Raw genomic sequence first — 141374 nt, forward strand, 5'->3', positions numbered from 1 at the left:
TTTGATCCTATTGGCTAGAAGAGGCAGGGAGGGCTACCCACCATATTTAAAAGACACAAGTCGGGAGAGACTGGGGTATTGACCAGCTGCAATGTCATAGGAAGCCCATGGGAGGCCAGCATGGCTGGGAAAATTAGGCCCAGGATTCCCAGCTGCATAGAATGCTTGCCCAGCAAGGCCTGCGTCTCTCCTCGCGTGCCCCAGCTGGCTTTGAGGCAGTTGGTTCTGATTTACACCAGTGCCCGTAAGATCAGAATCAGGACCACAGTCTTTAAAGGGACAACAGAGCATCAATACTGCTGAGACTAGGGTGCCTTCCTTGTAGATGTATCGTGGGGGGGAGGGGTTAGTTATTGAGGGGTGTCTGTTCTATTTTGGGGGGGGTTCTATATAAAAAGAGATCTCATCTCCCTTTGGGGAGTGGGTTTCCCATTTCTCCCACTGAAACTATTGTTCTTCCCTGTGTCCCTGCTAAGCATCTGTCTGTCCAGCCTAGATAGTGGGAGCAGGCCCATCACTATTGTATTAGACCAAGGCCTGTATCGTTTGTCAGGCCAACAGAATATCATTGACTTGAGCTGATTCCTTAGGCATTTGTCTGTCTGAGATGCTTATACAGCCTTCATGCGCTGAGCCTCTCACATTTACCCTCACTACGCCCCTAGGAGGCAGGGCAGTGCTGTTATCCCCACTGTACAGATGGGGCAACTGAGGCACGGAGAAGGGAAGTGATTTGGCCAAGATCACACAGGACATGTGGGATAGCATAGGGACTTGAACCAGAGCCTTAACCACTGGGCCAGTCTTCCTCCACTCAACCTCTGCGTTGGGAGCCGGGGTCTGGGATGGCAAACAAGGGATGTATTTTGTACGCTAGCCCCCAGCCCTTGGCCGAGTGCTCTTGCATTTGCATTCCTCTCCCATGTTGAGCAGCCTCCTCCTACCCCGTTTCCCGCCCCCGCCCCACTGCAGCAAAGCAGTGGAACGCCGGTTACATTGGAAAGGGCACGTGCAGCTTCTCAGCTGGTATGGGACGGGGTGGGAGAGGAGCCGGAGTCCTTCTTAACAAGTTAAATGGGAAGCGATAAGCCACAGGGCTGCCTGGCTGGGCCCAATGGGCCCCCATCCCTCAGCCCCACAGATGGGCCAGGGGCCCCCAGCCGCCTTGGCCCCGCAGGCTGCAATGCCGAGACAAGCTTGGGGGCAGCACAGGCCCTTGCTGAGCCGCTCCCAGCTCCATGACGGTGCGCACCCCCACCCGTGTTCAGCGGGGCAGAGCTCTCCCACACTAGCTAAGGATGGGCTGGGTTTGGCGAGCACGCACGGGACAGTCCCCTTGGGGTCAGAGTGCCCGGCGAGCCGGCAGACCCCCCCACCCCGGCTCTGCTGGGGCCGCTGGCAGGGTGTGGGCCTGGAGCAATCACATGGGGGAACCACAAGGAACATAAATCCCTGGGTCCCAGGGCAAATATCCCGCCAGCTGCAGGGAACCACGGAAAGGACCAAGTCGTTTTAAGGGGTCGTCCGGGGCTTGGCTTGCAGATTTGCCCCCGTTCCGACAGCAGTGGTGCTGGAGGCGTGCAGCAAAGTGATCAGCTCACAGCTTGGGGCTTGCTGCTGGCCACAAACGAGCCCTCAGCCCTGCCAGGACCTAGGGACCACCACCCGGCCCAGCCCTGCCAGCCCACACGTACCCCGGGCCATGACCCAGCCACAACCCTGCCAGGACCAGCCCACACGTACCCCGGGCCATGACCCAGCCACAACCCTGCCAGGACCAGCCCACACGTACCCCGGGCCATGACCCAGCCACAACCCTGCCAGGACCAGCCCACACGTACCCCGAGCCGTGGCCCTCACCTCTCTCTCAAATTACGCATTCCTCCGCTTGCACCCCTCACACGTACCTACGCTGCAGTGTTGAGCCCCTTGGCCTCAGCCCCAAATCCCGTGCCCTGGCTGAGCCCAGCCTCTTCCATTTCACACCCTGCCCCGCCTGCAGGCCTGTCCCCACCCGCCTGCGCTCGGCGGGGTGAACGTGCCCCCAGCAGGGGCAGCGAGCCTGTGACGATGTGACTCAGCAGGGAGGGGGGAGTGTTGACCTGGGAATGTGCCCTGGGGATGGGAGACCTGAGAGCCTGTCACCTGAGCCAGGAGGGGGAGGGGGAGGTGACACCTCTGCCCAGGAATGTGGACGGAGGCTGCAGCAGGGAACCTGCTGGGTGAGTTTAGTTTCAGTTTGGGGCTGGGTGGAGGAACACAGGGAACCCCAGGGCTGGGGTCTAAGCTCCCTGCTCCCCCAGAAGGACGTGATTGAGGGGTCCTGGTTGTACCCACAAGCTCTGTTATTGGACTGTGTTCCTGTTGTCCAATAAACCTTCTGTTTTACTGGCTGGCTGAGAGTCTCAGTGGATCCCAGGAAGAGGGGTGCAGGGCCTGGACTCCCCCACACTCCGTGACAACTGGTGGCAGCGGTGGGATCTACTGCACCCCGTGAACGGCGCTTCCTGCAGTAAGTGACTGGGGAGCAGTAAAACGAAGGGGAATTGACGGGGACCAGGCGTGCTGAAGATTCAGAGAGAGACGGTTTCGGGGGGCGGTTAACCCCTGGGAAGGTGTGACCAGAGAGAAAGACTTTTGCAGTAACAGGGTCCCCCGGGGGATTGCAGCGAGCGGTCCCAGGGGCGGAGGAATCTGCAGCTCGACCCTGGCAAAGAGGTGGTGACCTCGAGAAGGACTGGCACACGAGGGGCTTTTCCTGGAAACCGTGGGAAGCTGCCCGGCCTGCGAGGGGCCAGCAGGGAGATGTACGCTAAACGCCTGAAGAGCGACCTGGTGGAGCTGTGCAGGCAGAGGGGGCTGCGCATCGGGAGGTCCACCAAGGAACAGCTGATTGCCCAGCTGGAGGAGAGGGATCGCTTGGATGACCCGATCCCTGTCCCTGAGGGAAGCCGCCCGGCAGACGCAGCGTGGGCCCTGGGGCCTGACCGGGCTGGGAGGGGTCAGACTGCTGCCGAGGACATCCCGAGACCCTTCCTACCTATGTCCGGGGGAGGGGTTGGGGGAAGCCCGGCGAATACCGAGGGCACCCTGACCCCGGCACCCAGCAGGGGATCCTCCCGGCGGAGCTCCCCATCCCTGGAGCGGAGGCGGCTGGAATGGGAGAGGGAGATGAAAATGAGGGAGCTGGAGGATCATGAAAAACAACGTCAACATGAGCAGGAGGAGAAGGAGAAACAACGTCAACATGAGCGTCAGGAGAAGGAGAAACAACGTCAACATGAGCAGGAGGAGAAGGAGAGGGAGCGTCAGGAGAAGGAGAGGGAGCGTCAGGAGAAGGAGAAACAAAGACAGCATGAACTGGAGCTGGCCAGGCTGAGGAGCAGTGGGGCCCCGGCTGCGGTGAGTGCGGGGGGACCCAAGACGGCAAGGAACTTTGATAAGTGCTTCCTGGCTCAGAGGAAGGAGGGGGAGGACATGGATAGCTTCCTGACGGCCTTTGAGAATGCCTGTGAGCTGCACAGGGTTGACCCTGCAGACAGGCTCCAGTTTCTCACCCCCTTACTGGACCCCAAAGCCGTGGAGGTGTACAGCCGAATGACAGGGGCGGAGGCAGGGGACTATGAACTGTTCAAGCAGGCCCTGCTCCGTGAGTTTGGGCTGACCCCCGAGATGTACCGGAGAAGGTTCCGGAGTCAGCGTAAAACGCCTGAGGTCACCTACCTACAACTGGCCAACCGGATGCAGGGGTATGCCCGCAAGTGGACAGCTGGGGCCCGAGCTAAAGAGGACCTGCTGGACCTAATCGTACTGGAGCAACTGTATGAACAGTGCCTGTCCGACCTGAGGCTGTGGCTGGTGGACAAAAAGCTCGAGAACCCCCAGCACGCAGGGCAGCTGGCCGACGAGTTTGTGAACAGTCGGTCAGGGGGTAGCCGGGAGGAGTCCCAAAAGAACAGGCCCCCCCCCGATGCAGAGAGAGAGTCACCAGGGGGCCTCCCAGCGGGGAAATAGGGAGAACCCCCTCCCAAGGGGAACGCCTGGCGTCGGGCCCCTCCGACCCGCTCGAGGGGACCAACGTGACCTGAGCTGCTATCACTGTGGCCAGAGAGGCCACGTACGGTCCCAGTGCCCCGGGCTCAGGGACAAACTGAGCAGACCCAACCTACCCAGGGTTAACTGGGTAGGGACCCAGCTGGACGAGGGGCAGACGACCCAGGAAAGGGGGCCTACCAGTTTACCACCTGCCCCGGAGGGAAGAGTACCCCAGGCCAGCTCCACCAGAGGGCTGGAGGCTCTGGACTCAGGGTGCTCAGTTTACAGGGTGGGCGCGGGGCTGTCCCTCCGGAGAGAGTGCCTTGTTCCCCTGGAGGTGGATGGGAGGAAGGTCAATGGATACTGGGATACGGGCGCGGAGGTGACGCTGGCCCGGCCCGAGGTGGTGGCCCCAGATCGGGTGGTGCCCAACACCTATCTGACCCTGACAGGGGTGGGCGGGACCCCATTTAAGGTGCCCGTGGCAAGGGTACACCTGAAATGGGGGGCCAAGGAGGGCCCCAAGGATGTGGGGGTACACCACCATTTGCCCACTGAAGTTTTGATGGGGGGAGACCTAGAGGACTGGCCAAGCAAGCCCCAGGCCGCCCTGGTTGTGACCTGTAGCCAGAGCCGGCAAGGGGCACTGCGCCCTGACCTCAGGGAGGGTACCACACCGGAGGCGCAGGACCCTTCCCTGGTGGGGAGGGAGCGCCGAGGGGCACGGCTCAGAGAGGCGGAGGCCTCGGACCTGGCCAGCGAGAGGGAACCGGGCCCCATCCCTTCCCCAGCCGCTGAGTTCCAGGCCGAGTTGAGGAAAGATCCCTCCTTGCGCAAGCTCAGGGACCTGGCCGACCTCGGTGTGGGACGGACCATGAGGAGAGGCTGCCAGGAGAGGTTCCTGTGGGAGAAGGGGTTCCTGTACCGAGAATGGGCTCCCACAAGGGAAGTAGAGTCCTGTGGGATCAGGAGGCAGCTGGTGGTCCCCCAGAAGTATCGCCGCAGGCTCCTGTACCTGGCCCATGACATCCCCCTCGCAGGGCACCAGGGAATCCGGCGCACCCGGCAGAGGTTGCTACAGAACTTTTACTGGCCCGGGGTCTTTACCACGGTCCGGCAGTATTGCCGATCCTGTGACCCTTGTCAGAGGGTGGGGAAGGCCCGGGACAAGGGGAAAGCGGCTTTGAGACCTTTGCCCATCATAGAGGAGCCTTTCCAGAAGGTGGCCATGGACATCGTGGGGCCTCTCAGCAAGACGACCCGGTTGGGGAAGAAATACATTCTGGTGGTGGTAGATTTTGCCACCCGCTACCCCGAGGCAGTGCCCTTAGCTTCCATTGAAGCAGACACCGTGGCCGATGCGCTCCTGACCATTTTCAGCCGAGTGGGGTTCCCCAAGGAAGTCTTGACAGGCCAAGGGTCCAACTTCATGTCGGCCCTGCTCCGGCGCTTGTGGGAGAAATGTGGGGTCCGGCACGACTGGGCCACAGCTTATCACCCCCAGTCCAATGGGCTGGTGGAGAGGTTTAACGGGACGCTAAAGATGATGCTGAAAACCTTTATGAACCAGCACCCACAGGATTGGGACAAATACTTACCTCACCTGCTGTTCGCATACAGGGAGGTGCCCCAGGAGTCTACCGGATTTTCGCCTTTCGAACTGTTATATGGCAGGAGGGTGAGGGGCCCCCTGGACCTGATGAGAGACGAGTGGGAGGGGAAGGCCACTCCTGATGGAGAGACAGTGGTGGAGTATGTCCTGATCTTCCGAGAGAGACTGGCTGAACTCATGGGCCTGGCCAGGGAGAATCTGGCCAGAGCCCAGAGGAAGCAGAAGGTCTGGTATGACCGCACGGCACGGGCCCATGCCTACGCCACCGGGGATCAGGTGATGGTTCTCATCCCCGTGAGAAAGAACAAACTACAGGCCGCCTGGGAGGGCCCTTTCAAGGTCGTCAAGCAGCTCAATGAGGTAAACTATGTGGTGGAGCTGTCAAACCGGGCGCACCACCGCCGGGTGTACCATGTGAATATGATGAAGCCATATTATGCCAGGGGGAATGTGGTGTTGGCCGTGTGTGGACAGTGGGAAGAGCAGGGAGATGACCCTTTAGTAGATCTATTCCCTGGGACCAGAGCTGGTTTCCCCCTGGAAACAATTCCCCTCTCGGATCAGCTAACCCCTGCCCAGCAAGCTGAGGTCAGGGAGGTGCTGCATCCGTACCGACAGCTGTTTTCCAACCAGCCTGGACGCACTAATCTGACTGTCCACCGGGTGCAGACAGGGTCGCACCCGCCGATAAGATGCTCCCCCTTCCGGGTCACAGGGAAAACTGCTCAGGACCTGGAAAGAGAGGTCCGGGACATGCTGGCTTTGGGGGTGATCCAGCCATCTGCCAGCCCTTGGGCCTCGCCGGTGGTGCTGGTCCCCAAAAAGGACGGGTCGGTCCGGTTCTGTGTGGACTATCGGAAGCTCAATGCCATCACTGTATCTGATGCCTACCCCATGCCCAGGCCGGACGAGCTCCTAGACAAGCTGGGAGGAGCTCGGTACCTTACCACCATGGACCTTACAAAGGGCTACTGGCAAGTGCTGCTGGATGCAGATGCCCGACTGAAATCGGCCTTTATCACCCCTCTGGGGCTCTATGAGTTCCTGACCCTGCCTTTCGGCCTCAAGGGAGCACCGGCCACCTTCCAGCGCCTGGTGGACCAGCTCCTGAGGGGGATGGAGAGTTTTGCCGTGGCGTATATTGATGACATCTGTGTCTTTAGCCAGACCTGGGAGGACCACGTGTCCCAGGTTAGACAAGTGCTGGACCGACTTCAGGGGGCTGGGCTGACTGTAAAAGCGGAGAAGTGCAAGGTGGGGATGGCGGAAGTATCTTACCTGGGCCATCGGGTGGGGAGTGGCCGCCTAAAGCCGGAACCAGCCAAGGTGGAGGTGATCAGAGACTGGCCCACTCCCCACACCAAAAAGCAGGTCCAAGCCTTTATTGGGATGGCAGGATACTACCGAAGATTTGTGCCCCACTTTAGCGCCATCACCACCCCCATCACGGAGCTATGCAAGAAGGGGAAGCCAGACAAGGTGGTCTGGACCGAGCAGTGCCAGGTGGCTTTCCGGGCGCTGAAGAAGGCTCTGGTCAGTGGCCCAGTTCTGGCAAACCCAGACTTTGACAAGCCCTTTGTGGTGTTCACCGACGCCTCAGACACGGGACTGGGGGCTGTGTTAATGCAGGAGGATGAAAAGGGGGAGAGACACCCCATCGTGTACCTGAGCAAGAAGTTGCTACCCCGGGAGCAACACTACGCGGCCATCGAGAAGGAGTGCCTGGCCATGGTGTGGGCCCTCAAGAAACTAGAACCCTATCTCTTCGGGCGGCACTTCACCGTCTACACCGACCACTCTCCCCTGACCTGGCTGCACCAGATGAAAGGAGCCAACGCCAAACTCCTGAGATGGAGCCTGCTCCTGCAGGATTACGACATGGACGTGGTCCACGTGAAGGGAAGTGCCAACCTGATAGCGGATGCGCTGTCCCGGAGAGGGGGCCCCGAACTTCCCCAGGTCACTGGTCAGCGTGACCCCGCTCAGTTCAGTCTCAAAGGGGGGAGAGATGTGACGATGTGACTCAGCAGGGAGGGGGGAGTGTTGACCTGGGAATGTGCCCTGGGGATGGGAGACCTGAGAGCCTGTAACCTGAGCCAGGAGGGGAAGGGAGGTAACACCTCTGCCCAGGAATGTGGACAGAGGCTGCAGAAGGGAACCTGCTGGTGGGGTTTAGTTTTCAGTTGCGGGCTGGGTGGAGGAACGCAGGGAACCCCAGGGCTGGGGTCTAAGCTCCCTGCTCCCCCAGAAGGACGTGATTGAGGGGTCCTGGTTGTACCCACAAGCTCTGTTATTGGACTGTGTTCCTGTTGTCCAATAAACCTTCTGTTTTACTGGCTGGCTGAGAGTCTCAGTGGATCCCAGGAAGAGGGGTGCAGGGCCTGGACTCCCCCACCCTCCGTGACAGAGCCGCACGGCCCTGGGGACAGAGGGCTCACCCTGTGCTGGGACGGTGGCTTGAGGCAAGCAAATGAATTGGACGCAGCCGCAGCCTCCAGCCACGTTCCTCCGCCCGGTAACTGCAGAGGTCTTGCGGCAGAGCTGGGGCCCGGCGAGAAAAGCAACAGCAGGGTTCCAGGGTAGCTGCTCACTTTCTACCTGCTCTGCCCCTGCTGAGCAAGCACTTTCCTGGGCCTCCAGCCACCGAACAAAATGCAAACTGTCCTGGAGACTCCCAGCTGTGGGGAGGAATCAAAAACAAAGGGTCCAGCCAGTCCCGCTGCAAAGGAGCCAGGCAATTCTGTGGGCATGAAATTGCCAGAGGTAGCAGAGTGGGGCTCAGCGAGGCACGTGTGTGTGTCACTGTGAAGCAGGTTGCATCCCCCTGCCGTGGACGGGCGCTGGGCTCCTTGCGCAGGAACCCACGCACCAGCTGCAGGGAGCAGGAACCCCGTTCAGCTTGTCAGGAGGTTGGCCACGTGGTTAAGGCACAGGTCAGGGCGCAGTGCCCCGCTAGGCCACTGACTCCATGTGACCCCAGGCCAGTCACTGCTCGCTGCCTCAGTTTCCCCACCTATAAAACGGCAGCCTGGCTTCCTGCATGACCATGAGGGCTCGCCAAGGCTTTGAAGCTGAAATACGCTAGTGAGGTGCTCCAGCTTGATTCCCCAGCTCCCAGGAGCAGGGAGGATCTGCAGCCCTAGATCTAGGGCAGACCATGGGTCCCTGCTTTCAGCCACCGTATGATGGGAATGCACAGGGGCACTTCACAGCAGGAGAGAGAGAAACAGGCTGCTCAGTGGGGTTTTAGGAACAGTTTTTTGGCTGCCCAGGGGCCTGTGCTGAATCCTGCCTTCCCCAGCCCCATGTATGCCATTGGCACCGGCTTCAGCTCCCTCTACCAGCAGCCCCGCCCACTCCAGCTGCTGCGCCCTGCCTGGAAACCAGCAAAGGGGCGTATGGATGGTGCATAGCCTCCGGGTACCAGAGGGATGGAAGGAGCGGGACAGGGAAGGTGCAGCCCCCGATCCCGTCCCCGCACAGCACCAGCCCTGCAGGACGATGGCGATGCTCCTCGCATGATAATCCCAACACGTCAGCCCACCAGCCTTTGAGCATCTTCTCTGGGCTGCACCCCCGTGCAGGCCCAGTGAGAGCCGGCGGCGGGAGTGAGCAGATGAGGGGAGCATTCACCCCACAACATGCATGTCTGTACTGTGGGGAGAGCAGGTGGTGAGGACATGGGACTAGGTACCTTTGCCTGGGTTTGAACCCAAGGGCTCGGTGCTGCAGGGAGCAGGGCGGGGCTCAGTGCAGGGGGCTCTTCCCCCACACGGTCAGGACTGACCCCAATTCCCCAGTGCAGTGCTGGGGGGGGAGGGGGGGCTCAGTGGGGGCAGGGCTGACCCGTCAGTCCATGCTGACCCCAATTCCCCAGTGCAGTGCTGGGGGGGGGGCTCAGTGGGGGCGGGGCTGTCCCGTCAGTCCATGCTGACCCCAATTCCCCAGTGCAGTGCTGGCTGGCACTGTGGCGATGGCGTGACTGATGATACAGCAGGGGGCGCCCTCCCCCAAGTCAGTACCAGACCCACTGCCCCAGCATGGCACCGGACATGCCACCCTGCCGGAAGAGCCGCCTGTCCCGGGAGGCCCTGCCCACTCATGGCTATCCTAGGGGCATGGGACATTTCTCCAAAGGAAGCAAAGCGTCCACGGGGCGTGTTGGTGAAATGCTTGGCAGCTCACCAGTGGTGCAATGGGCATCCCCACGATCGGGCTCGGGGGGGGGGCACTATCAGGGTGGCAGCACCACAAGGCGGGGGCCGATGACAGCATCTCTCTGACCCCCCGCACCCTGTGTCTCCGCTGCAACCTCCCACCCATCACAGCTCCGTGCCCCAAGAAGCTGGGGGTTCCCTCGCTCTCCCCTTGGGCAAGATGCCCTTTGGCTCTGCAGGCAGGCGGGGTGTGTCCAGCACGAGCCCTGCGCCCACCCTCTCCAGCCAGGGGTGGAGCTGGATGCGCCTGAGCCTGTCTGCTCCTGGGCAGCCTGGAATTGGCCCCAGGAGAGGCAGCTGGAAATGGGCAATGGCTGCAAGGGGACACGTAGCAGGAGCTGTTTCCTGCCAGGCTAGGGCTGTAGAAAGCAGCCCCGTCCTCTCACGCGAGCACCAGGAGGCGTCTCCTCTTCCCACCCCAGCCTTGTGCCTTTACAAGGGGAGAGCCGCAGGGGGGGGTGCAAAGCAGCCCGAGGAAGTAAAGGACGCAGATGGCAGGGGCAGCAGCAGGGCACGTGCCCCATGAAGCGCCCGCAGCTGGAGTGCAGGCCGGGAGCACATGCAGGTCACCCTCCTCCACCCATGCAGCGGGAGCCGGCTGGCAGGGGCTCCCTAAGCAGGCAACCAGGGCTCTGCTTCCCCCGCATCCCTGCCTGGCACTGCATGAGGCTGGCGTGTTGCAGGAGGGAAACCAGCCCCGCCAGCAGCACCCGCTCCACCCCGGCACAGTGCCCAAGGCAGCCGTGGCTGGCGCCTGCCCCCTGCCCACCCCAGCGCAGCACACGACGCCCCACACCACGCAAAGGAGGCCAGCGCCCCCGGCCGCAGAGATCCACAGAGAGTGAACTTTTATTTTCAACAAAGACAGCGCCTGCCCCATGAGATAGAAATGGGGGGGGTGCGGGGAGGGGCCCCTCCCAAGGTGGACTCTGGGGTCTAGGGGATGGAGAGAGCCCCCTCCCGCCTGGGCAGAGCAGGCAGAGCGGAGGTGTGAAGAGGAAGAACAATGGCGGGCGCAGCGAGCGGCAGGGCGGGCGCCCCCCGCGGCGGGCAGGGGGGTGGGGCTGCTTCCATGGGGCGTCGGTCCCAGGTGCACACGGTGCACTGTGTGAAGAGATGCCCAGGTACAAAAGAGTTCGGAGCCGGCTCCCCCGCCAGGACGCGCCGCACAGAAGTCGGGTCCTGCCAGCGCCCGCAGAGAGCGGGGCTGGTGGCACTGGCGAGGCAGCAGCGGGCGGGAGGCCGGTTGGCGTGTGCGTGTCCGGGGGTGCGTGGCCCTGTGTGCGTGACCCTACAGCCGTGGGCGTGTGTCTCCAGGGGTGCGCGCGTCCCGTCGGTGACGACGTCAGAAGGGAAGAGAAGAGAAGAAAGCCCACAACAAAAGGCGAGAGGAGGATGGTGTGCCGGGGGGAGGGAGGGAGCACGGCCCCCCCCAGGCGGGGGGGAGCAGAGTCCAATGGCCGAACGAGGAAAACAAAACCCCCCACAAAAGGGAAACAAAATCCTATTGTCCTTTTGTTTGCTTCTCCCTTCTGCAGCGCAGCGTGGGGCTCCCCCCGGCTCACACCTCCGTCTGGAAATCCCCTTCTGACACGTCCAGGTTCATGCACGGGGGCTCCCAGCTGGCGCATTGCAGCTCCAGCTTCTCTCGCTGCTTGGGGGGCAGGGAGCTGAGCGTCATGGCCTTGAAGGTGCTCCAGCTCGTCTGCTGCTCCTCTGGGCTGGTCACTTCCTGCGCAGGGCGGAGGAAAGAGACGCATCGGGGATGTAACGGAGCAACAGCACCGGTCCCGCTGGGGCTCAGCTCCCCCTCTGGGCCTGGGCAGAAAGAGAGCTCCGTTCTCCCACCCTTGGCCTGCTCTCCACAGGCTGTGATCGCTGAGGCTGTCTGTCTCCCTGGGGCTGGGCAGCTGGGTCCCTGGGACTCGCTGTGATACGGTCATTATTAGGAACAGTTTGGCTACTCAGCCTGGCAGCACCTGCAGTGGAGAACTGGGGGGCAGGCCCCCTATGCCAGCATGGCAGGGAAAAGGGGCCTTAGACCGGGCAGGAACCCAGAAAGCCACTCGGGGGAGGCCCCGGCTGGCGTAAGGGCTCTGCAGTGGCCCAGGCCCCCGTGCAGGGTTGCCGTGAGAGTGCACCGCACCACGGCCAGAGGGGGCCCCGAGCAGCAGCACGGCCCTGGGCAGAGAGGGAGCAAAACGCAGCCAGCAGGATGTTTTGCACCCATTTTGCGCAGTTTCGAGGGGACACCTGAGGGGCAGGGCAGTGGGGACCCAGGGCCGGGCAAGGGGAGGATGGAAAGTCCCCCACTCCCCTCTGTGTTCCTATTCCCTTCGCAGGGACCAACTAGCAGGCAAAGGGCCAGAGAGCAGATGATTTGGAAGCCACCTGGAGAGAAGGACAGGCCGGGGTGCGCGGCCAGAGGACAGGTGGGTGGAAGGCCTGGGCGTAGCCAGAGGGCAGGAGGGCAGGAAGCCGGGACACACAGAACAGCCAGAGACTGGGCAGGATGGATGGGGCGCGTGCCCGAGGGCGGGCGGGCAGGACAGGGTGCACCAGGGTGTGCGGATGGGCAGAATGGATGGGGCGGGTGCCCGAGGGTGGGTGGCCAGCATGGGAACGAAGCCTGGAACAACATGCATCTGAGCCCCAGGTGCCTTTGCCTGAGATGAAGATGGAGCCTGGGGAGGGGCCCCTGGACCGAGACAGCATGGGGACAGCATGGGGACAGCATGCCGAGGGGGAGAGACATATGACACAAGGGGGTGGAGATGGGGTGGGAGGGCGAGGAGGATGGACAGACAAGCTGGGAGGCTTTGTATGAACTACAGGGTCACGCTGGGCAGCACCGCGGGAGGCCTTCATCCTGCAAGGGACAGAGCGAGGATGAGGATGGGGTGAAGACGCTGACGTGCCAGGATCCCTGTGAGCAGATGTGACGAGGACTCAACGGGGGGGGATCTGCGGGGGCACAGGGCTCCCGAGGGGCAGCAGCTCTGCCCTAGGCTCCCGCCCAGGGATCCCCCCTCCCCAGGGGCTGGTGCTGCCGAACCCGCGGCTGGGGGTGTCCAGGCTCTTACGCTGGATGTGCTCTTCTCCGCCCCGGCCGAAGAGACGCTCCACCGCTTCTCTCTCTGGGGGGAAGCACAGGAAAGGCAGCTGGCGTCAGACACTAAGGCACAGGCCCCCCCTCCCCGCGGCTGAGTCCTATGGCACCAGCTACTGGACGTCACCCACCTCAGGTGCCTTATGGGTGGTGTGAGCCCCCAGGCAGCCCCCCGGCTTGGGGGGAGGGGTGGGCTGTGACGCGCAACGATATTGACTTCTCGATTCGACCATCGGCCTAAGCAGGTGCCCAGGGGTCCCTCCCAGCAGGGGGAGATGAAGGGAACGGGGTGAGGCCCCCCAGCCTCCGCGGTCCCAGCCTTCCCAGAAGGGAACAGCCTGGCAGCGCTGGCTGCGGCGAAGCGACTCAGGCCAGCAGGAGGCGCTGTGCAGCACAGCTAACCGTGCGCGAGCGAGGTACGGATGGTCACGGTGCCGTCCGTGCGAGACAGCCGACACCGGCCGGGGAGCGACAGTGAAGGGCTTCCGCAAAGGCCAGCGACCGGCAGCTGCCTAGGTCAGTAACGCAGCCCTGCGCGGGGATGTAGGAACAGACCAGCCCTGCCCCACGCCGACAGCCTTACCTTGGCAGCATTGGTAGCAGGTGCCCGGTACCGATCCATCGTGTGGAATTTCTGGTTCAGCTCGCGGTAGAGTTCGGAGTGGCGCTTCCTCGTGTGCATGACTTTCTGCAAAGGGATTGGGGGACGGGGAACGTACGTACGTCGAGTCAGTGCCGTTTCCACGGATACACAGCATCATCCCCCTCACCCCCCACCCCTGCTCCTGGCCTATGGGAATAATGGTTGTTCCTTTACTCGTTACAGCAGGGGAGCTCACACACTGGATTTCTGTAGGACCCACGAGAAACAGTCGCTATCATTGGTTTGTGTCTGACGTTTCTTGGCAACAGAGTGGCAGGAGGGACTCCAGCCCCCTTTCAGGACTCCCCCCCGTCACCCGCCCCAGCAGACTGAAACAGTCACACACGTGCAGCAGGTCAAAATTTAGGTGCTTAAATTCCTCGGCGGTTCCCCCTTCCCACCAGCTGAAATGACCCTGCCTGATTGGGAGCATCAGCTCCCTCCATGAACCTGGCGAAAATATGCCCAGCACCCCTCCGGCGTTTTCATCAACTGTGAGCGCTCTTTATTGCCTGGTATAAAACTCCCCGGAGCGCAGCTCCTATTTCACCGGATTCTGCTTCAATTGGGCCAGGGATGCGGTTGCAGGAGGGAAATAAATAAAGGAGATTTTATTTCCCAAACCCAGCCGAGCTCCTTGCAGGGCTCCTCCCCAGCCCCCACCTCTCCGCAGAGACCAAGCACCAACCACCCTCGATCCCTCTCGGCTTCGGGCAGGACGGCGCTCACCGTGCCACGGGTCCCCCGAAGCCCAGAAGGGAGCTCCGTCACCGTGTCGGTGCCAAGGCACCAGGGATCGCCGCATGAGCAGCAGAAGTGGGGCGGGTCTCAGCGGCGCTTACCTCGAAATCCAGATCTGAGTATCGTAACCGCTTCCTCTGGGGGTGAAATATACGCGCCAGCCAAACCAAACCGAAAAGGGGGAGGGGGGAAAAAAGAAAGATCTTTATTGGTCTAGCCGGCAAAGGGGGGAAGAACATGCGCTGGGGCGAGGGGCTGGGAGAAGGATGCCCATTTACACCTGACTGAAGTGACTGCTATTCTCACTGACGTCAGCAGGAGACACCCCAGTCTGCAAAAACTCGGTCCCAGGACCGGAGGGCACCAAAGCTCCCCCTTTTGGCTGGATTTCTCATCGCGGCTCCCTCTGCTAGGATGGGACCTCCCCTGCCCTCATCTGCATATGTTAATTAGCCACAGACCCCTGATAGGCTAGCAGCTGATACCTGGGCTGCCCAAAGTGTTAGAGGGGTGGGTACCACCGCTATGGCAACCGTTACTATAGCGTCTGTCCATCTTTTAATGCAGTTAGCCTCCCAGCCCCGCTCTGATGTGGAATGTGGGTAACAGCTACGACCTCATTTTAGAGCTGGGGACTGAGTGACTCGCCCCACGTCACACACCCGGTCTGCGGCAGAGCGAGGAATTAAACCCAGGTCTCCCACGACCCAGCCTGGTGCTCAAAGCACTGGGCCATAGCAGCAGACGCTTGCCCCGTGCTGGGGTGAGGATCACTCCAGCCCTGGGGGCTTTGTGATTCCTTGTTACTACCTGGGAGGGACGCTAGGTACCTGGGCAGGCCCCAAATCAGACCTGCTTTAAAAGAGCACCCAGCAGGGAAATGTCCTCTAGCCATGCGGCTTCTGTCTCTCTTTGGCAGCAGTCACTCTGTCACCAAGAAGTTGAAAGCGATACGAACCCGTTACTCACACAGTGCGGGCGCCGTTCATCGGAGGAGGTGAAAGCACCAGCCAGGTATTAATTTAACCTCCCCGGCCAGGCCAGTAGCATTATCCCCACTTGGCAGTTGGGTAAACAGTGCGGTGAAGTGGCTCGCACAGGAAAATTAGTGGCAGAGCCAGGACGAGAAGCCAGGAGCCCTGACTCCCGCAGACCCCACTTCCAGCCGCAGACAATAGCCACCATTTTGACGTGTCACACAGAAAAGGGATGTACAAGCGCCCCCTGGTGCTTTGCAGCCAGTGGTTAATTAACACACACTATTCCCAGAGCGGGCCTTTGTTCGAGGGGGGACACCGGCCATGGGGTTGGGGCTCAGCCAGGCGAACGCACCGGCTCCTTCTCCTGTTCAGATGGACGTTGGGGAACAGCAGTGAGCTAAAGGGAAGGTAAATGCAACAAGAGACAAATGCTGCCTCCGGGCTCCTCCCAAGGGATGAGACACACCCCAGAGCTGGCAAGGAACTGCTCAAAGCCGGGTCACCGCACGGATGTGCACTGGGTGGGAAAGTCCTGGGTACAAACGAATCCCAGCAAGAGCAGGAACAAGAGCCCCCTGTGCGTCACAGCACGATCAGTCCCCGAGACGCAGCTTCGCACACCCTGCTGTGCACACGCTCGCTCTCGCACACACCTTTGCACGTGGCCTTGCACACGCTCGTGCATGCGGTCGGTCACGCATGCTCAATAACGTTCACTGTCTCTCTCATATACTTGTTGCTGTTTGGCACATGCAGTTACCACTTGTGCACTCTCACACACCCACACCTGTGCATTCTCTTGCACAAACACACGTATTCACACACACACACTTTCTCAAACACACACACTTGTGCAGCCCCTTGCATGCACACACCTCACTACAGATGTGCACACTTTCGCCTGGTCCCGGGCCCACCCGCTCCCCCTCAGCCACCCAGGGCAGCGGGCTCTGGGCCCGGGAGCGGGTGAGCTCACCTCGAGTGACCCCACTTTCATGGCGGAGCCCGGCACCGTGCGCGGCATGGTGCGGCTGCGCTCCGTGAGCTCCGAGGCCAGGATCTGCCGGACCGTGGGGTGCTGCTTGAACTGAAGGCCATATGGGTGCTTCACCGTCCCGTAGGGCTGGTTCAAGTTCACATTGATGTGGTCCACCGAGACAAAGCCGGGGTAGACCTCCGACTCGGCCGCACGGTGCCCCTTGCCCACGTGTGGCACCTCATCCACCTTGATGTTGAGCTTGCCCTCCTCCCGGCTGAAGGGCTTGAGGCTCACAGTCCGGCGGGGCAGCACCATGTAGTCGCTCTCTAGTGCCGGGTCCGGCGCCCGCATCCAGCCGTAGTCGGCCTGCCGCAGGTTGCTGTCCGCGCACAGGTAGACGGGCCCCCGGCTGTCCAGGTTGACGTCCTTCTTGGCGGGCAGGTCGCTGAGTTCGTTCAGGCCCTTGTGCGTCAGCTTGGGCACCTGCACCAGGATGCCGGTGGGCGGGATGTTCCCCGGGAGGCTGGAGAAGCCCAGGCTTCCCTCGGAGCTGGGGTGGAGCTTGGGATCCTCATCGCCGTCCAGGGAGATGCGCGACAAGGTGCCCGTGATGGTGGAGGGGTTACACGCGTTTACCTCCTTGAAGAGGACTGGCCGGGGCAGGGAGAAGAGGAGACGTGGGTCAGACGTGGAAAGGCAACGTGAGGGTGTCTCCCAACCTCCAGGGACACTGGGATGGGGTCAGACTGGCCCTGACCTAAGTGGTGTTAATACCAGGCTGTTAGCCCCGTACGGGGGGGTACCCACCCCCATGGCGCCTGGCTGGCGCTGCTCCTCTTAGCTCTTCCTCCTTGATGCTAAGCCCCAAGGGATGGCATGGATCTGTGGCGATTCACGTCCCTGGCTTGGGGGTGGGGAGGGGACACAGCACTGCCCTCCCTCCCAAAACACCCCACAGGAGCAGGACCAGGCCTCACCTGTCTGACACGCCAGGTTAACGTCCTTTTCAAAGTCTGTCTATAAGAACAGAGAAAGAGGGGGAGAGAGACAGAGCGGGGAGAGAGAGGGAGACCCGGAGGGATGAATGCATCACAGGCAGCAAGCAGGGCCAAAGGAGCCTGGCAGCAGGGTCCCCGGGGGTCTGGCTACACTGCAGCCGGGAGGGGCGATGCCCAGTGTGGGCAGACAGACGCATGCGAGCTCAGTGCGAGTAGTGTGAATGTTACGGCCCTGGCTAGCCACTGAGTCCAAGCCCTCCCGACCCGCTGGGTACGAGCTGGGGTGGCTAGTCTGAGCTACCGCCAGGGCCACAGGGTCCATGCTGCTCGTGCATAGCCCAATCTGCACGGGCCCCGTGCTGCCCAGTCACCTCTGACCAGGGCCGCATGCCGTCTGCTCGCCCGGTCCTGCCCCAGCCCAGGCCCTGAGCTGTCTGCTTGTCCCCTTGCCGCCCCAGCCCGAGCCCCGGGCCGTCTGCTCCCCTGTGCCACCCAGCCCGTGCCCCGTGCCGTCTGCTTGTCCCCTTGCCGCCCCAGCCCATGCCCCGTGCCGTCTGCTTGTCCCCTTGCCGCCCCAGCCCGGGCCCCATGCCGTCTGCTTGTCCCCTTGCTGCCCCAGCCCGGGCCCCGTGCCGTCTGCTTGTCCCCTTGCTGCCCCAGCCTGGGCCCCGGGCCGTCTGCTCCCCTGTGCCACCCAGCCCGGGCCCCGTGCCGTCTGCTTGTCCCCTTGCTGCCCCAGCCCGGGCCCCGTGCCGTCTGCTTGTCCCCTTGCTGCCCCAGCCCGGGCCCCGTGCCGTCTGCTTGTCCCCTTGCTGCCCCAGCCTGGGCCCCGTGCCGTCTGGTCGCCTGGTGCCGCTCCAGTCCAGGCCCTGAGCGGCCTGCTTGCCCGGTGCTGCCTGGCTGATGCTCACTCACCATGATCTGCACCTGTCCGTTCTTACAGGAGTCGGGCGAGTTCTCGTTCTCGTCGCTCTTGCACACGCCGATCTGGCACTTCACTACGTCCTGCACCTGGGCGAAGCAGAGGCCGCGGTTACTGCCCTGGGGGTTGGCAGTGAAAGAGGACCCCTGCTGCCCTGCCCCACTCACAAATGATTACTAGGGTCTGTACGCCAACTGGCTCTACCCCAGCCAATCCTCACGCCCCGCCCAGATCTGCCCCTCTGATCCCCAGCCCCCCCGCACAGCATCCCTTAGCCTGCTGCTGGGCAGTAACCGGGGGCAAGGGGAGGTCAGTCTCCATATGCTCTTTGAGGCCTTGGACCCTGGGCTGGGGCTGACAGCTGGAGATCCAGGGGCATGGACACTTGCCCGCTTAGAGCTGGACTGAGCCCCAACCCCTGCAGAGGAGCCAGCGTGAGGGCAGGGCCCCCTTAGCCCCTCCATGCAGAGGGAATTTCACCACAGGTCACCGCGGTGCCCTCGCAGCCACCTCTCACTCTCCTGCATCTTGTGGGACCTCTGCCCCAGCATTGCCATGAGCATCTTTCCTACGCCCTCCTGGCACCTGGGCAGTGACAGCCACTGGGCCCCTGCCCTGATGGGAACCTTCCACCAGCAGCCGGCCACAATCTCTCCCTCCCTGAGCTCCATGCCCATCTGTAACGCTGACCAGCTCCTGCTGCCATTTGAGCTGTTACCTTGGAGATATTTACAGTCTCTCCAGAGCCTCCTCTTTACTAGACTCTATAAATCCTACGGCCCTTGGCTCGTCCTCCTGACCCTCCGCTCTGGCCGCCCTACTTGGCATTCCAAGGCGAGGCTGCTGTTGCTAACTTCCCCAGGTGGTTACAAGGACGGGGCCATTAGGCCATCCCCGGTTTGCGACAGGACAGGCCAGACGCACGTAACGATAGATCTTGCACGTGCACTCTCTCGCTGGCCGCATTTTGTATTTATAGAGCTGCCTTCACAGTGCATCATGCTAAGATAAATGGGCAACCCAAGGGAGCTCCGGAATGCAGAGGGACGGGCTCGGAAGGACGTGGTTCTCTCCAGGCGGATGATGGACAGAAATCCACCCCCTCCCACCCTCGGGAGCTGGGCGACTCCATTAAGATTTAGCGTTGCATTTGGAGCAGAAAGCCGTATTTTGGACTGGTCTGGGATAGCTGCCTCCAGCCAGGACCGTGGGCTTCGATTACGCTTTGCCTACTGTCTCCACAACAGCGCGTCGTGCTTACACGCAAAGGGCCCCCTTTCCACAGTGGGACCCCGCCCCGCCCCTGCATTCCCACCCGCTGTTTTGCACAGTCAGCGGGCGTGCAAACCCTCAATCGCTGGCAACGGGGTGTGCACAGAGCGCAGGGCTACTTGTTCCGCCAGGGGTGTGGGGGCAGACTCACTGAGACCCCTTTTTCTGCAGAAGGAGTGGAAACCATTGTGCAGCCGCTGGCGTGTGCAAGGCCAGGGGTTTGCATGTGCAAATCTGCGTGTGCAAATCCAGGGGCAGGCCGAGCCACAGACAGCTGGAGGAAGGGAAGGACAGATGGAACCTCAGCCCCCGGATCAGACCAGCAATGGAGTTAGAACGGCCCCTGCCAGGGCTGTGGGCGTGAGCGCTGATGGCGGGGCAGGGCAGGCAGTGCGGGGCCCCACCTCTCGGCGTAGGAAGCAGTGCACCGTGATGATGACGAAGCCCTGCACCGAGTTGAAGACGGCGAAGAGGACCTGGAAGAGGATGGAGCGCCGGTCAGTCATGGCGAGCACGGCCGACATCCAGGTGAGTGCCAGCAGGGGCAGGACCACGCAGGAGCTCCACAGCGACGCCCTGGGCGGGGAGAGGGAGGGACGAGGGTGAGACAGACGAGCCCCGGCGTCAGTCGGGGGGGAGGCTGCTGTTTAAGAGGAACGGCGGCCGTTCCCGAGGGAGCTGCGGGAGCCCAGTTGCCAGCGCTGTGGGGGGCTGAGCCAATGTCCCAAGGGCTAGGAAAACCAGTGAGTGCTTTCCGCCTGCCCTCACTGCAGTCTCGCTGGTGAGAGCTGAGAGATCCCGCCTGTCACCCAGGCTGCAGGTTACAGTGCGGGCACCGTCCAACAAATCTCCCGCTTGTAGCCCCCCTGGCACTGTCCCTCCAGGCACAGCCCAGCCGGTTCGTGGCCTCTCTGCCAAGTCTGCCAGACTGCGTGCCAGCTTCTCTGATGGGGGCATGGAAGAGAGACCCAGCAAACGCATTTCAGGTAGGCCAACACCATCGTTCTCAGATTGATCTGGATTTGACCCAGGCTCCTAATCCCATTCCCCTGAGCTGTTCAGCACTGCCTTCCCAAACTGCATAAAGGCCCAGAGTTTTAAAGGTATTTTAGGTCTAAATCCTATTGACCATCAAATGGATTCTGACTCCTAAGTGCCTAAATCCCTTCTGAAAAGGAGCCGGAGGCTCCTAAATCAATTAGGCGTTGCAATGCTGAGTGCAGCAATGCTTAAACACCTTTAAAAATCTGGGCCTAAGAGCCCCATCACCTCCTGGGGTGAGAAAGACCTGCATCTGCTGAGGAAGCTTGTAGCTTTGCCTGCAATGCCAGAGCCCATGCCCCAGCTTGTGTGGATGAAGCATGCAAACTCCTGCAGAGGTGAGCCAGGCTCTGCATGCAGAGGACAGAGTGGCAGGGGGAACGGCTCATGCACTCAGCTCGTTAGATTTAACTATCTTCTCATTTTAACCTCTCCTCTTGCTGCTCTGTTCAGCTGTTGAAAACTCATTAAGTGACAGGCAGAAGGCAAAGCCTCCCGGAGATTTAAGGGAGAGAAGTTGCAGAGTTGGGAACGGAGAGCCCGGCCTTCCTTGCCATGATACGGGTCTCAGCTAGCCCCGGCCCAAGGCACTCAGATCCTGGGCTTGGATTACAGCTAAAAGGTCCTTCCCCACCCAGCTTTAGGGGGAAGCTGAGATAGCAGGAGGCAGGGATTTCCCTACACCCCTGCATGGGGTGTTTACCCCCCCGAATTTCCCCAACCCCCACCCCCGAGTTTTGTGAACTAGTTACATGTTACATGCAGTGTTGCCAAATTAGTGATTGTTTGGAAATTTCATTTGAAACTAAAACATGTATACACACTTTAAAAGCATATACAGTGTATGATAAAATACATGTATCTGAAAAAGTAGAATAGATTTGAAAAGTATGAACATAGACTAGCTTCCTTGTACAGCTGTTTATGACAATGTCAGTGCATTCATTTCGGTGATGTTGGCCAACCTAATAATTTCAAATTATGATTTGTAAGCAAAGTCTAAATGAGCTCTCCCTGACAGCCAGTGATGAGCTGGGAGGGAAAGGCTTCAGGATTGGATTGTATTTACATTCACACCTAATCTACCTAGGTATCCAGCAAACAGAGCGGTGTTGCCCAAGTGATAGATTTTGGCTGGGGTTGGGTTACAAATCACTTGAATGCAGGGGGTAGGGGGGGAATGAAATGTTGTTATTCTTATTGTAGGAGTAAAGGGCAGTAGAACTGTCCTTAGCCTGTGCTGATTGAGGGCATCAAGAGAGAGGGTGGGGACAGCTGTTTTGCTTGATGGTCTGCCTGAGTCCCAAGTACTGTTTGACCTGCCTCTCTCCGCTGTTTAAAGACAGAGATGATTGGGCTCCACAGATAGTCTTTGTTTTGTTAAGTGACCACTACAGCTGAAATCACTGAGAATCAGGTCTAAGTGCTTAGGCCAGCTGTGGGACAGTGTTTCTGTGGCAGAGACGGCCTAGTCTGCACTCGCAGCGAGGTTCCCCCACTGAGAGCTCAGCTGAAATCACGGAGAGCTGGGTGGAACCTCAAGAGACCAACTCGCAGAGGTCACAGCGGCAGGTGGCAGCCGAAGGTGACGGCGCAGGGCCATTGGCAACAGAGCGATGGAGTGAACGGTGGCACAACGAACAACAGTGGCCAGAGCGAACAGTGAGCAGCTGGAGGAATGAGCGAGGTGCCTTCTTGCCCCCCACCTGGGAGGTGAACTCATGTGAAAGCACCTCTGAACGCTGAGTCTCCACTGACCAAGGACAACACCGGTGAGTGTTAATGAGGCTGTTAAGAATGCTGGAGACACAACACAGTTCATGCGAACAAACATGGCCGTGGCATCCTACTTTCTATTTAAGCAAGAGATACCACACACTGCAGACTGGAGGCCAATGTTAAGTGCATTGTCACGTGTTCATCCTGAAGTTGAACGCTGGTTCCGAACACAACCAGCAAATGCTCACTGTCTTTCTGCAAGAAACTCAACTGACTGGCTAGACATATGTGGTGCAATAGTGAAAGACTCAACAGTTGAAAAAGTGAAGACCTCTCTCACCACATTCAGAAAATTTGCATACATGGCTGACGAATGCACCAGTGCAAATGGTCATCAAGTATTAAGTCATTGTGTATGTTGATGTCAGGGGTAGGCCAGTAGATGCATTTCTAGATGTTCAAGTGATAGAAGAAAAATTGGCTGCATCTGTGACAATCCACATCTTAGAAGAGTTAAATGCTTGTCAATGGGATCCCAAACAGATGGCTGCTTGTGCATATGATGGAGCTGCAAACTTCTCTGGAAGACATGGTGGAGCACAAGCTTTGCTCAGAGAAAAGAGTAACCCTGGTCTCTCCTATACACACTGCAGAGGCCATCTACTCCAACCAGCGCTAGTACAAGCTGCAGACTCTTCAAAAGACATTAAAAAAGCTATAAATTTAATGTCTTCATTATATTCTTTTTTCAGCAAGAATCCAAAAAGACTGAATATCTTGGAAGATACAGAAGATACACTGGGACTGAAGTTCAAATTAGTCCAACCTAGGAAAACCCTCTGGCTTTCTCATGAGCGATCCTTGACTGTTGTCTCAAAATTACTCCAGCCATTATTACTGGCTTTGGAAAGTATCTACCAAGATGAATCTAAGTAGTGAGGCTGGTGGATTACTTTTGCTACTACCTTCAGAGAAGACTATTGCCATTCTCTCCCTTGTAAGTCTACTGTTGAAACCACTTGGGTCACTAAACAATGCCATCCAGGCATCTGCTACAACAGTAGTAGATCTTTGTCCAGCAATAGAAGCTACATTTGGATCAATCCGAGAGCTATCCACTGAAAAAGTACTGGAAGAAGCAAAGACTTCAGTCCAGAAGTTGACTAATGAAGGCATTTATATTGAATCCTTAAGTGAAAAGGCAAGAAGTGTTTGTTAAGACAACTGAAAAAGTACACAGACTTGATTCTTAAAAATCTACAACGACTTCTAGATTCTACTCAACCTCTACGTAGCTTTTACAGATCCCTGTCTTATAAAACACGACAGTTGAGTGGAGTGAGGCACTACCAGCAAATGGGCTGCCGTGTGCTCAGGACAGAACAGAGAATTTGAACACAGAGTGGAATATCATCCGACGAACGAATGAAGATTTGACTTCAACTTCTCTTTTATCATCACTAGTGGCTTGACCCGATCTTTACGCTCTGTTTCCTGGGCTGAAAGAAGTAGGAATGCATCTCTTGCTACTCCCAGTCACAACAGCTACAGCGGAGCGTTCGTTTTCATCATTGAACAGAATTTTGTGTTTTGAAAGAAGTCGCCTTCTGCTTGATCATGTGAATGAACTGATGAGCATATCAATGGAAGGAATGGAAGTACCGGACACATGAGAAGCCACCAAAGATGAACGCATTCAATTCAAGAAGTTCATTAACAGAGTTGTGCAAAATTATAACAAGAAACCAAGAAGGATGTAGATGGAGTGCTCCATAGAAGGCTTGAGTAGCTAACTTTAATTTGTGTGATGATTTTAAAATCTAATAAAATGGTCATGAAACATTTTTCAGTTTTTACTCTGGTGCCACACAGCCCTCCTTCACCCTCACGGTCTCACCCCTCATCGGCCCTGACCCCCACCCCCATTTCAATTCAATTCCTGGGGAAAACACTTCCGGGAGGAGAATGAAACCTGAGGGCCAGGTCTGATCTCGAATGCGCTGGGCTCCAGTTCCAAACTGCTCCACACCTTGGGCCAGAGGTGCAAGGAAGCGCTTGGTGCACTTCAGTGAGCTGAGTCATCATTTATACCAGTGCAAAATGGGCACAAAAAGGCCTTTTGGGCCGATGCAAAAACACGGACAAGGTGCAGAGCAGGGCTGGATGAGACCCACTGCATTTACACTGGTGTGGCTACTGGCTGGAGTCACTCCTGATTTGCACCAGCATGCGAGAGAATCGGGCCTGCTGGGGAAACCAGCAGGAGGGCCTCCCTCCTCATTTCTGGTGGCTATTGGCCTTTCTTCCACTGAGCCCTGTATTCCTGAGACAACATTCCAGGCGGAAAGCTGATGCCAGATGCCATTAGCAGTGATGCAAGATAAGCCAGGGGACGGCACAGAGTGTGCGCCCACGTGCCTCTCTCTCTCGCCATGAATAGCAGCAGAATAATGAGAAAGGATTCGGGGGAGGACGCGGGGGAACGAGATGATAGAGCACAGACAGATTAACCATGAGAGCAGCCTCTGACATGGAGATAGCCGGCTAGCAGCTCCCCTGCACCCCAGCCATGCACATGGACTGACGATGGCGGAGCACGCCCCCACGCGGGGAGTCTCCAGGGGTTCACTCCAGGCCTCTGGGGCTGGGCTGGGACCCCACAAGCATCGTGAGGATTTTGGATCAGGGGGTGCATAGCAGAGCCCAATGTGGGAGGGTGACGCATGGGTTAGAACAACGTGTGTGTGCGGGGAGCGAGATCTGGGGGAGTGTGTGGGGGCTGCGGGGTGCATGATGCATGCGGGAGTGCGGGGAGCTACGGGAGGTGTATGGGGGCACATGTGGGTGCAATGTAGGTTTGAGAGCCTGAACCTTCCCATTCCTGCATTCTCTGCCCAAGCACAAGGACTTCGATCTTTAAAAAAAGGATTTTTTACATTGTGCTTTTGGGGAATTTCCCCAACAACGTAAGGCCCGTTCAGCGTGGCCGTGTCGCTCCCCAGGGTCTCTGGCTGCTGTCAGCAACCCCACCACCAGCGTCCCAGTGTAAGGGGTTCTGGCACCGGCAGCCCTGCCCCGGGGCCTGGCTGGGAACATTCTCATCAGCTGCTGGGTTCGGCCTCCGGTCATGGGGAGCGAGGGTCCCCTCCTGCTGGGGTGGCCGGAACCAGCGCGCATCCCAGCACAGCCCAGACAGCGCTGGAGACTGGACTCAGCTTCCCTGGTTTCCACACATGCTGCCCTCCCTCAGAGGGCAGCCAGGCCCCCACGGGACATGTCCTCAGCCACCTCTCTGTTGTGATTGCCCTGGGGATTCTGGTGGCAGGAACCACTCGGCCTCTGGACTGTGACCCACCAACCGCCAGAAACGGACCGTCTTTTCATCACTGCTGCCATGGGCAGGATTCAAACCAGTGGTGGAGAGGGGAACGGCTCTGTAAGGCACTGCCAGTCCCCCTGAGCCATGGAAAAGGAACTTGACCTAGCCCCCCACTCCTGAGCCCCATGTTACACCACCACATGGGGTACAGGCTCCCTGCAGCAAGGACGGGGGACGTATCAATCCCCCGGAGCTTTTTAGCTCTTTGCTACCTTCCCACACTGGCTGCCCTCTTCCACTCACCCCCAGCTGGTCCCGACTCCCCTCCCCTGCTCATCTCCTCGTCCCCTCTTCCCCATCACTGATCCCCTTTCCCCCACAATCCGCGCCCTCCCCTGGGTCTGGGACCCCACCCCCTTAGAAGCCCTGCAAGGTCCCAACATACAGAACACAAAACAACCCAGCCTGGAGATCTGGCTGGTCATGGCTGCAAAGCCCCCGTTCCCCCATTCCCACCCCTGCCCAGGGAGGGAGGGGGGGCGAGCCCCGCCCCACGAAGGACCTGCATGCACACACCCACACAGCCCCAGGCCAGCCAACGCAGGCCCCGGGGCAGCCCCGAGCACACGGCATTCTCCAGCCCCGGGGCGGCAGTGAAACGGCTGAGCGCCCACCAGGCAACGCCCCCTCCCTGCCGTCCCCCCGCGCCCCGGCCAGCGGGAGAATGCTGCGCCCCCAGGTCACGGGCAGCGTGGCCACACACGCGGCAGCGCGAGCGAGCACAGAGAGGAGCCAGCGAGAGACTAACATGGCGCTGCTGGCGGTGGCGGAGGTCAGGGCGGTGCTGGACACCACGCCGCATTTGGTGCATTTCAGCAGCAGGCGGCCGCAGGCGGGCTGCTTCCAGCTGAGCGCCCCACCCCCCACGGGAGAGCCATGCGCCGGCCAGGGGGCAGGGAGGGGCGGGAAGCGAGGGCACGAGGCAGGCGGGAGGGGACGGACGGACACATACACCAAGCAAATGGGAAAAACAGAGAGAGAAAGAGAGAGAGAGAGAGAAATTGTTAGTTGCAGGCCGGCACGCTGGATGGTTAGCGACAAGCACAGGGCTGGCAGCGCTCGCTGGGGGGCTCTGCAGTAGGATCCCCTCTTTCCCTATACGACGGGCATGCCCCCGCCCAAGCGCTCCCCGCCCCTCCCCCGTGGGGGAGAGGTTCAGCAATCTGGCTACCCGCTGGTAACGGGTGCAGGGCCTGGGCAGGAGCCGTGGGCACGTCTGGGTAACAGACAACGGGGCAAACACTGTCCACTTGCTGCGGCAGTCAGCTCAGTGCCACCCCCCATTCTGTCTCCCCAGGCCTCCAGCTAAGCCTCCTGGGCGGGGCGGGGCTGGGGGAGAGGGTGCTGATGGGTGGCTTGCGTATCTCTCTTAGATCGGAGGAGGGCTCATCTGTAGGGTGGGGATGGCATGTCGCTGGAGCTGGGGGTGAAGGGCAGCTCCTGGAAATCCACACTCCACCCACCCACCCCGCTTAGCTATGTGAGCTGGGAGCCTGCTGAGGACTGGGCAGACTTCACTTCACTTGTGAATGGCTGGAGCCGAGCCCAGGTGCAACCAGGGGGCGCACTGACACAGCCAGGGTAAGGAGGGGGGGCTCTTAACACCCTGAGCCTCCAGCCTCCCAGAGCAAACGGGACATGGACTGTCTGCCACTGCCCCCGCTCCTCCTGACTGCACCTGGGCCTCCAAGGGGCAGAGGGTATTACCTGCCTGTGTGTGCCCTCCCGCTCGCCCGCCCCACCCGGGGGCAGCCCTGGAGGGCACTTACCCGGCCCGCTGCTTTTTGGACTTATCTGAAATGCCGTCCCGAGACATGAGCTTGTTGAAGACAATGATCCCAATGAGCATGTTCACCTGGATGCGGAGACAGAGACAGAGACAGAGCCCAGGTGAGGGGCAGGGTGGTGACCCCACACAGGGGACCCAGCACTGGGCAGCGCCCTCCCCTCCTGCTCTGCCCCCACCCCAGGGGAAGGGAGGGACTGGGCTTTGTGAGGATCATGGGAGAGTTCAGAGAGATTGTGGGGAGAGCTCAGCGGCAGGGTCTGGGCTGGGAACGGGCTGGGGTCAGGGGAGGAGAAACAGGGTCGTGGGGTGCGAAGGGGAGGGGCTCCCTGGGGCTGGGGAGCGCCAGGGCCCGAGGGGGAGACGGCAAGAGACAGGGGTTGGCTCTTTTCTTCAGCCAAAGACGTGCTCCCAAAGGGCAAACACCTACCAGCACGATGACAGCAGCGGGGCCGACGAAGGCATAGAGCAACCCGCCTTCCAGGGAGAGCCAGCAGCTACAGCGGGAACACAGCGCCATTAGGGGAGATGGAATCCCCTCCCTATGCCGCCCCGTCCACTCCCTGCCTCCCCACACTGACCATGGCCCATCTCCTACCAGGGAGCCTGGCTCCTCGCCCCGCCCCGCAGCCCCCAGCTCTTGCCAAGTCTGGTGTCCCTCGCAGCGCAGAGCCGGGGAGCCCCTGCGGCCCCAGCCCACTGTGCACCCCCAGCCGGGCTCATTCCAACACTCACTAGCTTGCTGTTCCGTAGCCTTTGGTCCGAGTGAAGCCGACAGAGACTGCAACCACCAGGGCTGGCAAACCTGGGGAGGGAGAGGAGACAATGGCCAAGATCTGCAGAGGGGCTCAGCACCCACCTGCCCCACTGACACCACTACCCTCCATTTCCTCCCCACTGACACCAGTGCAGCATCCCGCCCCCGTGGCGAACAACTGCCCTACTGCCCCCCTGAACAGTAAGAGCTGCTGGGAGCAGAGCCGGGGGAAGATCTGCCCCTGCCTGTGTCTATAGACCCAGGGCAGCAGCTGGAGAGCAGACAGAGCATGCAGTGACTGATGCACCAGCAGGGGACCCCAAGCCACCCAGCAGCGATGGGGGGCTGGGATGTTCAGCTCCAGCACATCTAGACGTGAAACAGCGCAGCGACCCACGGCGCCTCTGGGTTCAATCTGCCCTGATGAGAGCGGGGCTCGTCGCACGGCTCAGGGGCTGGGGTGAGGGTCAGAGCAGGGACTCCTGGCTTCTATTCCCAGCTCTGCCACTGGATTTGCTGCGTGACCTTGGGCAAGTCACTGCCCTGCTCCGTGCCTCAGTTTCCCCACCTGTGAAATGGGAGTGATCGTCCTTAGCTCACCCCAAGGCGGGGTCTGAGTGTGACCACCATTAACTCATGCATGCAAGTTCTGACCACTAGACCCCGCCCCTTCCCTAAGCAGGACCCGCTGCTCGCGGGGAAAGCGAGCGAGGCCCCTTACCCCATCCCAGGCATAGGAAGCGCTTCCTGACCAGGCGTGTACGGATCCTGCCGATCACAGCCAGGTAGGACTGCCAGGCCTCGGTCAGCACCCAGCAGAAGGACGAGAGGAAGAAGAAATGCAGAAATGCGGCTGTCATGGTGCAGACGCCCTGCAAGGAGAGAGAGATGGCAATCAACACAGGCACACCGCATGGAGGTGTGGGGTGCTTGGCGCCTCTCGGGATCTGGCCCGAGTAGAGCGCTCGGGCTCCCCACACTCCCTGGCATTGTTAATAATGGGCTGGATTCCCCCTGAATTAGATGGCGTAAATCAGGAACAACTCCACTGAACCCAATGAGTAGGAGCGGTGTAAGCCAGAGGGGAGCTCAGCCCAGTGCTCTCATGGCTTGGATGCATCGGGCACTCAAATCCCTGGTAACAGGTGTGACGCTGGCAGACCAGGTGCCAGCTCCTGGCAAGGTTCCCACGTCGAACACTGACAGCTCCAGAGCTGGACTCCGTCTGGCTCACCTGTGTGTTAGCACGGCTCCAACAGGTATGAGATTGGAAGAAAGCTTGTGAGTCGCTGCCTGAATTAACCCCACTTATAACATCCGTATCCCATACGGTACAGTAATATCTCAGTGGTTGTATTCTGAGACTCTGAGACTGTGTAAATCACCAGACAGGAGAGAGACATTAATTAGTGTGACATTAATTAGGCCAGTCTTCCCAAAAGGAAAGGTCCATGGATACCAGACGGACCACTGGGGGATGGTGCACCTGGAATTTCCCTGCCTACCCTCCACAAGAGAACAAACGAGATTTCAGAGTAGCAGCCGTGTTAGTCTGTATCCACAAAAAGAACAGGAGTACTCGTGGCACCTTAGAGACTAACAAATTTATTTGAGCATAAGCTTTCGTGAGTTACAGCTCACTTCATCGGATGCACAGAATGGAACATATAGTAAGATATATATAGATATACATACAGATAAGTTGGAGGTTACCATACAAACTGTGAGAGGCTAATTAGTTAAGATGAGCTATTATCAGCAGGAGGCAAAAAAAAACTTTTGTAGTGATAATCAAGACGGCCCAGTTAGACAGTTGACAAGAAGGTGTGAGGATACTTAGTTTAAAGAAATAGACTCAATACGTGAAATGACCCATTTCAGAGTAGCAGCCGTGTTAGTCTGTATCCGTAAAAAGAAAAGGAGGACTTGTGGCACCTTAGAGACTAACAAATTTGTTAGTCACCTTATAGACTAACAGACGCATTGGTGCACGAGCTTTCGTGGGTGAATCCCCACTTGAAGTGGGGATTCACCCACGAAAGCTCATGCTCCAGTACGTCTGTTAGTGTATAGGGTGCCACAGGTCTCTTTGCCGCTTTTACAGATCCAGACTAACACGGCGACCCCTCTGAAGCTTGAATAAATATGTGGACATATTGAATCTATTTCCTTAAGTAATGGCAGGTTTCAGAGGAGCAGCCGTGTTAGTCTGTATTCGCAAAAAGGAGGACTTGTGGCACCTTAGAGACGAAGTGAGCTGTAGCTCACGAAAGCTCATGCTCAAATAAATTGATTAGTCTCTAAGGTGCCACAAGGACTCCTGTTCTTATTTCCTTAAGCTAAGTATCCTCACACCTTCTTGTCAACTGTCTAACTGGGCCGTCTTGATTATCACTACAAAAGTTTTTTTTCCCTCCTGCTGATAATAGCTCATCTTAACTAATTAGCGTCTCACAGTTTGTATGGTAACTTCCAACTTATCTATATATCTATATATCTTATTATATGTTCCATTCTATGCATCCGATGAAGTGGGCTGTAGCTCACGAAAGTTTATGCTCTAATAAATTTGTTCGTCTCTAAGGTGCCACAAGTCCTCCTGTTCTTTTCGCAAAAGAGATTTGTTGCCCTGCTCTCCTTCTCCTCCCCAGGAAGATGAGCCATGTGATTCCTCCCATCGGCGGAGTTTGCAGCTCAGGGCACATGGCAGGAGGGGGATAAAAACCCCAAACAAAAGGAACTTGGTCTCTCTGTGCTGCTTGGAATCTGGGGGCCAAATGTTTCTAGGCACGCGCAAGAGATCCCCAGGGACTCAGCCTGGGTTAGCCCTAAGGGCCATGTAGAACATGCTCATGATAGAAGCTTTTATTGCCTTTTGAAACTTAAGATTGTAACTCATTTGTGTGTCTGTTTAACCTTGTCACTGCGTCTCTGGTTTCCTTTTCCTAGCTCATAAATCTTTAGCTAGTTTATTACAGGACTGGCTACAAGCGTCTCTTTGGTGTGAGATCTGGGGTGCAACAGGGGTCCTGCTGCAGCTAGATCCCAGTCCTGGATGGGCATTGTGTTTACGGGGGGAGTGGATGGTGCATTCCTAATCCCTGTGGGCCACCTCTTTGGTGATATACACTGTAAACACACACCCGAGCATTCGGCAATAAGGGAGCACTGTGCCCCATCACTGTGGCAGTCCACCCTTTGTGTAGAGACCAGGGGCTGCTCTCTGGTCCCCATCGCTGCAGTGTCTGAGACCCTCATGGATTTATCCTCACACCCCTTGTGCAGGGAAGGATTATCCCCGTTTGGGGAAACTGCAGCACAAAGAAGGGCAGAGATTCAGCCAAGATCCCACAGCAAACCAATGGCAGAACTGGGGACAAAAACCAGTTCCTCTGAGTCCCAAACCAGGGAATCATCCACAAGACCAGCAAATCCAACCCTCTCTGAGAGACAGCATAAGCTCAGCATTTGAGGGGTTAATCCCCTGGCACCTAGGCTGGGTTTGCCCAGTGTGAAATCCACTGGACATGACAAAGCCTCCATGAGATGTCAATCCCACACTGACTTAATCCAAATCCCATCTGCCTCTCCAGCCAGCGAGGGAATCCGGGGAGAGAACGCGCGGTCCTGGGGCCCAAGCCACGCCACAGAGATGGTATCTTGCTGTGACCATCAGCACACAAATGTTTCAGCACAGTCCTTCCTTACTGCAGGCAGGGCCAACACACAGTGCTGGGACACACACTAGGATGCAGGTGCATGCTGCAAAGCAATTCAGAACAGGGGACTGTTCAGCAGGATGCATCGATTTAAAGGCCACATCCTGCCATTCCAAGCTGCTCTGCCCGCAGCTCTCCGGCTGCAAGGCCCCAGGGAAACGTCCACCAGGTGCCTGTCTCTCTCCCACTCCCCTTGCCCTCTGCAAGGAACACGGCGTGCCCTCACCAGGTGCCCAGCCGGGCAATGCCCCTTGGCAGCTGTAATGGGGCAGAAGCCAAGGAAGCCCTAGGCCAGACTCTCACCTTACTGAGCATATGGGACTGGCCCACCAGGATCAGCACATTGGAAGCCAGGATGGAGACGCAGAAATTCAGCAGGATGATGGAGCGCTCCGATTTGATGAACCTGCAGGGAGGGCAGAGGGAGGCAGGTTGAAGGGGTCCTGGGGCTGGGCCCCTTGCAAACATTCTGGCCTGGTTTCTCTCTAGACCTAAGGTGGAGAATGCAGGAGATGCGCAATAGACTAATGGCCTAATCAGTCTGGTAGCCCGTCTCCAACAGCGGCCAATGGAGATACGTTAGAGGGCAGCACAGACCTTCACATAGTGCGTGGAGTGTGTTGGCAGGCAGGGGACTCCGTCCTGACCACCCCACCCCCACTGGGGATCAGTTTATGTCCTGAAGCATGAGGATGGAGAGTTTATTTTATCCTAGAGAGTGTGACTCCAGGGGCTACCCCATTCATTTAACAAATACCCAGGCTGGGATGAAACACCTGCACTTCCACGGCACCTCGGGAACACACCATGCTACACAAACGTGAACCAATTAGGCCTTCCCACATCCCTGCGAGGTATGTGAGGGTAGGTCTCTGCTGCAAAGCGAAGGTATGACTCCAGCCCAGGTAGGCATACCTGTGCCAGCTTTAATCTAGCTGGTACCTAGGGTCCCTGGCGGGCTTGTGCTCTAGTTGCCAGCCTGTGCCACAACATCTACCCTGCTACTCATATCCATGCTAGCTAGATTAAAGCAAACATGGGTATGCCTACCCTCGCTACCATCACAACTTCACTTTGCAGTGTAGACGTACCCTTAGGGACACAGGGACGGCTTCACCTCTGGTGGAACTACAGCCCCTTCTGAAGCGGAATGTGGCAGCCATGTGAGGGTGCCCACCAACACAGCTCAGAGGCGATTTAGGGAAGCAGCCGATAAAACTTCCCTGAACTGAGATGTAAAAACGTTAAATACTAATTTCAGCTCTTTGACTTAATAGCATCCAGCAGCAGAGAGTCCCACAGGTGAACGATCCATCACAAGGGGAAGAAACCAATTCCTCTTCCCCCCCCATTTCAGATGTGTCTGAGCCCTTTTACTTTCAATTCCAGGACAGAGCAGCGAGCCCCACAGCTCTTCTCTGTGGCAGGCGTCGTTTGTTGATAAACCTCCACCCTAACCGTCTCTTCCTCTCCTCCTTCGCAGACCGAGGTGCTCCTCCTGCAGACACTTCCGTGCATGCTTCCTTGTGCACCTAGGTGGCCCCATCGCATTCCCTAGCAGGGGTGTGTGTGTGTGGAAGGGACTGCAGGATTGGGAGCTAACCTGTCCTAGGTGGAGCTTGCAAAGCTGACAAAGGGATTTGGACTCCTGGTTCCCGTTGCAGTGAACAGCATCAGCACTGAAAGCCTCATGCCTGTACAGCTCCTAGCACAACGGGGCCCCGAACCCTGCCCGAGGTTGTTAGGTGCCACTGTACATTAACGGCCCTCTGACTCTCTCCTCGGGTGGACCCTCCCCCCGCATCTCCGATGGTACAGCCTGGGGATCTCAGACCTTTTCATGCCTCGGCAGCAAGGGAGGGCCTGATTCTGCTGTCCCTCTTGCTGGTGTAAATCGGGAGTGACTCCGCTGAGCGGCACTGATGCAAGTGAGGCAGGATCAGGCCTTGCAGAGCCCTCCTGTCTGTGCCTCGTGCTTGTGATAGAATAGCCGTTCTAGCAGGGCACTACCATGCCCACCATTGTCTTTCATGTGCTAAGAGCTTTGTTCTTTTCCTGGAACAATAGATTCAATCACGCAGTGGCTAAGCTAGTGCTCTTTCCCTCCCCACCCCCTACTCCCGATGTCTCTTCCTCCCTCTGCTCTCTCGGCACACGCTTCCCGGCTGCCCAACCCTCACCTCTTCCCCTCCCGTTGCATCCTTCCTGCCAACGTGGCCTCTCCCCCACGGCGCCCGCTGTGCAGGGCCCTGCTCGAGGAGCACTGCCTTGGTCCTTGCTGGCACCCATCTCTGGGCCTTGTTCTGTTTCTGCTCAGTCCCTTGGGAGCCAACGGGGCAAGGACGGGCCCCCCGTTCATAGGGCACCATGACGTTCTCTCTATTATTGCCCATCTCCTTTCCACTTGATCTGGCCCCTTGGCCGATTTGACCGTCTCCCCCAGGATGCCTGGGGCGATGCTCGGCTCGACGTCCCGGCAGGTTATAGCTGACTCGGCCACTGTAGAAAACCTTGACACAAACTCGGAGACTGACACTGCTTCAGTGCCCCCAGCCCAGCCGGCTTCCACCAAACAAAAATCTGTCAACCGTTCCCCCCAGCCACCCAGCGGCTGTCCCCTCCTGCTGGCAATGCCCCGGCCTCTGGGCTGGTGCGGAAGAACAGAGGGAGAAGGGTCCGGGGATGGGGCCGACCTACCTCCAGAAGGTGGCATAGATCACCAGCAGGGTCAGCAGGGCCATACAGGAGACAGCGCAGCCGATCATGAGCGGGACGGAGGGAGTGCCTGAGGGGTCCATGGCCTGCCCGGGAGGAGAGAGGGAGAGAGGTGCTGAAAACGGGGAGGGGGGAGGCGTCCCGCCGGAGCCAGGCTCAGAGGCTGGAAGGAGGGAGCGCCCCTGAGGAACAGGGGATGGAGCTGCTCAGCACGGGGGGGAAGGATGGGTTCGTTGCTGCCACAGGGTCCGCGCTGCCCCAGGGCTGTATCACTCGCGCACAGCCAGTGTCCCTGGGGTCCCGGAGGCTGCTCCCTCCCCACCCCAACCCCGGGAAAGCCCAATGTGCCCATCACACACCTGAAAAGCTCCTCCCGCAGTGAATGGGGCAGAGCCCAAGGCCTACGGCACCAGGCCTCTCTGCCCACCGCTCCCCAGCCCCAGGGGCCCACCGGCTTCCCGCACGCTGGGGCTTCGGGGAGGGGGGCTTCACCGCAGCCTCTGGGCTGCCCAGGCGCGTTCCTGGGGGCACCTCTCCATCGCCCTGCCAACCGGGCACGCTCCCAGAATACCAATGGCCCAGAGCGGCCGCAGGGAGCTGGGTGGCGCTCAGCTTCGGGGGGGGAGACCGCCCCGTCTGTGAGCGCTGGAGTGGGGAGCAGGCCTCCCAGACATGAGGCAAGATGGCTCAGTTCACATCCCCTCCCACCCACCGCTCCCCTCCTCACACGTTACCGCCTGGAAGACCTGCTAATGAGCCTTATAAATCCCACCAGGCAGCCTGCCTGTGACTGGTGCAGAGCTCTGATCTCACCACACGCTGCAGTGCGGGCTCCGAGGGGAGACCAGAGGAGTGGGGGGGGGGGAAGAGTGGGGCACTTCCCCACTCTCTGCACAGCTGCCCCTGTGCCAAGGGGATCTATTCATGGGGGGGTGGAGGGAGGCTGGGCTTTGCATGACGGGAAACCTCCACGCAGCTGGGCATGGGACCCCTTCAGCATAGCTGGCCCCCCTCTCGCTATGGCCCTCACCACCGCCGGCCTCTCCGCAGCGACAGGGCAATGCCCCTTGGTGTGAATTCCAGTGCCCCGGTGTCCTGTCCCGCCCCTGGGCTCGCACCTCTGTGCCAGGGCTCACGCTCAGCCGGCAAGGCAAAGGAGAGAGTCCAACGTTCGGGGCCTCAGACTGAGAGACAGCACCTGGCTCTAGGGCTAGCAAAGCCATCGGAGCAGAAGCACGGCCCAACAGTGGTGGGCTGATCCAGACCCACCACTGCCACAGGACCGGGACCCATAAAGTATCCCCCACCCTGTACCCATAGCCCCAGGGGAAGACAGGGACACAATGCCCTGTCTCCCCACCCTGTACCCATAACCCCAGAGGAGTTTGGGCCAAAATGCCCCCCACCTCCCGCATACCCATAATCCTGGGGGAGGACAGAGACACAATGCCCAGCCCCCACCCCCGTACCCATAACCCCGGGAGAACAGGGACACAATGCCCTGCCCTCTACCCTTTATCCACAACCCTAGGGGAGTTCAAGGCCAAAATGCCCTACTCTGCCCTCCTGCCCCCCGTACCCATAACCCCAGGAGACAACAGGGCCAAAATGCCCTGCCCCCACTACCATTTGCCCATTACCCTAGGAGAAGACAGGGCCAGAATGCACCCCTCTCCCAGCCCCTGCACCCACAACCCTGGGGGGAGGCTGAGCCGCAGCAGGTGCCCTTTGTTGGTGCCACCCCCACCTGCCCCCAGTGGGTTCCTGGGTGCCACCCAGCTTGGGCCCATTGCTCTCAGCACGGGATAAAGCGGCGCGGGCTGGGGACAGGCAGGGGCCTGCGAGGAGCACCGAGCCCAGGCCCAGATTCTCCACCAGCTCCTGGCGCAGGGAGAGAGCCAGAGCCGGGGAATGTGAGAACAGCAGCGGGAGAGAAGGGAACAGGAAAGGCTCAGCGGAGAAGAGGCAGCGGGATGGCACAGGGGGCATCCCGGGGGGCCCAGCACAAGCAGCAGCTGTCCCCTTCCCAAGCTCTTCCCTCACGCACGATTCCAGCCTGTCATGAGCAACGGGGGACCCCCATCTTATCCCATCTCCAGCCAGAGCATCAGCTCTCCCCAGAGCCTCCCGCAGGCCCTGGCAGACAGCACCGCCCCCTCCTCCCCACTCCAGCATCAAAAAGCCACCACCATCCTCCCACTGGGGTGGGGATGGCTGGTGGAGTTTGTGCACATCCCAGCCGCACTCTCCAAGCAGGGAGGAGTTATTGTTACAGAGCCCCAGAGATCCGCGCTGGGTCCCACCTCCCAGCATGGCACTGTCCCTGCGACGCTTCGGGACCACCCCCTACGATCAGACCCCCCTCCGCACACAACCCAGCTGGCGTTCCCGACCCTGCAATCCCACCCGGCTCTGGCTGCCGGTTCCCGTTCAGCCCAGGCCCCGCGCCAGCCAAAGACAAGAAGGGAAATTTGAGGGCGCTGGGCTGGCGTCACCTACCAGGTCCTTGGGCAGCTGGGCAAGCACGGCGTAGGTGGACAGGTGGCTACACAGGCATTTGGTGTGAGCCGGGAGGGTCTCCAGCGTTTGGCAGCTCTCAGTGTCCCAGTTTCCAGAGCCAGCATCCCTGATTAATGGAATGGGAGAGCAGGAGAGAGAGTGATTTAAAATGATCAAACACACAGAGCGCCCCCAGCCCCTCGGCTCCTGTGCCGACTTAACCCTTTGCTGGCGCTGCCCACCCGACGGCCGCATTGGGTCCTGCGGGGGGGTTTTGTCTGAGCGGCACCAGGGCACTGTCTGGGCGGCTGCTTTCGCTCGTGACCCAGATGCTGGGGCAAAACCCTGCCCTTCCCCCCTCCTTGCCCAGGGCTGCGCTGACGAAAGCCAGCTCAGCTCCATCCTCCTCCCGCTCTTCCCCACCCCCCAGATGATGATCCCTGGGGGAGCTGAACACTGCACACAGGTCTGATTTAATCTGAAGGCTCAGGTTGCTGGCTGGGGTCGGGGGTTAAACTCCAGCGAGGAAGGGAGGGGAGCCCTGTCCCAGGAAGGGTGGATGGAGGCCAGCCAGGGGTCAGAGCCAGCTCTTACCCCTGGGCTCTTCCATACCCCACCTGGCTTTGGGCTTTTTTTTGTTCAACCCACATGTATTGAAAGCTAACGAGAACAGAGGGGAATTAAATGAGCCAGGCCAGGATCCAGGCACCTGAGCCCTGAGTGACGCCGCCCAGGAGGGGGAGCACCCGTGCAACAAGGCATTACAGCCTGTGTGTGGGCAACTGCACACGGAAGAGCACACCTGCGAGGCTGCGCACGCGTGTGATACAGGGCACGATTCCCTGCATGCACGGGCTCACAGACACGTGGCTGGCTGCGTGCAAGGTCAGAGGTGTGCGCACAAAGGTATGCAAAGCTGCCACTCCCAGCCAGCTGGGGACACCCCTCCGCCCCCGATCAGCCTGGAGTTCACCCCTGGAAATCCCAACTGTGGCCTGAGCAACGCTCGCCCGTTCTGGTTACTTTAACCAACGGCAGAGCCGGCACTGTCCCCCCCGCGGGCTGGGGGCTCCCGGCATTAACTGAAGTGGGTGGGGCACCCTGTGCTGAGTCAGCCAGCCACCGATGCAGCCAGCTGGGAGATGCCTCTTCACCCCCACTTCGGCTCCCTCTCTCCCCCGCCCCCTGCACTTGCTCTGCTGTTTGGAAAGGAAATGGGAGGGAATGGAGCCAGCTGTACCAGGCCCTTTCCCCGCTGTCTGGGTCTAGGAGCCTGCCCGCCCTACCCACGTTCCTGCCCTGCGTGTGTTGCCGGTGCCAGTCACGGGCTCAGGAGCGCTGGTGCGATTGCCGGGAGGGGGGGCTGTTTCTGGCGGATTCATTTTGAACGTACCCACCTTCCTGCAAACCCTACTCTGCCGGGAGGGGCCATTCCACAGGGTCTCCTGCTGACCGGGACGTGCCCTGGTGCCCCGGCAGAAATGTGCGATAGCATCAACTTTGAAACACAGGACACCAAGGGCCCGCGGGCCCATGTGTCGGGCGGGTGTGCGAAGCCCTGCATCTGGGCGTGCGAAACCAGCAGTGAGGGGCACCGTGAGCCCAACGCCACCGGTGCCCAGGGCTGGAGCCCCCAGGCTCCCCCTGTCCCAATGGCTGCACCCCATTCCCTAACAGGGATGAGCATTTACAGCCCAGAACCCACGGCTGGCGTTTGCAGAGGTGCCAGGTGCCTGCAGTGCCCGTTCGCTTCTACTGGCATGCCGGGTGCCCAGCTCCTCTGGGGACCAGCCTCTGTGACAGCAGGCATCATGGACAGGCCCTGGGCCCCACTGCCCCTCGCAGAGTACACAGCACTGCCATGCGGTAACGGGGGGGGTTCAGGGCTGGGGGAGCTGAATTCAGAGCTACCCAGGGCTGCTGATTTAAGAGGCACCCGGGCGCCAAGCGCTACCATGGCTATGGCTGGGGAAGATTTTACCCTCCTCCAGGCAGGCATCCCGGCCTGGAAGCCTGCAGCAATGGGCCCCTCATTACTGCTATCGGAAGGGACTGCAGGCAGCCGGAGCTGTGGGATCTCCCTGCAGCTAGGGCAGGTTCTGGGCCTTGGTGCCCCTTCTGAGCTGGTGCCAAGGTTCCTGCCCCACTGACTGCCCAGCCCCCCGCCACATCAAGGGGTTGGCAACTACCCACTCCGGGCATTAGAGAGCCCTTCCTGGGTGTTCACTAGCGAAGGTGCCGGCCCATCACTTCAGAGATGCCAGCGATACCTGCTCCCTGCGATGGAGCGCGAGCCGTGGCTGCTGCGGCTTGCCAAGGCTGACAGCGTTGCAGCGAGGTTGCTCTGGCAACCCGAAGGGAGGCTGCAGGGCCGGGAGGCTGCGCTTGGCTAGATCCAGAGTTAGCGAGGGCCAGAAGGGACCCCCGGGATCATCCCGCCCGACCCCCTGCCACGCAGGCCACCGAACTCCCCTCAGGGACAGACAATAACGAGGTGCTAAGGCCAGGAGCAACTCCCCCCCCCTTGGTACGGCCCCACTGGCCCCCAGCTCAGGCAGCACTGCCATCAGAGTGCACGGCCAGGACCAATGGAGGCCGCTGGCTCCCCCTCCCCGTCTCCCCCATGCCACGGCAATCTGCCCCACTTTATCGCTCTCCCTCCTAGCGCCGCCCGGCCCTGGCTCTCTGCTCCAGCCCATTGCTAACAAACTGCGTCTGGCAAGCTGCAGGCACCAATCTCCGGCTGCAAGCGGGTGCTAATCAATACTGGTGTTAGCAAAATTAACCCATGGCCACAGGGGGCTTGGCCTTGTTCCAGTCTCCTCGCCCTTTAAATGCGGACGTGACTGCCCAGCCAGGACAGGGAGAGGAGCCCGTTTGATCTCGCCTTGCTGTATAATAACCCGGGCACCAAGGATAACAAGATGGGGAGCTTTGCTCAGGGCTCTGCCCGGGATAACAGGGGAAGTTTCAGCTCGGGGGAGCGGACAGCACCACACAGGGCCCCCCACATCTGGCTCACTGGCTCCCTCCAGCCAATGGCCAGTCCCCTCCTGTCATAAACCTACAGCTAAGGGTAGCATAAAATCCCTCCTTTACTTGTAAAGGGTGAAGAAGCTCAGATAACCTGGTTGGCACCTGACCAAAAGGACCAATAAGGGGAGAAGATACTTTCAAATTTGTGGGGGAAGGTTCTTCTTTGAGTTCTCTCCGGAGACAAAGAGAGAGACCAAGCAAGTAATCTAACTCCTACTGAATGATACATCTAAACTTACAGAAATAGTAAGTAATAGCAAGGAAATGCGTTAGAGTATCTTTTGTTTTAGCTTGTGAATTTTCCCTGTGCTAGAGGGAGGGTTATCACTGTTTTTTGTAACCTTAAAGTTTTGCCTAGAGGGGAATCCTCTGTGTTTTGAATCTGATTACCTTGTAAAGGTACCTTCCATCCTGATTTTGCAAAGGTGCTTCTTTTACTTTTTTTCTTTATAATAATGTTCTCTTTTTAAGAATCTGATTGGGGTTTTTAGTGTCCTAAAAACCCAAGGGTCTGGTCTGTGCTCACCTGGTTTACGTATTTGGTTGGTAGATTATTTTCAAGCCTCCCCAGGAAAGGGGGTGAAGGGGTTTGGGGGGATATTTTAGGGAAACAGGAATTCCAAGTGGTCCTTTTCCTGAATCTTTGTCTAACTTACTTGGTGGTGGTGGCAGTACCCATCCAAGGACAAGACAGGATTTGTGCCTTGGGGAAGTTTTTAACCTAAGCTGGTAGAAATAAGCTTAGAGGGTCTTTCATGTGGGTCCCCATATCTGTACCCCAGAGTTCAGAGTGGGGAGGGAACCCTGACATCCCCAAACGCCAATGAGGTTGCAGTGGGGAAGGCACCAGAGCAGCGGAGGTATTTACACCCCGTTAACCCTCCAAGCGTGGGGGTCCCCTTCTCATCCTCCTCTCCTCCTGCCAAGAAACCACAGGCTCGCCTGGCTCACCCACGACCCCCCTCACACAGTCCCTGGTCCTGTCCAGTCAACCTGCCTCTCTGTACGGGGCTCAGCAGCCAAGGTGGGTGGGCAGTGCCTGTGGGGCGCCTGGGGGCCCTGGCAGCGTGTGGCGTAGGGGGGTCGGGGAAGGTTTGCAGCAGCAGGGGAGCGGGGAGCCTGCCCTCTCCACGTCACCCGCCGTTTCCTGTCGATTGCGCGCGGCCCGGCTGACACTGCAGGGAGGGGAGGTGGCTGGCTCTCACCAACCCGGACGTGCGTCCATCTCCCGCGTTCTGCGGTGGGAGGACGGTGTGTAGTGAACGCCCTGCAGAGAGCCCGGCCTCCGGCACCGAGCCCTCAGCTACCCAGGAAAGGCAGGTGGGTACCAGCTCCTGACCCTGCAGGGGACCAGGCTCAGGTCCTGGTGCAAGGGCCTGCCAGGGGCTGGAGAGACCCTTCGAGACCCCGCCGCCATCCAGGGAGCCCCCCGAGAGACAGGCCAGGCCCAGAGCTGCACTCACGCTTTGGAGTAGTCCCAGGTGACGCACTGTGGGTGCGAGGTGCCCTGCAGACAGACAGAGCTGGGTTAGCAGAGACCCGGGGCTGGGACAGGGATGCCCCTTCTCTCCCCGCCCCCACTCTCACCTGCCCCTCTCTGGCTCCGGCCATGGCGGGCGGGAGGCGCTCTCCGATCTGAGCAGGGCCTGCTGCCCCCGCTAGCCTCATGACTACCTGCCCGCCACAGCACGGGCCCCTAGAGAGTGGCACAAGGGAGGGCACCAGCAGGGGCCGCGGCGTCTGGTGTCACAGCAGCATTGAAGCCAGGCAGACTGGTAACACGTGGCCATGGAGACTTCCTCCGCAGGCCCCAGCTAGGGCAAGCGGCAGCAGCTCCGGCCTGCGCCCCACTCGCCCAAGGTCAAGCCAGCCTCTGTGGGTGGGGACTGAGGGGCACTGAGGACCGGAATAGCCGGTGGTATGGGTCTGGATGGCAGAGCAGAGCCGGTGGTATGGGTCTTGCACGGCTGAGAGGAGGGGCGGGCACACAGGACTGGGACAGCGGGAAGGCTGTGGGTGGAGCGGGTGCCCTCAATAGCAGGGCATGCAGGGGTGGGCGACGGGCGAACATTTCTCTCCCGGCTGAGACCCCCCTCGGAATGCACAGCACTTACATTGAGCATGTGGGAAAGCTCCACTGAGATCAGGGGCTCCGTGGGCTTGGTCAGCGGGCGGACGGTCACGGTGAGCACTCGGGACGTGACGGCCAAGGGGCTCCTGTGGAGACAAGGGAACGGGCTGGAGCCAGGACACAGTGCAGGGCGGTACAGGTGTCAGGACAGGGCTCTCTGGGGGCTGGCACGTCCTGCTGTTGGTCACATGCGTGTGTGTGTGAGCGTGTGTGCACACAGCGTTACAGGACTGTCTTTGTCCAGACAACACCACGTTGTATGATCTGAGTGTGCATCTCATAGATATTTAGGTCAGGAGGGACCATTATGATCATCCAGTCTGACCTCCTGCACAACGCAGGCCACATAATTTCACCCACCCACTCCTACAAAAAAACCTCACACCGATATCTGTGCTATTGAAGTCGTCTCCTTACACACAGGATGTATAAATGGTAAGTAGTGAAGGGACCTGACCTCTGCCGTAACCCAGGCCATGGGACTACCCTGACTTTAATTCCTGTTTGATCTAGACCGTACGTTTTAGAAAAACTTCCCAGCTTGATTTAAAAATTGCCAAGGATGGAGAATACACCACCAGCCTGGGTAAGTCATTAATTACCCTCACTGCTTTCCAGCCGGAATTTGTCTCACTTCAGCTTCCAGCCATTGGACCTTGTTGGATCTTTGTCTGCTAGACTGAAGGGCCCATTATCAAATTTCGGCTCCCCGCGGAGGTACCTCCAGACTGCGACTGAGTCGCCCATTCCCATTCTCGGGGTTAGGCTAAACAGGTCAAGCTCCGGGACCCCAGCCCTCTAAAGCACGTTTCCCAATCCACTCACCATGCTGCTGCATATACACCACTGGGTTTGGTTTTCCTTGTAGCTGGGCATTGTGTATGAATGTACGACTCCTTGATTGTGCGTGTGTGTGTGTGGATACACACACCTCTTCTGTAGGTAGGGGTGGAGGGTGTGCACAGGTGCAGTTTTGTTTGTGCACGGGTGAAGTGCGTGTGTATATACACACACGCACGTGCCCATGAACGCATACAGCCCTCTCGGCTGCCCCACATTTCAGTCCTGAATTTTCCCCTTCCCACACAAACCTGCTGCTTCTCTCTCTTTCTCCTTCCTGTTTTCGGCGACTGACAGCAGAGGCAGGTTGAAGGAACCCTTGTTTGAGAGGCACTGGCTCCCCGCCTTGCATCTCTTGTACAGCAGCAGGCTAAGACATGGACTGCGGGAAGGCACTGCCTGGGGATGCTAAGTTACAGAAACCCAGACAGGTGCCTGCTCTCATCTGCTGCCCCCTCGCACCTCCAGCACCCACCTCCTCTAGGAACCAAAGCCTCTGCCCACATATGGCGCCATCTGTGCTGTCTTGTACCCTCCCCCAGCCGATTCCCCCAGCCCCAATAGGGTCCACCCTCTCCCTTACCCGCACTTGATCCTGAATCCAGGAACTAGATCTGCTCAGGGCTCGATTCTTCCCCCTAGCCCCTCTCCCCACACACTCTCAGGACATGCAGCAATAATTCCAGTGGGGTCACAGATCAGGGCCCACGGCTGTGGGTCGCCCCCCTGCAGGGCCCAGCCTTGTCTCACCCCCCATGGCTCCATTTCAAGGTAACGAGTGACTCGGGACCCCACCATCCCCTGCCCCATTTGGAAGCCCTGGTTACTGTCCCTACGCCCCAGCCACCCACCCACCTGGGAGGAGGTAAGATGAGCCCCAGAGTGCGGTACAGGATGGCCCCGATCACGAAGTACGATGACTCGTCCATTTCTGCAGAGAGACGGGAAGGGGACAGAACCATGGTGAACAGGGGTCAGCACCCGTCCCTGGGGTCCGGCTCCTCCCATGCCCCCAGCCTGGGGACAGGGACCCAGCTGGCCCTCCTGGAAAGGGCTGCAAGTCGTTACGTGCCCCCCTTTTCCAATGTGCACCCTTCCTCATGGCCTGGGAATGCAGACAGGCCCCTTCCCCTGCCCTCCGGCAGTTGGAGGTGGCTCCATCCAGAGGAAGAGGTTACAGTGGGGGAATGGAAGCCAGGACTCCTGGGTTCTACTCCCTCCCTGCTGTGACTTGCTAGGGTACGTTGCTGAACGGCTCCATGCCTCTCTTTCTCCACCTGTAAAAGGGGGTTAACGGTGCCGACCTGCAGCAGTGAAGTGCTGGTAAGGGGAAGGGCTTTTAGCAGCCGTCCCCAGCTCCCGCCCCAGCACACGCCAGTCCAGCCATGTCTGTGTCCCAGGGTGCACTTGGCTACCCAGCCTGCCTCTCTTCCAGGGCCCACACATGAACAAGGACACCTGCAACATGGGGCTGCAGACACACATACGCATTTGCAAACCTGCATGCAAACACAGACCTCACCCCTGTGCACACACAAACCTACACACTCGTAATCACATGGGAACAAACACACAGACACGCACAAATAGCAGCCCCTGCTGCTCTCCTCCCGGGGGCCCCGGCCCCGCCTTACCAGAGGAGGAGAGGCTCAGCACCGACTTGGGGATGAAGAGCTTGTCCTCCGAGTGGCGGGCCCAGTCCTTCATGCCCCGGCGCCCCTTCATGGGGAAGTTGATGTCACTGGAGACGGCCGAGACGGGCTCTCTCTGGATGCTGATCACTGCCAGGGCGGGGACAGGGAGAAAGGGTCACTTCCAGCTCCCGCCTGCCTGGGCACATTGGCCAAGCTCAGGATGCCCCGGTGCCCCTGCCCACGGGCCTCCTGACACCTCCATGCCCCCAGGCTCCCAGCCTCTCTGCTGCTGCACTGCCCAGTGCTGCACTGGCCTGGACCCCTCATGCCCCCCTCAGAATAAAGCAGCCCCAGGCCCCGCCCCAGCCTGGCCACTCACCCAGGTTGTCGGTAACCACGAGGGAGCTCTGGAAGGCCTTCAGCGCATCCCCCACCAGGTGGATGAAATCTTCCACCACCTTCATGAGGTGCACGGAGCCGGGGGACACCTGCGGGCACAGAGAGGGGGAGAGGCTACCGCAGGGGCCCAGGTATGGCGGGGAGGGAGGGTAGCTCCTTGCCACTTGCCCCCACTGACAGGGAATGGGACCTGGACGGTTCCAAAGGGTCCCCCCAAATCATCCCCCCCAAATCATCCAAAGGGTCCCCCCCATATCATGTGCAGGGACACCCCAACTTCCCAGAGCGTGGGGGAGGGAGGAGAACAGGAGCTAGCGCTGATCCAGGCCATGCTTAGCTTTAAGGGAAGGGGGGGTGCTGTGGGGAGGGGGTTCCCTGCCCAGGCAACAGCCCCAGCCCTTTCATCCAGAGCCGCCTCCCCCTCAGCCATGCCAGAAACTGCCCCCCACAGCTCCAGCGCGCCCCGGTCACTCCGACCGCCCAGGAGGCTCCAGCCACCCACAGGCAGGGAGCTGGGCTCCCCCAATTCCACGGGGCCACCAAGTTGATACTGGCAGAGCCAACCTACTCCTCCCCCCCCCCCGTATAGCTATTCAGAGACCCCGGCCCATGGGCTTCCCCTCCCCGCCAAAGCCTGGACCCCCTGCATAGATATGCCCACAGCTCCCCCTCAGCCTGCCCCACCTCCCCAGGGCACCTCAAGCCAGAGACCCCTCCCCGCAGGCAGCCGCCAGCCCAATACCTCCCACAGCCGTAGACGAGGCCCCAGAAAAGCTCCCAGACCAGGTGCCCTGTAGACGGGGCTGAAGCCATCTGCTGACGGGGGCTCCTCCTCGCCCCTCTAGCCTGGGCAGGGCACTGGAAGGGCAGCCCCACAAGCTAGGCTGGCAGCATTGGCACCATGCCGCCCCCCGCTCTGTTGAGAGCCTGTCACAGCCACAGTTGTGCTGCGCCAGCCAAGCGCCTGCCTCCCTGGCCGGCTGGCGCCCGTCCCTGAGCAGCCGGCTCACCTGCTGGGCGTCCTCCCACTTGTCTCTGTTCTCCGAGTCCACCATGTAGCTGACCACCTGGAAGAAACGCTGCAGGGAGCGAGGAGAGGAGAGGGGGCGTGAGGGGGTGGCTCTGCGACGCACGGGGGCATGGGACAGGGGGCTTCCCCTGGGCACGTCCGGGAGCCTCGAAATTCCACTGCCCTGAGAGTACCCGCACCTGCACGTCCAGGCAGCCCTGTCACCCACACCCCCAGACGGGACCCCCCAGCTCCAGCTGGGATTCTTCCTGGCCCTCCTTGGTTGCTCCCAGCCGAGGGTCACCAACTCCCCCCACCCTCCCGGTGGATGCCGAGCATCTACACCCCCCGCCAGCTCGGATCCAGGCCACCTTTGGCTGCTGCTTGTCAGCCAGGCAGCGCCAGCCTGGGAACGGGGCACCCCAATGCACAGAAACCACAGAGCCAGACACAAAAGGGGTCATGCCAAGACACTAGGGGTGAGCCCCCCACAACAATGCCAGACAGAGGGCAGGGAAAGGCAGCCAGCAAAGAGCCCACGTTGGCCTTTCCACGGTGGCCCGGCCTCCCGCGTGGGACCTGGGCCGGGCCCCCGGCTCTTCGCAGGGGCTGGCCGGGCGGTACCTGCACGTCGTCGGAGGAGGGGATGTAGGTGGCCCTCTTGAAGGTGTCGGTGACGTTGCGCAGGATCTCCACCGAGAAGAGCAGGTCCCCGCTGTAGTACGTCCTGCGGGCCATCAGCTCCAGCAGGCTGCGCACCACCTGCGACATGCCCTCGCCCGCCAGCATGCGCTGCCCCTTGGCCAGGTGCTCCCGCAGCTTTCCATGCAGAGGGACAGAGATGGGGGAGAGGGGAGATTACCCAGCAGCAGGGGGTTCCCCAGGTCCCTCTCCCAACCCACCCTGAGGCAGCAGCCGGACAGGATTTCTGTCTGGGAACAGCACAGACATCCACAGGAGCCATCAGGGTGGTTACCCATGCCCCACCCCCCCCACACATGGCCCGTCCCGGGGAAGTTCCCCGTGTCCCACCCTATCCCAGGAGCCACCATTGCAGGGCCCAGGGAAGGAAGGTGCCATACCCAAGCCAACCCCTCTCCAGGCCCCACACCGCAGCCCCTGAGCCCCTGTGGCCCCCCAAAGGTGGGCGTGGGGCCAGTGGATTAGAGTAGGGGCCAAGGAAATCAGGAACATTGGGTCCTAGTCCAGCTTCTCCATTGAGTCACTGTTCAGGGTGAGTCACACCCCTAACCTGTGCCTCAGTTTCCCCATATGTCAAATGGGGATAACGCTAATCAAGGCAGCTCCTTGATCTACCGCATCAGAGCGCTTGGCCTTGCCAGGGAACGGGACACACAGCGAGAATGGGGAAGATGGCAACACAGAGGGATAATTAGCATCAGCCCCCACCTCTAACCTGGGGTGGGTGGGGGAGGGAGCCAGGGGCAAGGACGTTAATTAGGTTCCATTGCAATGAAATATTCATGCAAAGCAGCAATTTGGCTGGCGGGAGTCAGGGGCTGCTTGGCTGCTCTGTACTGGGGGAGCTTTTGTCTGCCAATCCCGAGGGTCAGCCGGTTTCTGAGCGCACCCTCTCTGGGAAAGGGGAGGGGGAGGGATTGGACATGGGGGCAGGCTGGCTTTGCAGGGGCTCCCCTCTCTCCCTTTAACAAGGCATACAGTGAGGACGAAACGGGCATGGGCGGGTCCAATGTGCGTGGCAAAGCCACACAAGGCCAGGAGATCAGAGCCCATTGCGACAGGCATGCCTGCGAGGTCTGCCTGGCGAGCCCGGCATCCTGCCCAGCCAGCGGGATTGCGGCCAGACTGGAGTCGCGGGTCAGTCCCCATGGCCTTGAGCTGCAATGGCTCCTTGGGCAGCTTGTGGGACTGGGGAGGGAAGGGGGCAGACAGCAGCGATCCAGGGGCTGAAGGGACTGATGAGGAGGGTCGGGTCACAGGGGATGGAGACAGCTGGGGCGCAGGGCTCCCAAGGATGGAGTGGGGCTCAAGGGCTGGGAGAACTGGAAGCCAATGGAGGAAGGACAGATCCGACAGCGCATCAGCGGCCCCAGCCCAGGGACCTATTGGCCCAGCGGGAGCCCCGTGGCCAAGGACGCTGGCCCGGGGGGCTCGACCAAGGGGACGAGGCTGATCCCGGGGAGGAGGAATGAGGCACCTTCTCCTGCAGCAACGACTGCAGCAATCCCCACCTTTGGAGAACGCCAGATCAAAGCCGCCCCCCGACCAGCCACTTCAAACCACGGCCCAGGCACCCGAACCCACTGCAAGCCCTGGGAGCCCCCAACCGGCCAAGAAACAAGAGCTCCCTCAAGGAAATGGCCCCTGCAGTCAGGTGGCTGGCGGCACAGGGCACACGGGGGGCGCTCAGCAGAGCGGGCAGAGCGGGGGGGAGGGGGCTGGCTGGGCGGCTCGCTCTGTCCCTGTACAAGGGAGGCTCAAAGCAACGCGGCCAGCAGTGCCAAGGCCGTCCTGGCACGGCGCCGGTGAGAGAGGAGCGGGGAGAGAGTGCGTGGGCCCACCGGAGCGTGCACCTACTGAGAGATGTAGGTATCTGTACTCGTGGGAGATGCAGCGGGCAAAGCTGGGCACGCCCCAGTACGCCACCCCGTGGGCATTCAGCAGGCACCGGCGGCTGGCGGATCCTAGACAAGAGGGGAAAAGAAGCATGGAGCACCCAGCCTGTGCAGCCCGAGCGCCCCCAGCCCCTGCCCCCACGCCACCCCCCAGCCCCAGTGCCCAGCGCTCACAGCCCCCACGCCCAGCTCCAGCCCGCAGCCCCATTGCCCATAGCCCCTGCCCCCCAGCTCCAGAGCCCACAGCCCCAGGCTCAGCTCCAGCCCTCAGCCCCTGCCCCTCAACCCCAGTGCCCACAGCCTTCCAGGCCGAGCTCCAGCCCCAGCAACCACCTGCAGCCCCTGCCCCCCAGTGCCCACAGCTCCCCAGTGTGCCAGCAGCCCCTGCCTTCCAGCCTCAGTGTCCACAGCCCCCAGGCCCAGATCCAGCCCCAGTGCCCGCAGCCCCCCCCCCAGAGCCAACGCACACAGATTCCCCCAAGTCCCAGCCCTAGCAGCAGCCTGCAGCCACCCAAACCCCACCCAACAAGGTGCCATGGGGAAGCCAGGCCGGGGAATCAGCTCTTCTAGGAAGGCAGCAGAATTACTCAGGGGCCAGCAGCCTTAGCTCAGCTTGTTCTGGGGAGTGCAAGGGGGTCCCGGGGAGCAGGCAGGGTCATGAGAGAAAAGAGCCTGCCGGCAAGTGAATCCCATAGCCCACATGCCTGGCCCCCCTCCCCATTCGGCTCTCAGCCCAGGTGGGAGCTGGGGCAGAGATGGTGCCGCGGCCGCTCACCGGTGGCGTTGGGTGGGCATTTGTTGTAGATGATCTCGCCAGCGGCCGTCTTCTTCCAGGTCATCAGCATGACGTACTCGTCCTTGCACATTTCATGGTAGGCTGCCAAGGGAATGCGAGGGTGAGATGGGCCCCCGGACGGCTGCTCTGCATGGATGGGCCACTAGACTGGTGCGGGAGGAAGGGGGGTGCCTGCTGGGCAGGACTAGCAGGTATGTGGCCGGTCAGCTGGTGGGGTGGAGGGAGGACAGGCTTGAGAGAGGGAGCTGGACGGACAGCGGGCGGCTGGAAGGACGGATGCAGAGACGATGGGTGGGTGGAAGGACAGATGGACAGGTGGAGAGATAGCGGGTGGGTGGAAGGACGGACAGACGCATGGAGGGACAGCGTGCGGGTGGAAGGCCAGACAGACAGATGGAGGGACAGAGGGCGGGTGGAAGGATGGACAGAAGGTGGGTAGGTAGAAGGACAGATGGCTACAGGGAGCGCAGGCAGGTGGAAGGACAGACGGACGGGCTGGCTGGGTGTCAGGGCAGGACAGGAGGAGGAGGAGCTGGCTGGACGGAAGGCATCACACCAGCTGGTCAGAGAGAGGCAGAGTCCTTGGGTCCCGAGGCAGGGGGAGCCCGCGTGCTGGGCTGGAGGCTGAGCAGGGGTCGGCAGACTCTCCACCAAGTACCTGGGCACTTCTTCTCATTGCACGTCTTGACCTCCTCTCCAGAGCCCTCGCATGGGTAACCTTGCATGCCCGTGCCCTGGCACATCCGGAAACGTCTCTGCCAGCCCGTGTCGCACGTCTTGGAGCACAAGCTCCAGTGGTTCCATGGGCCCCACTTGCCGTCGGCTGCGAGGGGGAGCAAGAGATGCATGTTAGGGCCCTGATGCAGGCAGGGCAGGGACCAGACAGACAGACAAGCGAGAGGGACTGCCAGAGACTGGGACACGGCCGCGCCAGCCCATAATGACTTTAATCAAATATTCTACAGATTATTAAACCCATTAATCAATCATTTCAGCTTCATTTCAACCAAACGAGACAAATGTCCCCTTGTGTCCCAGGGTGTCTTCGGCTAATTAGCACCACCCCCGGCATTCCTGTCCTTTCAGTCCCAACACCCCTGCCCCCCAAGACCCACGCTCCCACCCTCTGCCTGCTGTGACGATGTGACGCAGCAGGGAGGGGGGAGTGTTGACCTGGGAATGTGCCCTGGGGATGGGAGACCTGAGAGCCTGTCACCTGAGCCAGGAGGGGAAGGGAGGTAACACCTCTGCCCAGGAATGTGGACGGAGGCTGCAGCAGGGAACCTGCTGGGTGGGTTTAGTTTCAGTTTGAGGCTGGGTGGAGGAACACAGGGAACCCCAGGGCTGGGGTCTAAGCTCCCTGCTCGCCCAGAAGGACTTGACTGAGGGGTCCTGGGTGTACCCACAAGCTCTGTTGTGGACTGTGTTCCTGTTGTCCAATAAACCTTCTGTTTTACTGGCTGGCTGAGAGTCTCAGTGAGTCCCAGGAAGAGGGGTGCAGGGCCTGGACTCCCCCACACTCCGTGACACCTGCCAATCCAGAGGAGCCCAGACAGAGCCCGCCTGCTCTCCCCAGGACCCCCTCTGCGGGCCCGGCTCCAGCCACCTATGCAGCTCCCCATCCCCCCTGCCTCTCCTCCTGATGCTCCCTGGTTCAGTCCATTGGTTGTACCCCTGCAGGGCTGGGGGGACCTCCACCCCCAAAGGGTCAGGGTCCGGTGCCACAGCAGAGTCCAAGGAGACGCCGCTGAGGTTCGAGGCATCGGCCAATGGTGGGTCAGTATCGCTGCCAGCCTTGCACAGATGGGGAAACCAAGGCGCGGAGCAGGGAAGCGACGCACCCTGGGACTCTCAGCGAGGGGGGTGGGTTTCGAAGCCAGGCTTCCCGCCTCCTAGCCCAGCGCCCCAGGCTTTGGGTCACGCCGCCCGGCCTCGCCACTGGCACGCAGATCCAGGGGGCGGAGCGTGCAGCCTTCGAGCGGCCCAGAGCGGCAGGTTTGCAGCGCTGCCCGCCGATCTCGGAGCCTTGTGGGGCTCAGCAGCTTGGCTCCGGTCTCCCTCCCCGGATTGTCTCTCCCCCCTCCGAGCAGCCTTGATGTGCCACGTGACCTGCCAGGAGCCGGCGCCCCCAACCTTTCCATGCAGCTCACGGCAGCCAAGTGACATTTAAAGGTCAGCAGGCACGTGACAGCAGCTGCCCTTGCTTTGCACTGGGCCGAACACCTGCCCTCCCTCCAGGGTTGGGTGCACAGGGCCTGTCTGGACCCACCCGAGGGACCGGGGCTGACTGGGAATAGGGGGAAGGATCAAGGCCAAGCCAAGAGCATCGTCAGGAGACCTGCCCGCCCCTGTCCCGGGGCCGACTCTCACAGACCGGCTCACCCCGCGCTGGCTGGCAGGTGCAGGCTGGCAGGAAAGGACCATCCTCTGCACCGAAGGGCCACCAAGGTCCGGGAAAGGTCCTTGGCTCCGCTCGGGATGCACGTGAGCCTATGAGACAGCTGCACCCTGCACTGGTGCCCGCTTGTGCACACTTGCCCAGGCTGCATTTGCACATACCGACTACACTGAAGCACACACAGGCAGACCACGAGTGTGAAAGCGGGAGAGAACCCTGGGTCTTTGGGGCCGCCTGCTGGACTGACAGCAAACCTCCCCCGGCTAGCGGCAGGGCTAAGGATTAAACCTCTCTGCGCGGGAGCCTGGAGGCTCACGCTGAGCCAGGCCAGCATCTCCTTGGATGTGTCCTTGGTCCTGGCAGCAACTGACCAGCCACGGGGCCCTTCGTCAGGGCATCTGCTGCTGCTGCACGCGCGCACGAGTGGTTCTGGGCGGTTGTGAAGGTTCACGCCTACATGTTCAGCTCCCCACGCTACCGGGCGTGCTCGTGCATGGGCGCATTCCCAGAGCTACATGCCGAGTCCGTGCACCTGGGCCAGCGGGCTCCTAGTGCCATCGCGAGCGCTCACACGGATGCTTGTGCCCCCCCCCGTGGGAGCCATGGACCCCTGGCAGGCCCACGATGCCGCCGTGCCATGGGGCTAGCGCTCGAGCCCAGCGGGGAGCCACAACTATCACCAAGCGAGCAGGAGCCCCCAGGAGATGGAGACGGGTGCTCCCCAGCTCTGGACGTACCCTGTCCCCCAGCTCCTCTGCTTTAGCTCTCATAAAAGCTGACCGATTAGCTCTGTGGCGGGGAGAGGCAGCCGGGGCCCATCTCTCACCGTCGCTTGCTGACGGGCAGCTCCATCCCCACTACTTGGGGATTAGCGATCCTATGGAGCGCAGCTGGTGCCGCAGACGGGTTCACGGGCCCTGTCTGTGGCTCAGTTTAAATGTGTTTACGCCGAGTCTGGGACCCAGCCCAGGGCCTGCCATGGAGCAGAGATGCCAGCTGCTGCGGTGGCCACAGGCTAAGAGGGACAGCCGGAGCTGCTGGATGCAGAGATCCCGAAAGAACAGCTGAGACCGGGATCAGAGACCCAGGACAGCAGCGGGCTCGGGGAGCAGGACAGAGCCCATTCTACAGCGAGCGCCGCACAAACCTGGATCCGGGAGACAGGGCACCCTGCACAGAGGGTCAGGCAGCTCCTCCCACTGCACATCAGCAGCGGGGCGGCTCAGTGTGAACAAACCCCCACTCACTAGGCAAACCATGCCAAGCGTGAGGACACATGGACCCCCCCCACCCCACCCCTGCACAGCACCACTGCTCACACACATTGCGACGCCCGGGGATCCTCCAACATGGCACCACGGGTCACACCCACAGTGACGCCTGGGGATCCCTGCACCCTGGCACGGCACCGCTGCTCACACTCACAGGGACACACGGGGATACCCCCACCCCAGCAATGCCGCTCACACTCACCGCAGTGCATGGGGATCTCCTGATGCAGCACCGCTGCTCACACCCACAGCGACACACGGGGATACCCCCACCCCAGCAACGCCGCTCACACCCACAGCGACACACAGGGATACCCCCACCCCAGCAACGCCGCTCACACTCACCGCAGTGCATGGGGATCTCCTGACGCAGCACCGCTGCTCACACTCACAGGGACACATGGAGATCTCCCCACCCCGGCACGGCACCGCTGCTCACACCCACAGGGACACACGGGGATACCCCCACCCCAGCACCGCTGCTCACACTCACCGCAGTGCATGGGGATCTCCTGACGCAGCACCGCTGCTCACACTCACAGGGACACATGGAGATCTCCCCACCCCGGCACGGCACCGCTGCTCACACCCACAGGGACACACGGGGATACCCCCACCCCAGCACCGCTGCTCACACTCACCGCAGTGCATGGGGATCTCCTGACGCAGCACCGCTGCTCACACTCACAGGGACACATGGAGATCTCCTCACCCCGGCACGGCACCGCTGCTCACACCCACAGCGACACACGGGGATACCCCCACCCCAGCACCGCTGCTCACACTCACAGCGACACTTGGGGACCCCCCAACACGGCACCGCCGCTCACACCCACAGTGACCCACAGGGACCCTACCCCCAATGTGTCACTGCCACTCACGCACCCCACGATGCACGGGAACCCCCCCCCCCCGACAGGGCACTGACACTCACACCCACCAGGATGCACGGGATCCCCCAACACAGCACCACCACTCACACCCAGGGCAATGCAGGCGCCCCCCCCCCCCGACACAGCACCACCACTCACACCCAGGGCAATGCAGGCGCCCCCCCACCCGACACAGCACCACCACTCACACCCAGGGCAATGCAGGCGCCCCCCCCCAACACAGCACCGCTGCTCACACCCAGCTACCGAAAGGGGGCATTTACCCACCCAGAGGCGCTCCTACTCTCCCGCCAGAGTCCCTGTGCAGGGGTTGGGCCCCAACATGCCAGCACCTGCCACGTGTGGACTAGTCTGCACCAAAGCAACGCCCAGCACGGTGTCCTCAGCTTCTCCGAGCTCTGACGCCCTCCCCGTGGCCTGTCCCAGCCACGCCGTGCCCTGCTGCGCCCAAGCCCCCTGCCCCCCCACAGCGTAAGGAGCGCGCGTGAGCCTTACTTGGGCAGTTGGGGTTGATGCACTCCCTGGCGTCGGCGTGGGCTCCTTTGCACTCCGCCCAGCCGTGGCCCGAGACGCTGCATTTGCGCGTGCGCTGCTGGGTCCCATTGGAACACGACACCGAGCACCGGCTCCACGAGCCCCACTCCAGCCACTGACCTTCCACTGCCGGGGAAAGCACAGGAGAGAAGGTGGTTAGTGCGAACAGGAGCTGGGGGGACGGGAGGCAGGGGCAATTCCTCTAGGCCCTGGTGTCCAGATCCAGGCACGAACCTCGTCCTCCCCTATCCGGTTATGAGCTTCGGCCACACATTGGCAAAGTGTGCATCACATCCCGCTCTAGTGGCTGGCCGGTTAGAGGGTAATGGCCTACTACTGCTGCCAGCTAACAGCTGCTCCTAGAGCTGAAACTCTAGCTGCCTGTGTTGTGGTGTTCGAGGTTCTGGGTTCACCTCCTGCCTCCCCGCGGTGGTTACGGTGCTGCCACCCAGGCAGGGGTCACCAGGACTCGGCCCGCTCTGGTGGTTCCTGTTCCCCTGCACGCCAACGGTGCTACAGTTCAGCAGAGCGCTGCCGGGTAACAGCCTGCTGCTCCCGCCGTGGGCTGCCGGTGCTTCCGGCGAGAGAGCCCCAGGCTCCAGCCATGGAGGGTGGGGGGCGCATTGCAGGGGGACTCTCTGCCTTAGCCCCAGGAGTGGTCCCGCTGCAGCGGCTCAGCGGACAGCAGGCCAAGACACACTTGGGCCTGCTCCCACCAGCCTCTTTACAGGAAACACTGGGGGGCGGGGGTCTGTGGGCATCCCCAGGGTGACCCCGGGCTGAGACGTGTGAGCAGCATCTCCGCTGCACGGCAGAGCCGAGATGCATCCGGAGAGCGGAAGGATCCTGCCCTGACTACGCCCCCCCACTTCCCCCACACCAGCAGAGCAGGATGAGCCATGAATCCTCCCGCTAGCCCTTAGCAGGGCCCTTACTGGGGTGCAGAGCAGACGCGACTCCTCCCCTCTGCAGCTCCCGGTGGCGCTCCCACCCGGCATGGATCTTTCCCCATGACTGGGGTGTCCTGCCAGGCCCAGGTGGGAGGGAGCGTTAACGAGCCGCCAGGCAGCCCAGAGCAGCAGGCTGGCTCTGCAGGAGCACCCGCAGGTCATCTAGGCCCCCGTCCGCCTCCTGAGCATCCAACTCCCAGCCCCTGGCCTGACCCGTGTCCTAAAACCACCACCATGGAAATGCAGCGGATCCGCTCACTGAAACCAGGAAGGAGAGAGAAACTAACCGACGTGGGGCTCGGGGATGGCCCCGCGCGCCAGGGGATGGATCTGGGAGACAGGCCCGGGTGGGGCAGGGTGGAGGCTCAGAAACAAGCGAATACGTTTCCTCCCCATCGCTCTCGATGCACTCCTGGCCCCAGGCCCCTGTTGGGATCACATAGCTATTCGCCCTCCCCACAGGCTGGTACCAGCCTGTCTGGCCCGTCAGCCGCCCAACAGGGCAGCGAAGAGTCAGCTGGCAATCTACTGCCACAAAATCAATAACTGGATGAGAGAGAGAGAGAGAGAAAGCGCTTCGGGCCAGATCCGCCACTGGTGTGGCCACCACCGCTCGACAGCAAGGGGACCCGGCCCACTCGCTCCAGTGGAGCAGGGCCCATCGACCCCAGCTGGGGCAGTTGTTCTTTGCCTCCCCTCACTCCCGTTTCCTCCTCCTGGCTCCTGGTGGGCACCGTGGGGCTCTGGGAGGGTTCCCACCCCAGCATGCCATGCCATCCCCCGCCCTGGGCCACTGCCCAGCTCTGCCCTGGAGGGAATTGCTCGTTAGCCCTGGACACAAAGCTGCTTACAAACGACCCGCCTGCAGCCTGCTGGGTGCTACTTGTCAGCTTCCCCCCCCACCGACAGAGATGAGCGACACCCGCCCACCATGCTGGGTCAAAGGCAGAGCCCGGAGTGACCCACTGCAGCCCAGGTACTGTGGGGCAGCAACCCTCCACCCCGGGCCTCTGAGCTAGGGAGACACCCTGGAGACATGAACAGCGTTCAGGGGGAAGAGCCCCCACATCCCCGATCTCTCGGGGAGTATCCCAAGGGGCCGTGTCAGGACTCAGCACGGAGGTGGGGGTTCCACAGAAAGGGGGAGCCCCTCGTCCTCTGCTCTCCCCCGGCCAGTGACGGGGCGGGCAGGAGTCACCGCTGACGGAGCTACACGCTGCCCCTCCTTTAAAGCAGCAGGCACAGATGGGGCGGCCACCCGCAGCCTCGCTGGCGATTTCACCTCGGCTACGTCCGCTGGCAGCCCCCGCCCGCTGGGGAGCTCTGGCTGCTGAAAGGGAACTGGCAGCAAAGTTCCCTGATGGGACAGGCCCAGAGCCCCCCTATGCCTGGCACTGCTCCCAGAGGGGTCTACTTACAATCTCAGCTGGCCCATTGTATGCTCCTGCCCCTATAGGGCCCCTTCTCCGAATCCCCACAGCTCCTCCCCCTTACTCTGCCCAATATGCCCCCTCACCCCATCCCACAACTCCATTCTTGCCCATAGAGCTCTGCGTACCCACATCTCATGCCTCACTACAGCCCCATCACATCACCCTCCTTTGCCCTCACACCTCCCTCCTCCAGCGCCCCAGGGAACAGCTGTGGCCTCCCGGCGCGCACAGGGCCTGTGAGCTAACAAGCCAGGCTGGGGCATAGCACGATATGCCACCCAGATGTCTCACAGTCCTGTCTCAGGAAGACTCTGCTCCCGTTCCTCCTCCCCAGCCCCCGGGGCTCTCCCCCTCCCCACAAGGGGCTGGAATCAAGGCGACCCTCTGGGGACGCTCAGTGTATTTCACGTGCATCCCGCACGCCCACAAAAATGTCACTTGCTGAGCCCGCCGGGGCCCCGGCCGAGCTGCCACACGTAGTGAGACGGCTGCGTTTGCTGCTAGCCCCCGGATCACAGGCACTGGCCCCATCGGGAGCTGGACGCAGGCCATTCAGCCCCAGAGCTGGGGAACCTGGGCTTTAATGTGGGGGGATGTCTGTCTAAGCTGGAGTCACGTATCCCCCTCCCAGTCACCCCAGCCGCCCTCTTCGCTCGCACTCACACCTCGCTCCCCTGGGTCACCCCCCGCCGGCCTCATTCCGACCAAACTCCCGTCCGAGTCCCCTTCCAACCCGCTGTCCTAGCTCAGGGAAAGGAACAAACGGGCATGCCTCGTCCGCTCCCCAAATCATCCCTCTCCAGCACGACATCTGCATCCCGTGCCACAGCCCTATCAGTCCCCCCGCCCGCCCCTCGTGATCCCCACACACACACACACGTTGCTCCCTGCACTCCGAGCCTGCGTGCCGGCTAGCGGATAGCTGAGGGGCAGCCGGGGGACGGAAGATGACCTCGGTACCAGTCTCTCTAGGCTGTTCCCAGGGCTCTCAGTCCCGGGGGGAACCTAACGCATAGGACCTCAAAAGGTCTTTGCCTTTGATTTCAGTCCAAGCTGGGAGCCTAAATACCTTTGAGGATCAGAGCCTAAGTGCCCTGAGGCCGCCCAGGGACGGGAGCTGCCTTTTCTGAGCGTGGCGTGGGGCTGTCTCCGGGGGCGAGGCCACCTGAGGGCTTCGAGGGATGGCCAGGGAAGGCAGGCAAGCGGGAAAGCCGAGCGGGAAAGCGCGGAGGAGAAGAGCCAAGGAGCAAGTTACTAACCAGGGCAGATTGCGATATTGCAGGGCTTAGTCTGCACCTCGGGGCCCTCGCAGGCCTTCCCGCCGTGCTGCGGAGCTACGCACTGCCGGGTTCTCGTCCTGGCCCCTCGCCCGCAGGTCACGGAGCACAGACTCCACGGGGACCACTCCTCCCACAGGCCGTGCACTGCAATACAGCACACAGCAATCACGCCTCCGGCCCAGCCCGCGCGCAGCAGACGGCATGGCGGGGGACAGGGATTGGGGGCGCTCCGTCCCAGGAGTGCAGGCCCGCACCCAAAGCAGCGCCCCCACGGCAGAGGGAAGGCCTGAGCTGCTGCACTGAAGACCTGGAAGCACTTGTGAAACGGGGCTCAAATCCCACCGTGGCCAGGGAGGCATCACAACCCTCGTTCTACGGGTGGGGAAGCTGAGGCACGGATCAGCGATGTGACTTCTCCAAGGCTACACAGTGAGTCAGTGGCAGTGCTGGGAACAGAACCCAGGAGTCCTGACTCCCACTCCCCTGCTCTGACCACTGGAGCTCTCCTCCCTCCCCGGGACTCAACGATCATAAGAAATGTTCAGAGGGCAAGGGGGCCACAGAGATAGCAGAGGAGCGAGGGTCTGTCTCCCACACAGCCAGGTCAGACTCTCCTCCAGTCCCTAGTCTCAGCCACACCCCCTAGTATAACCGCCTAGCTAGAGCACGTTAACCCAAGGCAGCCTTTTCCTTCAGGCTGGTTCCAAAGGCTGCGGTGGCAGTGAGGTGGGGCCAAGAGTGATTAAAAGATCCCAGTGAACGCTCGACATGGTGGGAGATCAGCAGACTCCAAGGCCCAGGGGATCTTTGGGTGATGGCCACCACACCAGGGGATGAACCGGGGACCTCCTGAGCTAACCGCATGAGCTGCCACAGCAGAAGTCAGGACTCCTGGGTTCTATTCCCAGAGCCGCCACTGACTCGCCATACGTCCTGGGAGGAGTCACTTCACCTCTCCGAGCCTGTTTCTCTCGCTGAGCCTCTAACAGACCCACATTCTCTGTGGGCATTGCACAGGGGTGGAGCTGTAAAACGCCCCCCACTGGGTTACAGCGGGCACCTAACGCCCTTCGGGCCTGTCTACGCAAGAAACGAGCACTTATCTAACCTCAGGTGTGAACTGAAACCGATTTAGTGCAAGCTCCTGTGCAGACACCCTTAGTCCAGTTTCGCTTAAGTCGATTAGGAACAGGTTTATTTACGCCAAAATAACCTGAAACCAGAACAGCCACATGTGGCTTTGCTCCAGTTTAACTAAAGTGGTTTCAAAGCCTATTTAGATTAATAAAGCCTAAGTCTACAGGGGACCTCTGTGATCCTCTGGTCGGCCCTCCTGTGTAGCACCAGCCAGAGAAGTTCCCTGAAATAAGTTGCGTTAGTGGCACCTTCCCCTGCAGACAAGGCCTTGAAAACCTGAATGTCCGGCTGCAATCTGATGCGTGTGGATGGATCCACGTGGGACCCCACTGGCGACCCCAGGACCCTGCCTAGCTGTGAGAATCCGGTCACAGACTCCGATGGCAGGACCACACACTAATCGGGTCACAGGGTCATGGCCCGCTTGGGACTTATAAAAAAAAATGGTTATTTTTCAAAATTCCAGTTTCTGATTTTTAAAAATAATTCAGGTTTGTTAAAAATAAAAGAGTCAACAAAGGAACTGAAGGACTTGTGGCACGTTAGAGATGAACTAATTTATTTGAGCATCAGCTTTCGTGAGCTACAGCTCACTTCACCGGACGCATTCAGTGGAAAATCAACATCCGATGAAGTGAGCTGTAGCTCAGGAAAGCTGATGCTCAAATAAATTGGTTCGTCTCTAAGGTGCCACAAGTCCTCCTGTTCTTTTTGCGAATACAGACTAACACGGCTGCTACTCTGAAATAAAGGAACTATTGCACGGGGGGCGAGAGGGGGGATGCTCCTGTTCCTCCGCTGATGTTTATAGGGGTCTTGCCAACCACAGTGAAACCGATGAACCAAGGAGGGGAAAGCAGTGAAACCGACTAGATGCAAAGGGCCAAGTTTCCACTGGTTCAGCACCGGCAGTCAGAGCCCTCGTGCTTTACATTTCCATGGCTCCGCCGGCAGTTTCAACACCTCGCCCATCTTCAAAGCCTTTGCATAGCATCTTTAGTCCTCAGGGAAGTGAAGTGAGCTGTAGCTCACGAAAGCTTATGCTCAAATAAATTGGTTAGTCTCTAAGGTGCCACAAGTACTCCTTTTCTTTTTGCAACTACAGACTAACACGGCTGTTACTCTGAAACCTGAGCTTTCTGAGAATCAAACAGCAGTTGGGAGGGATAACCTGAAAGCTCCGGGAAGAGGAGGAGAAGACCGAGCCATCACTGAGCTAAAAGCCTTCAGCCTGGAGAAAAATCTCCTCCTGGACTAGAGGAGGGGACACAGCCCGCGTCAGCCCGTGGCTGGGGAACGCAGAGGAGAGTTATGACATGACAAGCAGACTCTTTCTGCCCACGCTGTCATTTTATGACAGCCAGGAAGCCCCCAAAGGGGGCCAGATTAGACTGAGAGAGAGAATCCAGCTGCAGGGAAGCAAAGGCCCTGATCCTGTAATGACCGTGGCTCCTTGAGCCCACCCGCAGCTCATCCGAGGCCATGGCAATAGGAAGAGGTCAACTCTCAGAACAGCTCCTACCCCCGCCCCCACACAGCCCTCCTCTTGCTTGTGGGGATTGAGCCCATGACAAGTCTGTTGGGTTTTTTATTCCACTAGCACTTGCAATGAAATGAAGCCAGGCTTGGCAATCAGACTGGGAAGATCAGGAAGGGCCAGAAGGGTAGAAGATGGGGAGGCCCTGTCTGGACTAAGATTCAAGGCGTGGTCTTAGCACACACCTGCTAACACATATGGCAATCTAGGGTGGACAATAAAAATAACACCGAGCCCTTTTCGGCCCCAGCTCCCATCATTATCCCCACTGTGTCGAGGGGGAAATCGAGGCAGAGAACTGGGAAGTGACTTACCCAGGGTCACCCAGCAGCGGAGCTGGGAATAAAATGAAGGTCTCCTACATCTCAGCCCAGGGTTCTACCCACTAGGCCACACATGCCAGGCCGACTGTAAGTCAGCCAGTTTAGCACGTGTGAAAGGCTCTCGCTTGTAAGGTCACACCTCAGCCCCTGGCCTGGACAAGGCCCCTGGGCAGGTGGCTGAACGAGGGAAAACACCGATACCACTCACAGGTCTGCAGCAGAACCAGTGTGGTGCCTAGCGTCCTTCCCAGCCTTGGAGCCCCAGACCAGCCAAGGCCAGCGACATGCTGGGCCCAGTCCTCTCAGCTGACGTCTGTGGGAGCGGAAGATGCTCAGGACCTGGTCTGGCAATTCAAGGGGCTCCCCGCGCTGCTGGCCACTGAGCCTAGGGGGACCAGATGTCCCGATTTTACAGGGACAGTCCCGATTTTGGGGGCTTTTTCCTATATAGGCACCTATTACCCCCCACCCCCGTCCCGATTTTTTACACTTGCTATCTGAGCCTGAGCCGAGATGGATCACTGAGCTGGCTGGGTGTGTGTCAGGTAGGGAGACTTGCCCCCACTCGGGAGAAGCTGCCCACCTCTCTCTGAGCTCCCAAAGACAACGCCACCCCGGGGGGCGGCTAGGCTAGCCCAGTACGGAGCCAGGGGGTCGGGTGGGTCTGTAGTCGGATGGCCAGCCCGAGCCGCCACGGACACAGGGCTGTTTTTGGCACCTTTGCTCGAGCAGAGCATGCCTGGGCACATCTACCCGAGCAGGGAGTCACCCTCCCGGCTGCTGTGTAGACATGCCCTGAGTGTAACAGCACAAGGCACAGGACCAAGATGTCCCTGGCAGCCAGGGAACCTGCTCCCAACGGGCTGGCCATGCACAGCCAACACTCCAAGCGTCACGTGCCGGCTACCTGCGCTCTAACCCTGCAAGCCGGTGCCGGGGACACGGCAGCTACAGGCCCCGTCCTTCCATGCCATCGCATGCACCATCTCTATGGGATCCAGGCAGGCGCCGTCCTCCCCCGATTGAATCCCTCCTTCAACCCAGGCAAAGACTCGTTCCCTACCCTAAAATACCTTCCTCCCTGCTGGGGGCCTGTGTGGGGCATTTCCCGCAGCAGAGAGACACCACCTGGCAGGGGATTGCTGAGCGCTTTGGCCGGGTCGCCAGCCCTGGGAGTTTCAGTTCGTGCCCAGGTTCAGCAGGGGAGAATCAGGGCACGCCTGGTCCCTGCCTCACTCCCCACTTGGGGGCTCTGGTTCTGTCCTGTGGGTGAAGGGAGCTCAGCCCCATGGCACTGCTTGAGCCTGCAAGCAAGTGTCGCGATGGTTTTTGTGGGTGCCTGTCTCCACTCGGAGCTGGGCTGAGAACCCACCTAACTCACCGCACCAACGTCATCATCAGGATTATCTGCTTAGCATATCAAGATCCCGGCTGGTCAGCGTAACGTTAGAGATAAATACACCACGCTCACACATGTCAGCGCCTCGTGCGTGAAGCCAAGGTTCAGTCCTACAGAGGTGTCCCCTGGGGGACAGGATATGGGCTACACCCTGCGTCCTGCACGTCTCTCGCTCAGGCCAACGGATTAACTACACTGGTGTAAATGAGAAATCACTTCTCCTTACCACGACAGAGTCACTCGGGATTCACGGCAGCATGAGCCAGCTCAAAGCCCGGTTCCGCATCCCCTTTGAGAGCTGGATCGGGATCTAACCCCGCCCACGCTGCACTGCCCCAGGACAGAATCCCCGCCCCGCGCCAGCACCTTGTGAGGGGCGGGCCGGGGTCTGGTCTCACATGCCCCAGGTCAAGTGGCTGTCCTGGAGCCAGTGGCTTCACCCCTCCCCGACACAGCTGAGATCAGGATCCAGTGGGCGGATCCCAGAGCAGGAAACCAGGCGTAGAAAGGACAGGAGTTTCTCACTTGGCCCTTAGGATGTCCTGCTGCTGCTCCCCCAGGCAGGATGGGGATGGCTCACGGGGAGGCTGGGTCCCCCACGGGAGGATGGTGTGGGGGCTGGGAGAGAGACCATCACTCCAGCTCAGGAAGGGGGAAAGAGAAGCCTAGGGTCACCCCGTCCCTGCCATCCTGATCCCCACAGCTCACCTACCTGGCCAGCTGATGCTTACTGCAGCCTGGGACGGGCGGCTTTGCACATCCTAGCGATACAGCATCTCTGCACCCCCATGGGGCCAGTTTGTGCCCATGGCACAGCCGGTGGGTGAGAGGTGGGGGCAGGGGACCCTAGTTATGAAATGGAACCAAGTGCCACAACTCCCCCCTCCACGCTGCCAGCCCCCCCGTACCTGGGCAGGTGGCCGTGTTATTGCATATCCGCGTCTCCCGCAGCAGCCCGCTGCACAGCGTCCCGTAGGGAGATGAGACGCAGGAGCGTGTGCGCACCTGAGAGCCCTGCCCGCACGTCAGGGAGCAGACGCTCCACTGGGACCACTCCTCTGCGGCGGGGTCTCCTGTGGGGAGAGAGGGAGAGACACGCGTTGGCCAACCGGCCTCTTTCAAAACGCAGTGTGCCCCCCAGCCGGACACAGACACGCACACAATGCCCAATTGGCCTGCGGAACTCACTGCAACATGCTGTCATTGAGCTTAGCAGGGTTAAAAATAAAGGGACTGGACATTTATCTGGAGAGCGAGAGGAGCCAGGTTTACACTGGGGAGGCTTAATAAAACACAGGAGCTTTGGGAAGGAATCAAAGCCCTCCTGCCCCAGGGCTAACCTCTAATGGTTCTAACTAATAGGGGTCAGGAGCGAATTTCCCAGGGGGCAGGTTATCCCAGAGCTGCAGGGTTTATTGCACCTTCCTCTGAAGCAGCTGCTGTGGGCCAGTCGGAAGCAGGACACTGGGCCCTGATCGGATCCAGTCTGGCTCCGTTCCTAGGAAAGCTCCATGGCCAGTGGCGGTTGGGCTGGCAGGCCCAGCAGCTGTTTGGCTGTGTGGGCCCAGGGCTCCATCTCTCTTTCTCCGGTGAGCAGGTGTGATATTGACATTTACAACAATCCGACTCTTATTAAGCTTGATGATCCGTTTGAAGTTACTGGACAGGCCAGCAGTAGGGATATCCATTCAAATTAAGAGTGAACGTACGCAGGAGGCCTGGGAAGGGGATTATTATTTGCTGGAGACAGAGAGAGTGGAGATTAGCTGGAACGGGGCTCCCAGCAAGGTGCTCACACACTCAGTCAGAAATTAAAGGGTGGGATAGAATTTTGAGCTGTTATTACCCATTACAGGCTGGGTCCTGCTCTCAGCTCCGCCGGTGTAAATCAGAAGTAACATCACCGAAGCCAGTGGAGTCAGCTAGTGAAAATCAGCATAAATACTGACCTCAAAGGAGCTGCGCAGATTTATACCAAGTGACGATCTGGCCCGCTGACCTCAATGGAGCTAGGCCAACTTACTGGGGATCTGGCCCACTAGATGCAGGGTATCCGGCACACCACCTGATTCGTTCCATGGTACTTGAACGCCAGTGTGTTATCTGGCACGGTTTATTATCGTAGGGTTGCTGGTGAACAGTGGGGCTGTGCCCTTAATTTACTACAACTGTAACAATCCATGGCACCTTGGCAGCATTTTTAATCCATGTATCTCAGTGCCCATCGGCTTGATGATCAGTCGTTTGTTATTGTAGGGTTGCGCGTACGCACCACTTTGTAGGCAGGAGCGCTGGGGCCGGCCACACCACTGCAGGGCTGGACGCTGGTTTGTTATTGTCGGGTTGCCAGGGCCGCACACACTCCTGTAGTACTGTAGAGGTTCCCGTCCCAAACCGGGAGCTTTAACTCACCACAGTTCAGTGCGTGTTCGCGCAGCACCAGGTTCTGTTCAGGTCTCACAGCCAGCGAGACACCCAGACAGTAGGATAAGGACCCAATCCTGCTCCCAGGAAAGTCAGTAAGTTTGGCTGCTGACTTCCACAGAGACAGGACTGAAAGGGGCAGGGAGGTGTCCGCTATAGGACAGCAGGGCTCTTCTGTGGGCCCAGCGTGCTGGCAGGCATTGATCTCACTGGCAGGGTGGGGGGCTCGTTAATGCCAACCTGAGTACAAGGAGGACGAGCAGGAGCCAAGACAGAGGAAGTCCTGCGAGGGAAAGCTGCTCCTGCCCCTACCAAAGCCGGCTGCAAACCCCCCCTTGGATTTCAACAGGGACAGGATCAGGCCCCTACATGGGAGCGATCTCCAAGCCGTGGGCATGGCAGTATCTGAGATCCGCAAGCCAGACTCACTGCACCCTGATCACTCCTGCGATTCAGGCTCCATCCAACTTGCCAAGCACGGAGCAGCCCACAGCCTATAAATCCGGGAGTGGGCAACAAGAGGCGCTCAAATGACCCCGTTGAATTCGCTAAATAAATATGTTTGAACTAAACAATTAACAGATTTTTTTTTCACTCCTCTAAGGAAGGTGCAAAGAAAATACAGACATGGAGCAAATTAAGTGGGCGCACAGGCTGGGAACAAAGGAACTCGCTCCATCTCCAGAGATCGCGCAGGGCACATGTAAATGGAAGCCAGACAGTTGTTTTTAAACTGTCAGGGTTTTCTCCTTAATTAAAACGCACAGAACTATCATCATCCCCGGGCTGATTTATGGGACAGCCCGGTGGAGAACTGGCTTCCCGTCACACACAGCCTGCTGCAGAGTGCCACTGAGGCTGGTCAGTTTGGCCCCTGCTCCATCCCAGAGGTGGCTGCCTTACAACACTTAGCATTAATGTTCAAAGAGCTGTGCAGACATGAGCTAATTATACCTCACCACAGCCCTGGGAGGGAGGGAAACAGTATCGCCCCTGGGTATTTTTTTGGTTTTACACATGGGGAACTGAGGCAGAGGGGCAGCGGCCCAGATCTTCAAAGGTAATAAGGTGCCTAATTCCCAGAGTGATGTGACAAGGCCACACAGTAAGTCAGTGGCAGAACTGGGATTAGAACTCAGGGCCTCCTGCTTTTTTAGAACCACCAATGGGCCCCAATCAACAACAAGGCCCTATTGTGCTGTACATATTACTATTCATTGTGTTTATTATGGTACTGCCTTGGGACCGTCCAAACTCATTGCGCTAGGCGCTGTACATACGCACAGCGAGACAGTCCCTGCCTGAAAGAGCTTACAATTTAAACAGCCAAAAGGTGGGAGAAAGGGATAGAACATACAAGAAGCCAATGGGAAACCGAGTGCAGAGAGATGAGGTGACTTGGCCAGGTCACTCAGGAAGCCAGTGGCAGAAAAGGGAACTGAAGCCAGGCCTGCTAGAGCCCAGTCCAGTGCCCAGCACAATGGGGCCCTACTCTCTGCCTGGGACTCCTAGTAATACAAATAAATCATCATCACCATTAACCCCAAACCCCGCCTTGCTATCCTTCAGGGCAGGTTGGGTGGGGCCCTGGCCCTACCGTCTGGCTAGAGAAGTCCCACAGAGCTTGGCTCTGGGCCAAGCCTCGTCCAGGCCCAGCAAGCGCCACCGGCAGCTGCTGCATTTGCTTGGGGGCTGGCGGCACTTAGGGAAGGGCCGATGATGCTGGAACGTCTCCCCCAGCCTGCGGGTAGATTCGTTGCCTCCAGGGGAGGCTGCAAGTCTGTCCATTTCCCCCAGATTTCCTGCAGGAAGCACACACCTGTGTGTGTCCGGACAAGATGGCCCACAGGGACCGGCCAGCATTGTGCAGGGTGTGGTACTTCCCCAAGGAACTCGCGCCCTGGCTACCCGTCTCCCGGTATAAACGCACCGCCTCACCCACAGAACCTGCCCTCCCAGCACCGTTACCTGTCTGGGCCATATGAACCCCGGGTTCGTCCGCCGACCGCGGCCACTGTGTTTTCACCTTCTGATTCTCTTCCACGTCATCGCCTGAGAGGAGGAGAGGGAGACACTGGTGAGAGAATGTGGGGGGGCGGTGGTATCTGTGTCCTGGCCTACAGGAGTCTGGGGCTGCTACAGGGGTCTGTGCGGGCTGCTCACGGCAGACCTACACTGGGGGAATCCTCCCCACCCCAGTCACTTGTGGGACCTTTACGCCATGGGACTGGTGGCCAGAACCGTATTAGTATCCCCATTTTACAGACAGGGACACAGGAACAGAGAGATTTCCATGATTTGTCCGCGGTCATGCAGTGAACAGGGGGCAGTGCTGGGAAGAGAACCCAGGAGTCCTGACTGCCAGGCCTGTGCTCTCACCACTAGACCAAAGGCCTATGTGCTTCCCTTAATGGTTCCTGGATTCTCTCGCCCTCTTCCCCTGCCGCCAGCTCCTCCCTGCCCCAGCACACAGGCCTCGCTCTCTCAAACAACTCAGGGTGCAGGTGCTGGGCTGGGCAAGGGCAGACAGGCGGGGAGCAGGCAAAGCCACCTCCAGATCTCCGAGGAACCGTTCCTGTCCCCACCCACAGACCTCGCAGCTTTTGCCCTGGCCAAGGAATTGCAGTGACGTGTGAGCCTCTAATACACAGCAACACACTGCCCTCTGCCTCTGACCGCACTGCCTCACTGCCGGGCACTGCCCCCTGCTGCAGCATCACTGCGCCCGGCCTCGGACTCACTGCCGGGGACTGCCCCCTACTGCAGCGTCAATGCCCTCTGCCTCTGACCGCACTGCCGGGCACTGCCCCCTGCTGCAGCATAACTGCGCCCGGCCTCTGACCTCACTGCCGGGCACTGCCCCCTGCTGCAGCATCACTGCACCTGGCCTCTGACCTCACTGCCGGGCACTGCCCCCTGCTGCAGCATCACTGCGCTCGGCCTCGGACTCACTGCCGGGGACTGCCCCCTGCTGCAGCGTCAATGCCCTCTGCCTCTGACCGCACTGCCGGGCACTGCCCCCTGCTGCAGCATAACTGCGCTCGGCCTAGGACTCACTGCCGGGCACTGCCCCCTGCTGCAGCATCACTGCGCCCGGCCTCTGACCTCACTGCCGGGCACTGCCCCCTGCTGCAGCATAACTGCGCTCGGCCTCGGACTCACTGCCGGGCACTGCCCCCTGCTGCAGCATAACTGCGCTTGGCCTCGGACTCACTGCTGGGGACTGCCCCCTGCTGCAGCGTCAATGCCCTCTGCCTCTGACCGCACTGCCTCACTGCCGGGCACTGCCCCCTGCTGCAGCATAACTGCGCTCGGCCTCGGACTCACTGCCGGGCACTGCCCCCTGCTGCAGCATCACTGCCCTCCGCCTCTGACCGCACTGCCTCACTGCAAAGCACTGCCCCCTGCTGTAGCATCACTGCACTCTGCCTCTGGCCTCACTGCCGGGCACTGCCCCCTGCGGCATTGTCACTTTGCTCAGCCTCTGACTGCACTGCCCACTGCAGCGTGACTGCTTTCTGCCTCTGACTGCACTGCCAAACCCTGCCCCCTGCTACTGCATCACTGCGCTCTGCCTCTGACCGCCCCGCCCCACTGCAGGGTGCTGCTCCCACACTGCAGCATCACTGCATTCTACCTCCAACCACACTGTTTCACTGCAGGGCCCTGCCCCCACTACCCAAGGCATGCAGCCTGCATTGCAGTACGCCACCCACTGCCTCGTGTTGCCGTTGAGCAGCATTCACAGCATCCCAGTCCATCACCTCACTGCAGATTCTGCCTGGCACACTCTCGCTCCATCCAGCTCTGAGCTGGCACCAGGGCAGGCCCAAGCAGCGGGGGTTCCGGCCGGACTGGGCTGGGTTAGCAGGGTGCCATGGGTGGAGCCATGGAACAGCAGGGGGGGTGGGCACAGATGCAGCTGCAGAGCTAGAGGCGTGGGGGAGGACGAGGCCTGGAATAGCAGGGGGAGCTGCGGGGCCAGACTGCGATGCATTGGCAAGGTGGTGTTACAGGGTAGGGCAGGTCTGAGATGCACCCACCAAGCTTGACTCTGGGCAACAGAGTTAGTCCCCTGACACTTAGGAGAGCCCATGTTAAAATAAACCTTCCAAGAGAAGGCTGATCTTGCCCCTGCCGAGCGGGGCTCCCTTCCCCCTCGGGGTGATTCGACCCTTTGCACCATCTAGTTCTTCGCTAAATCCCTTTGCGGATCCCTGCGATTTCATCTGGTTTGCACGCTTCCCTCTGGAGGCCAGGCAGCCGGCAAGGCTCATTTCTGGAACGGGCAGCACCCCCGTGACCTAGAGCCACCGTGCAATGGATTTAAGGAGCTCCCATAAGCACATCCACTCTGGAAAGCAGGCACACCACTGCCCACTTGGCCGGCCTGCTGCATGCTCGTGGAGTACTTCACTGCGGTAGCACCGGGAGGCCCAACAGAGAACAGAACTCCTTTGTGCAAGGCGCGGTACACACACACCCAGCCAGAGATAGGTCCAGCCCTGAAGAGCTTAACAATACACAAAGGGTGGGAGGAGAAGGGGAACCATAGAGAGCAAGACTTGCCCAGGTCAGAGACAGGAAGAGAACCCAGGAGTCCTGAGGCCCAAGCCCTGCCCACTGGGCCATGCTGGGCACATGTGGCAGCCAGACCCTGGGCAGCATCGTCGCAGCCTTTGCAAGGGGCAGGACGAGGATGCCAGCAGCACACAGGGTCTAGTGACAAGAGCTATAGGTGTCGTTCCACACACCGGCGAGCTCACACAGCCCCTGCAATGGGGAGCTGAGCTGATCGCTGACTGGCTCACAGGATTTACTATGCACCAGGGCAAAGCAGATAGCAAATGCTACGGAGGCAGGATGCCCGGGTCCCCTGCTTGGATGCTGGGGGCCCGGGCAGGGCCAGGCAGAACCTGGCCCCAGCTCTGTGGTGTTCCTCCCCCAGCCCCTGTCGGCGAGTTTTGCAATACCAGGTGCGACGCGGCTAGAGGCAGGTGCACAGTCCAAGCACCTTCCTCCTGCCACGTCCTTGGGCGCACAGAGCACATGCCAGGAGAGCGCCCACCTGCTGGAGAGAGCCGAGCGCGCGGCGTTTCACAGCCTAGCTAGCACCCTCCTGCAGGACCCACGTCCAGCAGCCGGAGCACAAGAGAGACGGACGGGAGGCTGGGGGGGGATCCACGTGAAAAGCCAGCGAGAGGCACGGCTGATTCCGGCCTCGTGGTGGACAAGGCTGCAGTGGCTGAGGCCCTGGGAGTCTGCGTATCCCCCCCGCCAGCAGAACACAGTGCTCCCACCCCCCCGCCCCAACCACGCCCTCCAGAGCCGCGGCCAAGCCAGGAGCCTTCCACCACTTCCCTGAGAGAACCACGTCCTGTGGGCCCTGCATCTCCCCAGCAGCTAATGTCACCTGATGTTCAGCTAACATTTTCCTTTGCTCAATTTCACCCAGGCCCCCTGTTGCATTCCTCCCTCCTCCGCCCCCAGGGTGCGCACCCTTTCCCCGAACCCCCTAACAGCTGGGCCTCCCTCCTCTGATCTCAGATCACTGTGAGACTTTGGGCAGCTTCAGGCCTTTAGCTGCGACCAGCCGGGGAGGCTGCCCTCAGAGTGTCAGCTCGGGCAGTCTGGGGGAGCCAGGGGTTCCCCTCGCCCAGCAGGGCTGGAGGAAATGGGCCTACTCACGAGGGCTGTGCAGCGGATCCCTGCAGCCGAGCTCCCAGAGAGGCGCCTGTGACGTTACTGACTTGAACTGGGATCGTATAGAACAGTGTTGCAACCAAGATCCTGTAGTGGCGCCAAATCGTGTATAAAGGGGGTCAAACAAGGCGTCTAAGACGAGGTGATGGTTGGCTGGTTCGGATTATGCTGTCTGTTTGCGTGAATCATTTTTGTATTTAAAGATATAAGTATTGGCTCTCTACTGTCTGTATTCCAAACTAATGCTATGCTTCTGGGGGACACCCCAGACAAGTTGGTGTCAGCTCTGCCTAGCCTCCTGGATGGCCCATTAGGGACCATCAGCTACACAACTGACCCACTGAGAGAAGGCAGACTCGCCTGGGGACTCAGCCAGGTGTGCAGGGACCTGCCTATGGACAGAACTCTGAGGTGTTTCCAGGCCATGTGAGGGGCAGCTTGTCTTTGGGACAAAGAAAGAGACCACATGGCAAGAGACTATACAAAGCTGCGGCAGCTCCTCCGTCTTGTCTTCAGTCCTGCTTCTGACCTCTGGAGGGACTTTGCTACACTGAAGCTTTGAACCAAGGACAGAAAGACCCATCCCAGCTGTGGGTGTTCTCCAGAGACTGGATTTGAACCTGCCGTTTATTCCATCACTGCTACAAGCCTGAACCAAGAACTTTGCCATGACTGTATGTCATTGATCCCACTTAACCAATTCTAGCTCTCATCTGTATCTTTTCCCTTTTATGAATGAACCTTTAGATTTTAGATTCTAAAGGATTGGCAACCGCGTGATTTGTGGGTAAGATCTGATTTGTATATTGACCTGGGTCTGGGGCTTGGTCCTTTGGGATCGAGAGAACCCTTTTTCTTTTACTGGGGTACTGGTTTTCATAATCATCTGTCCCTATAACAAGGGACACTGGTGGAGATACTGGGAAACTGGAGTGCTTAAGGGAATTGCTTGTGTGACTTGTAGTTAGCCAGTGGGGTGAGACCAAAGTCTGCTCTGTCTGGCTGGTTTGGTTGCCTTGGAGGTGGAAAAACCCCAGCCTTGTGCTGTAACTGCCCTGCTTCAAGGAATTTGTCCTGAATTGGCACTCTCTGTTGGGTCCTGCCAGAACCAGCCTCGTTACAGCGTCGCAGCAGAATTCAGCTCAGACTGAGCAGAAGGGATGCGGGTTGGGCTGGGGTGAGCATCTAAAGGGCTCCCATGTTCATCCTCTGTAGATCCCGGACCCCCAAGCTCTTCCCCGCACCGGTCCCCTGCGAGCGAAGGTCAGCGGGCAAGGCGCCAAGCGCTGGGATCCCAGCCTCGCAAATGCCCACCTGCCCCCTCTGCGAGCCCAGCCCCTCACCACCCACCCCGTGTGCCCCGCTGACACGGTAGCCGAGAAGGGGGCCACGCCCGCCCCGGTTTGATTTGATGGCGGTGTTCTTCGCTCGCCACCTGACAGATTGCTGCAGCGAGGTGCCACAAATTGATGGCTTGGCTCACCAAAAATAACAAGAGATCCATCAAGGGTGCTTAGCGTGAAATTAACAGGCATGTGGATGTGCTCATCAAAGACGCATGCCAGCCACAGGAGCGGGGGCACCTTTGACTCCTAGGCCCCCCCCAGCTCTCCCACCCCCCCAACTCCTTATCCTTCCCTCACACCCTCCCTCCCCCACCCATAGGACGACAGCAGACATCTTGGGGAAAGAATCTCCTCTCTGTGCCACGGCTGGTGGATCCCTGCGTCAGCCTAGAGAGGGGGGAGCCCGCAGACAGGACCGCATTCCCAGTGCAGGGCTCCCTAGCACAACTGCTCCCTCGACTGCAGGCCTCAGTGCCGGGAGCTCTGCTGAGCAGACCCCCTGAGCTACACGTGCGACGCCACCAGCTGGCAGCAGTAGTAGGCTGTTATACTCCTTTGTGGAGCAGCCGACGAAGAGTGACGTGGCACTCAGCCAGCGTGCAGCATGGTTCTTTCCCAGCAGAGGCCTGCCTGTGTAGCTAATGCCAAGTGTATGGGGGCACACAGAGCCCCCCAGCTTCTCCCCCTGCTGTTCTCTGAGCAGGGTACTTCCCTCCGTGCAGCCGCAGGGGGCCGGGGGATACTAAAAAGGAGCCCCCCATGAACACACACGTACACAAAGCACACACGCAGATGCACAAACACACACGCCCCAGGACATGCACTGATGCATGCACGGACCCACACACACCAACACATACAAACACGCTCAGACACATGTGCAGGCCACCGTACTGGCTCTAACAACCTCCTCCCCTCCCACCCCGAATGGATGCTCTGGGAGGGTTTGCAAGGCCATTCACTGCACTGCCCAGCCAGCTAATAGGAACCAGGCAGCGCCTGGTGGTTTCACTCGGTGCAGAAAGCTTTGCTGAGCCCCGTCTGTCAAGGGGAGCGTGCAGGGGTGCTCCCCTCCTGTTATCCCATCTGGCCCAGTGCAGGGAGGTTGGGGGAGGCTCTCCGGCAGTGGCTATTGCTTTCTGCTGTGTGCATCTGCCCGTCTGCGGCGCTCCCAGAGCATGGCTCTGTCACTGGCCTGCAGATGCTTCACGCCACCGGAAACAAACAGCAGCGAGCTCCGGCGATGATATTGACCGGCATGAATATCACAGATAACGGTCCTGTGCAGAGACGATTGGAAAGAGGAGGAAAACCCCCCCCCCCAGAACTCCTGTTAGGCTCCCAGCCGCTGCCAGTGATGGCCCTAGGACCACCACCCTGGAGAAGCGGGCTTCCAGCAGCGAGACCTTCCCCACAGCACCGCCCTGGCAAGGCCGGCTGGGCGTGGAGTGGTGCCCACTTCCTAGCAGCAGTACCCCAGCAATGGCAGCTGAGATTAGTGGAACGTGAACTTCCTCCCAGCAGTGCCCTGTGAGAACAGGGCAGCAACAGAGGGCAGAATTGGGAGTGAATCCGTTCCAAAGCCCTCCTCCCCAACCCACACACCCCCACCAAAACTGGACTTGCCAGATGCCCATTGCGGTGCCTGTCCTATACCCACAGGAGAGGGACCCTTGGCCTCCCCCACCCTGCCTCCCCACGGGGCGGATGCTGCTGCTAGGTGGATTAGGCACCCGCCTTGTCAGTATCTCTGCTGTGCATGAAATACACTCAGGCCGCTGACTGTGCTGATACTTATTGGTGCCATAAAGGGACCCAAATTTACTGACTGTTGCTTCCGACTCAATCTACTCCGTGCCCCGGCGCGTCCCCTTTGGAAGGGCTCAGGACACACGAGCAGGGAGCGTCCGAAGATCTCCCCAGTTTTGGGGAGTTGGGAGCAGCAGACGGGGGGACTGGAAGGTAGATAAAGCCACCAGCTGAGGGAGAGTCCGACGGGGGGAGTGCCGCTATGCAGAGCCAGCCACCCGCTTCCCCACTGGAAATGATCAGGAGTTATGAACGGTGCAGCGAGTGCCCAGAACAAATAATAAATTCACAGGATATATGAGGGCACTTTCCCCACTTACGTTGAACAAAGAAACCAAATTCAATTTCCTTTGGAAAGTACTAAATCCCGGGCTGTCGCCTTGCAGAGTCTCCCGCGCCAGGGAACCAGCCCCACCTGTCCCCTCCTTCTCAGGTCCCTTCCCTGCCACATCCGACTCTCATTCCCCTTGCTTGGGCTTTTGCCAGCACAGCTCTGTACTTCGGGTCTCTGGCTAATGGTTCTCAGTGGAGCCACTTGTCTCCTCCGCTGTTCTGCCCTCAGAGCCACGGAGTTGGGTCCTGGGAGTGAGGGAGGGGGCTGTGCCAAGGACAGCATGGGCAAGAAAGGAAGAAAGAAAGAAAGAAAGAAAGAAAGAAAGAAAGAAAGAAAGAAAGAAAGAAAGAAAGAAAGAAAGAAAGATGAGGGAGGAAGACCAACCGAGAGGACCATTCCTCGAGTCATCTGCTGGGGCCCTAATTTCTCCACGGGGTGTGAGTAACAAGCAGAGACTCCCGTGCACACAGGAAGCTGGAAAGCTGGCCCAGAGGAGCTGGCAGGAGGCCCTGGTGCAGGAGCACATGGTGATCCCATGGCAGAGCCTTGCTCCGTGGGCAGCAAAAGGCGAGGAGCAGAAGGGACAAGGCCCCACGGGAGACGATTGGGTCCCAAGTTAGGAAACGGCAGCAGATCCTTCCCCAAATCATGAGCGAAATGACCCAGCTGCCTCTGGCAGGGCTGGCATCCCAGCCTGGGAGCAACAATGCAGGCACCTTGCATCGGGGCAGCCAGCACAGAACTGGTCGGCCACAGGCACCGCCATGCTCACGAGCCGGAGGAACGACCAGGGACACCACAGCAGTGAGTCTCTGTCATTTTGATCTAAATAGTTTAACATGCAGGGAAATCACATCCCCAGCTGTGGATCCCCATCCACATCTCGGCTAAGTTCATCCAGCCTCACAAATCTCTTAGGCAGATCCCAGTGGAAACTTGGACTCTTCACATCCTATCTAAAGCAATGGGACTGTTAAACAGCTACTGCGCTGCGCCCCAGAGGTGGCTGCATTTCAGTGGCAGGAGAAGGCACAAGATTTCTCTATAGATTAGAATGGATAGACAGAGGGGAGTTCGAGTCTGCTACCCTGAATTGATGGGGGAGGTGGCGTATTGCAGGGCGGAAGTCGGCCATCGCATATAAGGAGCTAGAAAACGCCAGGCAGAAGCAAAGGAAGGTAAAAGGGTGCAAAGGGGGAGCGATCCCCCGGGACTCTCCAGCTGCTTTGCCCCGATACACGGAGCAGAACAAACACAACGTGACCGTGATCGTCCACGTTTGCTTAACGGAAACCCCGGCTGGGCAAGGGCTGCAAATACCCTCACGCCACGAACAGCCAGGGCTGCGATTGGAACAGACACGACAATGCACCCGCAGAGGGCCTCCCCACTGACTTCCGTGCACCGCACAAGCCTCCCAAAAACTGTCCCCCCAGACTCCCCCAGACACAGGCCCCACAGCCCCCCCGATGAAGTCCCCCAATGCACCCCCATAGAGCTCTTCCCGACTCCAACCGCCCTGCACACTCACCCCCACATGCAGGACCCACATTGAGTGCCAAGCACCCTGCTCCAGCTTGGCTCGCTCTGCTCCCCGCAGGCAGGCCCAGTCCGACGGCTTTCACAACAGGTCCCTTCGTGAAGTGCTGGAGCCAAGAGGTCTCTGCCTGTCCCCCACATTTATCTCCATCTGCCCCCTCCTGGCTTGCTCTGCCTGGGGCTTTCTTTAGTCATCAGCTTCCAGGAAAATCCACTCTTTTCACCTCACAGGGGTGTGTGTGATCACTGGACAATCTGCTCCACCGTGCATTTAGCGGTGTGTTGGGAGTACCTCTCCCAGCCCTTCAGACCAGCTCTGTGCAGCTCAAAATCTGGGCTCTCCCACCAGCAGAAGTGGGTCCAATGAAAGATCTTACCTCCCCCACTCATCTCTGCTCAGAGGAAGGCAGAGAAGCACTTCATGCTGACACCAGAGTGATCCCCATAAGAGGGGAGAGGGCAAGTCAAACACACACCCTGGGCTCCCCTCACCCTCCCCACGGGCTTACGTTCCCCCAGGAAGGAGGGGGACTGAAGACAGAGAAGAGCTGGCAAGCTGCCCAGCTGCTAATGGCCTGTTCTCTTGGGCACCCGGAGATACTAAGACCCGGGGCCCCACCGCTCTGATCATCTAGCCTGGCTACCCAGGTGACACAGGCCAGAGCAATTCACCCGGCGACTCCTGCCGCCCCGGCAATGACCCTCCGCAGTGATGTACGTGATGGACAAAGCCGAGCGCGGCTGGCCAGCCTAGCGGGAGATCTGTCTGTTGCCTTATCCAGCCTGTCGTCGGGGTATCTGAGCCTCTCCTGCCCAGCACTGCAGGTATCCTCACATCCCCTCTGAGACAAGCCAGTATCATCACCTCCTCTTTTACTGATTGGGAAACTGAGGCAGGCATCGAGCCAGGAATTGAACCCAGTCACACGGGTCCCAGCCCACGGCCTTGCCCGCATGGCCATTCTTCCACCACCAGTACCGTGGCTTTGGCACCTTCCCGGGGATTGCACCAAGCCCACCCCATCAGGATACGTCTCCCTTTGGTCCGTTCCATCCGATCATCCACCCCCCAGGCCCGGCTGCCACCTGCCCAAATCTCACACGCTTCCCTTCTTGTTCATCGCCCTTCCGAAGCCAGTTCCTGGCAGCGTGGCGGTTGCCATGGCTACCCGACAGCTTTCAGCCACCTCTCGGCAGCGCTGCGGTCTCCCACGTGGGTGGTGGGACTCGGGGGGCGGGGCGGGAGGACAACTGCAACCAGCTTCTTCCAGCGGGCTCGGCGGGATAGCGCCCAGCAGGATTCGCACTCAGCGCTCTGCCCCCGACAGCATGCGGGCCCCGCAGGCGCAGGGGGAAGTTTGGTCTCCCCAACCGAGAGGAAGGGCTTCGCGTCCCAGGCTGCTAGGAGTGCATGGCCCACCTGTGAGCCTGGACCAACAGAGGAGGCGGCTGCAGGGGGGACCAGTCCGGCATCCTCTCCATCACACCTCGCCGCCTGCCCCTTCTACGCCTCCGGATTGGCGCCTCCCCATTTCAGCAGCAAGTGAACCTGAAAATTCAGAGCAAATCCGAAGCAGAATGCGCCGTGCTGGCTCCGAGACGGAGCCGCCAGAAACACACCGGTCCGTGTGGCTGGGTGGCTAAACTAGACACTGGCCCAGGCTCGCTCCAGGGAGCCCTGGCCCGGGAGCCCTCCAGGGTTAGCAAACCCAGCTCCGTTCTGCCTGGTTCAGCTTCCACCCAGGGCACTGCTGGGCTTCAGTTCCCATGGGGACTTTCCAGCGGCCCCAACCTCTGTGCAGATCTTTGCCAATCGGGGCTGCTGTACAGGGCAGGGCTGGGGTCCCTTGGCAGCCCCTTCCCCCCGCCCCCCCGCTGGTGATGCTTCTTTTGCAAGCACCAGTGTTTTCTCACCGTGGCACAGATCCTGACTGTGCTCTGGAGGGAGGCAGCCGTGAACAGCTCCAGGCGTGGTCACAGCTAAAATCCCCCTCCCTCCCCCACAATCTCACACTCACACTCGCCCACAGCCTCTGGGCTGGCACGGAATTTGCCAGGCTCCTAGGGATGATAAAGCTCCGTGCAAACGTGGGCAGCGCACGGATGCCGGAAGGAAGCGTGTGTATATGCATGTGCATTCACAGCAGAGTAAGCGAGCGGGGAGGTGGGGGTGCACGCCCACGTGCAGGGAAGGCTGGCAGAGTTCACATGCAAGCGTGTCTTTGTGCTTGCCCAGGAAATGAAGGCCTGCAGCAGATCCTCCACCGAGGGCCTTCTGCCCTGACACAACAGCCCAGACCCATCCGGGGACGGGGCATAACCAAGGAACGACTCCGCTCACCACCGAGCACTGCCCCAAAACTCTCTGAGCCAGTTTCAACCCTCTGCCCTGCACTGAGCTCCGGAGGAGCCAGGCCTGGTCCCATCGGGAGCAAGCAGGCCGGGGGGAATGTGTGGCTCTAACTCCCTGGGGGAGGCCTGATGAGATCACGGCTGGGCCTCTGCCAATGCTGAATAAAAGGCCCAGCATTCAGCCCCACAGCCCAGCCTGCCATGGAGAACCTGAAAGGCAAACAGGGGGCTATTCTTAGCAGTGTCTCCATGAAGCCAGGACTTGGGGGGATGCCAGGTGTGAGTCCCGGCTGGGGCAGGCTAGGGCCCCCCCCCCCGCAACCCACCACCTTCAGCGAAAGCCGTGCTCGGGAACATCAACAACTCTGTCCTCTCGTCTGCCGCGATGCTCGCTGCTTCTCCAGCCAGGAACAGGCAGGCTTCCCGCTGCAGGGCACTGGAGTGAGGCCGGCTTCTCTGTCGCCAGCTGTGGCCTCACACGCATGCACACAAACTCATCACAACCACACACACACACACACACCCTTTTCACATGCTTGCTGACACTCTAACAACAAGCTGGAGGTTTATCAGACCTAGCACATCAGTAGCTGTTCTCTCCACAGATTAACCCGCGTCTCTTGTCAGTTCCTGGATGCGCTGCCCCCTGCTCTCTGATTGTGCATAAAGAAGATCCTGTGCATTTGTGTTTGTGTCCAGGTGTGTGCCTAGTGCACAAAAACACACACAGCCGTGAGTGTCTGAGTGTGCATGAGACCGTGCATGAGCATATAGCCATGAAAGGAAAGTGCAGAAGGCAGAGGAGAATACGCACAAGCACATGGGAATACAAATACCTACAGCAGCAAGCCAAAGAACACCCGTGGGAAAGCTGGGATGTGAGCGACAACGCGCACAAGCATGCAGCTATGCAAGGTTGAAGAACGTGCACGAGAGTGAGGGAGCCACAGCATGCACAAGTGTGCAAATGTGAAAAACGATGCATTGCGTGCCAGTGCGCAAGAGTGAAGGATGTGTCTGGGTCAGCGTGCCATGCCACGCACAGGTGGGCTAATGTGAAAGACGGTGTGCAATTGTGTGAGAAAGAAGAGTGCGTGTGAGCGTGCAAGAATGTGAGGGCGAGATCAAGCACACACGCGTACACGAGTGTGCGGGAACGTGCGGCGCTCCTAGAAAGGTGGGAGCCCTGATCCATCCATAAGCTCTGTATGGCAGAGGGGCTGCTGAGCTGCGTGAGAAGGGAGGACAGGGTCACAAACCGGGGATTCAGGACAGGCGTGCGAGGGACGCAGTGGCACTAAATGCCAATGCCCAGCGATATGCCAGTCCGGTAGTGGCCCAAATCCGGCAGCCGATCCCGCGAGCAAAGCTGATGGGGCCGGGCGCCACATGCCGGCATCCCAGCCCGGCCCAGGCCGTTGTATGCTCTGTGGCGCGAGCCGTCGACGCGCTCCCAAGGCCCAGGCTGTCTCCAGCAAGCCCTGCCAACCCTGCCCATGATCATCCTGCCAATAAAATGAATCACCCCTGCGACTTCATCTCTACAGTAACATTTTACATCCAGGTGCCTTGTGGGTTTAATTGAATGTCAAACATAATTTGGCGAAGTTCAGGCAACTGCCCTTCCAGAACAATCACCGCTCGGGCACGCACAGAGACACAGGAGCCTGCTCAGAGCAGCAGCCTCGGAGATCCCCAGGGGACACGAGGGGGCCTGGCGCACGACACGGGCGATTGAGCCAGGCAGCTCTGCTGGGCACCCCTCCCCTCGAGGCCGCCCACTTGCAGCTGGCCCAGGACAGCGCTGGCTGCTGGGGAGCTGGCCTGCAGTGAGTTTGGAGGGGGTCTCTGCCCATATGGCCGTACCACGAAAGCCGTCACCCCGACAGGCCTGGGCTGGCAGCGAGAGACCAAGGACAGATTGCACCCTGGAGATGCCCACTGCACTCCAGCGTACCCTGGGATCCAGAGAGCTCCAGCCTGCTAAACATGGCCCATGCTGCACATTACCGCTTGTATTACAGCAGCAGCTACAGCCTCAGCACAGAGCAGGGCCCCACTGTGCCTGGCTCTGCACAAACACACAGCGAGAGACAGCCCCTGTCCCACTCCTGTGATCTACACAGACAAGACAAGCAAGGGATGGCAGAAAGGGCATAGCCTCCCTCCCCAGTTGCAGAAACTGAACCCCGAGAGATTCAGCAAACATTTCTATCCATACATATGTAAGAAACCCTGCTTACAAATAAACATGGATATTCTCCATCAAAATTATCAACACACGCAGGCAGAATGCTGCCCAAGCCAGCTACCCAATAGGCCGGTCGAGAGCACACTAGCCTCTTCCAGCAGGGAACCACAGGGCGCCTCTAAGCTGCAAAAAAGTCATAAACAAACACGGGGCAGCAAGTCTCAGAGCCTGGGGCAATTGACTCAGGCTTGTGCTACAGGGCCAAATCGAGTAGCGTAGACGTTCCTGCTTGGTCTGGAGCCTGGACACTGAGACACCCCACCTTGCCGGCTTTCGGAGCCCAGCAGGAACGTCTCCACCGAGGTTTAGCTCTGTAGCGCAAGCCCGAGTCAGGTGATCCAGGCTCGGAGACCCACAGGGGTTGTTTTTGGCTGGGTTTTTTTTTTTTTGTTTTTTGTTTTGCACTGTAGACGTGCCCCTAGACAACAGGGCATCAGCGCCCACTCTTGGAAACCCACACTGTCCCAGGGCTGCCCGAAGCCAACCGTGGCATTACTCCGCAGACAGCTTACGGCCCCCAGTACTCACACACAGAGGGCAAGGCAGCGTGCTCCCAGGACACACAGGGGGCGCCGGCTCTCCCAAGCCCTGCGGGGACCTGTCCCCATCCCGTGGGCTCTGCAGGGCTCCAAGCGCAAATCCCCCCAGGGAAAGCATCTGCGCCAGGCAGCAGGCTCCTAGCCTTCCATCTAAATCTGCATTTGAAAAAAGCACACCAAGATTTCCCGTGGAAGGAAGCGGTTTATAACCACGTGGCTGGAGGAGAGCAGGAATTATTCGGAGGGATTTGCCCAGGAAGACGTTTAGCTCCCAGTGGAAACACTGAAGCCCAGTAAAGAGTAGCCAGTAACGCTACAGGCCTGAGCCGATGAGGATAGCAGGAAGCAGCACCCCAGATAAGGATATGTCACTGCTAAACTGCTCCGACGCCCGTCCCGCCAGCCCTGGCACCTGGGGGAACATCTGGCTGGCTGCGATGGCCCACTGGGGGGCTACTCCTGGCCACAGCTCCCAATTCCAGTACCAAGGCAATTTGGATCTCGTACTGTTTGATTTACACAATGCTGCCGCTGCCCTCCAAACACACAGAGCCCTCAGCAGCCCGATGGTCCCCATATGGAGGAAGTGACCCAGAAATATGGACTAGCGCCTACCCCTTAAAGCAAGGGGCACGAGTAAGCTGAGTGCATAAGCCAGCAGGGATGCCTCTCTGGTTACTGGCCACTGGTCAGTGGGCTCCAGGGCCCAAAGGGCCGATCCACCAGCCAGCTGTCACTGAAGAGCCTGGCAGGGGAAACAAAGAGCCAAGAGTCTGAAGAGCACGGTCGCAAGGCAAACAAAACTCCGGCAGCATCTCAAACGGACATTTGTTCATGTCAAGAAACCACAGCATAGTTCGTCATTAATGTCAGTCAAGGGAGGACCAGGGCCAGAAGAGCAGGGGGCACTGTGGGTCTGGACTGAGATGCCCTGGCGGAGCTGCCCCAGACTGGCTCAAAGGGTGGGGGCCGTGGCAGATGCTGACTGGCCCTGGGAGAGGCGACCGTAAGCCCCCCCTCACACTTCTCTAGGAGTGGCTCAAAGCAGCAGCAGCCCACAGCACGGGCCACCCAGCCCCACTCTGCCGGGGCCGTGAGAACCAGCTCAGCCATCGGGCAGGGAGGCTCTGACGCTTTAATTTCACTTTAGGTTCATGAGATTCTACAACAAGCAAATGGCCTCATTCCTCCCGGTTAATAGCCCACAGAGCTCTGCCGTGCACCTGTCTATCCGGCCTGGAATAACAGGCACCTGGCCTGCTGCAGTCAGGCGTAATTGGTCACAGGAATGGGTCATTTTACCTGTCAATTGTTCGCTGCATCTCCGCCAGTGCGGGATGACAGGGTCTCCTGCCCCAGGCGCTCCAGTCATCGCGGCAGCCGCAGGAAGCTGGGGAGAAGCCCCCAGCCTCAGGAGGGAGCACAGGGGCTGCGCTAACTGGCTGGGGACGTGGGGCAGGACCAGCAGGGAAAGGCACCCCAAGTACCTACTTTCCCATTGCTGGGGGAAGAGGGGGAGGAGGAGAAATCGCCATGGCCTGAATTCACCCATCCCAGGGGTAAGTTGAGGTGGGGGGGGCAGAATCCTGGGGCCTGACCAAAGCCCTTGGATTCCCGTCTTTCCATCGACTCCAGTGAATGGTGCAACCACCGGCTGGGTTCAGGGCTGGATCCCCCCGCCCACTGCCCTCCAGTGCGCACCACCTCTTCACCCCCGCCCACCCCCACCCCAGTTGCTTTTCCATGCCTTCTCTCGGTGTGTCAGATGATGCCCCGGATCCACCCCCGTGAGGGGAGTGCAGGAGAGACAGGCAAAACTCCAGCCCTGTCTATGGGCGCAGCTGCCCCCTTGTGCCTTTCACTCTCTCCTCCTCGCAGCGCCAGCCTCAAGCCTCCCGCAAAGGCAGCTGGGAGGGACCGTTGTGATGGGGATGAGAGATCCAAGGCCTGGGATTTAGGAGAGGCTGCTGGGAGTCCCTTGGAGGCTGATGGGTCTGGGCTGGGCCCTGAAGTCCATTCTGTCCCCTGATGGACTTAGCACCCCACTGCACTTGGCCTTTCTCCTTCCACGGCGCCCTGGGGGAAGCGCACGGAGCCATCTGCACCCAAGAGAAACGCCTTGGAGCCGGGAAACTGCAGCAGGCCAAGAAAGCTGGCAAGACGCTGCAAGTTGACGTGCTCAATTCTTCCCAGCCATCAAACCTTTCCCCTTCGCCAGCCTGAAGCCAGGCAGCTCGGCACAGCCAGAGTGCACGGTTGTCGCCGGGGGCCCTCTGGGCAGGCTCACGATACCCCAATGTACCCCAAAGCTGCCAGGTCCCATCACGCGACAACCTCACAACCCAGCAGCGCATCGGGAAGCAACACATTGCGCCCGGCTTGCGCTGCAGCGGCTCCCTTGCACACACACCCTGCACACATCTGCTCCGGGAGCCGGGGGCGGAGACTGGAACCGGAGTCGAGCTGGATTCCTTCCAGGCCAACCGGCAACATGAACTCCCAGCAAACACAAGGGCAGGATGCTAACAGACCGAAGTCCATTGTGGGCATCGCTAGGACGGACTGGAGCTGAGCGCTCTGGTTATAAACCAACTCCACTAGCTCCTCGTCTCCGCTCAGCACAGACTGGAGCCAGACGGGTCGCTAGCCGGATGCACTAGCCCGCGGCTGTAATCACTAGAGATGACCTCTAACGTGCACGAGCGCCGCTGCCCTCTACTGGACGGCATTAGAACTGCCCACGCTGGGCAACCTGCCCCCTAGAGGGCTAACAGGGGAAGTAGATTGTCGGCGGCAGAAGGGGCCAAATTCCATCCCCCTCTCAGCACCCAACGATCAAATGGAGCCCGAGCCGGCTGTGGCTCCCTTCCTCTGAACCCCCCGCCCCCCCCCCAGGCCCCGGCGCCCCCTTACCGTATTTAATCTCCGGCGCGTATAAATCGTTCGCATTCCCAGAATGCAGCTCGGTCATGCAGCACTGGCTGCTGCTCGCGGCGGCCGGGGTGCCGGCTGGTGGCAGGGCATTGGACTGGGTCTCGTTTGGCCGGGGCGCCGGCAGAGCCTCGGCCTGGCAGCTGCAGCCCGCCTGGGTGAGGCCACAGCGCTGCCCCCCCTGCTCCCGCAGCCGCAAGCACTCCTCGAACCAGCGGCACAGCACCCCACAGGTGAACTGGCTGGAGTTGTTGTTGTTGATGAGCAGAACCTCCACGAAGCGGAACTGCAGGGCGTCGGGGGCCAGCAGCCGCGGCGCTGCCTCCGGCTCGGCAGCCAGGCACAGCTGCACGAAGTTCTTATCGAAGTGCAGGAAGGTGATGGGGCTGGCGCCCTGGCACAGCTCCAGCCGGGCCTCCCCTTCCTCCTCCCCGTCCTCTGGGCCCCGCAGGGGCAGCCCCGCGTCGCCCTGCGGGCCGCAGGTGTAGTTGGCGAGGTAATGGTCGAGTGGCAGCACCATGGGGGAGAAGTGGGCGCACACCTGCTCCTCCCGGTTGAACTTGAGGTACAGGGAGTACTTGGTGGGGTCAGGGTTCTCCAGGGTCCACGAGCAGCCGGTGGTGATGGTGGGGAAGAGGTCCTTGAGCGAGAACGAGCCGTAGAGAACCCCGGAGGCCAGAGCTGAGCAGGCGCTGGGAGCTGGGTCGAAGCCCCGCGTTAGCCACAAGAGAGACGATATCACAGACAGTAAGAGGGGACCAGCAGGGGTCATCCTATGTCATTTGCCCTGCAGGAGAGAGAGACAGACAGACAGACAGAGCCTTACTGAGCTGCAGCAGAGCGAGGGGCTGTTATTACAGCAGAGTGCCAGGGCTCCGGAGTTAGGACATTCTCTTCCAAGTGCCGTAAAATCCACATCCTTACCCGTATCGCCTTGAAACTTGGCATGCCTCATGGGCACATGCAGTAGGGCTAGTGATCTAAATTTGGGGTCATTTGAGCAAGGGATTTCTGAGATACCCACCCCCCCCCAAATATATACATTACGGTAGCCTGAGCCTACAGCTATGCTAGATGTTGTACAGGCCGGTAACAAAGGGGATTGGCCCTGCCCAGGGCACGGAGCATCTGCCCCGCTGGCGGGTAGAGCAGACAGACAGGCGGGGGGAGGACAAGGGAGAACAGGGCAGGGGAGCGGCAGAGCATCCATTCCTGACCAATGCCAGGCAGCAGCATCTTGCGGGTGTCGCTGCAACGGTGGGATTTAAGGAGTTTAAGGGGGCGGAGCTTTATGACTCTTGAGGGGGGTGATTCCCATCCAAGGCCCCCCAAGTCCCTCCATCCCAGTCTCCGTCTCCCACTCAAGTCACACACCCTGCCATCCCCCACCCATGAATCCTGCAGCTTACGCCGTAGCGGGGGGTGCGAGAGAGCTGGGGAACAAGGGGGTGCCCCACAGCTGACCCTTCGCCCACAGGCTGGCCAGGGAGCACGGAGCTAACGAGGGCACCTGGCACTGACAACAGGTGCGAACTGGGGGCTTCCTAGGGGCTGAGGATAATAAAGACTGCTCCAGGGACACAGGGTTCTAGCCATGACTCGGCAGGGAGCGGGCGGCGAGGTTAGAACAGGACACCTGGGATCCAGTTCCAGCTCCAGCCTGACTCACTGGGTGGACTCCGGAAGTCGGTTCCCGTCTTAGAGCCGGCCTCACCGTTTCCCCACCTGCAACGGGGCGAACGCCACAGGGCGCCTGGAAGGCTCCGCTCGTGTTCGCCAAGCCCCCGGTTCACCCTTCGCGGGAGGAGGGTGGAGAACAGCCGTGCTTTCCTCTGAGAGCGGGAGAGCGCCGGCCGTATTTCCTCAGCGCTAATCCCAAACCACAAACCAACCCCCCGTGGCTTGGCCAGGCGCCCGCTGCCGAAGGGCCGGCGTCTCCCTGCAGCTCCCAGCCAGGCACCACTGACACAGACCCCTTTCTTCAGCGGGCTTAGCCTCTGCTCACTTGGCCACCAGCCTCCACAGGTCCTGCTTTACCAGCTCACAGATCATCCCATCCGAGCCTCTGACAAGCACAGGCCAGAGACCCCCGGCCGCTTTCCACTCCTCGGTGCCGGCCCCAGCGGCTCTTTCGGCTCCTCCCGGGGCAGGGACACAGGGATAATTCGCAATTTATGCCCACCTGCTGGCATGGTTTGTAATGTGGTCGCGCCAGGCCCTCGGGCTGCAGGGGGGCTAGGAAGCAGAGATTCTCCATGCCGGGAGAGACTCTGAGACTGGGATGGAGGGACTTGGGGGGGCCTTGGATGGGAATCACCCCCCTCAAGAATCCCAACAGAAATCCCAGTGACGCTGCTTTCTGGAGATACGCCGCGGGCAGCGCCAGGGCCTCCTGGGGCCCTGTCCACCCACAGTACCCGCAGCTCGTGCTCTAGGCAGCCCGCAGCCAGCAGAACGAGGCGAGGGAGCTTCCTTCACACAGATTCACTCAGGGGTGTTCCGGCTTTCCCCGCTCTCCACACCAGCCTCCTGCAGCTGCCAGTGCCCTTCCGGGGCTGTGAGCACCACCCGCCGGCCCACAGGCCAAGAGGCAGCTAATGGGAGTGACCAGCACGTCAGGGGCTGGGGAAGGTCCCAGCTTGACAGCCCAGCAAACAAAGTGCTCCTGCCCAGAGTGGGTGCTGGTAGCTCAGGCTCCCGCTGGGTCCCCAAGGCCGTTGTGCCCTTGGCATGGAGGCAGGCAGTGCCAGATGCCCAGCGGGCTGCGTTACAGCGGCACTGGGCCCCGGCGCCTCGTCGCCCTCAGCTTCCCATCCATCTCCCATAGTGAGGGGACACACTCGTTACCATCTGTGCCCGGCAGGTCCTTGTGAGCTCAGCCAAGGAGATGGACCCAGCACTGGAGCCAGACTCAACCCTGTCCAGGGCTGCCTGTGTGAGCCCGGGGCCATTCCCCGAGGTTTAAGCTAGGCCCGAGAGCTGAGCCCAGGCACCGGAAGGCAACGCTGATCCCTTTGGAGCCAGGAGGGTTGGGGGAGGTGTGACAAAGCGGGACTTGTTCTTAATGTTTCCTCTGAATACTGTAGGAGTGCCTCAGTTTCCCCTAGGCATTTCTTAAGTCTCTAGGGGGTGGGATAAGGGGGTGTAATTGTTGCAGAGCAAAGGGCCAGTGTACATAAGTGGCCAACACTCTGTCCCCTGGCCACTGATGGCCTGGCCCTTCCCCCCTGCAAGGTGAGAGCTAAAGGGTTGGAGAACAAAGGAATCTGGTGACCTCCTGGAACGGGAAAGGGACAAAGCCCAGAGGAGGAGGGGCTGGAGGGTGAGTCAGTTTGGGGCTGGCTGGGGACGAGGAGTGAAGTGCAGACGTGGTTGTCTGGCTCACTGCCCCCACCCAAAAAATGGACCCAACTGAGGGGTCCTGTTCTCTGTACCTACAAGCTCTGTTTTAGACCGTGTTCCTGTCATCTAATAAACCCATTTTACTGGCTGGCTGAGAGTCACGTCTGACTGCGGAGTTGGGGGGCAGCACCCTCTGGCTTTCCCAGGACCCCGCCTGGGTGGACTCGCTGTGGGAAGCGCACGGAGGGGCACAGGATGCTGAATGCTGCCAGGTCAGACCCAGGAAGGTGGCAGCCATGTGAGCTGTTTCCCCTGCAGACAGGCTGCTCCCAGAGAGGAGGAGACCTCACCAGGCTGCCTGGCTTCGTAGGGAGCAGCTCCAGAGCATCGCCCGGGGACCCCGTGACAGGAAGGCAGGCCCCTGCTGGCAGGGAAGCCACAGCCCAGCTCAGGGTCACAGACAGGCCCATGAGTGACGGGGCGGGGGGAATCCAGGGGATGCGCCTGCAGAGCCAGTCCCCCCAGCAGAGTAGGGGCAGCTGGCATCAGCCCAGACACTGAGCCTTGCCAGAGACGTGCGCAGGCCGGGTGGGCAGGGAAAGCCCCTCGGCGCCCCCAGGCCTAGAAACAATGGCCAGGGGCTCCCCGAGGCTCGGAGCACAAGGCCGCAGGGCTCTCCTCCCGGGCCAGGGGAAATCTGCAATCACAGCCCAGCGGCCACTCCAGATAGGCTGTGGAGCGACAGGATCCCTGCAGCGGGGGTGCCGTGCGCCATGCTCTGCACATGGGCACCGCCAAGCAGGGGCGCTGCGTGAGGGGGCTGGGCAGGGACACAGGGCTGGTGCTTCGGCTGGCTCTCTGGAGGTGCAGGGATCGTCTGTCTAGGGGGGCGAACGGGGGGGGTGACGGTCGCCAGCTTGGCCAGCCCCGGGGATCAGCCTGGCCACCCAGCCCCAGTACCTATCACACACACGCGTGTTCCACCACTGCAAAGCCTCTTGCCCAGGCACAAGGACAGCATGTGGACGCGTGCGCACACCGAGAGGATCGAGGGCCCTGCCAGGCGTGTCAGCCCAGGTGAGCACTCACAGAGGCCCACGCGATCAGACAACGACGCGGTCACCTGCCACCTGGCCCTGGCTCCGTGCGGGGACTCGGGGAGCCCAGTGCAGATCCCCACCAAGCAGGGCGAGGCACGGGTAAGGATGGGCCTCCCCGGCTGAGAGACGAGGCGCCCCATAGGCTACCAGAGGCTGGAGAGAGGGGAGGGCAAGGAAAAGACTGAAAAGGACTAACGGACATGTATGCCCCACTGCCAGGCCTGCACCAGCCTCTCCCTCCCAGGGCCCCGCACACAGCCCCTCCCCCTCAGCACCCTTCTCCCCCAAGGGCCCGTCACTCGCTACAGCCCCACAACGGAACCAAGCACATCTGGCTCTTCATTCTGTTTGTCCCTCTTCCCATTGCTGTGAATTCCCATGCTGCCTGGGCCCCAGGCCACTGCTTACTTCCCCTCCCATGCAGATACCCCCCTGCCCCATGCCTGCCCCACTCGCCCCCTCGGCATCCGATCACAGCAAGCACACGCACAAGCATTCCACGTCTCCCAGCACAATCGTGACAGCTGCTTCCTTCCCCACGCCCTGGTGTTTCCGCCTGCTTCCTCCCCCCGACCCCGCCACCAGCCCAGGCAGGATCCGTCCCTGGTCCGGATGAGCAGCGCCATGGCTGGTGGGAAAGGAGGGGAGTCAGGCCAGCTGACTGAAACGGGAGGAAAACAAGCCTCTCGGAGCACCCAAAAGGTTTACCGAGCTGGCATCTCCAATCTGTCCTGCTGCCACTCCCACTGTGCCAAAGCAAGGCTCCTCTCGCCGTCACCCCACTGAGGAGATGGATGGCGTGCCCACCTCTAAACGGCGCACAGATACCGTGCGACGCTGCCCACGGCAACAGCCGGGCATAGCGCCAGGCCGCAGCAACGGAGCCTTCTTGTTATTTCTTCTTATTTGTTACAGGCTTTGAACGCAGCAGATGGCTCTCTCAGAGCTTTGCAAATGCATGTGAGCCAAGTGCCCACGGCCCTGCGTGAGAGGGGTCCTGAGCGTCCTTTCACAGGTGGAGAAACTGAGGCACAGAGCAGGGCGTGACTCGCCCAAAGTCGCACAGGGAATCAGCATAGATCTGGGAATAGAACGCAGGACTCCTGGCTCCCAGATCCCTGCTATAACCACTTAACCATACTAGCCACTAGACTGCGCTCTCTCGCCGAGCCAGGAAGAGAACCCAGGAGTCCTGCCTCCCTGCCCCCTGCTGGAGCAGAGCGCCTGCCGTGAAAAGCACATGTCTGCACTGCCTTGGGCCGCCCACCTCCCCTAGGGCCATGGATTTCCCTTCCTTAATGCGAGCACAGGAACCAGAACCTGAAACCAGCCCTGGTCGTTAGCAGCCCAATGTCATTACCATCTGGCATCTCCAGTGCCCTTCTGTCTGGGTCTTGGCGCTATTTGGAACATCATCGGAGGGCAGCTAGAGCTGGCCAGCCCCCCTGCTGGCAGCCAAAGCTCAAGCGGGTTGCAAAGAACTCCCCCAGGCACGGGGAAGGGATGAGTCACCGCCACAGCCCCCCGCTGTCTGCAGGAATTCACAGGGGCTCCGAGAATGACTGGAGCTTCCCCACTCATCTCCCAGAGGGGAAACTTACCCTGGGATCTCTGCTCTGCATCTCCTGGAGGGTCCCAAAAGAGGCTGGGACATTCACAGCCCTTCCCCCCAAACTCAGCTTCCCCAGCCCGGAGGCAGGACCGAATCAGAGGCTGCCCGATGCTTGCCTGACGCAGAACCACCCCAGCCCATGCCATGGCAGAGCCCGATGCTGTTTTCTCCTTTCCCGTGAATTGTTTAGATAATGGCATACAGAGAACACTTATTAAGTCTGCGGATGATATCAAGCTGGGAGGGGTTGCAAGTCCTTTGGAGGATAGGATTAAAATTCAAAATGGTGTGAAGTAAATAGGATGAAATTCAATAAGGACAAAGCAAAGTACTCCACTCAGGAAGGAACAATCCTTTGCACACAAACAAAATGGGAAATGATGGCCTAGGAAGGAGTCCTGCGGAAAGGGATCTGGGGGGCCATAGTGGACCACAAGCTAAATATGAATCAACAGTGTAATACTGTTGCAAAAAAAGCGAACATCATTCTGGGATGTATTAGCAGGAGTGTTGTAAGACATGAGAAGTAATTCTTTTGCTCTACTCCATGCTGATTAGCCCTCAGCTGGAGTATTGTGTCCAGTTCTGGGTGCCACATTTCAGGAAAGATGTGGACAAATGGGAGAAAGTCCAGAGAAGAGCAACACAAATGATTAAAGGTCTAGAAAACAGGACCTAGATTGAAGAAGATTGAAAAAACTGGGTTTGTTGAGTCTGGAGCAGAGAAGACCGAGGGGGGACATGAGAACAGTTTTCAAGTGCATAAAAGGTTGTTACAGGGAGGGAGGAGGGAGAAGAATTGTTCTCGTTAACCTCTGAGGATAGGACAAGAAGCAATGGGCTTAAATTGCAGCCAGGGTGGTTTAGGTTGGTCATTAGGAAAAACTTCCCAACTGTCAGGGTGGTTAAGCACTGGAATAAATTGCCCAGGGAGGTTGTGGAATTTCCATCATTGGAGATTTTCAAGAGCAGGTTAGACAAGCACCCGTCAGGGACGGTCTAGATAATTAGTCCTGCCACGAGTGCAGGGGACTGGACTAGAGACCTCTCGAGGTCCCCTCCAGTCCTATGATTCTATGATCCAAGGGCACCGTACAGGACCCAGGGATCGCAGGGATGGTATAAATGGCCACGGGGAGAGGATCCTGATTGGCTGATTTAAGATCTAGTATAAGAGGCAGTGCCCTGGAGAATCGGGCACATAGTGCCAGCTCCAGGCTATCCCACTGCCCACACAACAGGCCTCAACGCAGCGCTGGAGGGCCCAGCCGTCTCCTCTGCTGAGCTTGGTTAGCACCAGCCAGGCTGCTGGCATCTCTCACCAACCGGGGTCAGCTCTGAACTGGGAGGGTAACAGGCTTCATAGCCCCTAAACCACCCGGCATCTTCACCAGAGCCGCCTGGCACAGGCTGCAGCAGCACGGCCCTGGGGGAAGGGAGGGAGCGAGCCGGGCGAGCGCTGAGAATCAGAGACCAAAGGCATGTCCCCCTGCTAAATACGGAACACAGGGGCAGCGTCTGCTTGGCAAAGGAACAAGCCAGGACCCAGGATGCAGTCACGTGGCACCCCTCCCTCCCCCCGGACCCAACAGGTACTGGGTCAGCAAGACAGTTCTGGGTCAGAACGTCCTCAGTGTCTGGGGCCACGGCGACCCACCCGCTCCCGTGCACACATCTGCATTCACACACACAGCCACGGAAGGACAGCAGAAAGCCCCCTCCCCACAGCCCTGGCTTTGCTCCAAATTGCTGCACACGACATAATCGCCGCAGCCTTTTAAACGCTATAAGGATGGACGGCTTCAGCCAGGGTTTCGCTGGCTCCATCAGACGCTCCCCGGGAGAATGCTCAGGAATTAATGCAATCCGCTGGCTGCGTCTCTCCAGCCCCCCTCGATCCCTTCCCCTGCCCTTCTGCAAAGATCACAGGCAACAGGTAATTTGGGGCGAGAAGCAAGTGAGCGAGTGCCCCCACCCCGTTCAGCAATGTAACGAACCAGGGCAAGAGCCCTTTTAATTAACAGCTGACTCTGGCGCAGGGATCAGGGAGGCCGTGACGAGCTTGTTATCCTGAGCTGCGCTTCACGAGCCGCCACAGCCGTGCAGGAGGAAACGGATACACGCATCCCCCTCGCCATCCCAGCAACCTTGCTACTGCCAGGTCGTTGGTTCAAATCCGGCCCAGGGCAGCCGGGTTACTGGTGAGCGGCCCACGTGCAATGAATCTGCTAGGTCTCAGTCCCGTTCACACCTCGCCTTGATGACCAAGGACTGGGTGAGCTAGAGAGACCTGAACTCCCAGCAGCGAGGCACTCAGATACTGCAGTGACAGGCGCCCGGGGGAGTTGCAGGGAGCCAACAGGCTGTTCCCAGTGCCTGAGCCCCCTCCCCATGGGAGGGCAGGTAGGGGATTCCAACTCCTCTCGCTGGAGTGGAGGCGGGGGGGAAACGTAGCCAGTATCTCTACCGGTCTCGGGGAGATAGCTACACCGGGCTTTTGATAAGCTAGGGGGAGAACAGACCAAATGCTACCGACTCTCCTATTTCCCACATCCTATCCCAAGTGAGCACAGCAGGGACTGATGGATCGGTGGCTTAACGGAGGAAACCTCCTACCAAAGGCGCTGGGGCCAAGACAGCGTGGGGGGCTCTCCGGAGGCAGGAGGACACCTCATCAGAGCGGGAGTCTGCGAGTACACTGAGGCTCCTGCGGGCACCTGTTGTACATTAACGAGGAACCAACGGATCATTAAAAACATATTTCTTGGGAATGATCCTAGAGCTGCAGCTGCTTCGCCTCAAACGGGATTTTAATAACTCATTAATAAAATAACGGATGGCAGCTGCCTTATTAAATCAGGGCGGAAGCCTTGCTTTTAAGAGGGGCTTTGCATCTGCGACGTGAGCTGGGCCGACCTCGGAGCCGAAGGAGGCTGCAGCATTAGCCCATGTGTGACCTGAGACGCAGCCAAAGTAGTGGGGAGAACGCGAAAGGTGGGAGATTTGGGAGGGAGAGGATCTGTGTGGGGAGGTCGGGGCAAGGCTGGGTTGAAAGTCACACCGGTGCGAGGATGAAGGTTTGTTCTATTCATGCGAGCACAGCGCACCCAGAGCAGACAACAGGGACCTTTTCCAGGGTCCGATCTCACAAGAACCACCAGCGTGAGCCCGACGTTGCGAAAGATGCCAGCTCTCTGGCGGCACGACACACCTGCCGGTAACGTGCAGCTGGAGACACTCTGGCTGCTGCAAGGGGGTGAGGGCAGGAACAGGGAAGCTAGCGAGCTTGCTGCAGCATTGTGGTTGGCAGCGCCAAGGCCTCAAAGCTAGCCAGAGTCAAAGGAACTCTGGGGGGGCTGGAAACCGCTGCCAAGCCCGGGGCCTGGAGCAGAGGATGCTGGAGTCCCCAGCTCGCGGGTAGATGGGAAGGTGCTGGATCTGACTGGAGGTGGGAGGAATATGCCCCGGAAGGTTGACTGGTTTGGCGAAGCTTTGCAGAAGGATGCGAGGCTCGTGGCTTCACGGCAGAACTGGTGGGCAGGATGGGGAGCAAAAACAACACATGGTTTTGCAGAATCTGGGTAGCTGGGGACTCTTCCTGCAAGGTGCTGACCCCATCAGCGCCTGGTGATTTCAAAAGGAGAGGGGGCCACACAGCACCACACAGGATAGGGCTGGGGAGCTGCAAAAACACTAGCAGGGAAGTCCAGATCTGGGTCCCAAGAGATCCAAGCCCCCCTAGAAGAGAGGAAACAGACTTACTGGTTACATGACCCTAGGGAACGCATCTATCAAGGTCTCGCCAGCAGCAGCCGCATGAATCCCAGAAGAGTTCTGCTTTGGAGGCCCGGACTGCGCCTTTCCCCGCCCATCCTTTGAATTCAGGAAGCTCAGCAGCTCCCCCCAAGACAGGGTCCCTGCATGGGGAAAGAGGATCCTGGTCTCCATGGTACAATGCTTGGGGTCAGAGTGCTACCAAAGCTCTGGTAACTCACTCATGTCCGCAGACCTTCCTGCTGGGCAACAGCGTTACCACAGCTGGACACATGGGGAAACTGAGGCATGGACGGGCAACGTGACTCCCTCAAGGTCACAGACAAGCTCAGTAGCAAGAGAACTCAAGAACCCCTTTGATACATATGTCCATGCACCCATCCAAACTCAACCCCAGCCCCCACCGTTTGAGACCTAAGCCCCAGGCAGCGACTGGAGGCTCACAGGCCTAAGTGAAATGAGCTAACGAGTGCGTGGCACAGGAATACTATTATGAATTATTTGCACTGCCGGAGCACGTCGCGGCGCTAGTCCCTGGCCAGGAGCATGCAGTGCTAAGCTTTGTACAAACACAGCACACAGACGGTCCCTGCCTCAAAGAGAACAGACCCCCGGAGTCCTGACACACGGCACACAGCTCTAACGACCCCATAGTAACTTCTAGGGAGAGTCACAGAAACCATGGGTCCTGACCCGCAGCCCGAGATGCCAGCCACGAGATTGCACCGTCTTCCAGAGAGCAACAGAACCCAGCCGGCCTGACACCCAGCCTCCTACCCACACTCCTGCGGAGCCAGGGGTTCAGCCGGGCAAGACAGAGCCCCCATCCGCCCCGGCGCACACTCTCGTCAGCCTCCACGCAGCTCCGACTCCAACTTCGCTGCTGCGCTTTCCACAGGAACAAAACCCTTTTGTTCGCCAGCGTCATCCTTGCACCAGCCAGGAATGGGGTAGAAATCGGCGCCACCTCCAGGGACTAAATCAACTCTGTTCCCTCGCGTGCTCTCCGGAACCATTGCTGGGTGGGCAGATGCCAACCGGCCCTCGCCACCTCCTCCTCCCCACCCACCTGCCAGGCCTATTTCTTGGCCTCGCAGCCCGTTTGCCCAGGCCAGTCGTCTGCTAGCTCCTCCCTGCCAGCTGGACCCCGGGGGCAAAGCCCCTGGGGGGGCAGGGACACAGTTGCAGTCAGTACCCCTTGCCGGGCCATTGGGATGAGAAAGACACCTCCCGCAGGGAGGAAACACTGGAATAAAAGCTCCACGAGCCGCATTGTAAGGGTCGGTCGCTGGTGCCAGCCATCCCAACGGAGGAGCGAACCCGTCCCGGGCTCCCCACCCTCGCCCAAGGGACCCCACTGAAGTGACCTCTGGTTCAGCCAGTGACTGGACCCCTGCGGGACGGGGCTTGTTCCGCAGCAGCCTTGGCGCCGGGATTGTAGCCGATCAATGGTGGCTGCGGGTCCCAGCGAGCGCACGGCTGAAGCCAGGACGTTCCGTCGTGTCTTGGGGCGTGTGCTGCAGCGTGACGAGGGCCCCGTGACCCCTGCCTTGTAACAGGAGGACGCTGCATCACGCTACCCCTGCACTGCATCGTCCCCCCAGCTTCGCAAGGCCCTGCCGTGTAAGCGGCCGTGCCACGAGGCTGCTCCCCCACGCCGCGCTGCCAGAGGAGACTCACCATGGCGTGATGCTGGCGCCCCGGGAGAGCAGAAGGCCACGCCACACAATGCCACGCCCATCACAGATCATGCCTTTGCCCCACCAGGCAATGGCCGGGCAGGCCCCTGGTGGCTGGGGTTTTGGGCGAGAGCAACTCAGGGATAGACAGATCCCAGGCTGAACCTTGGAGCCTCCTGTCCCCGGTCGTGCCGTAGGCAGAGGGAACCTCAATGCGAGAGCTGACGAGGCAGTGATGTAGCCAGCTCCTCGTCCGACAGGCAGGCCGGTGCTCGGCCCCGTGAGCGTGGGGAAAAGTGCTCCCTCGGGAGCATGATTCTCCAGCTTCCCGGCTCTTCCTTTTCATTAGTTCCAGCAGAGCGAGCCCTGGACGTTTATTCTTCCTGACGGCTCCGTATTGGCACTGCCAGGGCCAATTCCCCAGGCCCCGCATGAGGCCCAGGACTGGGCAGGGTCCCGGTGCAGGAGGCAGTGGGCCCCGCCCCCATCACCATGGGGGAGGGTGGGCAGAAGGGGGAGCCAGCCACGCTAGAACCACTGGGAGGGCATTCACCAGGAGGGTCGCTTGAGAGCAGCAGCTGGAGATCTACCAAGCGCCCCTCCCCAGGGGACCATGTGCACAAGTCCTGGCACTGTGCACACGCAGCTGCCTGGAGTGGGCAGGGAGGTCAGCAGGGGGCGCTCTCCTCTTCAAGTTAGTGCTGATCCAATACTCCAGAAGAGCAGTAGGGGGCGCTGTGCAGATGGAGGCATCATCCATCCAGGAAACACGCCGAAGCTCTGGGCTCTGGTGTGGATGTTTGAGGCCCTGTGGCTCCTCACGGAGCAGCACAAATGACTGCCCCCAGGCTGCATGCAAGATGGGGGGCTGCATGCAGAACCCACAGGAAGGGAGACAGGCCGGGAGGACACACAGAAGGAGGCAGGAGCAGATATTAACTGAGCCACTAACCCAAACCTGGCCCATGCCTGACCTCTGCAAGGAGAAGACTGCAGCCTGGCTCCTCCTCGATGCCGCGTGGCCTGGCGTACCCTGGCCAAGGGCATGGCACAGAACAAACCAGCCAGGAACAAATTCCTCTCCCACGTCTGGTGTCTCAGCTGGGAAAGCGGCACGAGACGCCCGCAGTGAGCCGGTGCCCCTCCTGCGCCAGCTGTGAGTCACTCTCCCGGCCCTCGCTGCCATCTGGCAGGACTAGAGACCGGCAGCAGGGCCTGGCTGACCGTGCCTTGGCCGCTGGGGCTGAGATCGGGACCGGGGGGAGATCACGCTGTCTGAGGCTCAGCCCAGACAAGGCAGAGATGGTCCAGGGAGGGAGGGGGCAGGTCGGGGGTGGGGGGAAGAAGTGAGGCATTCAGGCAGGAGGGCTCCACGCTGGATTTTATTTCTCTGGAGACCCACGGTGGGCACCTTATAAATGGAAAAATAACCCAGCTCACGAGCAAGGGCCTCTTGCTGGCTAGCGTCTCTCCTCGTTCGGCGGTTGTCAGCCCAAGCCCACACGTGACACTTGGCAAAGCAGACCAGCTTCGACTGCAGGGATTGAGAGACTGAGCCCAGCACAAACAACAGCCTGGGGTCAAGTCCCCGCCTCCAGAGCCGGGATTCGAACCCAGGTCTCCCAAATCCCAGGGGAGAGGCCCAGGCACTGGGCGAAAGGTTTTCAGGCAGAGCCTCCTCCTTAGCTTTGCGAATCAAGCCTGGAAAGTTTTTGTGTGGCAGACTCAAAAGGGTTCATTTCCATGGTCCTGAAACGTTTGCTTTTTCGTTTCAGCCACACCAGCTGGGTGACGGTGACACGAGTCGGTGAAAGGATTCGGCCAAAACCAACGTGCATTTTGCAGCGCAAAAATAAAGAAATAAATAAAAGGTTTTGGCCCAAAAACCCTGTGCCCAGCTCTAGCGAGGAGCAGAGTGTAAGAGCCCACGCAGAACACACCACACCAACACAAAGTCGACCACCCTCACCCAACCACACATCCCCCCACACACTAGCCTAAGTACCCTTCTACAACCTCCCCCCCATGCACACCCGTGGGCACGCTCTCCTGTGTATACTCCAACACATACACCCAGTGCAACACAACGTGGACAGCCCGCTCTCTGTCTGCGGCCAACACGAGCCTGCAGGAAGCACTCTACCATTACTTTTGGAACATCAGTTCACAGCTGGGTTGGCCACAGTACTTCATTTAAAAGGCAGAATTTACTTTGACACCTTTTATGATTGGCAGCTCCCCGTTTTAGGAGGAGAAAGCTAATCCTTCCCAGCCCAGGCCGAATCAAAGCTCACAGAGTTCTCACTTGGAAGTACCAGTGAAGGAGAAGCCCATGGAGAGGCGCCAGCCTCATTTGCCAAATGCACAGCATCTACCCTCTGCACAAGGCATGCTGGGAACTTGAACCCACAGCCACTAATATGAGGGGCAGGAAGGGCCATGCCCCCAGGCCACCCATGACTAAGGGCTTGGTCACATGGGGAATCTTACTAGCATAGCTCTAGTGCAATGAACTATTCTGGAATATCTCCCCATGCGGACGCTCTACACCAAAATTATTACAGTACAGCATAATTATTATACAGTAGTTACTTGTAACCCACTGATGGTGATCTCCAAGGAGAGGGGAGGAAAAATCCTTTTGCATTTGATCTCGCTCTGCAGTTGCCAGCTCCTGCGATATCTGGCATGTTTCTTCAAGCCCCAGCTCCTGGAGCCCCGGGATCGCATCAGAATCTCAATTTGCATTTACGAAACAAAAGCAAACAAAAGTTTGAAATGTGTGTATTTCAAACTGAGTAATTCTTTGGGTACCTCCAGCCGACTGCACAAGCTGATGGGGAGATAGGTGGGCAGGAAGCTGGATTTAGATTGTCGACTCTTTGGGGCATTGTCCATACCATTTACTGTATGTCCGTATAGTGAGCTTTGAGGGACTGGCACGTCGCAGGGTCCCAGAGCCTGGGCAATGACACGCAATGACACAGCCCCGCAGCCTGAGCCCTGCGAGCCCCAAGTCGGCTGGCATGAGCCAGCTGCAGGTGTCTAGTTGCTGTGTAGCCATACCCCAAGCCAGCTGCGGCCTCTAGGCAATACTCCAATGTCAATAACAGCCGGTAGGAGGGGCCTCAGCAGGATTTGCACATTTTTGCCCACACATGCACACCCACCCCTGCATGCCTTCTCCCCGCCCCCCAACGTACTAAGGAGAGTACAATTGCAGAAGAGGAGACCTCACTTTTGTGGGTGAAAGCTGCCCCCGCAATTTAATTGGGTTGCAAAGTCCTGCGCTCGCATCTTCTGCCACCAAACAGAGGGTGCCAGTCGGGTGGCTGGAGATGCGATCCCTTGCATCTGCAATTCAACCCTCAAGATTCAACAGCCACCCCTCCTTCTCAAGCCACCCCCCCACTTTCCCTTAAGCCGCTACCTCTCCGGACCAGTCATGAGCAGCAGGCAAGGGAGCGGGAGCCCAGCCTGGCCTGGCTGTGAAAGCGTCTGCTTTGCAGCGATAATGGGAAGGTCACTCACAGGGTGGAATGTGGGGCACCAGAGACTCATTTTCTGTTTACAGGTGTAAAGAATCCATTGAGGACCTGGGGCCCCCGGCAGGATGGCTGCCCATCCCCACTCCGTGGAGCGGCAGAGAGAAGCAAGTCAGACGGGGACACGCTATGCACTTTGCCGAGGCCTCCCCGGGCCTCAACACTGCATAGAAGCATTTCCGCACCCTGGCGGGGCACAAGATGCAGCCTCCTCCCCTGGCCCCAACGCCCTTTCCCACAATAATACAGCGTGAAGCAGCACAGAGCCACCCTCCGAAAGTACCCAACAGCCACACTCCTGACCCTGCCTTGATACAGCCGCTGTCAGCCACTAAGTGCCTTGCGCACTGTGCCGGCTGCCGTACGCGTCACCCATCACGGAAATGCAGCGACCTCTGGGGTGGGACGCGGCAGCTCTAACACCACACAGCAACGCTACCCAACCGTTTAGGACAGGAAGGGAGAGGAAAATGGTATCTCTTTGAAACCACGCCGGCCATTTTGACAACCAGGGTGTAGTTATCCAAACGGGCCATCATGGTTAACGCCCCCTGCTCCTGCCAAATGCATCCCGGGCTCTTTAAATCATCTCATCGTAACCTTGGTTTTCGGTCTCTCCCAAAACTACAGCGTGGTATCGCCGAACAATGGGCTGGGTCACCGGGGTCAGCGATAACTCAGAGGAGAGCGCCCCCTGCTGACTCACCCACTCCCCTCCCCTGCGGCACAGCGCCCCCTTGCACCACACTGGGGCATGGTGCTTCAGACTGACTCAGAGGAGAGGGCAAACCCTTGCCAAGCCACTCACGCCATCTTCGCTGCAGCTGGTTCTCCCTGATCTAAATCCTCCGAGACTGCTCAGCGTGTAACGTCGGAGGAAACTGCAGCTGGAAGCGGAACAGGAGCGAGTAAAGCACAGACAAAGGTCAAAGATCAGAGAGCCCCGGCAGGGCAGCTGGACATCACCCTGCCCAGGGAGACGATGCCCGATCCACACCCAGGGCCCTGGTAAGGAGCCTACAAGGCAGCAGGGGAAGCAGAGGATATCTGAAGCCCCAGGCTGCTCATTATTTCTGGGGTTTCCTTTGCAGCCCCACAGCATGTACACAGTGACACTGGAGGGGTCACCAGCAGGCGCCCGAGCCATGGAGGGCACAACTGGAAGAGGGAGGGGAGCAGCAGCCAGGGCTGGATAATACGTGGCTGGAAGGGGGAGGGCTTTAGCAGCCGATGCCGTGAACTGTAACGAGAGACTGTCCCATCAGTGGGGACGACAGGCCGCTGGGGAAATCAGCTCCACAGTGGCCTGGAGATCTGGCCAAGAGCCTTGGCAGGAGGGATCCGTGCACTGTAGGGAGGGAGGCCTGTCCCTTTAAGGCGTCCAAAATGAAGGGACAGCTAAAAGGCCACCCAAACCCCTTCCCCAGAGGAAAGCAACCGGCAATCAACTTAGATGCTGCATGAACATTCCCAGTCACTTCCAAACGCTCTACATGGGCCAGAATCAGGCCAGGCGTAAGTGGACACAAGTCTGCCAACCTCCAGGAGCCAGACCCCCCTTGCTGGTGTAAATCAGGGGTAGCACCAATCATTTCACTAAAAGAAAAGGAGTACTTGTGGCACCTTAGAGACTAACCAATTTATTTGAGCATGAGCTTTCGTGAGCTACAGCTCACTTCATCGGATGCAAGCGAGCTGTAGCTCACGAAAGCTTATGCTCAAATAAATTGGTTAGTCTCTAAGGTGCCACAAGTCCTCCTTTTCTTTTTGCGAATACAGACTAACACGGCTGTTACTCTGAAACCAATCATTTCACTGGCGTTACACTGATTGACCCTAGCTGAGGATCCTAATCAGGCCATATGGGTAAAGAGCGCCTGCCCATTTGAGACTCTCTCTCCAGACTGTGTGGCATGCCATCTATTAACCCGGCCCAGCCTGCAGACTGACCAGAGCAGCAACAATCTGAAACTGCTGCCAACCTTCCTGACCTTCAACATCCCCATAACATGAAAATTGATGCTCTCTCTGTCCCCCCCGATGGTGTGAAGCTGAGTGGCTCAGACGGCCACCAAACCTGGCTCCTTTCTGGAATTAGGAGGAATTCCCAAACACTGGTGGCTCCTCGCTGGCTGCCTCGCAATCGCAATTCATGTCAGATCTTTCATTCTGCTTCTGTCCCTCTCGTTTCCCATTGCGCTATAGAGCCAGTTTAGGGTTTGGGGGGGTTTAATTAAAAACCACATTTAAAAAGCCAAGAAAGTGATTGTGTAAAACTGGCTTCCTGGGGTTCCTGCTTTTATCCTTGTGCTCTGGCAATTTCAGAGCAAATCCGTGGCACACGGCTTGCAGATCAAAAAGGTGATTTTTTTTTTTGTTGCTGTCGCAAACTCAGCCGGACGCCTGGATTCTTTCTACCGCCTAGGACGTCGCCACTGACAAAGGCTCGGCCATCAGAAGTCGGCTGCTCCTCCCTCGATGATGCGCAAAGCGAATGCCCAAAAACTGGGCTGGGAGCATTGCAGCACACACCGGAAGACCAGGTTGCCGGCCCAGAGTTTATTAATTATTTGTATTCGCAAAAGATCTAGACATTCCAGCCGGGATCAAGGCCCCACAGTGCTGAACACAGAATATCCAACCCAGATAAGAGGTGTGGGCTCCTCACTGCTACCCCAGCCGCCTCTTTCAATCTTGGGTGCCAACAGTCGGTACTGAGGCACTGGGCCGGATTTACCAGCCGCACATTGCACTGAAGGTGCCGTGCAGGTCCAGCACTTCGGAAAGCCTGGCCATCGGCTTCAGGGCCTCCAGACAGCACCCGACTGCCACATGTCTGAAGCTCATGGGCCAGTGCAACCGGCAGCTAGCGCAGGACTTGGCGGCACAGGGGAACATGTACGCTGCGGGGAAGGTTCTTGTTTGACATCGATGGGGCTGCCTGGGTGAAACGGATGGGCTGGATGTGGCCCCTTCAACGCCCCTTCGCCGTGGGGCGGTGTCCCTCCCGCGCCCAGCCTGCAGCCTCCGTTCTAGGGGGGCTACATGGCTGAGGTTTGACCCAATACAACCTATCAGCAGCCTCACCTTCCGTTCGCGGATCTGTCCCATGGAGATGGCAGGTCCCAGCAGGCAGTGCGCTGCGAGCCCGGCTGGCCAGAATCATGACAAACCATTAAAAGCCTCGCTTCTAATCCCCACCCTCCAGCTCTGCTACACGACCCCCGGCCTGTGTATCGTAAAGGACGGTGGTAAAGTGCCCATTAAAACCTTGTGCCCTTGTGCAGCACCCAGGATCTCGGCGGCTGCCCCTCTTTAAACCCCTTTCATAGAAACCAAGGCACCCAGGACAGTGATTTGCCCAAGATCATGCCGCAGCTCAGTGGCAGAGCCGAGCGCAGCCCCCAGGAGCCCTGACGTGCCGTCCCCTCCGCTAGACCGTGAAAAGTTACTTGCCCAGACACAGGACATCCCACACAAAACGCAAGAGTCACCTCCACGCACACCAAGTCTCCCTTCGCCAGGGCACTGCACTCGGCGGCTGGGCAGGCTGCACACAGGGTGGGTGCAGAGAAGGGGCTGCCCGCCACGTTGCGACGGGAGAGGCAGCTGTCGCAGGGCTTGGCAAAGGGACCTACCCGTCAGCTGGTGCAGAATTTGAACCTCCCGGCCGTGGCCCAATGCAGCGCCCGCCTCTGGAGTCTGCAGGCACCACCGAGCGACCGGCTGCGTTCCTCTCAATGAGGCGTTCGCGCCAGCCCGCCCCAGGTTCACCGCTGCAGGTCTAGGGCTCCACAAATCACAGCCCGGCAGGAGCTAAATACCCTCCCCCACTTCCAACCCCCTGCAAGCACCAAGCATTGAGGGAGGAGCGGGAGGTTTGTCGGGGCATGGCTGGGCATCTCTCTCTCTCCCCTCAGCCCTGGACGCTAGGGGTGAAATTCAGCCCCACGCAGGGGGCAGCACCAGGGCTAGGCCCAAGGGACCTCGCCCTAGCAAGGCTTATGTGGGCCGTAAGAGGTGCATAGGCCTCATGCTGGCCCTGTGCCCGGGGTGAATCCTTTCCTCAGAGTGTGCGGCAAAGCCACCAAGGCCCCTGCATGCTAAGGCCTTGGTGAGATGAGAAGCGGTCTGGGCCCTCTCCAGAAACACAGCAAGGATCACGGCACATATGGCCTGCAGTGGCCACCGCCATCCACCTTGTCAGCACTCAGCTCAGAGGAGAACTGGGTGGGTCGCCTCGGGGCCAGCAATTCAGGAGGGGGCTCTCTGCCCCGGAGAGTCCCTGCTGCTGACCCCAGTGCCCCACTACCTTGCCGAGGGGCACTCGACGGCATGGAGCGGGACTTGTCATTGCCTTACATCGGTACTACAAATGCCTCAAAGCAGTGCTGGGAAGACGCCATACAGCTGGAGGCATCGTCTTCTGGATGAGACACAAACCAGAAGTCCTGACTACTCCAGGACGTTAAAGCTACCACTGCATTCCCCCCAAGCATCAGCGTGCCCCGGCCAAACTCCTAATTCTAGCTGTCTACGTTGTCCTTGCCGAAGCTCTGCATCATGCATGCCCCCTTCCCTAAAATCCCAGAGGGAAACGCAACCTTCCAGGGGATGAATTAGGAGGCAAGATGCCAAACTGGAATCTCAGCAGCAAGGTAAAAAGATCAGGGCATGCTTCTGTTTACACACAAGTCTCTTGACTATCACACCCATATTGCACTTACATTGGTGTAAATCCAGAGTAACGCTACTGACATTGGCAGAGGTTCAGCAGCATAAACATAATCAGAATCTGGCCCCTGATCTTTTAATTGCATAGTATAATGATCTTCAGTGACCTAGTATCTTACCTCCCAATGGAAGCCAAAACTCTTTTCAGACTAAGGAATTTCATCACCTGCTCCTGAAATGCAGCCATCTCTGGGGTGGAATGCAACAGCTGTTTTATAGCCACACACGGATGCTAACTGGGGTTTTAGGGATAGAAAGAGTCTATCCACCTGAAACTGCCTGGTGGTTTTAGGGAGGCACAATGTAATTACCTAGGAGGGTGAAAATCCCAACGGTGGTAAAAAGTGCCAGAGGATCTTTAACGACCACAAGTGGTCAGGCTGACCCTATAAATCTCATCTTTAAACAAAAATAAACCACAATTCTAGCAGCGTCACGCAGGGCTGACTCAGACAGAAGAATGCATCATCAAAATATCTGTCATGCAGGTGCATTAACTCTCCAGAGATCTCCTTCCAGGAGGAGAGAAACCCAGCCCTTCTGAAACCAGTTAAAGTCTCTGGGGTTCATCTCTCTTGAGGGAAGGTGTTAAATACCTGCCTCACACATGATTATTCCCAGCTGCAGCACGGGAAGCACAGAAGACAGCTTCTTCCGGCTCAGCCTGCACAGAGGTTCCCCAACGCTTCCCAACAAGAGATGACGCCTTCGTTCCATGTTGTGACTACAGAGGCCTCAGTCAGGATTCGTTATTCACGAGGTTTTTGGGGGAAAAAATATAAAACATCTATAGGAAACCCGAAGTTAACTCAGCAGCAATTAACCTTCAGCTTGCTGGGATTCCCCCAACCCTAGGGGCTCGGATCAGGCTGCGCATGGAGTCTCTGGGTTCATTTCGATTTTTCTGGACTAAGGCCGCATTCAGCACTCTGGGTGCTTCTGACAGTCTTTGAAAAAACACAGGTACAAACAAACAGACCCATCAAAATCAAATCACGTCGATATAGAAAAGTTAATTAGCCCCCCACACCTCCAGGCTGCCCCACTGTCATTCCCCAGCACTCCTTATGTCACAAAGAGTTTGTCAAGGAGGAAGGTTCTGCAGTGTTTCCTGAAGACAGACAGATTTCCAATTCCCCCCGTCTCCTCCGGAGGTTCATTCCACTGCCGGATGCCCTGGAACGAGGACGTTTTGTGCCCAGCTTTCATGCCCTTCATCCCGTGCTATAAACGTCTGCCCAAAGTGAAGACTAACAGAAATGCATCCAGGATGTTTTCCTTTAAAAAGGCCAGGGGGAACAATTTAAGGAGACCCCACCAATGTGAAAGTCTGGAAACTGTGTGTGTCTCCTCTTGTTACCAGTGACTCCAGAGAGAGGGGAGAAACTGGGTAGAGCAAATCTCTCTCCAGGTTGTTTACTTGTGCACCAGACAAGTCAGATTCACTGCACAGGCCCCACATCTGCAAACACATACGTAACTTTACATGAGCGAGTTGCCCCAATGAGCTCAAGGACACAACTCGTGCTACAGGCCCGCATGTTGACACCCTTTGTCCGACCAAAGTCAATGGGACCATTTGAGTAAAACGCTACTTATGGTATCAGAAACTCCCCTATTTGCAGGATCGGGTCAGAGCCAGCTAGAAAGGGAGACCTGGATAACTAAAAAGGCCCATATAAACATCTCCACAGGGAGCAGAAAAACCCTTATAATAAAAATTAAGGATTTAAAAAAAAAAAAATCGGGACAGACTGTACCCAACAGGTTGAGTCAGACACTGGGGTTTTTTTCTCTCCCAAACTGACTCATCTAAAAAAAATCCCAACACTTATTTCGACAGTGACCCTTGAAAGCAGACATTGTCCTGCAGCGACTGTGATCCAAACACCGAATAATTATTAATAATAATGATTTTATATTGCGGGAGTGCCTAGGACCGAGTCACGGACCAGGTCCCCTTTGCTAGGCGCAGAGCAAACGCAGAACACAAAGATTGCCTCTGCCCCAAAGACCGACAGCCCCAAGGACTCAGCCGAGGCCTTTCCAAAGATTTCAGTGGGAGATGTATTGGATCTTATAGGCAGCAGAGGGGACCCTGAAAGTGAAAGGGACCTGCAACAAGAAGTGCGACTCCCTGGGTGCTTGGAAAGCACCTGGCACCCTCGTCCTGGCTGTCCAAAGGTAACAGGAGGAGAACAAAGCTGTTCCCTCTGGCCCATACATACCGGCCCTCCCTACAGGGCTGCGTTTCCAAACCCCCGATTTCTCCTCCCTCCAGCACAATTTTAAAAAACCCCTTGTCATGGAGTGTGGGGGAGTCCAGGCCCTGCACCCCTCTTCCTGGGATTCACTGAGACTCTCAGCCAGCCAGTAAAACAGAAGGTTTATTGGACAACAGGAACACAGTCCAAAACAGAGCTTTTGGGTACAACCAGGACCCCTCAGTCAAGTCCTTCTGGGGGAGCAGGGAGCTTAGACCCCAGCCCTGGGGTTCCCTGCGTTCCTCCACCCAGCCCGCAACTGAAAACTAAACCCCACCAGCAGGTTCCCTTCTGCAGCCTCTGTCCACATTCCTGGGCAGAGCTGTTTCCTCCCTTCCCCTCCTGGCTCAGGTTACAGGCTCTCAGGTCTCCCATCCCCAGGGCATATTCCCAGGTCAACACTCCCCCATCCCTGCTGCGTCACTTCGTCACACCCCTGCCCGATTGTGTGACGACCACAGACGGACCTAACTACTGTTTGCTGCTGGCATCAGACCAACAATCGGAAAGAGCCTCTGTATGATGTAATTACTGCTCCTGGCCCTGGTGAACCAAATCCATCTCTAGTGTGACTCCATTGAAACCACCGGCAAACCTGGCCCGGTGTCTCGAATTCTCATAGCCTGAAGCCATGCCCAGATCTGCAACATCCCTCCTGGGGAGCATGAGTGTGCGTGCACATGGTAGGGAACAACACCTGCTGTGGGGGTTCCAGCAGGAACCGTAGGCTCTCTATGGTGCCTGGAGACAAGTGCTTGCTTCCCCTCTCTCTCTCTTTTTCATCCCTTCCTCTCTCACTCCCCCACTCCCTCTGGCTTCCCAGGCATGCTGCCACCACCCTTCCTGAGCAATGCATCCCGGCAGTGAAGCCAAGCGGTAATTAATGGCGCTGTTTTGCCAATCACTGGATCAGACTCGCTACCACTGGCAAGCACAGGGCCTTTTTATTTATTTTACTTAACGGCTGTTGGTAAAACTCCACTCCGAGCGCAAGGCCAGGAGCCGGAGCGACGAAATCCCCTCCAGGCTTAAGGACAACGCTCTGCCAGAGAACACTCCGTTCATCCCTGCCTCCCGCCCGGTGCAATTTACAGGTGGGGGGCAGGGGGTCCATCTAACCAAGAGTCCGTAGCAGGAATACAGGCTAGCAGGAACTGTATAAAGTGGCTATTCTCTTTGCTATGCAGGAGCCTGATAACCTCTCTCTTTCTGTGTCTCCAAAACACCCCTCCCTTGGTTATCTTCCCAGCCTTCTTCGTCACTACAGGAGCTCAGGCCAAGGCACTGAGGAATTGATCCAAAGCCCACAGAAGCTGATGGAAAGATTCCCGTTGACTGTAGGCCCCGGAACAGCGGAACCTGCTCGCTGCATCAGTCATTCCCAAGCTACTTCGCTAACCCTAACCCCAACCATGCCTGGAGCTGACCAACACCCAAGCTGAGCTGCAGAAGAGAAAAGAGCCCACAGCACTCCTCGGATTGGATATTTTGTAGACGGCTCCGTGGTCCACATCCCAGTTTGGTCACAGCACTGGCCAAAAGCCCCTCTGATGAACTATTCGGTGGCCTGCATGAAACAAGCTACACCCAGCTGCTCGGTCAAGTTCTGACAGGACATCAAGAAAGCAGAAGGGGACAAAGGGACAAGATGGTAAGGCTCTGGCTCTGCCCATAGCCTGCTGAGTAACCGTGGGCAAGTCACTTTGTCGCTCTGTGCCTCAGTTTCCCCACCTGTAAAATGGGCGTAATGATGGGACTGACATCCTTTGTAAAGTGCTACTGATCCGAAGCACTCTGTAAGAGGTAGGTGTTATTACTGTTAATAAGCTGACAGCTCAGATGCAGTCCTGTTCCCATTAGATGTCTGTCTGGTGGCTAATATGAAATGGGTTTGCTAGGCCTCAATCCACATTCCCCATGATGAGATGTCTGCATCAGAAAAAACACCACCACACAAGGCCAAGGGCCAAACAGGATCCGAAGGCTGCACCATCCTCCCACCCTGAATGGGGTCCCCCGCAGGGAGGAGTTGGGGAGGAAGGCCAGGGTTGCAGAAGCTCCTCACTACTTTTAGGAATTAACCCCTAAAACCATCAGTCGGGCAGAGGGGGAGAGACACCATCCAGGACTAACACCTCCCCCCGCCCCCAGCTCCTCTCTGATCATTCTCATCACCCCAAAATCGCACCATCAAGGTCATGCCTCACCAGGGGCTCGAAACCCTCATTTTCTTTGCAGGTTTCTCCTGGGGCCAGATGCCAAGGCAATGGGCACGTGCCCACTGCATACACAGGTAGATGCTGAGAATAAGCCACACAAAACCCACCCACCTTGTCAGCCCCCGGCTCATGCCCAGCTCAGGGAAACGAGCACACGCATGCATCTTAGGACAACACCCCACTGGGCCGCGAGGGGAGACAAATCACAGAGCCAGAGGTCTGCTGCCGCCAGCCTCCAGTCAAACCCGCCCAAGCCAATCACAGCTGCCCTTCTGGGACAAGGGTAGGAAAGCCAGCCAGCTAAGCCCCTGGTGGCTCGGGTATCCCCACACAGCAGGGTTACGAACCACATTCATAATCCGGGCCACACGCTCCGTCGCATCGCACGGGCTTCTGTGAGCGTGACAGCGCTGGGCGCGGAAGCCACGCTCCATGCGACCACATTGGGAGATGCTGCCTGCCAGGCTGGATTCTGGCTGCGCTTCATGTCCACCCCACTCCTCCGGATCTCTGCACCCCCCATCCCCATCGATTCCGGATGCACAGATGGCGCATTTCTGCCAAGATGTTGCTACAGTCAAGGGGGGGGAGGGTTGGTTTAAAATATTCACACACCCACCCCGAACCTTTCACCGATGGGGTTTCAGCCTCCCATGCCCTGCCACTGCTTAACTGGGCTGCACGATCCACAGGGCAGAGCATAATTAATTCCACATCCCCTTATCGGTGCAGAGTGAAATGATCTACTAAGAAGCACCAGACAGGAGTCCGAAGATGTGAGTAACAATCTGCCTTTGCCTACGGCAGCGCCCCCCTTCGGGCAGAATTCCCCCTCCCCACCCCGCGTGGAGGGGGCATCCTCTCCAAGAGCAACAGCGAGGTGCACAAGTGTCCTTTCCCTGACTGCACAATTACACTGCACGTCCCAAGACATGTCAGTGACTCCAGTGAGCTCGCAGAGGGCTGGGAAGCACTGGCGCAGAGAGCATTCAAATCTGACCTAGAAAACCAAAGGGTCGCTCAGGCAAGACGTTAGTAAGCGTCCCTGCCGCAAAGCAAGCGGGAGCAGTGAGCTGTCACGGTCCTTGCCCTCTGACCACAGGCATGGTTCGGGCTGGAAGGAATACAAGCATCTGACGCTGCAACAAGTTACTGTCTTTAAACCAAACCGTGATCGATCTGCACACAGATCCAACTGCTCTCTGCTCCCAGCCGCTCCTGGAAAGAGAACTCCCTCTCCGCTACCCATCCCTGCCCCCCCTTTACACTGCTCACACAAATCCAACACACACGTATGCACGGACACGCACACTGTGAATGCACGCGTGGCAATATGCCTGCATACACACCTGACAACATGCCCATGGTGCCCAGAGAAACGGATCCAGCCTTGCAGACCCAGTGCTCACAAACCCAGGAATGCACCCCCACAACACATGCACCAGCCAGATCTAGCCAGGCACTCGCACCCTCATGCTAGTGCAAAGGGACCCAAGCACACCTGCCACATCCAATAGAAAGGCCATATGCCCATTCTACAATACACACACTCAGATACACCTACACCCTGGTGCTAGGACAGACCTGCAAAGCACACTTACACACTACAGCAGTGCAAACAGCCCCAGCAACGCACCTGCCTGCCAATGCCTACGCACCCAGTACCCTAAGTGCACGAGAGCAGAACCCACAAATCCAACCTACCGGCTTCAAAAGACACAGACCCCGCATGGCAAAGCCATTACCTGCCCACAGAGAAGGAGCTGCACGCGCTAATTCAGCCCTGGCTGGAATCGAGTGCATCTCAAGGAGCGTTTCAACCCCTACATCAGGGCTGACCTTGTCCCATCTTGCGCCAGGGCATTAAGAGCAATTCCAGCACACTTTCAGCCTCACTCCAACTCACGTCTACACACATGCAGTGGGACATGGGTACCACACACCAACGCACACCTTTCCCCCACCGCCCCCGCCGTACAAGCACGAGCATCCAGGGCACTCCCGATCCAAGCTGTGTCAAAACCCCGACCTCTCTTATTCTGGCTGACGTGCCACGGATTGTTCATCTGGATCGGGAGCCTTGACACCCACACACCCCCACACCCCACACCCACACTCCCATGTGTCTTGCTTTCAAAACAGAAATGCATCCGATTGATACGTGTAACGAGAGCCCTTCCAGATGGGCAAGTCTGGGCAGCAAGAAAAAAAATAAATACCCACGCAGAGCTGAGGGTGCCATCTCTCGGGGCGCCCCTAGCAGGAGCCAGAGAACCCTTTTCGCAAGAAAATTCGCCCAACGCCTTTTCACGGTAGGTTTATTTTTTTGGCTGTAGAGAATTGAGAGTCGATTTAACGGACAGAGCCTGGGAAGCTCAGGAGTCCCTCTCTCTTTCCCATCTTCTTGAAAGTCGGCCCCCGATCGGAAACCTAAAACCCCCCACGTGCAAAGAGATGGTCAAGCATCCCCCCAGCTTCCTCGGAGGAGGAGGAGGAGGCCGGTGTGTCGCTTCCAGCCAACTCCACTCCTGTGGCCGCTCAATCCAATTCAAACTTCCCCACCTCACTAGGCAGCCATCGGCCCCCCGTGGAAAGGGGGGAGGGGGGGAGGATACTGTCGCTGAGCCCCATAAGCAAGAATCCTGCCTGGTCTCCCGGCCCCACCGGCGTTTCCAACCTTCGCTGAAGGAAATCACAGCCCGGCCGAACACGCAGACTATGAAGATGCGTCCACAAAATGCCACCCCGGGGCAGGTCTCCGCGTGCTTCGCCACGCCGATTCCCCTCCCGCTGCGTTTGCACGAAGAGATCGATCCCCCCCCTCCCCCCACAAGTCATTACAAATAAAAAGCAGTCTAGTGTTTTCGCATTGCATGAAACCCGGGGCGGGGGGCAGGGGCAGGGGAAGGCGGCTTGCTGCTGCAAAGCGGACGGGGAAGCAAAGACCTGAGCACGGATGCATCACTCCGGTCCGCGGGAAACGCAGCAGAGACAGCGAGGAAGAAGACCCGAGCCAGTTGCAAGCTTCGCCTTCCCAGAAAAGCGGCGGGGGGGGAGAGGGGGGGCACACCAGGGGAGCATTTATTACCCGCAGCCCCCTCCTCTAAACCGATCGGCCCGCCCTGCCACGAAGCAGAGCTGCGAACGGCCCCCGCTCAAGGGAGCCCACTGGCCACGCTGCAGTTTGGTGTTTGTAACCGGCACAGGACCCATCAACCCAACTCGGTCCAGGGCGCGGGGGGCTTTTGGAAGTAAACTCGGGGCGCCCGCTCTCTGCATCCCAGCGAGTCCTTCCACCCCTCCCCCCCGCGCCCGGGGAAGAGCTGGAGAGGAGCCGGAGGGGGGGGGTTAATTCCGCAATAAATTACAGCAGCCTCTAATTGCCATCATTTTCCCAGTTGAGTAGTAGGCGTGATGGCGGACACCCGCTGTCTGGGGGGTGGGGTTTTTTTTTGGGGGGGGGAAGAGGCGCACAGTTTGGTGGCATGCCACCGAGCATTAACTCTTCGCTGCCCGCTGCCCCGCTTTCTGGGGGCCCCGCTCACCTGGTCTCTGCTAGCAGTAGTTTAAGCCCTTGCAAGACGAGGGGCCCGAGCCGCTGAAGTTTGCCATCCCTGAGAGCCAGCCTGTGCCTGCAAAACGGGGGCGGGGGGGAGGGAAGGGGGGAGGGAGAAGGTCCCTGTTTAGGAGGGCTCCGTGCGCTGCAGCTGCTCGCTCCGATCTTCACCCCCCCCCCCCGCAGTGTGAAATGAGGGGGGGGCCGCAATTAGCAAAAACAAAACAGCAAACCCCTTCTCCGGACAGGGGTCCCCCTTCTTCTCCGGACAGGGGGGTCCCCCCCCCCCCTCCTCGCCGCAACTACTGCCCGCGCGTCCCCGCCTCCCCGGGGGCTCCCCGCGGCAGGAGGCGGCGCCCGCAGCCGGCGCCCAGAGCCCGCCCGCGGCGGGGTTGCATCCTCAGGGGCGGGCAGAGGCTCCGGGTCCCGGCCCGGCTGCGCCCCTGGCCCCGGCTCCCTGCGGCAGGGCTGGGTCGGCGCGCGGGCACGGGCGGCCTCGGCAGCTCGCGCCGGGCCCGGGGCTGGGGAGCTTGCGCGGAACAGAAGAAAAAAAAGCCGGGCGGGGGGGTGGGGGGGGGGCGAGTCCCAGGCTTTAAGGAGGCCCCGGGCAGCTCACGGCAGAGCCGCGGGGGCGAGGCTGGGCGCAGCGGGGAGATGCCTGCGCCTGGCTGGGGGCCGCTTGGCTCGCTCCGCTCCTCCCCTTCCCCTGCTCCCTGCCCGGCCGAGGGAGCAGCGGGATTTAAGGTGACCCGGGCATGTTGGCTGCAGGGGGGGGGGTCCTTTCCCCATCCCTCCCCAGCCTGGTCCCTGACAGGTTCTGCCCCTAGCTGGGAGGGGGGGTCACGGGCGCCGCCGTGTTGCGGGAGCCGCGGGGGTGCGCCCAGGGGTGTGGGCATAGCCAGAGGTGCGCCGCGCACAGGTGGGCACGGAGCTGCGCCTGACGGGGGGGAGAGGTTTGTGGGGCACGGGTGTGTTGTGGGGGGGGGGCAGGGTGGTAGCGTGTGCACACCTCGGTGTGTCTAGGCATGAGCCTTTGCGTGGCCAGGTGTGTTGGTGAAGACGTGCTGGGGGCGGAGGGGGGGACGGGGGGGGTGTAAGTGTGTTGACTGCCCAGATCAACACAGGCAGGTTGTGTATGGGCACGGGGGGGGCTGGAGCCTGTGTCGATACGCAAGTAGAGAGCACGCAGGACACACGTGCCCCTAGTGTGGTTTTTTTTGAGGGGGGGGGCTGTGGGGCACAGATGTGTTGACGTGAGCTGCGTACCCTTGAGCAGATGTGAAATGTGCAGCGTGGGTGTCCTGAGAGCTCAGACGGGCACACCGGTGTTGTATCACGGGTGTAGGTGTGCACGGGTGACATGTGTGCCCAGATTGGGTGTGTCCATGCCTGGAGATGTGTGCCCGTGTGCCGAACATCTCCACGTGCATCCGGGTGAGGTCTAGGTGCACATTTGTGTTGTGCGACCTTTCCAAATGCAATCGCCCGACAAAGACACGGCCCGGCAGCAGGGGTGCTGACAAGGGTCACAGAGTTCTGGCTGCCTGGAACGAGCCTGGACTCGGGCGGCCTGTTTCTATGAGGGTGCCAGAAAGTGTTCCCGGGCCAGTCAGCACAGAGCGACAGAGATCACATTGCAACCAGGCCCAAGAGCCTCCCCGCATCTCCCATAAGCATCAACAGCGTCACAGGGGAGCAGCCTGGCTTTAAACTAGACTGATTCCCATTCCTTAGCCCCAGCCAGATCCCCATCATCTCCAGGGACTTCTTCAGCTGGCAGCTTCTCAGCCCTCCCTCTCCTCTGCCGGGGTTGCTACCCAGCCGATGCTCTTCGAACCCCGTTGATTGTTTGCGGCGCAGAAGCAGGGTGGTTTTGCTGTGTGGGCAATTCTCCACCAGGGGATTGGAACAGTTTTCATTTGTGACGTCGGCCCAACAGCAAGGGGTCACTCAGATGGCCGGGGCAGGGGAAACGCTCAATAATTTCACAGGCAGGGGGAGGATGCACAATAAAACCGCATTTCCTTTGTAGTACATCACACCCCCTGCACCTATATTAAGGCATGGTGTACAGAAACAGCTGGGATTTCTGGGCACTGCTGCCCTCTACTGGAGAATATCCAAACTGATCAATAGTATCATGGTCCCTGTACTGTTTACGGTTAATGGAAAGTCAACTGACAAGAGACAGGCTGGGTCAGTGGTTAGAGTGCTAGCCAGGGACTACGATTCTTTTCTTCTTCCACCAGCTTCCTGTGTGATCTTGAGCTAGTCAGGCCCTGAGCCCCGGCTCCCCATGGGGATAACTCTACTTCTCCATTTCACAAGGTGCAATCAACCTGCATTAAAGATTTGAATCCACATTGGTGGGTTTCTCTAACAACATTTTGACAGGGAGAGGTTCTTGGCCTATTGTCCAAACTCCCACCCAGAGCCCCAGAGGACAGGCTGCATCTGGTTCCCCCCACACACCCCCGGACCTGTCCAGGTTGGGTAGCCCTACTCAGAGTTCAGTCTTTCTCAACATCTGCACAATGTGCCCAGTCGTTCGATGGCGTCAGCATCAGCCAGGTGAAGAGCCTGGAGCCCGCCGTAGAAATAAGTCAGCGGGCACTCAGCAGGGATATGTGACAGTCTGGCATTGACCGCAGCTGCATTGTGGGTCGTTCGAAAAACCCCATTTAAAGAGATTGGCTGCACAGCTGTCCTGCCCTGTTCAGAGATGACGCCAGGTGCCTTGGCAGATCAGAAGCTGGTGGACGGATGGTAGGGTCAGTGACGAGAGTGTGATTAACGATTGTCGTCGCTGGCCAGTCATTGCGCTAAGCACATTCCCCCGTCATGCCCTGTGATGGCATAAAGGGCGTCTAGAAGACAGGCGAGCCGGCGGGTGGTTGAAGAGGTCTGCGTACAAAGGCCAGGTCACTATTCTCGCAGATCCTGGTCAGCAGCATGACAGAGCTCAGGATCGCAAGGGGACACAAGCCTGACAAAGGTGCAAGCCGCAGGGAAGGAACAGTTGTGGGGTGTTCAAGCCCTGGGAGGCAGCTAACTATGATGAACAGAATGGGGGGAGGAGGGTTATCCTTCCCTTTGCATTGATGAGAAAGTCATTAGGATGGGAAATACCCCATAACAAATAGTCCCAAATACAGTTAATTGCAATTAATATGATTGTAAGAGGGAATATCCCAGAAGAAATACGCTCTCACTCAGATAATTGCAGCTTGCCTTCACCATTAATAATCCCTCAGTCAAGGTACAAGGGTCTTTGTTCATTTGATGCACTTTCTGTACTGAAAAAACACCACCCATCCAAAAGCAAGTGTCGTGAAACCACAGCAGACAATGCCTGTGATTGAACAGTGTCGTCTGTGTGTGCTGGGAGCTGACGGCCCGGCCTGGTGGATTGGCATTCGTGTCCCTGTTCCACGCTCACGTTCACCCCCTTAGCACCCTGCGTGATCTCACGGCCTGGTCCTACGAAGGGCAGAGCACCCTCACCTCTTACTGACTGTGGTGCAAGGCCAGGGTGCTCAGCTCCATTCAGGATCAGGCCCTCACGCCATGTATTCCTGGAGGGAAGTCCTGAGCCTTTGGGCAGCAGGATAGCACAAAGCCTTCGCTTTTGCCTCTGGCACAATGCCCCGCGTGTACATAGAAATACAGCACAAGAAGAGACCAGGGACCAAATTCCCTGTTGGTGCAAACTGGCACATGGAAGTCAATGGACCTGGTCCAGCTTGCACCAGCAAAGAATTGGGTTCCAGATCTCAGGCTCCTCCCTTCAGTTCTGAAACACAGAGGCTAATTCCTGCCTCCTGGCACTACCCCGCCCCATCCCCCCCAGCCAGGCAGAGGAAGGGATCTGTGGCTTTTGGAGCAGGAAGGGCCCAGCAGTATCCTCACTATTGCCAGGAGAACGGGGTGCTTGCTCCAGAGCCACAGCTTGGTTCCGGAACCATTGCAAACCCCTTTCCTAGGACCAGCCCTGGAGGGAATTCCACACTGCTGGCAGGTCAACTGCAGAGCCCCATATCCTCTCCTCCTCCAGAGCAAGGGAAGCACAGGCCCCAGGGAAATCACCCCCACCACCTCCTCCTGGCCTCTCTGCCTATAGCCTGACTGGAGTGACTGCTTGATGGGGACACTGCGGAGTGCGGCCTGAGACCCCACAAACTCATTTCCTAGGAGCCACTGGTCACGCAGCTCGTTAGACGGCAACGGCTTTCAATGGCTAGGACCTGCCAGGCTGCATCAGATGCGTGAGCCCACCTTGCTCAGTGTCTTGCCTTCGACTTTGAGCAGCACCAGGAAATTCCCCGGGAAGGAATATCCCCTGCCTGGAGGGAAAGCTTCTCTCACCCTCTGGGCTCCATCCTGACAAAGCCGTGGCTTGGGTTCCCACCTGTGACCTCGAGAGGAAAGGCTCAGTGACCTCCTCCCAGACCCCGTCAACTCATCCATTCCCCTCCCCTCCAAAAATTAAAGTTCTCAGCAGCATATGATGAACAAATTAATGCAAATTGTAAGGTACCATACAGCCAGTGTAACCAGTGTGGCACAAAGGGCATAATTAAAGCAGCTGCAGAGATTATGAAAGTTGTAACACTGGGGCTTTGTGGGACTAATGGAAATTAGACCTGTCCATTAAGGCAGTAATAACTAGCCAGGTTTACATGGGTCTCCTCGGTGCCTGGGCATTTATTATTTATTTTATTGTTTATTCATTGCACTCGTTCCTAAAGCACCCATCACCGTCTGACGCGAGCTCTCCGAGCTGAAACAGACCGACGCAAACTTGAGATGTAGCAGCTTCCCCTTGATGCTGCTGGTTTGAGGGGCTTTTTGCCCCCAGCCCGCTTTGTTCCCCCATCACCACCCAAATTCCATGCAATACTCTGCTATTAACACATGCTGCTTACTTGCCATCCAGGCTCACTCAGACAGAAGGAGAGGGCCAGGATTTTCAGCACCAGAGCTGGTCGGAATTTTTTGGACATCAGAAAATGCTGATTTGTTGAAACCCAGCCTCGTCACGGGAACGTTCTAGATTCAACCCCACTTCTGTGGAGAAGGCTTCGCAGGTCCAGGATGGAATTTCTGATTAAAACCAGAGAGAGACCAATCAACAGCCCAGCGGTCACTACACTCGCCTGGCACGTTGGATAGCCAAGTTCAAGTTGCTGTTCTGAATCATACAAAGCAGGGACTTGGACCTGGGTTTCTAACTTAGCAGGTGAGCATCCGGCCCGCTGGGCTATTGGTTATTCTGGGGCTGGAATCTCTCTGGTTTTTCCTGACAGCTTTCAGAATATATTGGTTTCCTCCCTGTGCAAACCAGTTTTTTTCAAAATCTGAGAAATTTCCAAGGGATTGGAACCCCATTTCTCCCCCTCTTCCCCCCACAACTCTGTTCAGCACCCAGGAAAGGGCAAGGGTTTCCAAAGAGCTTGGCACACTGGATACCAAGTTCTTTTTGAAAATCCAAACCTTGTTTAGCTGCCTGCCTCCGTGGAAGCTGAGCTGATGGAAATCCGGGCTTGTTGGCCTAGATCCACAAAAGTAGGTAGGCTCCTAACTTCCATTGATGACCTACCTTTGCGGATCTGGGACTCAACCCCCTTTTAGACACTGCAATAAGCAGCCAGATTTTCAGAAGAGCTTAGCACCTAACAAAATGGGGTCTCGATCTCCGATAGGACGTCTCTGGGCTCTACTGCAGGTCACGTAACGATAAAGGAGCAGGCCCCAAGAATCTCTCCACCTGCTAATAATTGCAACCTCCCCTTCGAATCTCTTTTCATAAACTTTGCTCCGAAGAGCAGGGGCAAAGAAGCAAAAGCAGCAATAAAAGGGAGATTTGGTTTGCAAGATTATCTGTTTTAATGGAAAAAGGTAATAAGGACCCAATGAAGGTGTCTGTGTGAGGCACCTTAAAGAAATTTACGATGCCTGGTCACTACCACTGCCCGGCCTGTTGGTGCATACAAATTGGTGCATCTCCTCCATGCAGCGCTCTACACTATGGGCCACCAGTCAGCTGAAAGGCGATTTAAGGCTTTGTTTTTCCAGGGAGGGGGGAAATATGAAGGGAAACAAAGGAGTTTAAGTGCAGCGTGCACATTAAACAGAGGAGCAGTAATATGAAAATGCCCTAGAATAAATTTCAATGTATGGGTTTGTCAAGGATCAAGGAACACTGCTGCGGTTCTCAATCCAACAGCAGTATCCCCAGTGGTTCCAGAATAACATAAATACCATCATTTAAGCCAGGAAAGTACATTTCAGCAGGGGGGTTTTTATTTCCTTTCCAAGTGCCGCACGGTCTGAAGAACTGGCCGCCAGTGACGGTGCCGCCCTCTGTGCTGAAGGGGAAAGAAACAAACAGAGCAAGAACAGGGCTGAAGGGAATTATTCATGCCTCCGGGCCAAATCCTCTGCTGGTGGAAATCAGCAACCTCTGCTGAAGCCAGCGCTTCTCCCTGGCATTAAACTCAGAGCTCTGCCGATTTACATCGGTGGGGAGACTGGACCTCTCCGTTTAAGTTGTAGGCCTGCTTAGCTAGGATAAAATATCAACCATGACATACATTTCTACAGCACCTTTCACCCCAGCACTTCCCAAGTGGTTTGCCTCACTCAAGGGGTCAGCTTGCTGAGCGCGTGGCTGGCTATGATAAGAATAATAACGCACATAGCAATAACAGCATGTGTGTTGCAGGCCCTACAGCATGGAGAATCTAAAGTGTTTGGAAAATTTTTGAACAAATAGACACACAAATGTACAGAGGAGTCCCGTAACCCACTACTGGAGTGCATCCTCCTCTGGCATGAAGGCGGGCAGCTGATTTGTTTTTTCCAGTTCCAGTGCCAATTCAGTAAAGCACATGCTTAAGGTCCATTGATGTCAATGGGACTTAAACACATGCTTAAAATTAAGCATGCGGTTTAGTTCTTCCCTGAAGTGTGGCCTAAGAGCACACGGCAATGCTACAAGAGAATACGGTATGCAAATGAATCTGCATATAGAGACACGGTGCAATTACTCCAATTGCAAGAAGTCCTGGACCCCAGGCTTGCACTCCTGCTCTTGCAAACAGGGCCTCCAGTCTCCTGAATTATTTCCCGTGGACAGGACTTGTTTTACGTCTCATCGGAAAGGCTGCCCCTCCCACATTACAGCCTCTCACCTTGCGTCTTCCCTCCTCCCCCCCGAATCGTTTGTTCCACCCCGACTCAGAGGGGAGGGCGCCTTCTCCTGAATCACCACAGCTGCTCGCCTCTCCTGACCAATTTCACACGGTCTCAACAGGGCAGTGCCGGGAAACTGGCACTTCAGATCTTAAATGAAGATCTGGGACCGTGAAACGGGCTAATGCAGATGGACACGGGGGCAGTTACGCTACAGTCTGCGTCGTGCCTTACTGGGCTGGAACGGGCTCAAGTGACAGAGCTATCGGTAGCAAATTCCCTCTAGCATTGCCGAGGCTTCCTCAGTGCCAGAGAGATTGCAGCTAACCGGGGCGACACAGTGACAGGCCACAGAGATGACTAACATGCTGGCAATTCTTAGCAAGCAGGGGAGATTAAAAGAATGAGATATCTATAGCGTGGCCAAAGGATGGCTTGGCAGGGGAAGAGCATTTGACGGGTGCAAACAGGATGGAGGGGATTTTTTTTCCCCAGGTGTTCCCAGTGAGGATGAGCCATTCGGGGGGGGGGGGGGGAGGGGGGAGAGAATTAGGCTAGAAGTTCAGGATCAGGCCCTTAGTAAGACCCAGCAGCATCCCCTTCTTGATCTGTTTGTTACTTTATGGGCCCAATGCTGGTGCCACTGAAGGCCTCGGAAAAGGCACAGGGCGGCAACCCTGGGCATGTCTGTTACTCATCCTCACTCTCGCAGTGGGTCCGGCCTTTTCCATACCAGGACCCCTCTCCCACCAGCCAGGACACCCCCCAAAATCCCATTTAGCAATACAGGCAGGGTAGGGGGGGTCCCAACTCCCCCAGTCCTTGTTTGCAACCCCAGGGTTCATGACTCCTGATTAAGAATCCCTGCAGACTTCAGTGGAAGCTGGATTTCACCCCTAGTGCCTCGGTGTCTGGCAATGGATCATTTTGCCGCCACAACAATTCCTCCCCCGAGCAACGCTGAGCCCGCTCCCCAGTATACAGGGCCCCATCTTTCCAAACCCAAGTGGCTTGTCTATCAAAGCGAGAACGTTTCTTCAAGCTCGAGGGAAAAGGAGCTATTTTGCCTAACGGATAGTGGGGGGTGGGACACAGCAGAGACACCAGGTGTGAACACGGAGGGAGTTTATCAAAAGTGACAGAAGCCTTATTCAAGCATGGGGCAGAGCTGCCGCTATTAAAGGCAATCGGGGGGGCAGTGCAGGCTAACAAATACCTACTGTGCTGTCCAGGAAGGTGCAGATAATAGCTAGAGGGGGAGGACGGTCTACTGGTTCGGGCACTGGCCAGAGACCTGGGTTCAATTCCCTGCTGTGCAACAGGTGCCCTGTCTGGCCTTGAATAGATCATGTCATCCCACTGTGCCTCAGTTTCCCCATTTGGAAAGTGGAGATAATGGCACTGTTCTCTCTCCCAAGAGCCTGCAGTGCTAAGGTCCCAGGGCCATGTAAATAGCTATGATCGCTGGCAGCGGGAAGGGGGGGGCGCCGTGCTCTCGGCTGGGTGTGGGTAGATTGTTATCCCAAGGGGCGCCCAGCTTCACCCATCACCTTTGCTCCCGCTTGTCACGGTTCATTTGCCTCAATTGCCTGGAGCCATCAGGTTGCAGCTCCGGCAGGGCGTGCATGGAAATCCGCTGCCGCTGGATTATCCGGCCCGCCGTTAGGGCAGCGGGGACAGCACTCCATCCCTGGCACGCTCTCTGCAGATGCTGACTCACTGCAAGTGGCTAATGGGAGCAAACAGAAACGGATCCCCCCTCTTCACTGCGACGCTCCTGGCATCTGCGTGAGTTCAGCACAGGCGCCTGGCAGCAGTCTACCTTAGAGCTTCTCCCTGGGACGAAGGACTTAATTAAAGAGGAAGCTACAACAGACGGGCTTTATAACACCCAAGAGCCAGGCGCTTTATTCCATGGGTCCCAATACGCTCGCTGCACAGTGCATAGGCTGCTACAACCTAGTTAGACCCCAGACAGCGCGCGCCGTTCAAGGGTTTAAGAACATCTCCCTGTCTTGGGTTGCGTGCTGTGGTAGCCATCTTTTAATCGTGTGTTTAGCTGTGCCGCTCTGGTTCCCTCTGTGAAGCTCGGGGGCTTGTCTCTTTTCCACCCGCTGAAGTTGGTCCAATCCAACACGTTACCTCACTTGCCTTCTCTCTCTCATATCGCCATCTCTCATCTGAGGATCATGGACTATTTTACCAACCTCAGCTTCGCCACAGCACCCCCAGGGAGCAGGATGGTGTTATCACCCCATTTTACAGGCAGGAAAACCGAAGCATGGAGAGAGGAGTGACTCCCCAAAGCCCTGCACAACAAGTCAGTGGCAGAGGGAACCCAGGAGTCCTGATACCCATTTCTCTACTCTAACACCCTAGCAACCACCTCCCTTTTTATTCTCCCCCAAAGCCTTTTCTCATTCCCCTGCTTCTCTCTCTTCATCTTGTCCCTGAGCCCACAACACACCTATTTCCAGCGGTCCAAAATGCAACAACAGGCCAAGAGCTCCTAGCCTCTAAGGGAAGAAATCCAACCTCGCATCTGGACATCTGAGCCTTCCTCTCGCCCGTGCTATGAACGAATCGTTCAAATAAAGAACACGCCTGCAATACAAGCCACTGCTCCAGAGCCGGAAATGTTGCATAAATATTCATCTCAATTAATATACATGAAGGCTGGAGCAAGCGCCACTTAAGCCTTCGGTGGGAAGTGTTATCTTTTCAGCTCTGAAGCTGTACATTTAAGACAGAAATCCAACAGATTTTCAAAGCAATAAACCAAAGCTTTAGCTGCTCTAATGTTTGGGGGGAGCAGCCTTTCCCATTCCCCACCACCCCAGAGCTCATCACTGAGGGAAGGTGCACCTTCAAGCCTCCAACTAAAGGGATTTCTTTCAGAGAAACCTTCCTGTGACCATTTTCCAGGGACACCAAAACCCAGATTCTCTCCAGCTCTGTTCCAGGCAGCGTCGAACCGGGACGGGCCCGCTTTGGCTGCCAGCTGGGACAGAGAGTCGCAATACAATCCACAGAGCCGGTTTGCTCAATCGCAAGGTTGCCCAGTGATTTCCTTAGGAAACCCCCTTGTTGTCAGCGTGGGGGTGTATCTCCAGCTAGTGGCTGGATCACAGGATGCGTCTATGGGCCTGATTCTCTTTGGCCCAGCGCCTCATCGTCATTCCCACCTGGGCAAAGCGGGCATAAAACACTACCTGCTCACCAAGCAGGGGTGTAAATCTAGACTGCATACGTGTGCCGTGTACTAACTGGCCACCTGGGCCTTGCTACCACGCACTAAAACCTCCTTCGCATACCTTGACCTACTCCCGTCAAATCAGGCAAGAGTCAATTCTTTCTTTCCAAGGCAGACAACGTCAGTGTGAGTCTCCGAGGTGAGCCCTGTGACCCTGTGTATCTAGGCATCCTTGGGGCCCTCGCTGATTTAGTATCCAAACATCTCATTGCTCATCGGCCCTGCTGTAGCTATGCCATAACCTTGCAGTGTAGACGCAGTTAAAAGAGGGTTTTCCATCGATGCAGGAACCCCACCTCCCCAAGCAACGGTAGCTACATTGACACAAGCATTCTTCTGCGGACATAACTGTGTCTACACTGGGGTTTAAGTTGGCATAGCTCCAGTGGTCAGAGGTGTGGGTTTTTCATACCCCTGACGGATGCAGCTTTGTCAACCTACTTTTTAAGTATAGACCAGGCCCAAGGGAAATTAATCCAAATTAAATACAGGTATGAATTCAAAGTGGATTAGTGAAACTGCATTAAACCCCTGTGTGGAGTATCTCATGCAGATTGAAGTGCCCTTAATTTAGTTTATCGTCTTACTTTATTTCCAAATTCTGAATAAGTGTCCACACAGGGGTTTAATGTGGTTTCACTAATCCACTTAAGTTCATTTGAATTAATTTTCCTGAGTGCCCCCATGTAAACAAGCCCAGAGGGACTTACCCAATGAGATAAGTGGCAGAGCTCAGAACTGAAATCAGGTCTCTGACATTAACACCCTTGCTGGGTACTTCCTTTGCAGTGCGTTGGTAGCCCAGAGGTGGCACATCTGGCTCTGGGATCCCCTGCCTGGAGTGGGCCCCGAGCTGCGTCTCTGCTCGTATGGAAATGCCACGTCCGTTAGGGTTTAGAATTCAGGAGTCAGTGGGATCATGCAGGATGTGAGTCAAAGCGCAGTCTCACCCATGGGCTTTAACATGGTAGCTAGTTGAGGGGAGGGAGGTGTGAAAAGCCCAGGCCTGACGCAGAAATGCACCCCTGCAGCACGGCAGCAGTGTCACTCAGCCAGCAACCAAAATCCCAAACAAAAACACTTGACATTTCAACATCCCTCGCAGCCCCCTTTGATAAACGGAGAACCGAACTAGCAACTTAACGGGGGGACCATCGCTGGGGAATCTAACAGCTCGGAGGTGCCATTAGCTCTGCAAGGGGCTGCCTGTGCCCTGCGATGCAGCGCTCGGGAAAAGGAAGGAGTCCCTGTTCGTAGAACCCTCCCCGGTCTCACGCCAGCCAACCGCCCAGCCCCGGGCCAGAGCACTCCCTGCCTCTTGCCTGGCTGCGTCATTCACGCCTGTGCAAAGTGGCTGTAAACGGCGTGCGTGCAGAGCTGTGACGGGGGAGCATTTCACACCCACGCTGCACAGGCTTGACCGCCGCACACGCACATCCCCAGTGCCCGGCGGGGAGAGCTGCCGGCTCCTTGGCCCCAGAAAACCTGCCTGGAGGCACTTTGGCCTTCAGCGTAAACTGCATGGCTGGCCTTTCACCTCTCCCCTGCCACCTCATCTGGCACAGGCCTCCTTGATGCCCTTTCCCTGGAACTGCCAGCCAGAATGGCTTCCTCTGCTCCCTGCAAGCTCCCCTCCCCCTCCTCTTATTTACCTCTAATTGCATTACAGGATCAAAGAGCCTGGAGTGGAGGAGACAGAGGCGTATAGAGAGAGCTGGTCCCCCAGGAGGAGCAGAGTGGGGACAGCAGATATAAAAGCGGCACTCCACTCGATTGTGATTGTCGTCAAAGGCTGTTTCAGCTCCAGAGAGCACTTCTTGGAAAGACACTACAAGAACCAAAGTCCTTTTAGGCTGTAACAGCCCCCGGAGAGGGAGGCGTGTGGAAGCTTGGATTTGGTTTTCATCTAGCACTCTCTGCAGCTCAGGCCTAATGTGTTTGCAAAAGCACTTACGGCCCCCTGAAATGCCCTTGACTCCCGCAGGCACAGGAACCAGAGACCTGAGCAAGGAGAGGCTGGCTCGGTCGGTGTTCTTCCCGTTGCCAGGCCTTGGCTTTTCTGAATTTCCTGTAGGTGACTTGGGAAGGTGGCCTCGGACCGACATTTAAGGCTTGTAATTAAACAGTGTAGAATTTGTAGTAGAAACATTCCCACGAGCCTCCTTCAATCCGACAATTGGGCTCAGTAAAGGGGTAACTGAGGAAAGTTCCCTGGCCTGTGTTATACAGGGGTCAGACTTGATGGTCAGAATGGTCTTTTGCAGCCTTAGACTCCAGGAACAAAGACCACTGTGTTTCCACTAAAGGCCCCTCACTCCCGAAAAGTTTCCAACCCAAATGTTGCAAAAGTTACTCCAAGCAGAAGCGGGGAAGGCTGGTCTTGTGGTTAAGGCACTGGGCTCAGAGTCAGGGGTCTGGGCTCAATTCCTGCTTCTTCCACGTGCTTGGGGTGAGTCACTTCATGGCTCTGTGCCTCCGTTTCCCCACCTGTAAAGCAGGCGTAATGCTCTCACAGCTGGCCAAGAGAAATGCGCCCATTTGCTGATATTCTGGTAGCACGTAGGCCCAGATCCTCAAAGGTGTTTAGGCACTTAATTCCCCTTGATTTCAATGGGCATTAGGCAGCTAACCTTTGTGGATCTGGGCCTTAGAAACCCCCTAGCTGAGTTCAGGCCCCATTGTGCCAGGCGCTGTAAAGATATATAGTAAGAGATGGTCCCAGCTTGCAATCTAAACAGACCAGACAGCTAAAGGATGGGAGAAATGGCTGAAATACACCTGCAGAAGACTGGGGACAGTGACTTGCCCAGGGTCACACAGGGAAGCAGTGGCAGAGCCAGGAACCGAATGCAGATCTCCTGGATCCCAGTGCTCTAGCTACAGGGAGCTTTCAGGGTGTGTAGAGCTACGAATCACCAGTGCTCTCCCTCGAGGCCCAACCCATTTGGCTGGCCGGACTTGCCAGGCATTGGGAGATGTTAAGGCAAGAGGCTAAGCCATGCAGACTGCGCCTCTCTTGCTGGCTGTTGCGCTTCTGGCCATGCACAGCCTCCCTCGAGACCTTCAGCTGCCTCCCTGGAGCTCCCTTCCTCTGCCCTTGTTAATAACTCAGTGATCCGAGCCGGGGCGGGGATGATCCGACTTGCAAATGGCCATAAATAAAGAGGCAGTCGGAGCATCTCGCAGGTGTGAGAACAGAGCCTCTGGAGACGGGCACGAGGAGGCAGCCGGCGAGGGGAGAGGGAAAGGACACAGTGCACACCCGGAAGGATGGGGGAGCCTAGGTCAATGCAGTCAGGTGCTGAGGGGGACCGAGGCGAGTGTGACTGGGCAGCAGACTGCTGCCGGCGGGGGACGGGACGGGGGACACGATGGGCACGGTGGATGGGGTCACAGCAGATGGGCACTGAGGGGAAGCAGGCTGAATGTGCGAGCAGGAGGGGGACTGGGTGTGGGAAATGAGACAATGGACGGACAATGGGGCACAGTGGACAGGCACTAGGGGGTAATGGGGAACAGTACATAGATGCTAGGGGGGCCATGATGGGGCACAGAGGATGGGCACTGAAGGGGGGGGTTACGCAGGGGCAATTCTCTGGGGGACCAGGGGAGGCTGACAAAGCACAGCGGATAGGTGTTGATGGGCATCCAGGAACCTCAGATGATTATCTTGGGAAGATCCCCCAATCCCCCCATCCCACTCCTGCTCTGCCATGGCCCTCCCTCGGCCTCCCGTCACCTGGCATTGGAGGTGCTGCCCAGCCCACTGGCCCCGCGTGGAGCTGAAATCCATAACCCTAGGAGGGTTTGTGGGCAGCCTTGGCACCCGGCACATCACCATGGAGACATCCCCACCCTTCGCACAGTGCTTCATCACCGTGACGACCGCCTGCAGGGCGTAGAGGGGTGCTGGGAGCAGGGCGAACAGTCGGGGGTTCGGGGAGCACGGCCAGAGAGTCCGGCAGCTCTCCATTCCAGCCACGGCCTGGTGGATAAAATCAATGACAGCAGCTAAGGGCAAGGGGCCCTGGGCAGGCATCCTGGCTTGGCTAAAGGGCACGGCCAGCCTTCGTTAGGCCAGGCCAATGGCAGGACAATAGAGACCCCCAGCACAAGGAGGAGGGAAGGGCGGGAGAGACAGGAGCATTTCCTGGGGTCAGTGCGCACTTCAGAACTCCCTGTCCCCCCGCCCCGCAGGAGAGACTGATCCCAGAATGAAGCTAAACAGACGTGACAGGGGATCCCTCTCCCCTCCTCGAAGCAGGCCCCACCCAAGCACTGCCCCAGGGAGATGCACTCAGCCCCTCCCTCCCCCCGGCTCCCCCCCGGTTACGTCCTCCATGGGCTAGCGCCCTGCACCCAAGAGACACGGATGGGGAAAGAGACAGCTGGCTCTGATGCACATTTTAAGGCACAGGGGGCTCTGGGTACGGGCGGTGCAGAGACAGCCTCTTCCTGGGTACCAGCCCATCCCAGAAGTGCAGAGACAGGTGCCTCCCAGAGTGGGGCGCGGGGGCTCATTGTGGGTAAGAGGCCCAGAAACGTCCCCCTACCCAGACAGGGTGGGGGCCTCCTAAGAACGGCCATACTGGGTCAGACTCTTCTAACAGTGTCCAATGCCAGGTGCTTTAGAGGAAACAAACAGAACAGGTCATCAAGTGATCTATCCCCTGTGGTCCACTCCCAGCTTCTGGCGGTTGGAGGTTTAGGGACACCCAGAGCCTGGCACTGCATCCCTGACCATCTTGGTTAATAGCCATTGATGGACCTATCCTCCATCCACTTATCTAATTCTTTTTTGACCCCAGCTCTATGTTTGGCCTTCACAACATCCCTTGGCAAGGAGTTCCATGGGTTGACTGTGCATGGTGCGAGAACTTCCTTCTGCTTGTTTTAAACCTGCCACCTACTAATGGTGCCCAGCTGGCAGCGTGCCCCATTTCCATCCCGTGGGATTCTGGTGGGGAGGCGCGAGGAGACAGCACCCGCCAGTGCGGGACAGAGCAAACAAAGCACCAACCATGGAAAATTCCACTCTGGAAAGGGTCCCCCGCCCTCTCGGCGCCAGGCATGGAGAAGGGGGGATGCCCTAGCTCAGAAAGAAGGAATGACTGGCGGTATTTCACACTCCATCAGAAGCCCAGACATTAAATAGCTCCACCCCCTCAAAGGGCAATGCCTTCCTACAGTAACAAGACCATTGCAAACCACGCATTGGAGCAAATGTACATGCAGCTTATTAGGTTCCCTGAAAATACAGGCAAACCTAATTCAAACACATTTTAGTGATAAAATGATATTGACTCCGAGTAATTAAAAATCATTTCCATATTCAAAGAGGCTGATTGAGGAGAAATGGCTTCGTCTTAATTGCTTGACGGGGAAATTATCAACTCTCCACTTTAGCAGCCTAGCAAACAGCTCTTCGCTCACTGGTGCATGCTGAATTCAAGGAGGAGGAGGGGAAGGTCGGGGCTGGGGAATGAGAGAGGGTGGAGGGGGAATCGGGGAAGATGGAGAGGTGGGGAGCTGCAGGGGCGGAGGTGTAAATGGAAAGCAGCAATGGGTCTGAAAATGAAACTTACCTTCCCACTCAGGCAGACTGAATTAGAGCAGGAATCCCTCCTGAGTGGGAAGGGATCAGAGCTACCAGAGCCTACAGGAAAACTGAACTAATGGCATGAGCCATGGCTAATCTCGCGCACAGCCAATGCCATGTGCAGACCTGATCCACAGCCCTGGCTAGCCATGGTCACAGCTAACACCAGCGTGGGCCTGATCCAAGGCTCAGCAAGTCTTCCCACTGACTGTCTATGGAATTTATCTGCCCCCCATTATTGCAGGAGATGACGGTCTTTAACATAGTTACCCTGCCAATGCCCTGTGAGGCAGGGCAGTACTACTATCCCGGTTTTACACATGGGGAACTGAGGCACAGGGAGGCTAAATGACTTGCCCATGGTCACCAGGAAGTCTGTTGCAGAGCAGAGAATCGAACCCATGTCTGCCTAGTGCCCTAACCACTGGACCATCCTTCCTCTTCAGATCTCATCTGGCTTTGGAGCAGGGAACTATGCCTTTCTAACGGTGCCCAGTTTAACCAGCAATATTAAATCAATACTCAGGTGTCACACAGGGCTTTTCCGGTATGGATCCAAGAGCATTCTGTAGGGAGTTCTGAGTGGTACCCTCAGACGGAGGCACACAAAAGGGGCAAGTGGCCAAATTACAACCCCACTGACGTGTCAGTTGCCCAGCCGAAAGTCAGCCCTGAACAGAACCCTGGGCTGCACACAACACTCCCAACAGAGATCAGATGGTTTGTACCCAAAATGTTAGTTTTACATAAGGAAAAAAAAAAACCCCAGCCGTCACAGAATCGAAGACCAACAGCATCACTTGTGCCATTTTAATGACAGCAGTCTCCAGCCAACGATTTCCCCACACCACATTTCAAGAAGAGCAGACGGTTTCTGCAAACATTTCATTATGTCCAAAACTTCCGTTTCTCATCAAAAAGAAGATCTGCTGAAAGATGTTTGACCAGCCGGGGTTATTGCACGACCCTGGGCCGATCTGAACAGAAGGGAATGGTTACCCACCAGCTCCAGCTGCTGCAACAAAGCCCACGAGTTCTGCACAGCTGTGCCGTCTTTGTCCTTTGCACGTAAAACAGCACTGATGGAGCACTCCACAGCCCTGTCCAGGGAGCAGTAATGTCTTCACGCCCATAGGGCTGCTTTGCAGTGTGAATAATTCCATGCCGGGGCGGAATTATGGCTTTTTCTTTGTCTTTTTTTAAATGTGGCAGATAAAAGGATTCTGGAGCCTCCGGCTGACACAGTTCTATTCTCTCTCCTCTCTTTAATTATACCGATGCCTCTTAACGAACCACTCTGAAGCACCAGGGCAGGCCTCAAGAATCAGCCAGCTTCCCGCAAGCAACAATGGGTGCAAGTGGATTCCAAAGGGTTGGGGCAAAGGCATGAGGGGGAAGGGAAACAGGGAACACAATGGATTCACTCACGAGCGGAGTCCCGGATCCAGGGTTGGAAGCTGGACGCTCTCTTCAATCACATGGTAACATCTGGCCATTTCCCAGAGGACAGAACCCTTCCTGCAGGAGCAGGGGGTGTGCCAGAGTGAGGTACATTGGCAGAGCTGTGGGGAAGTCCAGGTCTGGGATACCAGAGAGGGCTGTAGTTGGGATTGGGGCATCTATTGGCAGAGCGGTGCGGGGAGTCCCAGGACTGGAACAGCAGGAGAGGGTCACAGTACCTGCCAGCCGTTGCAGGAGATCAGACTCAGACTAAGACCAGAAGGGACCATCATGATCTAGTCTGATCTCCTTCAGGCCACAGAATCTCACACACTCGCCCATTCCTGCAATCGGCCCAGAACCCCCAGCTGAGTTACTGACGTCTTCCAATCTCAATTTAAAGACTTCAAAGTTACCATGAATCCACCAGTGACTCTAGTTCAAACCAGCAAGTGACCCATGGCCCACACTGCAGAGCAAGGCGAAACCCCCCCAGGCTCTCTGCCAATCTGACCTGGGGGGAAATTCCTCCCCGACCCCAAATACAGCGATCAGTTAGACCCTGAGCACATGGGCGAGACCCAGCAGCCAGACACTTGGGAAAGAATTCGCTGTAGTAACTCAGAGCCCTCCCCAATAGCGTCCCATCCCTGGCCAGTGGAGGTATTTGCTAAAAGCAGTCACAGACAGGCCATATGCAGTTGTAGGCAGTCTCATCATCCAAATCCCTCCATAAACAATTGCCACCAAGAATAGAAGCATACAGACTAGCCTAGGAGCCCACGCACAGACTCAGGCTAGCCAAGGTGTGCAAAGGAGGATAAACACAGCCTTTATTATCCAGCACTGCCAGCCCCAAATATTCAAAACCATGGCCTGGTTAGCTTAAAAATTATGAGTGGTGGGTTGTGGCTATCGGTCATTGGATTTTGGAGCCTTTAAGGGTCACATTTGCAAGCTTTTCTCTGCACCCGCGAGGGCTAGAAACTTATTCTATCTTTTTTTAAAACAAAAGCTGAGATTCTCCCCCCTAAATCCCGTGACTCCAGCAGCTGGGGCTTTCAGAAAAACACCAACTATGACGAGACTGGTTTGACTCAGCAATGCTGATTCTAGAGTATCCTTTCTACTCTTACCTCCAGCCCGTTTTTGCCTTCAGGTCCCTATCCTGCTCCTGGGGAAGTCCCCGGCCAGACTCCTGGTTACTGAAATGAACGTGGGACCCTGCCCTTAAAACAGCAGCTGTCCACTCTGTTCTGCACCCGCCCAGTGGCTGAGAGACTAGAGTCTCTTTGCCTGGCTGCAGAGCTATTGTCTGGCTCCTCGTTAGCTGTGCACCTTGGGCTTGATTTCCCCATTGGAATACCCTAAGGAGCTGATCAAGTGAGGGGCTCCCACTGATGAACTCAGGGTGCTCAGCACCTTGCAGGATCAAGCCCTGCCCATGACCTGGCTGAGATTTTGGTGCAAAGATTCAGACAACCGCGGAGCCCTGATCTTTATTCCCAAACCTTCCCCCCAACCCGATGTCCCTCTCCTTCCTCCCCTGGGACGGCAGGCCGCCCACGCGCCCTGCACCTCACGCCATGGAGATGGCAATCATCAAGACTCTCCTTCCTGGGGGCACCTGGCGCTCGCTTCCAGCAGCAGGAGCCGAGGGAGCTCATTTCCGTGCTCCACTGCCCTTGAAACAGATTAGGGAAATGGCGTCGCTTTGATTTCATTGATTTATTTTTTGCACATAACAGGATCAAGTTTTATTTCTGAGTTTCCCATGAGTGTGGGGTGCGGGGGTGGGGGGGCATAACATGGGGCTCCTCCCCCCCACACATGCACCATGCACCAGGAGGACAGGGAGGATAAAACCAGCAAAGCCCCACTTAGCTCACAGCCTAGGTGTGTCCCACTGGCCATGGGTGCATCCACAATCTGCCAGACCCTCCCCGATTCCCCCACACACACACACACACGACAACAGGTTGCTATAGCCCTGCCCACAAAGACCTGAGACAAACCACAGGAACAAGGAGAGCGACCGGCCTGCAATCAGACAGCAACGGACAACAAACGCGGCCGTCTGCGTGGGTGCCAGGCGAGGCCTGGGGGCTGACGTCGCTCTCCAGTGCCTGTCTGGTTTGATGTCCAGTAATCAAAGAGGCGAAGGGGGTGGGGGGGGGGAGAATAAAGAACAAGACAACACAACGTCCGTGGTCTCCAGCTGGCTCCAGAAGCCACCATCCCAAACCATTGCAAATCAGTTATGTCAGCTCTAACAAGGGTTTCCTGATTTCCATTTGGTTCCACTCCAGCCCCACCCAGCCCTGCTTGTAAAGAGTGACTGCAGCAGTGCAGGGAAAGCAAAACTTCAGGAACAGAGATTAAACTCAGCAGCATCTTCCTCAACGCATCATTGGGCCGAGACCTCAAAGACTTCTGCTACCAGAGACAGCCCGGATCACACCCATGGATCCAAACACTCCCAACCCAAAGGCATTGGGCAGCTGAGGTTCCAAGCTGGCTCCTGCCATTAGAATGGGCCAAACCTCCCTTCCCACCAAGCTAAACTTCTCTTCTTCAAAAACCTTCACTAATTTCAGACCCGGCTCCAAGCACAAGGCCCAGAGAAAGGAGATTCCATGGGGGTGGGGGGACTCCAGACCCCGAATCTTGTCATGCTTGCGCCTTCCTATGTGGATGCTGCGTGGGTGGATACTTCACAGCCGTTCAAGGCAAGCGCCAGAAGTAGCCAGCTGATAAGTGCTCTGGAGTTGCTTCGTTTTAAGATCCTGGGAATTGCCCAGTGAGTCAGCCCATCAGCCCAGCAAAGTCTGACTGTGGCTGGCTGCCTGCGCTGTAGAAGGCAGAGCCCTGCAGTACTGCCCAGGCCCCGTTCTGCAACGGGCGAGGAATCCTTCTGCTTTTCCATACATACGAGTACAGTGCAATTGCAGAGTCCACGCAGTCTCATTCCTGCCCCCCTGAAAGAATAGACATGCCCCCACAACAGCAAAATCTCCCCGGGACAAATCCGAATCCAAGTCGGTCCAACAGCTCACCTGGGAAGTGGTTCTTCGCCTCGAATGGGTGAGCTGTGCAGTGCGTTCCCACGCCCAGCCTCGGCTACGGCCCAGCTCTGAGCAGGGCAGTGCATTTCCCAGCCGCCTTGCCGGGAAGGTTGAGCCAGTGTCATTGCTCAGGGTGCCGTGCTCACCTCCCGGGCATTGCTAACGAGGAAGCATGTGCCGGAACCCCAGAAGCCCTCCAGAGGCCGGCGTGCAGGTGGGGGATGCACGTGGGTCTGTGCCCAATTGTACAGGGCTGGCTGCAAGTGCAGGAGGAGCAAGAGGGCAGCAATGGAAGCCAAGGAGAAGCCCAATAGTGAGGCGAGGGGGGGAGAAGAGAGGTGCGAGGCTGGGAGTCCTATTCATGCACAGTGTGGACAATAGCTGCCCGCGCCTTCTGCAGCTCTGTCCAACCTGGCCCCGCTCCTGACTTGTAGTAACTCTCATCTAGAACTGACCCATCCAGCTGGGCCCGCTGCCTGGTGGGCTTAGCAGGGCCCTGGCGGGGGATGAGCGGGGAGACTTCCCGGGCCTTGCAGGGCTAGTAAACTCACGTTGGAGCTGCACCCTTGATGTCAATGGCTCCAGGATCCCGCGCCCTGTCAATGAATGGAGATGCCCAATGGAACGCCAGAGCACAAGTGATAAGTGGTGGCCTGCAGGTAATGTAGCCATGTAGAGCCACCACCCAGCTTAGACAACCTGCTTTACAGTGAGAGACTCAAGGAGCTCAGTCTATTTAGCTTCACGAAGAGAAGGTTACGGGGTGACTTGGTTACAGGCTATAATGACCTTCCAGGGGAACAGAGGAAGGTCCAACACAATCCAACGGCTGGGAGTTGAAGCTAGACACATTCGGAGGGGAAATAAGGCATACAGAGTAATTCACCCTTGCAACAATTAACAAATTATCCTGCCCAGGCATTATGAACCTGAGCACCAGTCCACTCCCAGCAAAACCCCACACTCCCCTCTCCTCGCAGAGCGGACGTGGCTGAGAACTTTTAGCACCCAGCTCTGAAAAACAGACACGCAACCGCTATTAATATTGAACAGAGCCAACACATCCGATTCCTCATGCAGCGTACCGAAAAAGTGTGCCTAGACAGGCCGCTGTCCGGGCACGAGGAGGCCTGACATCAGTGGGCTCAATGCTTCAAAAGGTTCTGAGGACAAACAAACTTGCGAAAGGAAAAATCTCCAGTGAAAACCGCTCTGATATTTTTCCTGGGTAGAAATTAAGCATTTGAAAAAAATCAAAGAGGTCCGGTAGCGTGGAAAGCCAGAAAGAGCCTGGATCAGTCCTGTTACACTGGGACTGAACTGGTAAGATGGGCTGGAAAGAGAATTCTCTTGGGTATGGACCACAGATGACATTTGCCAGTTCTACCTTCAAGGCCAGTGGGCAGCCATTGAGTTTCCGCTCACGGGTTTTGTAGCTATGGTTAGTTTTGTAACTACAGGTACAATAATTAACACAATGGGGCCCCTACTAAAGAATACCCCACCGTTGTCTAGAGTAGGTAGTCTATGGTGATAAAATGGTCAGCTGGTAGCCTGGCAGTGTGGGTTTGATTCCTGGCTTTGCCCTAGACTCTTTCTGTGAGCTCAGGTGAAGAACAGCCTCTCTGTCCCTCCCTTCTCCATCAGCTCCTTTCTCCCACCCTGTGTCTGTCTGATCTAGCTAGACTGTGAGCTCTCTGGAACAGGGACTGTGTCTTGCATGCATGTACACAATAGCCTAGCCCAATACAGCCCACATCTCGGCTGGGGCCTGCTGGCACTCCTCTAGGAGAAATAACGACCAGCAGCTACCATTGAAAAATAAAAGCATATATCGGGGGGATTTCAAAAGGACTAAGCGGCTGCGGAGCAGAAGTCAATGGGATTTGTGCTCATGACACGGACCTCCTTTGTGATACCTCCCTCTCCTTTAGCACTTAGTAGATCTCAAAGCACTTTACAAAGAGGCCAGTATGAAGCGCACAAAGCCCACCGGACTCATGCTCCTAAATCACTTTGGGGCTTTTTGACAATTCCACCCATTCGTAGCTAACCGAAATATCCACCGCCAGCTTTGAGACCCAGATCGCTCCTTGCTTAGAGCTAGAATTTCCTATTCTGTGTGTGTGAGATCGCTTTCGAGCCGTGCCTTGGTGGAGCAGAGGACGCTGTGCCAGTCCCAGTTACTGCCATTACACAGCTCCTGATCCAGTGAATTACTTCTAGGTCAGATCATTTGAATGTAACCCTTGTAGCTGAGCTCGTCAGGTTCCCATTTATGTGTAACTCAGATTTGAGCAACATGCTGCTGAGCAGAGAATGCAAAAATAAAAATTCTGACCTACCTTACAACTGTTATCAGCCAACCTTGCGAAATCCAACTCAGCTGCACTGGGATGAGGATCAGAAGTGGGAAGGTGCAAGGGGCTGCACAAGACAGCCCACCCCCAGGGACACAGAAATCATGTCCCAGGCACCGCAAAAATCATGCAATTTATTTTTAATGTCGCTGGGGTTGTTTTTCTTTCTCTTCTGATTTTTGAGCCTTTAGGGTTCATGTTTTCAAAGTTTTTCTCTGCAGCCATGGGCGCTAATAATCTTTGTTTTGAATGGAACTGAGATGCTGACCTAATGGCATCGTTCCGGGATCTGGGGCTTTACGACACCAAACATCACAGGAAACCCAATAAAACCATGAGAGTTGGTGTCACAGGGTGTGGTCCCTTAAGAGGAAAGAGGCCAGTGCACCTGTGACTGCTCAGCCAACCCCTACCCCCCTAATTAGGCTTAGAAGAGGGCCCCTGGGCCCTAGAGAGGGTGGGTCCCTGAAGGAGTGTCTGACCGATTGGGTGAGTGAGGGGATTGCCAAGTGTGAGCTACCAGCGATCAGGAGACTGGAGAAGATCTCTGGGGAAACCTGCACAGAGCAAAAAACTTATCAGGCCCTCCCTGGAAAGAGGGAGGTGCCTGCTAATGCTGAACCAGAGAGCTGAAGCCAGAGGATCACAGACAGCTGAAGGATGGGGATGAGGCACAATGAGATGCTGGGTGGGGCTTGTTATGATTTATATGCAAGGGACTTTTGTAATAAGCTAACCCTACCCTAACCCTATCCATCCATCCATACACACACACACACAAAGGTCTTAAGCACCATTTCTGGGTACTCTGAAGGGGAAACTGAGGCAGGTGTGCCTGTCATGCTGCAGCCTGCCACCAAAGGGTGCCCCAGGCTGGGCTGCCGTATGATCATTGGCAATTCTGATAGCTCAGTACAGCCCTTCTGAGATTTCTGACCTCCATATCCCTGGTCCGCCTTCCTCCGAGCCTTTGAAATTATTAGGGGGCTGGAGCATATGACTTATGGGGAGAGGCTGAGGGAACTGGGGTTAGTCAGTCTGCAGAAGAGAAGAGTGAGGGGGGATTTGTTAGCTGCTTTCAACTACTTGAAGGGGGGTTCCAAAGAGGATGGAGCTCGGCTGTTCTCAGTGGTTGCAGATGACAGAACAAGGAGTAATGGTCTCAAGTTGCAGTGGGGGAGGTCTAGGTTGGATATTAGGAAAAGCTTTATCACTAGGAGGGTGGTGAAGCTCTGGAATGGGCTACCTAGGGAGGTGAGGGCATCTCCATCCTTAGAGGTTTTTAAGGCCCGGCTTGACAAAGTTGTGTTAGTTGGTGTTAGTCCTGCTTTGAGCAGGGGGTCGGACTAAATGACCTCCTGAGGTCCCTTCCAACCCTGATATTCTATGATTCTATGATTCATACTTCTTGTCCATTTAGAGGGTCAAGTTCTCTCGAGCAAGAACTGTCATGCGTACAGCTCCTAGCACAATGGGGCCCGGATTTTGACTACGGCCTGTGAGCATGGCTGTAAGAAATGCCATTCTGTCACCTTCCAGCAGCACAAAATTCAAACAGCGGGGAAAAGAAAACAAAATATTATTCAAGACCCAGTCTAATTCTGAGGAATTATAAAAACATAATTGGAGAAACTATTGCTGCGTGTTCATGACAGAATATGATCATTGTATTTGCCTCCCACGTTCCAGATGGATGCCTGAGCACCGCCGCCGAAGTAGGAGTGAGTCTGTACAGTGTGAGTGTGAAAGAGAAAGGGAGGCCAGGGATGTGTGTGCGGAGAAATTGAATTTTTTATCTGTTTCTATGTAGATTGTGTTTATTCATGTCTCCTCTCCATCTCCTCTCCTGCATCTCCCGGTATCTTTTACAAAATTACTTTCCTCCTTTGCCCTAATTTTGTTTGTACAGATAGCAGCTGCTTTCTTCCATTTCAGCATAAAAAAAAAATATCATCTTAAATGATGTGCTATACAGCCCCGGTTGAAGTTTTAGCAGCTACCCAACCACCATTAGCCTTTTGCTCTCTCCCGCCTGGCTGCATTTCCATCAGACAGAGCTAATGTTTCCTGCCTCCCCTTGCAGAAGAGGTGGCTGACACGTTAGCCAGAGTTTGCAGAGGGTTGTAGGTGGGTCGCAAGAACAGCCCCAAGGTCATTAGGAAAGGGATGCATCACACACACAGACAGACTCTTGGTGGCTATCAGTAGGCCAAGTGACTGGAGATTGCAGGTGTCTCTGTTTCTAGTTGCCCAACTTGAGATGCCTTAAAGTTCCCTGATTTTCCAGTGGATGGAGGCTCTGCACTTTCCGGGCCCCTTTAAGTGTCTCCGGTTGGGCATCGCTCCCCACTTTTAAGGATTTTGGCCATCGGGGATGGGCCGAGAAGTTGTCTCTCTCTAGGGCCCAGGTTCTCAAGCCAGGGGTCAGGACCCCGGGGAGCAGGATCATAAAGAGGTTTCCACCACCCTGGATGGGAGGAAAGGTCATGAAGCTTTTGGTTGCAATGAGGTATGGGAGAGCTCAGGGAGAACATCTCTGCTTGGGATTTAGCCACTGCTAGCCAGCAACCCATGCAGCTGCATAAACGCAAAATCTGAGTGGAACCACCCTTGGGTGGTTGCTTGGAACTGGGACAGGCTCAGCTGGAGCTGTCAGGGTTCCTTCCCCACTCTGAACTCTAGGGTACAAATGTGGGGACTCACATGAAAGACCCCCAAAGCTTATTCTTACCAGCTTAGGTTAAAAACCTTCCCAAGGTACAAACTTTATCTTGTCCTTGAACCGTAGGCTGCCATCACCAAGCGTTTAAACAAAGAACAGGGAAAAAGCCCACTTGGAGACATCTTCCCCCAAAATATCCCCCCAAGCCCTACACCCCCTTTCCTGGGGAGGGCTTGATAAGAATCCTCACCAATTTGTACAGGTGAACACAGATCCAAACCCTTGGGTCTTAAGAACAATGAAAAATCAATCAGGTTCTTAAAAGAAGAATTTTAATTAGAGAAAAGAATCACCTCGGTAAAATCAGGATGGAAAATACTTTACAGGGTATTCAGATTCAAAACACAGAGGATCCCCCTCTGGGCAAAACCCTAAAGTTACAGAAAACAGGAGTAAACCTCCCTCTTAAGAGAGGGAAAATTCACATAAAACAAAAGATAAACTGATCCACCTTTCCTGGCTTACCTAGACTGGTTGCAATACTGGAGACTTTGATTAGGATGGGTTGGAGAAGATGGATTTCTGTCTGGCCTCTCTCAGTCCCAAGAGAGACCAATCACGTAAACAAAGAGCACAAACAAAAACTCCCCCTCCCCCCCAAGATTTGAAAGTATCTTCTCCCCTTATTGGTCCTTTGGGTCAGGTGCCCGCCAGGTAAGCTGAGCTTCTTAACCCTTTACAGGTAACAGGATTCAGAGTAACAGCCGTGTTAGTCTGTATTCGCAAAAAGAAAAGGAGGACTTGTGGCACCTTAGAGACTAAGCAATTTATTTGAGCATGAGCTTTCGTGAGCTGTAGCTCACTTCATCGGATGCATACTGTGGATGTTGCCTCTGGCCAGGAGGGATTTTATAGCACTGAATACTGAAAGGTGGTTACCCTTCCCTTTTTATTTATGGCAAGAGCGAACGCAGCTTTCCTTGCCTATGCTTGGAGTTTGCACTGATGGCTGTTAGGGTGACCGCCGCTGGCTGAACTGGGACTGGTTCTGTGTCCAAACAAGGCCCATGCGTACTCCATAAAGAGAGCGGCCATGGGTACCTTCGGGCAGTCAGCCAGGAAACAGCAACACCAAGCTGCCAGGGCTGTAAGGTCCACACAAGCCTTGTGCATTGGGATGGCAGGCATCCAGGGGCAAAGCTAATGCTATCCCCGGTGCCTTTCTCTGAAGCTGGGCGGTGATCGCATGAGAACTCCGTTGCTAAGGAGGGCAAAGCCAGGATTGTAGTGGATGAGAGACCAGAGTCTTAGGGTAGAAGCTTCTCCTTAACTCAAAGCACTAGGGCCCAGATCCTCAAATATATCAGGGTTCCCAACTCCCCTGGGTTTCCATGGGAGTTAGGCACCTAGATATCTCTGAGGATCTGTACCTAAGACTCCCTGGTGATGGAAGAAAGAGCTTCATTCGCGCTGAGTCTACGCTGCACGGGAGCCACTCCACATTCCCAGCCCCTGGCCTCAGCCTGTGCTGGGCTCAGTGTGAAATCAGCGACAGAGGCTCTCCCGGAGTCTGGTGGGGAGCTGGAGAGGGGATGTGCTCCCAAGGCATTTCTGAGCCCTCCAAAGGAAATGCGGGGGGGGGGGGGGAGAGCGCTGACTCAGAAGGTCGTGATCTTACCAAAGGGAATGCGCCGGGGGGTGCTGTGGGCCTAGCCCGGCACAGGACACGGAAAGCTGAGGTCCTCAATGTTTTTGGCCATTTATAGGGAGCATTTTCATGCGAGTTAGTGACGTTATAAACCCAGTGGTCCTGGCCTAGTTCCAGCTCAGGCAATTCCAGCCTGGCGTGAGTACTTTTCCCTGGATCCAATGTTCTTCATGTCCCGTCACGGCTTGGTGTGTAGAGTTCACACCTGCTGCTATGCAGCACCACTGTTCTACCCCAGAGATGTCCGCTTTCCAGCACAGCAATAGAAGACCTGATCCGCAAATATCCCTTCCTTCGCGCCAAGGTTTCACAAGGCTTAGCTAATATTTATTAAGTGCTCTGGCCCCCTTCCATGAATGGAGCCGGCAGTGTGCAGAATACCAATCAGTGCGTTTTCAAAGCTGTTCCTAGAAACTCCCGTCATTGCGTCCCTCTCTCCAGCGCTGTGAGTGCAGCTGGGCTGCAGGCTGACATTTGGGGAGCAGTTCAGGGCAGAATCTGATTGAGCCGCAAATGATTCCAGCCCCTTGGGGATCGAAATCTCCTGGCGTTTCAATGTCACAAAGGCCGGACTAAAACTGGATCCAGCCCCATTCCTCGATGGTTATGATCAAAAGGGACCATGTGATCATCTTATCTGAGCTCCTGCTTAACGCAGGCCAGGGGGGTCCTCAGAGATTCCTGCACCGAGCCCAACGCCTCGTGGGTGAAGCTGATATTTTAGACCGACAGCCATTCTGAATTGAAAGGCTCCCACCTCATCGTTTGGGAACCTGCTCTAGTAGTGACCCTCCCTCTTAAATAATGCGAGTCTTTCTTTAGCTTCAGCTTGGCCGATTTATAGAGCGGGCCAGAAAACAAGAATTCCGTGCAATGAAAAATTCTGAGCTTTTGAAATTTACTTTCGTTCTGACGTGGAATGAAAATGAGACCTTTTGTGCAAAAACAAAACAACAACAACAACCCAAGAGCAAGAGACACCCACCCCAGAATAGCTGATCGCCCCTGAGGCAGAGGACTCACCGGGGAGGTGAAAGACCCAGTTTCAAATCCCTGCTCTGCCCCATCTGGGCGTAAACCTGCATCTCCCACATCCAAGGTAAATGCCCAGACTGCTGGGCAATAGAGTTGGTTTCTCTCTCTCTGCCCCCAGGAATATTTAATTATTTACACAAAGTGGACCAGCTCTGGCGAATCGGCATTTCCCGACAAAAAAACGTTTCATTAAAAAAATTCTCAATCATCTTGAGTGCTTTCTTCCAGCCCTTCTTCCCAGGCTGGCGTCCTTCAGCCTCAAATGTATGGGACAAATACCCCCTCCTCTACACTGCCTGTAACCAGTTCTCCCACCAGGTGCTGTCTCTCACCAGCCCTTGGCACCTCCCTTTAGCCCCTGCCTCCCTCCCCCCCCCACCCCCTGACCGCCACCCTGCTTGCACTGCTGTTAGCCCCCTGCCTTGGGGAACGGCTGTTCTGAACGCCGTGTTCTTAAATGAAATCGCATCATGTTCGGGAAACGCAAAGGCCTGGCCTGATTGATTTTGCTCTAGGGGCCTCTATTAAAAATGTATGGAATTACTCATGCAAAATCCCTTTTACACATGGGGCCTGGGCGAGGAGATTAAAATCCCGTCGTTTGTCACTCACTTCCCCTTTGTTTATGATTCACTCCTTTATTTCTGTGAGCAAATTGGCATTGGGTCTGTGTTTGACTCCTTACGTGTCACGCAGGGTTTCTCATCTTATTCCAGGGGGAGTGGACGTTCGAGATGACATGGCTCAGAGCTACTCTCATCTCTGCCACTGACCTGCTCTGGGACCTCAGGCAAATCATTTCATCGCTCCGTGCCTCAATTTCCCCATATGATGCAAGGATAATGATACACACCTTGTGGAAGGGAGGTGCTGCAAGGTTTAATTGATTAAATGGCTTGACATTCTTGCTTGGAAGGGAAAGGCTTGGATTCACTTCACCTTGCTTCAATTCCTCTCTGCCACAGCCTTCCAGCATGACCCTGGCCATGTCACTTAACCACTTTGTGTCACACCCATCTATAATGCTTCCCCTCTCCCAACCTTTGTACGGCTTGTCTTGTCAGGATTTTCTCCCACTGTGTGTTTGTACAGCACCTATCCCAAGGGGCCCCAATCTCAGCAGGGGCGCCTAAAGGCTACAGAAATACAAGAACAGGCTCTAAAAATGCAATGTAGCAGCATTACATATTGCATCAATGGGGTTATTTTTACATGGAGGAAGGAGGACTGGATCGTGTCAAGTTTCTCTAGCTCCTGGCTTTAAAACCCTGCCAGCTTTTAATGT

At 57.9% G+C, this 141374-nt stretch overlaps 1 protein-coding gene across 8 annotated transcripts; it reads right to left on the reverse strand.

Moving 5' to 3' along the window:
* Nucleotides 1-10695: 10695 nt before the first annotated feature.
* On the reverse strand, nt 10696-112268 carry ADGRB2 (adhesion G protein-coupled receptor B2). 8 transcript variants are annotated; one of them, XM_073317500.1, is made up of 33 exons: nt 111763-112268; nt 93765-93919; nt 83931-84735; nt 67113-67196; nt 63629-63793; nt 58304-58468; nt 54623-54787; nt 50224-50388; nt 49545-49646; nt 48732-48838; nt 46797-46991; nt 46174-46242; nt 45144-45252; nt 44765-44911; nt 43986-44061; nt 42274-42376; nt 41623-41666; nt 37124-37250; nt 34607-34710; nt 32213-32315; nt 28912-29062; nt 28169-28238; nt 27864-27930; nt 27417-27502; nt 26396-26494; nt 19913-20084; nt 18230-18325; nt 17294-17333; nt 16314-16966; nt 14459-14494; nt 13557-13661; nt 12948-13001; nt 10696-11596 (listed from the first exon to the last, which is right to left on the reverse strand). In XM_073317500.1, the coding sequence occupies exons 3-33, from the start codon at nt 84718-84720 to the stop codon at nt 11426-11428; spliced, it is 4620 nt and encodes a 1539-aa protein (XP_073173601.1). In that variant the 5' UTR covers nt 84721-84735; nt 93765-93919; nt 111763-112268; the 3' UTR covers nt 10696-11425. The 8 variants fall into 8 exon arrangements, with proteins under 8 accessions (XP_073173601.1, XP_073173600.1, XP_073173603.1 ...); XM_073317499.1 differs by lacking the exon at nt 93765-93919; XM_073317502.1 differs by lacking the exons at nt 93765-93919; nt 111763-112268 and adding an exon at nt 110895-110914.
* Nucleotides 112269-141374: the final 29106 nt, after the last annotated feature.

Source organism: Lepidochelys kempii, chromosome 19, assembly GCF_965140265.1.
Source record: "Lepidochelys kempii isolate rLepKem1 chromosome 19, rLepKem1.hap2, whole genome shotgun sequence".
Classification (NCBI taxonomy): domain Eukaryota; kingdom Metazoa; phylum Chordata; order Testudines; family Cheloniidae; genus Lepidochelys; species Lepidochelys kempii.

Coding starts and splice junctions, on each gene's coding strand:
- ADGRB2 (XM_073317499.1), bottom strand. CDS start 84,720: ATGACCCCTGCTGGTCCCCTCTTACTGTCTGTGATATCGTCTCTCTTG. Junction 18,326..19,912: donor ACTGCTTCCTACGCCGAGAG/GTGGGGCCCCGC, acceptor TGCTTCGCCCAG/GTGCAGGACGTAGTGAAGTG. Junction 17,334..18,229: donor ACGGACAGGTGCAGATCATG/GTGAGTGAGCAT, acceptor CTGTTCTTATAG/ACAGACTTTGAAAAGGACGT.